Source organism: Ochotona princeps, chromosome 8, assembly GCF_030435755.1.
Source record: "Ochotona princeps isolate mOchPri1 chromosome 8, mOchPri1.hap1, whole genome shotgun sequence".
Lineage (NCBI taxonomy): Eukaryota > Metazoa > Chordata > Mammalia > Lagomorpha > Ochotonidae > Ochotona > Ochotona princeps.
The window spans coordinates 47,273,758-47,414,019 of record NC_080839.1 but is presented as its reverse complement, the minus strand read 5'-3'; the positions used below and the strand labels follow the sequence as shown (position 1 = coordinate 47,414,019).

Genomic DNA, 140,262 nt, shown 5'->3' with positions numbered 1-140,262 from the left:
GCCGCCCATGTCCAGTTTCACCAAACCAGAGTCATAAAAGAGCAAGTGTAACAGACATGGGGCTGGGGTGGGTGTTGTGGCACAGTGAGTTAAGCTGCTAATGCCTTGGACAGTGGCCCCAAGACTAAGTTACCCTCCCTTTCAGATGAACAAATAGTTTTTTAAGAAATATATATTTGTTTTTTGTTGTAAAGGCAGATTTACACGGAGAAGGAGAGACAGAGAGAAATTTCCCATCCATTGGTTCACTCCCCAGATTGTCACAATGGCAGGGATAGAGCCAGTCTGAAGCCAAGAGCCAGGGGCTTCTCCCTGGTCTCCCATGTGGGTGCAGGGTCCCAAGGCCTTGGGTAATCCTCTGCTGCTTTTCCAGACCATAAACAGGGAGCTGGAAGGGAAGTGGAGCAGCTGGGACATAAGCATGTTTCTATATGGGATGCTGGTGCTTGGAGGCAGAGAAGTAGTCAATGGAGCCATTGCACCAACCCCACAAATAGTCCTTTTGTTTTTTATTTTGTTTTCTAGTTTTAAGAGGAGGAAAGACAAAGAAAAAATCTTGCATGTATTGGTTTACTCCCAAATGGCAGCAGTGGCCTGGAAGCCAGGAGCCAGGAGTTTCCTTCAGGTCTCCCACGTGGGTTAGGGTCCCAAGCACTTGGGCCATCCTCTGCTGTGTTTCCAGGCACATTAGCAGGGAGCTGGATCAGAGTAAAGCAGCCAGGACACAAGCCAACACCCACACAGTGTGCTGGCATGACAGGCACAGGCCTAACCTTGTGTGCTATGCCACAATGCCAGTCCCAAAGACCCATTTCTTACCAGCACCATTAATGGTACATTTTTCAGTACTCCTATTTTAAAATATATATTTATTTATTTGAAATATATTTATTTATTTAAATATATTTATTTACATATACTTTATTTATATTTTATATTATATTCTATATGATATATTTATATATTTATTTAAATATATTTATTTATTTGAAGCAAGATCTTCCCTCTGCTGTTTCATTGCCCAAATGGCCACAACAATCAGGAGCCTGGAATGCGTCTGCGTCTCCCACGTTGGCACGGGGTCCAAGCACTTGGTCCATCTTCCCTTGTTCTGCCCAGGTGCAGTAGACAAATGCTGAATTGCAAGCAGAACAGCCAGGACACAAAGCGGCAGCCATATGGCTTATCGGCATCTCAGGAGGTGGCATAACTCGCCACCGCAACACCACTCCCAACAGCACTGTTATTTTTAAATTACATAATGACAGCGTGCTGGAGCACTCTGCATGGAGAACACTATGATGACTCTGCCAACCTGCAGCTGTGTCCAGCCGCTGACTTCCACGCATGCGGCCTACATGGGGTCAGAGGTCTCACAGTGCTGTCCATGGTGGGATGGCCCACTCAAACCCTTTTTTCCCCAGCAGCTGGACAGTCATCCACAACAGAAAGATGACACGGGTACTCCATATGTTTTGAAAGGAACCAAATTCCCCTGGTAGACAAGGCGTGACCACCCACCTATGTACGCTCTTCTGCCTATCTATTCAGCATGGCCTCCTTAGTGGAGGCACCAACTCAAGCAGTGATGAAGTTCTGAAAACTCCACCAGGAAGTAGGGTAAAGGGAGGAAGTGAGTGTGGATCTTCCAGCAGTGCAATGGTAGTGACGCTTTGCAGAAACTACTGGAAAGTACATTCCGTGGGACACTTCCACCATCTAGTGGTAGGTCTGCAAATGACACGTGTGGTATCAGACTGAACTTTGGGGGTTCAGTAGTAAAAATGCCGGCAGCGGCAAGGTCATCACAGGCAACTGTCAACAAATGCTAAATGCTAAGTGAGTGTTCCTTCTGGGTCTATTCCCTGATGTGCACTGGAGATGGGGAACAGAGAAATTCTATTACATTGGAGCTGGCTCAATGGCTTTGCTGGCTAATCCTCCTTTTGCAAGTGCCAGAATCCTATGTGGGTGCCGGTTCCTGTCCCAGCTGTTCTGCTTCCCATCCAGCTTCCTACTTCTGGTCTGGGAAAACAGTGGAGGATGACCCAAAGCCTTGGGACCCAGTACCTGCATGGGAGACCAGAAGACGCTCCTGGATCCTGGTTTCAGAACAACTCAGCTCCAGCCATTGTTGCCATCTGGAGAGTGAGCCAGAAGATGGAAGGTTTTTCTGTCTCTCCTTCTCTTTCTTTCCCTTTCTCTCTGTAAATCTGCCATTCCAAGAAAAAAATCAATAAATTCTGGCGGGGGGGTTGGGGAGCCTACCCTTTAAGTTATTTCTTAAAAAAAAAAATATATCGTGAACAATACCCCTCCGCCCCAGCCCATGGTGCAAGAGTGTGGAGACTGGAATCTTCCTTGAGAGTCAGGCAAAGAGCCTGCCTGGTAGAAGCACTGATGTCATCGTTGGTAGGCAACCACGGTGCTCACCAAGCAGCCCATCTAGTTCTTAAGTTACTCATCTTGTAAAAGATCTGGATGCCTAGATTTATCTTTTTTCAAGATACCTGGTTATTTTGCAAGTCAACGTTACAGATAGAGAGAGAAGAACCGGGAAAAGCAGAGATCATCCATTAGCTGGCTCACTCCCCCAATGGCCGCAACAGCCAGCCCTGGGGCAGGCCCAAGGCAGGAGGCAGGAGCTTCTCCCACGGGGGTGCAGGGGCCCAAGAACTTGGAGCCTCCTCTATTGCTTTTCCAAGCCATAAGCAGGGAGCTGGATGGGAAGTGGAGCAGCCAGGACTTGAACTAGTACCCATATGGGATGCCAGCATCACAAGCAACGGTTTTATTTGCTTATCCCACAACACCAGCCTGGAGTCCTGTATCTCCACACGATACAATGGGCTACTTTAAAATCCTTTGTTCTCTCTCTCTCTCTCTCTTTCTCTTTCTCCCTCCTCTCCCTCCCTCTCGTCCTTCCTTCCTTTCCAACATGTTCAATTCAGTTCAAAGATATCATCTACATAGTCCTTTGTTTTCCAACTTCAAGCATTTCTGTAAAGGTATCCATGTATCATGGCTCCAGAGGCCCAGCGAGGGGACAGGTGAGGAAGGCACAGCTGGGCAGAGAGGGGAGACATCTATTCAAACGGGGCCCCCAGGGCAGTCTCAACACAGGCCTTGTCTGAGGAGGCGGCTGTCTTTCCCACACTGTGAAAATCAGGAAAGTTTGCATGACTTCTGCAGGGGGCCCTGGGAGAGGAACCCGCTGGCCCAGCTAGGGCAGGTGCACCCCGACTTGCCCACTGGGCGGCGCGGAGGAGGGTGTGGCCGGTGCGGGGGGTGGGGGAGGCCTGGGGTTGGGAGGAATAACCAGGTCCCTGCTCTGCTGCCTCTGACCGTGGCTCCCCAAGCAGGTGCACGCTCCGGCCACGCCAGGCGGGATTCTGGGCTGAAGACCCAGCGCTTCCAAAACCTCCGAACAGAGCCCATAGGCCCCCCGGCTAACCCTCTTGGTCCTGCCCCTTCAGACACAGCCACCCGGTCCCGTTTCACACCTGACCCTGATCCACAGACTCTGGGGACACGAAGAAGCATCCTAAACCTGACTCCCTGACCACCGAGGCAGGCCCACACCCTGCTCCAAGACGTCTGTTCTTGCAGACCAAGGCAGTCCATCAGCCAGCTGTGTCAGACTCCAGCTTCTCGCCCCTCCCCCTGTGAGGTGCAAGGACCCCTTTACTCTTGGCAGAACTGCGCGTCCCTCCCAGCCACCCAGTGGGGGTGACCCTCGGCCCTCTCCTCTGCCTGGGGTCCCCAGTGTCATCCCCCAAAACTCCTCAGGAGCAGGGTGGCGTGGTGGCCTGAATGCACCAAGCTTGGGAGAGGCTGGCTGCTGGAGCTCACATGGCTGCCTGTCCACCTTCGGAGGCACCTAGGCCTTGCTAGAAACCCAGGAGATTCAGGGCTTGCCTCTCTTGGGCGTCGCCCTGTCCCTTTACAGCTCTCTCTGGCTTCCCGCTCAGAGGTTTGTGACGGCTCGTTGCGGTTCTCCCTGATCAGGGGTGACTTTATAGAGCTGAAAATGAGACATATCACCCAGCAGTGTTGTGGCTTGTTTTATTTTAAGTCGTATTTATTTGAAAGGCAGAACAAGAGAGTGAGAGAGCATCCACCAGCTGATTCACTCCCCAACTGGCTACAGCAGCCAGGGCCGGAGACAGGAGTGCCCCGGATGTCCCCTGTGGGTGGGGGCTCCTAGTCCTTACATTAGCAGGGAGCAGGATCAGTGCAGGATGCTGGTGCGGCTGGGGGCAGTTTCAGCTGCAGAGCTACAACACACCCCCTTCCCCACCTCCCGGGTGAAGAGGCAGGATCAGAAGCAGCTACCCTGCGCAGCCCCTACCCCAGCTCCACACACTCCCTGGCCCCTCACCTCCTCCCCTTTTCTGCATATTTTTAAGTAGGAGCCCTACTGCTTTCCAAGTACTCACAAATGGTCTGTTCTCTCCCTTCTTAGGGAGGGTCGACTGAGACCCAGCAAAATCACCTGTCACAGCAGGTGAGAGAGACACCTTTGGCATTTCATGACCCGACTTGGCAGGACTTTGCTGCTCCCTTGAAACAGAATCCACTTGCCGTCCCATCACTCCACGTGGATGTCACTTCTTTCATGGCATCCAGACAGGCACAGGCTGGGGAGTGGTAGCTTTGCTCAGTACCACTCTTGGCCACTCACTGTAAGTGGTACTTTATCTGTTTCCTCGATGTTTCTCTTCTGAGCCTGTCTGCAGTTAACTTTTATTATTTTCTAGTCCAGAAACTTGAATTCAGCAACTTGGCTGCTAAAGATTTCCAAACCTTGTGCTGTCTTCATACAAGGCTGCCTTGTGGTGCGTGTGTTTCCATTTATGAGCTAGGGACACAGGTGCACACCCCTGACATCCCGGGAAGGTGTGGAAGAGGGTTGTGACAGATGGCCAAGGCCTCGTGGAGTGGAGGGAACAGGGTGTGCAGGACATGGCAAATCCTGCTGGGTGATGTCCCAGCCCCCTCTCCCAACCCTAGAGCTTTCTACAAGGCCAGGCAAGCAGCTGCCTAGAGTAAGCACAAACAGCACGCAGCCAGGGAGGAGGCCGCAGCGCCCATCCTGGCTGATGGGAGGTTGGAAGGACTGCCCCTCAGCCTCTCCGGCCGTGAGCCCACGCGCCAGGTCCAGTGTGGAATGAGTAAGGTGCAGGCCATGTTCACTCGCATAGGCAGAAGTCAGGTGTCATTTCCAAAATGCCAATGAGCTTTTCCCTTGGGCCTGGGAAGTTTTCAATCATGTTATTTGTGGGTTTGTTGTTGCTGTTTGGGTTTTTTTTTTTTTTTTTTGCCAAAAATAAATTTTAAACAAAAAAATGAAACTTAACATACCAGTCATTGGTTGCAAGGGGGCAAATATTATGTCCCCTCCTAAACTAGAGAATATTGCCATAATCTGAATTAGGTTGGAGAAAAGATCCCAAACTGACTTCGTTTGAGAGAAAAAAAAACATGCCCAAGAGGGGAAAGTGATGTGGAATAAGGGGCAGGTATTGCGTGGCGAGGGGCTGGGGACACACAGATGCCTGCACCAGACAGAAACAGCCACGACACACTAGGAGCAGCAGCCGGAATAGACAAAACCAACGTTCTCATTCTGTTTCATTGATCATGTATCCAGTATTCATTATATAAATCTTTTAAAATAACCAGATAGTACAAGAATAGTTTATAAGTCAGTTTTGATTGCACAAATACTTGTCACAGGAAACTCTTTTTACAAATACATAGGTTTCTTATAAGAATATTTTAGTAAGAAAAATAAGTCTGTATGCATCTCATAGCTCATTCCACACTGTTTCTTCCACTCAACCATCCCTTTGGGTTTTCCACTATAGCATGTCTGCTGTGTTCAGCAAAGCAAAGACAATCCACTGCCACTCCTCCAATACTGCTAAGCCACACACTGGTGGCACATTTACGTGCTTGATTTTCTCGTCTTTCCTGATTGGAAGGAATTCATGTCTTCAGGGCTAGTAGAGATAATTCATACAACATTCCTTCTATTCAGGACCTGGATCAGGTGGCAGGTCTGTTAAACCCTGTCTGGGGTCAGTCAGCTAGCACTGTTTATCCCTCTGGGTATCTTACTGGTTCTTCTCAGCTGCAAATATCAAACCCTGGAGATGAGAGTGGAGCACAAAGATTCATAAAGTGGAAACAGTGGCTGCTGGTGAGAGAACGCTTACATTCAAGGTCTCTCCCAGGCTAAAGACAGAAAAGCAGAGGGCAGTAGTTGTACACAACACTGAAAATCTAGGACAGGTTCATTGCTTGGGCTGGTGGTGGGGGACATTTCCAGAATGCCAGAGGCTACAGAATCCTAGACCCCATGACCATCTCCAAGCAATATTTGACATTCTTTTCAGGCGGTGGCTTTGACGTAGCAAATACCTGTTCCTCCAGCACCAGCACTCTAGCAGATCTGAGGGACAGACATTGTGTGGACCTGAAGAGGCATGACCTTTTGGCATTGGCTGTGTTCCACTCTGGTCATTCAGAGTGTGGCCACTTGGCCTGTTGTCTTACTTTTCGGGCAGCATATATTAAAATCAAGACACTGGCAGTTCTCGGCTCCAGTTACAGTACTCTTACAAGGATTCTATAATTGTGCCCACATCCAATCAGCTATTTTAACAACACTGAGGGATTAGAAAACATGCCATTCTGCCTCTCTTAAAAATTCTTGAGTTCTCTTCTTACCCAAGAATGACAAATTGCTCTCAGTTTTTACCGAAAATGCTACGACAGCGAGTTATTCTGCATTAGGGAGAGTGTTCAATCACATCTTCACAGGTCACATTTGCACGAAACTAGCAGGCAGCCCGAGAGCCTACTGCAGGGATTTGGCAAATTCCGCGTAGTCAATGTATCCGTCATTGTTCTTATCATCATCTCGCAAAACACCATCGATTATGTTAATCAGTTCATCTTCACTCATTAGTGGTGCCTGTTCGCTCCCTTCCTACAAAAATAAAAATTAGGCAAGGCTGAGCAGCACATTTTATAGCGGTTTCCCAAAATTCCCATGCTCTTACATGTCCTGAAACTCCTTCAGATGTAGCACATCACCACTTCAGGAACCCACAAACCTGTATGTCAGACACAGCCAATGTACAACAATCCAGTTTGCACGTGACATTTGCCAGCTAAGGCAAACACAATTCAAAGCAGGCCCTTGTCTATCTTAAAAATGATTGTTCATCAGGCCCAGCTGTGCTGTGGCACAGTAAGTTAATCCTCCACCTGTGGTATAAGCATCCCATATGGGCACTGGTTTGAGTTAAAGCTGCTCTACTTCTAATCCAGACCCCTGTTAATGACCCTAGAAAAGAATGAAAGATGGCCTAAGTCCTTGTGCCTCTGCACGCACATGGGAGACCTGGAAGAAGCTCCTGGCTTCAAACTGGCCCAGTTCCGGCCACTGTGGCCATTTGGGGAGTAAACCTGTGGATAAAAGATTGCTTTCTCTTTCTGTCTCTGTGTGTCTCTCCTTCTCTCTGTAAATCTGTCTTTCAAATAAAAATAAATCTTTAAAAAGACAGTACATGTTCACCAGGAAAATCGGGCCTGGACTCTACAGAATTAAAGAGTGTTGTGAGTCCACAACCCCCACAGCCATCCCCGAGAGGAGCTCACAGCCCAGGTCCTCCCAGGGGGGCCTAAGTACAAGCAGGTACGTGGTAGACAGGAGGGGCAAGGCAATGCCTGCCAGCAGAGCCTGTTGTGGACCTTCGCTCCCACAGCAGGTGCAGGGCTTACTGAGCCAGGCACTAAGACCACTTCTCCTTGGCTGCTTCCTTCTTTGCTATACCTCTGCACCCACCCCTTCCTCTCATGGCCACCACAGCCTCACCTGCCCTGACTGCTGAATGCAAACCCTTCCCCCTACCGCTCGGCTGCCCACAGCAAGGCAGCCTCCCCAAATAGGACCACTCGCCCATGGGAAAACCACTGGCACCCCTAGTGTCTTCAGAGCAAACCCCGACGGGCACTCCCAGTGGCTCACACATAGGTAGGATCACACCTGCCCAGCTCTGCCTGGTTTCGTCTGGAGAAGGCGGTGTGGCAGAACAGGGTGACATTAAATCTGGAAGCACAGGATTTCGATCCCAGTTCCCTTGCATGGAATATACTAGAATAGTAACAGGAAGTGCCCACCTCCCACCCCCTTGACCTCTAAGCCACTCACAGGTGCTTCAGAAACCTCAGCACATTGAGCGGTCCCACAGAAGCCCCTACTGCCAAGTGCCTTCGTTCCCAGACTCACCACTCTTTTTTTTTCTTTAAAGATTTATTATTATTGGGAAGCCGGATATACAGAGAGAAGGAGAGACAGAGAGGAAGATCTTCCCTCTGATGTTTCACTCCCCAAGTGAGCCGCAATGGCCGGTGCTGCTCCAATCCGAAGCTGGGAACCAGGAACCTCTTCCTGGTCTCCCACTCGGGTAAAGGGTCCCAATGCATTGGGCCGTCCTCGACTGCTTTCCCAGGCCACAAGCAGAGAGCTGGATGGGAAGTGGAGCTGCCGGGATTAGAACCGGCGCCCATATGGGATCCCAGGGCTTTCAAGGCGAGGACTTTAGCAGCTAGGTCCCAGACTCACTACTCTCACCGAATGCTCTCCTGCTCTGCAGAAATGCCTACAGCCCTTGCTACAGATAGAGACCCTGCCCCCACGTATGCCTCAGCAGTGCCCTCTGACCCCTGGGAAGGAACAGACAGAGCCGACAGAACCAAGAGGTGAGGGGACAAAAGCATTACTGACACATACAGCACCCAGACCTTCAAGACAGAGCCTCCACTACCACGCGGGGCCCTCCCAGCCCTGCCTGGCGAGCCACTGCCTGACCCACCTCCTTGTGGACATGTGTGATGGCAGTGGAGAGTTCTAGGCCATCGAGCAAGCCGTTGCCGTCATAATCATGCATTTTGAAATAGTGCAGCTGCAGTTCCTGGGGTGACATCTCCGCCTCTGGCTTGTTGATGACGCCTTCTAGATGTTCCAGGATATGCCTAAAAAACAACAGTCAGCCTCAGAAATGGGGGTCACGTGGAATCTGCCAGGACCTGGAGAAGCCTGCAGCCCAGGCAGTTCAGGAACACAAGCAGGCCCCAGGGGGAGGCCACGCTCTAGGACAAGCAGGCTGGGTGCACAGACAAGGCCAGAAAACAGCAGGAGACTGTTCCCTGTGTGTGCGGGTAGACCTATGGGCTATCAAAACAAAGCAAAACAAAATCTATGCTTAAAAACACTTCAAGGAGAGCAAAATAGAACATGTGAAGTTCCCTGGCCTGGAACAACCCTGGAGTCAAGATCGGGAGGTGTCCGTATGCAGAGGGTGCCCTCGGAGTTAGCAAACTGGCCACAGACTGCCCTACTCCTTCCCAGTGTCCATCTGCGCACAGGCTCGGGAGGCTGCCTCCCATGTGTGAGAAAGAGAGCCCGTTCGGAGAAATCATTTATCCCAAGATCCTCCTTCTGTGTGTGATGATGAAAACAGAATACCTGATTTACAGTAGCTCTTGGGGAAGAGGGGGAATCGTCGAAAACTGCCAAGCGGGCATGGAAAAAGGAGGAAAGACAAGAGGACAGAGGTGCCTGGCAGCTGGCTGTAGTGACAGGAAGGCTGCAGGACCACAGCAGGGGCTGGATACGTACTCTTGGTCGTGCACCGTGTTCTTATCCAGACCCACGCTGCCCGAATGAGAGACACTGGCTGCCGGCTCCTCAGCTCTGGCGCCTGGGGTGCAAACGGCCCAGAGCAGCCCACACAACAAGGGGGCTCTGAGCAGCTGTAGGGACGTCATGGTCACGGTCACGGTCACTGGTACCTAGGGGCAGAGAACACAGAGCACCAAGCTAAGGTTTCTTTCAGACTTGACACAACAGGCTCCTAGCAAACCAGGGGAGCAGCAGGGCTGGGAAGGTCAGTGTGTCCAGCTAGGCCCAAGGCCCAGCTTGGCACTGGATTGCAGGGAAACCTCCGTCACTCAGATAGGGGCCATGGAGGGAAGGGTGGGGGACATGACATTCCCTGAGAGCTTCCCATAAGAGTCCCCAGAGCACTACGGAGGGCAGAACGCAAGGTGCACTGAGAAAGGAGGAGCCCTCTGGGAGGCCAGGGGCAGGCAGTCCCTCTGGGTGAGGGAACATCAGAGCAGGCTGGCGGACACGGTGGCCCTTGAGCTGGGCCTGGACAGACATGTGCGGTTGGAAGGACTAAGGGAAGGCTGGGAGCCAGCTGAGTGAGAAAGCAACCAGAGCCTAGAGGGAGGGAAACATACATGGTGGACAGGTGGCCAAGGCTGGACAGACTGCTAGACATGGCTCTGCATGCCAGGCCGGTGGGCTGGCCTTTCCTGAGGATGAATGGGGAGCCGCTGATGACGCATGACGGGCAGATGAGCTCAGAGCTTGGCTTACAAATGACTCATCAGAAAGCACAGTGGGGCAAGACCAGACAGGCCCCTGGGGGTGAGGGAAGTGGGAAAGAGGGTCAGCTCCAGGTGGGCAGCAGTGCACACAGAAAAGGGGATGTTGGCTCCTGTCCTGTCTGTGTCCCAGGGCTGGGACAGCAGCGCATACCTAGCTACAGCAAAAGCCACGCAGTTACAGAGTCAGGATCCCATGGCAGGGGATAGGGGCAGTTAGTCCCAGCAGAACTCCCCATCAAGCATCAGGCAGGCCTCTCATCAGCTGGCTCAACTCCAAGTTCTGGTCCTTCCTGGGGTTTATGGACTAACTAGGGCAGATTCTGCTGGATGGCCCAGGTGTGGCCACAGCACAAGCCCCTGGCAGTCAGGACCATGCAGAAAGTGCGACCACTCCCTCCAGCACCCAGCTCAGGGCTGCTGAGCTGCTGCTTCTCCATGCCAGGTCTGGGACTGGGAAGCAGAACTGTTACAGCGTCCTCCTCACCCTACCTTCTCTGAGGGCTGAGGGAGGGACCTGAAGACACACACCTGATGTGGAGAGAGAGCCCAGGAACCCGCTGTACCCACAGTGGGTTCCTAAAGTGGCCGATGGCCACCAACTAGAATGTGCACCTTGTATCAGCTACACCATAATGCAATCTCTCAGGGGAATGCTCTACACAGAGCAAATGAAACAGCAGCCTGTGGGAGTCTATAAAGAATAATTCATGGATATACAATAAAGCGTGCCTGTGTCATACATAAACCAGTGACTAAACACAGATAGCAAAAACTATCTTCAGGGGTGAGCATTTGGCCCAGCACTTAATAAATCCAGGTCCTATGCAGGAGTGCCTGAATTCCACATCCACTTTGGGCTCCTGCCAAGGCAGTCCTGGCTTGAGTACTCAGCTCCTGGCTTTGGCCTCAGCCAGGTTCACGGGCATCTGAACAGTGAACTAGCCAATGGAAGCTTGCTCTCTGTATCTCTCTCTCTCCCTCTCAAATAAATAAATACATCAACCAATCAATTTTTTAAAAAGGAGGGGTTGTAATTTTCTTCCTTGAATAATTTTATTGCTTCTAGAATCACTATTATAAACATTTCTTTATACATATAATTTTTAATGTGTCTATCTCATAATTTAATTCCAAAATTATATAGATGCGGGAAGAAAAAGGTTCCCAGTTAATTCTTATCTCCAAAAAACAATTTAGGAAGAGCCTGAAGCTATACTTCCAATTTACCAAATAAAAGTGGGGAGACCTTAACTTGGTCACTGCCCTTGCACTTGGTACCCAAGTCATCCCAAGCAGTCAGCAGCCAGGGCAGAGCACCTTGCTTGGAATACACACTTAGTGCACATACTTAGTGTATTCTGGGGCAGGGCATCTAGCTCCTCTCCAGCTCTTTCCCCAGCAAGCTTGGCTTTGATGTTCCACCTGCTGCTGGCTGCTTCCCTCCCAAAGGTTCCTGTCCACCGCTGATGACCATGACCTGTGAAACAGCCTAGTTGCTTCTCAATGTCCCTGCTGGACTGGGCTGTCAGGGAGCAGGGACTGAATCCACCAGGCACAATGTAGAGCACCAAGGCGGTGGGTTTCTAGACTGTGTGCATGGTCCCGGGGTAAATGGGGAGGAGGGGTGACCACCTTCACAGACAGGCTATCAAATTTTTATGTCAGTGTAATCGAGGGTAGCCATGTTCTTTAGGAGCCATTCGTCAGGTGGTTAATTGAGCTGAGGGCTCATTGAATCCATGGCATTGATGTCTTCTACCTGCTAGGTGGTGCTTAGTATATCAAAAAGGGGCGGGGAGGAGTATGTGTGGGGGCAGTGGAGGTGTCCTATTCAGATAACACCAAAAAGCAACCAGGCGATTAACAATAATATGTAACCCTGGGTCCAAATTATTATTTCTTTCAGAGAAGAACCAATGATTTTGGTTTGTTATTGTAGGTTTCTAACCATTGGAACATAAGAAAAATCAAATCCATACACACACAGGAGAGAACCCTCCCTGCCATGAGCCCCAACAACACACACACTGCACTAATGACAATGGCTCTCACTGCCACCTGACAAGCTGGGAACGGTTGAAAGGAGACACAAGTTCCCCACTCTGCTCAAAGAGCAAGTTGCGTCACCCAGTTTCCAACCACTGACCTCAGGGCCCATGGGTAAACAACCTGGAAGATAAGCTCCAGGGCTTTCCAAGCCTACAGGCCTTCTCTCAGAAACTAAATAAATTAAACTAGGTTGGAGGTTGGCTGTGGCATAGGAGGATAAGCTCCCATCTGCAGTGCTGGCATTCCATATGGTTGCTGATTTGAGTCCCAGCTGTTCCACTTCCAATCCAGCTCCCTGCTAATGCGCCTGGGAAAGCAGAGGAGGATGGTCCAAGTCCTTGGGCTCTGGAAGCCACAGAAATTCCCGGCTCCTGGCTTTGGACCAACCCAGCTCCAGTAACTGCAGCCACTTAGGGGGTGAACCAGCAGGTGGAAGATCTCCCTCTGTTTCTCTTTCTGTAACTCTGCCTTTCAAATAAATAAATGAATCTTAAGAAGGGAGGAAGGAAGGAAGAAAGGCTGGACAAAAGCCCCAGGAAGGAATGATTTTCTGTGGAGACCACAGAGCACAGCCCAGGCTTTGGACACCTCTCATCTTCTCATGAGACGAGGCTCAGGTCGCAGGAGGGAAGCGCCGGGCCATGGTCAGGTGGGGTCCCCCAGTATCCTGACTCCCCTAACTCTAAAAGGGCTCCCTCTGCTGCTCAAGCAGCCTCTCCCTGCCCACAGCCTTTGCTCCCCCCCACCCACCCCATTACCTGCACATCAGCCATCTTCCTCCCAAACCCTGGGACTCTTTCGGCCTCCTCTGACCTCTGCAGTCTCTCACACTCGCTGGGCATTAACAGATACCTCACACATTGTTCTCCCTTCCTGTTTTTCCCTTTCCCTCTGCTCTAAGGACTGCAGCTCTGCCTTCTCTGAACTTCACTCACCCTACTAACAGGGTTGGCATGTTGGCATGTCTGAATCAGGACCATGAGTCCTGGCACTGCGTTACTCCGATCACAGAGGATCTGGCCTAGGCTGCACCTTCCCTTAGGAGCTCTCCCCCACCCCAGCGGTTTGGCCTGGGCCACCCTTCCTGCTCATTGTGTCACTAGTTCTTTTGGAGCCAGCCAGCCAGCCAGCCAGCCAACCAGCCAGCAACTGCTGGCAGCTCCTCTCGCAGGCAGGGGGCCCTGGGTTAAGAACTCAACCTCAACGCCGTTACACCACCCCACAGATCCAGACATTCTGTGTCCCAAGCCAATGCCAAACACAAAGGCTCCCCATTCTCCACTGGTCCCGGGCTGAAGAGACAAGAAAAGAAGCAGGCTCCTAAGCCAGCAGGTTCCACGTCTGCAGGGGCTGAGAGCTTGAAACTGGGTTTGCAAAAGCAGGCATTCAGCAGCTTGATCTGAGCGCCCATGAGGGTAGCCAGCACATCTCCTCCACACAGTGATCGCCCGGTAACGTGCTCCATGCACTGGCACAAGAATGGGAGCCAGGGAGACCACCTCACACCGTCATAGCCTGGGCGGGAGGGACCACCAAATCCATCTGCCCCAAATACACGCAGGAAGGATGAGAACAATTATCTCCCCCCAAAGCACAGCATATGGTAACTGACACTTAGGGCTGGAAGGAAAAACAGGGAGATAAAGAGTTTAACAGAAGCAGATGAGTGTCAAGAAAAGGACAAAGTGGACAGGTGACAAGAGCCTGGGCCAGGGCATGAATGCCCCATGGGAACCTAGTTAGGCATTAGCAGACTTCACTTCAAGATCTTGCTTCTGGTCCCCTGTGAAGAGCTAAAGGATCAAGATGGGACGCAGGGGGACAGGCAGTGATCAGTGAGGAGCTGTGAGAGGCAAAGGTGAAGAGCCTGCGTGGAACCCCGCGACAGATGTGCATAAGTGAGAAAGACGCGTGGGTGTCAGGGGTGGGCACACAGGTGGGTGACAGGACCAGACCCCAAGTAGCAAAACGAAAGGAAACCAGCTTCCCCACTTGCCTACTCCCTGCCCGGGCAGGGAGGGCCCAGTCAACTTCCCAGCCCACAGGTTGGGACTCCTCCAAGGGGGGCGGAGGGGACAATCCGAGCAGATGGGACATATCGCCTGCGGCCGCGGGCTCCCAAACAGAACCACCCGGCACAGCTGGGCCCTCAGGCAGATCCCGGGGTCTCCAGGGTTCAGCAAAGAAGACAGAAGCCGGCCGGATCGAAGATTCCAATCCTCCCGGCAGGACACAGGCCCAGCTGCTAGCCGGAGAAGGCATACCCCCAGGGCGGCATACCCCTGCACCCAGCCTCTCCAGACGACCACCGTGAGCCCGGAGCCCAAAGGATCCGCCGCGCTCCCGATCCCGGGCCCCCCCCACCAGCCGGGGCGCAGGTCCACTCACGCTCGCTGCCCCCGCCGCGGACGCGAAGCCCTGCAGCCTGAGCCTCCCCAGTCCCGGTCCCCAGAACGCCAGTTCCCGGCTCGCTCCGCCCCGCGAGCCCGCCCTGCGCACGCGCGCTCCTGCCCGCCCGCCTGCCCATTGGCGCCACTGGGCCCGCCCCGTGCTGGGCGGCCGTCTGCGGGGACGGCTCCCGGGAGTCCACGTGTAAAACAGCTTCTCCGGCCTTGCCCAGGATGGGCCGCTGGAGGCCCAGGGGCCCTCGAGGGTGCCAGGAGAAGCCCCCGGGACCGTGAGGCGGCGTGGGCAGATGGGGAGAACTCCAAAGCTGACTCAGGGTCCCGCCTTCACCTCACCTGTTCCGGTCCCTCGGCAAGGGAGACTGCTCATGGACGTCCAATTCCTCTGCTTGACGGTGCGACTGGAAGACTCTGGAGTTGGCCTTGAAACTTGGGCTTGTAAGAATGACCTGCGTCTGCCTGCTGCATCCCCCGGGCACCTTCAAGCTATGGTACCCCCTCCAAGAAGCGTTGGGCGATCCAGTTCCAATACCACCTTTCCTGCGCAGTTCGTGAAACCAGTATTCACTCAAGAGAGAAGACAAAGCACTTTACACTGCTCGACCCTGCCTCTGGACACAATTGTCACTCACTTGGAGGATCGCTTGGACACAAGTCCTCGTTGAATTTAGGACTGCAATTTTTAAAAACCTTTTCTGGCATGCGTGGCAAGGAAGACACAGCCCACTTTCACGTGCACTTGAATCAGGAGAGAGAGAGAGAGAGAGAAGAAAAGAGTAGCCAAGTAGGTAGAAGACCCAAAACAGTCTGCTTTGGATTATTTGTTTAAGATTAGAGTTACAAAGAGTGAAGAAACAGTTTTCATTTGCTGGTTCACTCCCCAAATGGCTGCCATGAGCTACGGCTGGGCCAGTCACCTGGAACTCTCTCCAGATCTCCCACCTGAGTGGCAGGGGCCCAGGTAGTCAGGCCATCTTCCACTGCTCTCCCAGGTGCATTAGCAGGAACCTGGATCGGAAGTAGAGCAGCTGGAACTCAAACTGGTGTGCCGGCATGCTAGGTGGAGGCTTAAAAGACTGCACCACACTGGCGGACCATGAAGTCTGCTTTTATTAAATCGGTGCCGTGAATTGGCCAAGACCAGTGCCCTTGAAGCCTCCTTCACTCTTCCATGCCATCAATTAGCCCCCTCCCAGAGGAGGGAAAAAAAATCCCAGGACCTCCAAATGAATCCTTGGAGACTCCATTAATTCAAGACCCTTCTCCATTCCTTCCTCTGTAAACTGGGCCACTTTGACCTTGTTTGTTTATTCTGCCCTGCACCGGCCTGTCATCAGTCTATCTTTCCATTTGTTCATTGACTCAATAGTTGAGTCACATTTCTTAAGAGCCTTCTATATCCAAGGCGCTGGGCAGGGAGCTACCAGAGATGACAATACAAGGGAGACATAGTCTCTTCAAGTAGCTTAGCACTTATTCCATGGATTAAGTGTCCTCGTGCAAGTTAGCCAGGGCCTCCATTTTTCTGCAGATGTTGTCTCCTGGTATCTCTGGAATTAGCAGTGACTGCCCCTCTACCAAACCGTTCCCTACAGCGTCTGAGCTTGCTGTCTGGTTTCTTCCCCCACCGAGCTCCTCATACTGCCATCCCCATGCAAATCCAGTGGTCTCTTTGGCGGTTGTTTTCATTTGACTTGTCCTCCCAATGGTATTCATCGGTCAATCGCCCCATTTAGAAAGACTTTCTTCCCTTGTTTTCTGACCTCGCACATCCTAGGTCACCCTCCTACCTCACTGACCCGTTTTTGTTAGGTTCTTTTACTGGTTTCTCATGCTCTGCTACACCCATCAATCAACAATGAAAATAGCAGGGTTCTTTCTTGACCTTCCTTTGTCTGCCTACTCACAGTTTGTGGCTTCGTTCAGTCCCATGCTTCAGGACTTTATGAACTGCATTTGTGAGCAGCTGAGTACAGAAGTCACCTCTGCGTAGGACCTGTCCTTGGAATTCCCGAGTCCTCAGTGACTGCCTGCTTGACATTTCCACATGGAGGTCTAACTGGCCTCCCAGCATGGCCCCCCAAATCTTCATGTTCACCTCTAAACTTGCGCCTCTCTTGGTCATGTTCTTTTTAGGAGATGTCAGTTATTCAAGTTGAAATCCAGAAGCTGCTCTTGATTCCTTGTATTGCCTTTGCCTTTTGAGCTAATCCTAATACAAGAGACAGCTGGATCAAAAACTCTTTGCCTAATAAAAGAATTTCAAATGTGAGACAGAATACTGCCACTGGACCATAGCACTCCCCTAAGCTGCTCCCTGCCACACCCTGGGCCGGCTGGGACATGGGCAATTTATAATTTACAGTTGCAGGTCTGCGTCACCTCTCATCCATCCACACAGGAGTCCCATTTTTGTTCTTCAGCCCTTCTCACACTCGTAGGCTAATGAATGCCTGTCTTCCTACCCAGCCCTTCAGTCAGTTCTGTTGATGCTGAGCCTGTTATGTCTTTGCACTCACTGCTGCTGCCATTCTGAGCCTAAGGAGCCATCCCTGCAGTGGGACAGCTGAGAGCTTCTTCCCTGTCCTCCCTGCCTCCACCTCTTCACTCACAAAGCTGAGTGAACAGCCACCTCTGTTGAGTTAGGGGGTGTTCTGTCATTTGCAGTTAAACCCATTCACAATGGCAAAGAATTTGGTACCAAAAGCAGGATGCTAAAAATATGTGCTAAAATATGGAACTGGAGATTGAGATAGCCATTGTCAAAGACTATTCTAAATTGGAAAGTTGGTGATTCTTATTAAGCACTGGTTAAACTGTAAATCTTGCTAGCCCTTAGGTGCAGACTGTATGCCAACCAAAATTGTATTTTAGGAGCCTAATTGTATTGGTTTTCTTTCTCTCTCTCTCTCTCTCTCTCTCTCTCTCTCTCTAACTTCTGGCAGTCTCCGTCAAAGGAAATGAAAATTAGATGAGAAATGACTGTTCTAGAGGCCCATGTTGTGGCACAATGCATTAAGCCACCACTTGTGACATAGATATTCTTTATTGGATTGCAGATCTGAATTCCAGCTGTTCTGCTTCCAACCCAGCTTTCTGGCAGCTCCAGCAACCTGCCAGTGTCCCTGGGAAAGTAACACATGGTGGCCCAGATGCCTGGAGTCCTCATATGAGAGATACAGCCAGGGTTCCAGATTCCTGGCTTCAGCCTGGCCCAGTCCCCCCAGTCATTGCAGCCATCTGGGGAGTGACCCTCCCAGAAGACAGATTCTCTGTATATATGCCTTTCAAATAAATTAAGTAAATCCTTTTTTTAAAAGAAAGAACTGATTTGAAAGTAGAAATTAAGAAAAGAACTTGATAAAAGAGTAAGGACTTGGCAAGCCAAGAAAAAAGGAAGAGGCCACCTGGTGGTTGCCAGCTGCCTATGATATAAAGGATCTAAGGGCCCTAAAATGCGAAGCCTGGCTGGGTTGAAATAACTGATTTACCCTAAGTGCTAAAGCTGAAGCCAGCTCCAGTAGAGGAGAAAGCGGCTCTATCAGGAGAGGAGACGGGCCCCAGGGAGCAAGATGAATTCCAGCTGGCATTTCCTCCATTGCTGCTTTACGCGTGTAGGAGATGAAGCACAGGTAAGACCAAAACTTCAATTTATACTTTGAGTATTTCTTTGACTTTTCAAAACTGTATAGGTACATTATTGTTTGGAAAAATAAATGAATCACTTCTCAACCTTTTGGCTAAGATCAAGTGTGGAAAACAGAAAGGAAAATATTTTCTCAAAAACCATCTAACCCCCAGCTGCAGGCAACTGCCCAGGTTGCCTTGTGCCTTGGAGAAAAGCAGCCAATAGCTGGCAGGCATTCCGGGCCTGCTTAATGCCAAATTTGTGTTAACTATACCAATATGCCGGCATAGTTGCCTATTCTTACTGCACTCCCCTCCCCGTTTTTAAAAGATATGTGGGGAAGCTGGGAAATTCCACCCCAGCTCCCAGGTAGCGGGACTGCAATTGCCTGGAGAAGGAGGGGAGGTCTGGTGACATATTGGAGTAGGAATGGCTGAGGGCATATTTGATCCAGTGGGATGACCACAGGCTAGACCCACAGGCTAGACCCACAGGCTAGACCACTGCACTTGCAGGCAGGTAAGGGAGCTGAGACAGTGGTTTGGAGAAGGAAAACTGGAGGCCTGTCTGGGTCAGGCCAAGGCACCTGTGCACATGGGAGACCTGAGTTGAGCTAAATAGTGTTGCTTGGCATGTGAAAACTGGGGCTGGGAGGTATCTGTGGCTGGGCTATGCCACAGTACCAGCCCATGAGTGTAGAGCAGGGGGTGCACCACATCAGCCTGGGCTAGAGCACGCACCAGAACATGGGCCCACATCTATGGGGCTGCAGCAGCCACTGGTTTATGTGGAAAACTGGGAGTGGTGACAGCCCACAAAACTCACCTGACAGGAACTCACCTGACACTCATGGGTGCAGGGGCTTGGAGAAGGCCAGACTGGGCCACGCTGGAGCACCCACTGGTGTTTGCAAGAGCCAGAATGGGTGTGGGAAAGGCAGTACTAGGCTGTGGCACCTGTCAAGTGACATGAAAGCCATATCTGGGTGTGGGCCATGCTGGGCTAAGCTATAGCACCCATCAGTGAGAGCCAGAATGGGTGCAGGCCAGTCAAGCGAGGCCACTTTACCCACTGGTCAGTGCCAAGACAAGGGGCTAGCCATGTCAACATGGACAGCAGTACCTGCTGGCACATGTGAGATCCGTTGCTGGGCCTGGTAGGGGAACTGCAGGAACTTTCCTGCTAGGCTGCAGGTCCTGCTGGTGAGTGTAAGAGCTACTGTTAGAAACATATGGTTCCCTTGCCAGGCATGTTCCTAGTCCTGGATTTTGCAATTACCAGAGGGTGCTGTGGTCCAGACTGATATGACTGTCACCCAGTCCTGGGACTTGCCAGCTAGTGCTGTAACCCAGAAGTTCCCCTACTAGTCTCACTTCCAGCCCTGGGTCTTGTGCATGCCAGATGTGCTGCAGCCCAGTCTGAGATGGCCCACCCCACTCTCAGCTCCAGCACTCATTTGAATTGGTGGGTGTGATAGCCCAACCTGGCCCAGCCTGCATCCAGTCCTGGCTTTCACTCCAGCCAGTGTGTGCTGAGAACTGACCTTGCCCAGCCTGCCCCCAAACACAGCTGCGGTGTATACCAAAAGGTGCTGTAGCTAGCCTGGTCTAGTCTGCTTCCAGCAGTAGCTCTTGCATGCCCACATGGGCATGCATCTTTATCAACTATGTAAATAATATTTTTTAAAAAGACTTTAAAAAGACACATCTAAAGATTCCAGACAAGTTGATTATGACTTCTTATACATGGCACTGACTAGATATCTAAGACATGACTGAAGGAATTGCATGTCCTTAAAATCTCAAGTCTGGTCAGCAACCATCTGTAGTCATGTAACCCTGTGGTAATCCCTGGGCCCTGAAACCCTTCCACATGGAGTGAGGCAAAAACGCATGCTTTCTGCACAACCAGAAAACAGGACAAGAGTGGAGCTTCCAGACTCCAGCTGAAAACTTCATAAGCTGCCACGGAAGACAGTCTGCTATGCCAAGACGCAGAGTTGGATGTGCTTGATGGATTAGGATTGAACATCGTAGAGTATCAGTTCCCACACGCTGTGTTTCTGCATGGAAGCTAGTATTGTATCATCACACTGAAGCTCTCAATGTGCTTTCCTGCAGCCCTTAAAAAAAATGGAGGTGTAGCACACAAGAGAAAAGTGCACATTTAGAAAAATCAAAGAGTATAGTTCAGTAGCTTTTAGAAATTGAAATAGTAAACAACCAGTATCCAGATCAAGTTATGGAGTGTTTGGGGTGACCTCATCTCTTTGCAGACCCTCTGGGCCCGAGTCCTGCCTCTGCTTGTAGTCCAGCTTGTTGATAATACGCATCCAGAGAGGCAGCACGCAGTTCAGTGCCTGCCTCCCACATGGGAGACCTGGCCTGGGTTCCAACTCCTAGTCTTGGCCTGGCCAGTCACAGCTGTTGTGAGCATTTGGGGAAGATTCTCTCTCTCTCTCTCTCTCTCTCTCTCTCCTCTCTCTGTCTCGCTGCTTTTGAAATAAATAAGTAGGGGGCCGGTGTTGTGGTGCTGGCTCATTCCTCAAAGAGAAGTGCTAGGACATGAATGCAGTTTGTCCCCTTTGAAGCCATGTGGACATTTGATTGCCACGGTGGTGTGAGAACGTGGGTCTCTAAGGAGGTTAGGTGGTGGGGAGGGCTCAGTGCCTTACTTACAGGAATGACTTGACGCTGGAAGGGCTGGATTAGTGATGAAGAATGAGTTATGACAACACAACTTGGGCCTGGTGTTTCCTCTGCCCAACCCATGCCTGTATGTCCTTCCTCTTCCTACCGTGAACTGAAGCAGCGCTGAGTCCTTGTAGCACTACCCCTAGACTTCCATTTTCATCTCCCTTTCTTCTCAGTTTCTTTCCTTTTCTCTCCTGTGCATGTCCACAACTGAGGCTTTACACAAAATTTTTTTAAAAGGCAGGAAACACTTTCCCCTGCTTGCTTTTGCAAGTGACTCAGCTCTAGACATGATCCATAAGGAGAACTTGAGACGCTTTTCTAATAAAAGATATAGCGGCGAGTGTGGACCTTCCTTTCCGAATGGGGGGTGTGGCAGTTCAGCAGGCATCCTCCCACTGTGAAGGAAAGTCACCGGGGATTTCAGAAGAAGTGTCTCAGGGCCATGGAGCTGCCGAACCACCACCTGTAGCTACCTGCAGGTCTTGCAAGGATGGGCTGTAAAGGGAAAGGAAGAGAACAAGGGGGAATGGGTTCTGGAAGGGTTGTTCATAGGACACAGGACCTTGTGTAGACTTAAATTATTTGAGGAAGAAGCCAGTAAAGAGAGAAGACATCAGAAGGGCGGGACAGCTTCCCTCGGGAGTTCCAGGCCCTTGCCCATGATGGGTTATTTCCTCACACATTTTGGTGATTGTGAATAGTGAGCTCATTTCCAGTGGGTTTTATCTATTTGGGAGAATCCTCTGTGGCCTGGGTTGAGGATATATTTCCTCCAAGAGATTATGTTTATGCTTCAACTGCCTTGATATACATTTTAAAGCTATCTTTTCAACGTGTGGGTCCCTGCAGTAAGTAGTGTAGGACTGAATGAGGGTAGATTACAAATACAAATTCTATAAGGATTTTTTCTTTTTTTTTTTACTGAAGAATATATGTCCAGAAACAGTGCTTCCCTGTCGTCTCCTGTGCATCTGTGTAAGCTTTATTTCTGGTTCATACTTCAGCCATAGAAAGTCCAGCCCTCCAAATGTCCTGGCTTTGTGTAAAATCAACTAATGTGTCTCTTACTTTTGTTAACACCAGGCCTCTTCTGTTGCTATATGTTCATTAACTCTTAAATCTTTTGTATAGCAAGTTAAGCTGCCACCTGCAATACCAGATCCCGTAACAGAGTATCAGTTCAAGTCCACACTACTCTGCTAATGCACCTGGGAAAGCAGCAGAGAAAGACTCAAGTCCTTGGGCTTGACTGCCAGTCACGTGGAGAGCCAGATGGAGTTCCAGGGAACCTGACTGCAGCCTGCCCAGCCTCCACCGTCGCAGTCATTTAGGGAGTAAACCTCACATGGATGCTCCTTGTTCCACTGTCCCTCCATCCCCATCTCTGGCTCTCAGATATATCAAATTAAGGAACAAGACAAATCCCAAAACCCTCTGAGTCCAGATATGAGCTGTTGGCCTAGTGAGACGTCAGTTGTATGCCTGAGTCCCACATCAGAATACCTGGTTCAATTCCCAGCTCTGCTCCTTATGCCAACATTCCTGCTACGGCTGACCCTGGCAGGCAGCAGTGATGGATCACCTAACTGTGCCATCCACATGGGAGACCTTCCCCAGTGCCTAGCTTTTTGTGGGCACTGAGGACGTGAACCAGAAGATAGGAGCCCTGCCCCTTTATCTGTCTGTTGGTCTCTCAATTAAATAAAACATTTAAAAACATTCAGAGTCCTTATAAAAAAGTAAAACCTTGTGAACTTCAGGAAAGTCTTAGTGTCAGCTTATCCAATGTTTCCTCCTCCCATTTCCCACCAAGCGGACTTCCTCATTTCAAACAACAAAAATTTCCCTTTCTTGTAAGCTAAGAGTTCCAGTTTACTAAAAGTTCGGGTTTTTTTGTTCATCATTTCAGTATGCTTTGAAATAAGTGAATATATTTAATGAAGTATAATAACATTCATAAATAATACTTATATCATTGATACTTAAATATGATGAATCTATTCCTCTTCCATGAAGAAAAATATATTCCAGAATATTTTGAGCTCTAATGTTTCTTATTTAAATATTCATTTTTATTTGAAAGGCAGAGTTACAGAGAGGTCTTCCAGTCACTGGCTTACTCCCCAAATGGCTGCAATGGTGAAAGCTTAGCTGATCTGAAGCCAGGAGCCAGGAATCTTCTCCCTTCGGGGTCTTTCATGGGTGCAGGAGCCCAAGGACTTGAGCCATCCTCTGCTGCTTTCCCAGATCATTAGCAGGGAGCTGAATGGGAAGCAGAACAGCCAGGATTGCAGGAGTACCCATATGGAATGCTATGTCATAGGCAGAGGTTTAGCCTACTATACCACAGCACTGACCCCAGGTACCAATGTTTTATTTTTTGGCCAGACAGACAGCGGCACCTGCCAGCATGAGTGTGGGCTAGATAGTAGAGTTGGTTGCATTGAGCTAAGCTTAAACACCCATTGACATGAATGAGAGCTAAATGCAAAGTAGGACAGACTGGACCAGTCTATTGAACATACTGGCAAGCACAGGAACCAGGGCTTGGGGAGAGCCTGGTGAAGGTTGTTGGGGGTCTCTCCGACTAGGCTGCAGCTCTTACTGGTGTATGTGAGGGCTCAATGTGTAATGGGCAGGATTGGGCTGGGCCACAGTACCGATTGGTTTATATAAGAGATGAGGCTGGAGACAGAATCAATCCAGCAATTGCAGCTAACAGTGTCTGTATAGGCTGATGTGGGTAACAGACTGAGCTAGACCCCATACTGACAAGCACACACGAATTAGGTCTGTGATCACTTCATACATGGTTTCTTTGGAGATCCCCCCAACTGAACTGCTGGATTCAGAACTCCAGCTCTGGGGAGAATCATAAGATCTATAGTGTGACCGTGGAGTGCATGTGTCAGAACTGGGTCTCCTCAGTGGCTTAGATGGAGCAGCAGATGAATACCCAGAAGCACATGGAGGATATGGTAGAGGACATCTGTAAGAGGACATCTGGTACCAGTGCAAAGGAAGGAAGACAGAACAAATTGGTCAATTACCCCAGCCAAGTGTTGACATCAAATATCTGGGTGAATAGAGACTCTAAGATGGACTAGGTTGGCCAATGGACCTTGGAAGGATTTCCCCATCCTTGGATCAGCGAGAGTGACAGCCTTTTGGAATTATTGAAACCACTCAAGCAGAACCCTTGGAGCGTGCTCCACATCGGGGGACCCTGGGATGAAAGCAGGGTGGTCATTCCCCAGCCCTGGGTACTGAGGCGGTTGGGAGGCTAGGTGCAGCTTCCTTCCCTTCTCCCCTCTTCCCCCAGACACAGGAAAAAGAAAATGTGCAAACAATGGTCTCAACCACTGTTCCCTAATCCTTAACCTTTCCTGTCCTAATCAACTGTGTAAACATCATCATCTAAAATAAGATTTGTATAAAGAAAAATAAATAAATACACTTTGAGATTTATTTATTTTGATTGGAAAGGCAGATTTACAGAGAGAAGGAGATACAGAGAGAAAGATCTCCTGGTTCATTCCCCAAGTGGCTACAGCGGCTAGGGCCAAGCTGATCCAAAGCCAGAAGCCAGGAACTTCTTCTAGGTCTCCCATGTGAGAAGCCATCCTTGACTGCTTTCCCAGGCAGGGAGCTGGCTGGGAAGTGGAGCAACCAGGGCACGAAGCAGACCTGCATGGGATCCTGGTGCCTGCAAGATAAGGATTTAGCCATTGAGCCATTGTGCTGGGCCCAATAAATCTCCCTCCTCTTTAGGTCAAGGAGTTCATAGAGAATGGAAACAAGCTTGGAGGTCTGGCAGTGGAGGAAGGCGTCACCAAGTGGCTGGGGCTGAGCTGGGCATCTGGTGCTGTCAGGAACGTGGCATCCATATGGCTCATTAGGCATACACTATAGAGTGCAGTCTGACTCGTCACACCATGGAAGTCTTGCCACGTCCAGCACAATTCCCATGACTCCCATGTTACTCTTCAAAGTCACATCCACTGTGTACCCACAAATAATCATTCTTTCTGAAGTTTTTCCAGTTAACACTGTTCCAAAAACAATCAAGCTCGTTCTTTGTAGACAATGAGGGGGAAAAAGCATGTTAAAAGGAATTCTGTTTTTTTTTTTTAATTCTTTGTTTTTATTTGAAAGGCAGATTTTATATAGAGAGAGAGATTAGGAGAGACAGACAGAGGGAGAGATAGCTTTCGTCTGCTGGTCCATTCCTTAAATGACCACAACAGTCAGAGCTGAGCTGATCCAAAGCTGGGAGCCAGGAGCTTCTTCTGGGTCTCCCACATGAGTGAAGTGGCCAAGGCTTTGGGCCATCCTCTGCTGCTTTCCCAGGCCACAAATAGAGAGTTAGATGGGAAGTGGAGCAGCTGGAACATGAACTGGTACCCAGATGAGATGCTGACACTGCAGACAGAGGATTAGCTCCCTATGCCACTATACTGGCCCTTAAAAGGGACTTCTTTTATCCAGTGCCTGTTACTCCACTTCTTATCGAGCTCCCTACTAATGCACATGGGAAGGTAACATGACTTAAGTGATTTAACCCTTACCACCCATGTGGGAAGCTCAACTAGAGTTCTGGCTTTGGCTTCAACCTGTCTGACGCAATCCCAACTTTTGTGACCATTTGGGGAGTGAATCACCCAGAGCTGGCCCATCCCAAAGCCCAGAAAAGGCTGAGCACACTGTGTTTCTGCTCCTGGCTGGAGATTTCCCCACTGGAGGTGCCCCAAGCTTCTATGCTCGGTGGCGGGTTGGTGCTTCTCTCTTCTCCTCACTAGCCTACACGGGGAAGTCCACATCTCATGGTGTTCACAGAGGACACTACATTCCAGAGCATGTGTGAGTGCTGGGGACCTGCCTGCAAATGCCACACCGCCACAGAGCGGGCCACGGAGGGAGCGTAGGGTCACCCTGAGCAGACAGTCCGGCTGATCCAACTCTTTGCTTGCCATCTCCAGAGCGATGAGATGTTCAACACAGAGAAAGAGCAAGTCCCGGAAATTCACAAGGAAAATTTAAAGTGAGAGCATGGATACATAATATCAAGAATGATAATACAGATATCAGGATATATTCCATAAACATTAGAAACGATTTCATTAATAACTTTGCAACTAAAATATGAAAAACTAGGTTAAATGGATGTATTCCTAGAAAAAAAAAACTTACCAAAATTGGCCAAAAAAGAGATAGAAATTCAATAAGTTTTTTTTTGAAAGATTTATTTTTAATTACAAAGTCAGATATGCAGAGAGGAGGAGAGACAGAGAGGAAGATCTTTCATCCTATGATTCACTCCCCAAGTGACCACAACGGCCGGTGCTGCGTCCATCCAAAACCAGGAGCCAGGAACTTCCTTCAGGTCTCCCACGCGGGTGCAGGGTCCCAAGGCTTAGGGCCGTCCTTGACTGCTTTCCCAGGCTACAAGCAGGGAGCTGGAAGGGAAAATGAAGCTGCCGGGATTAGAACCGGCGCCCATATGGGATCCTGGTGCGTTTAAGGCGAGGACTCTGGTCGTTAGGCCACCACGCCTTGCCTGAAATTAAAAGCAATTGAGCCTATTTTAAAAAAATAGAAACTTTCGTATAAATAGCTAAGAGGGAAAAGAATGCTCACCACATGCAAACTCTTTCGAGACAAAAGCAATGGTATATCTTCCATTTATAGGGATACTATTACGTGACACATGGACTAAGGCACCACTTGGGATGCCTGAATCCCATATCTAAGTCCCTGGGTTGCATGTTCTCGTTCTGTTTTTGATCTAACTGCCTCTGAAGTGCACTCTGCAAGGCACTGGGTAATGACTCAAACACCTGGATCCCTGCTACCCATGTGAGAGACCCAGATTGAATTCCTGGCTCCTGGCTTCGGCCTGGCCCAACCCTGGATGTTTGTAGGCATTTGGGAAGTAAAACAGCAACCGCAGATAAAAGATTGTGTTTGTGTGTTTCTGCCTTGTAAAACAAATTAAAACAAATTTAAAATAAATAAATAAAGGGCCCAGCGCAGTAGCCTAGTGGCTAGAGTTCTATCCCATATGAGTTCCGGGATCCCATATGGGTGCCAGTTCTAATCCAGGCTGTTCCACTTCCCATTCAGCTTCCTGTTTGTGGCTTGGGAAAGCAGTCAAGGACGGCCCAAAGCCTTTGGACCCTGCTCCATATGGGAGACCTGGAAGAAGCTCCTGGCTCCTGGCTTTGGATCGGTTCAGCTCCAGCCATTACAGCCACTTTGGGAGTGAATTAGTGGACAGAAGATCTTTCTCTCTGTCTCTCCTCCTCTCTCTGTATATCTGACTTTCCAAAAAAAGAGTTCTTAAAAAAAAAACATAAAAAAGAAATAATAATTAAAAAGCAAGAGGTACAAAGCCATGATTTACGGCCTAAAACTTCTCTAATGATGGAGAGGTCAGACTTAAAAATAAATCCTCAAAGTCAAACTGGAAAGTCTGGGTGCCCTGGTGGGCCGAAGGGACTTCCTGTTGGGACAGCAGCAGCTGGGCAGACAGCCAGCACTGGCCAGGCCTGGGAGACATCATGGGAGGAGACTAGGGCAGCAGTCTTGCAAGAGTACTGGCAGCCGTCAGGAATAATTAGGGGGTCAGTGGAGACAGGCAGGAACTGAAGGACTGGGGTGGTCAGTGCAAGGAGGAAGGTGTTGGGATGTCTCTGTCAGGAAGTAGGTGGCTGGGTATAAAACACAAACGGAGGCTCTCACCTCCCAGACTTGGAAAAATCTGGTATTGCAAGATGCTAAAATTAGCATAACAAATAATTACTGCGTGCTTACCTTGTACAAGCCCAAAGAACTCCAGATTTTGAAGCCTGCCTTTGTAGTACTTTATCTTTAACCTAATGATTAGATGCAATGTTTCTGGCAGCTGTCAAAGGGAAAGACTGATGGTACAGCCAGCCCTTGGCAGAGTTTCAGTGTCAACATTCTGGGAGGGCTGGCTGGGTTTTAATAATTAAGTAAGACATGAGATCCTGTCAGCAAATCATCAGAGTGATATGTGAAAATTGATTTCTGGATATGAGGATCATAGGTCAGCAGTTGGCCATTCTGTTTTGTATCACATGGACTGGACCAGAGTGAATGGAATAATTGTTGACTATGGAGCAAAAACCACATTCATTTTTGGATTTAGGATCTTAAAGGTGACAGCAAGGTGGGAGTGTCACAAAAGCTGAGCCTTGGTCAATAATATTTTGTGTGCTGGAAACACAGGACTTAGGGGACTGCATATGCAAACACAATGGCTCCAAAATGGCAAGAATGAGAAAAGAGGCTAGAGTAGAAGGCTGGGGAGGAGATCACCTCTTGGGGATGTTGTTTCCTTTCTAAATGGCTGGGAGGAACCGGTGCCTTCCAGTCTCACTACTCAAGGCCGCGATGACAACTGGTATGGGAATGATGTGATGGGAGTAAGATGCTCATCCACACAGCATCTTCGAGTCAACACACAGGAGGAATGAAAACCAACAGCACACTGCTGACGCTGACATGGGTTTTGCCATCTTGGGAAACTCCTGTTCAGCAGGATAGATGTTGGAAATAGCTTTGGTTTTTACATTCAATGAGCCTACAACTTATAGTATCAAACACTGTTTACTTCCTCAGATTCTTTGAACTCTCTGGCTCAAAATCCATCCCTTGCCCTGTCCAACATTCCTAGCTATCTTAGACCATTTCCCAGTGTATCATAAGGGTCTAAATCAGAAGTGAACTAGCTGAGACAGCAGTGGCTCAACCTGTTGTGCCACACTGTTAGCCTCTGAAGGTTCCTCTTTCGATGCGAACAAAATTATTAACTTATAGGCTAATGTGAAAAGGGAATATAATCCCAAATATCCATTTTTCAAATTAGCATAAGGAAGCAACCAAACAAAAATGGATTCTAAGATTACTTCCTTAACAGATTCCTCGGTCAAAGCAAAACAGACGTGTGACCCTTTTAAAACTATCTTTTAGATCCCCCCCTCCGTGTCACATATCAAGCCAACTGCTTTTTTCCCTTCGTCCTATGGCCCTCCACCTCCCTTTGCTCAGTCTCACCCTGGCCCCTCTCCTTTCCTCTGTGTGACATAAATTTCGCAAAGTTAACTTGTTTCTTTAAACCTCCTTTAGAAATGGAAACAGTCCTTTGTGATGGTCTTTATGTTGTGGTTTGATTCTCAACTGAAAAACATTGCCAAAAAGTCTTCAAGGCCTGGATAAGAGACAGAGAACTTTGTGGAGTTCTTTAAGGATCTTTAGGAGCTGGCATTGTGGCATAGAAGTGACATTCCCACCTGTGATGTCTGCCATTCCATAATGGGCACCAATTCAAGGCCTGAGCTCCACTGCCAGTCCAGACCCTTATTAATGTGCCTGGGAAAACAGAAGATGACTCAAGGGCTTGAGCCCCTGTCATCCATTGGGCAGACCTGGGTGGAATTCCTGGTACCTGGCTTCAGTCTGGCCCAGCCCTAACCATTGTAGCCATTTGGGGAGTAAACTCATAGATAAAGATCTCTCCCTCTATCTGTGTCATTCAAACAAATAATCTTTAAAAAAAAATGGTTATAGGGGACAGCACAATGCTTGAACTGGCTAATCCTCCACCTCCAAATGCTGACAATCCATGTGGGTGCAAGTTCACGTCCCGGCTGCTCCACTTCCCATCTAACTCTCTGCTTATAGCCTGGGAAAGCAGCAGAGGATGGCCCAGATTGGGACTCTGCACCCCCTGGGAGACAGAGAAGAAGCTCCTGGCTCCTGGCTCCTGGCTCCTGGCTCCTGGCTCCTGGCTCCTGGCTTCAGATCAGCTCTGCTCAGCTCCAGCCATTTACACTGTTTGGGGAGTGAACCAGTGGATGGAAGATCTTTTTCTGTCTCTCCTTCTCTCTGTAAATCTTGCCTTTCTAATAATAAGTCTTTTTAAAAAATTGTTTTAGGATAGTTAACCAGATATTTATCCATGAACTTACATATGAATGCGAGCCTCTGGTGCTGTAAATTCAATGAAAAAATCCAAATGGGAACACCCTCAACAAGATCTTCCATAGGAAATCACAGGGTTTTAGAAAAGCAGTAAGTGCTGGCCAAAGGTTTTTGGGAGCTACCCCTAGTCTTCCCTGTGAAAATAAATCCTGCGCTGATTCAGATGCTGGTCAAGAAAAGGGATGGTGACTTTGTGAAGGAAAAGTCTGATGGAGATGAGGGGTGAAGCCCTTTAGCATCTTGTGACAGCATTCAGGAGTGAATCCTAAGTAGATGCAACCTGGCTCTCTGTTGTTTTCATGGATGGTCTTTAACCAGGCAGAGAGGACGGAACACACAAACAAAAACTAGAGTGGGAAATAGCCCTGTGGCCAGACCTCATTGGCTATTTTGAAAGAACCCTAGAATGAAGAAATGAAGAGGAGGGGAAAAAGCAGAAAGCAAGCCATCAGTGGAGGATTCCCATCCTTAAACCCACAAACATGACCTGGAAATAACGGACAATCTTACAAACTTTTGATATGGGCACAATAATATAAATCTTTAATGTGACCATTATTACAGGTGTTTCCCTTATTGTCAACAAACAACTTGGTTACACTTCTGTTTAACAATCCTCAATATTCCTTTGCCATGCTTAAAACTGACCAACTGCAAGCTTGGAACCTTTATTTAACCACGAAACAGTCCTATCTCCTTTGGGCACAACACAAAAACCTGTCTGCAAATTATGTGAGAGAAATTGCTGCGTGGCATGCCCTCCTAATGGACTCCTCCTTCCAGTCCCCAAGTGCTCCCTGCCCATAACGAGGTGACAGTTCATTTCGGTATTGATTTGTCAATTGGTGTGTAAGCCAGCATTAGGTTGTATGTTCGATCCAGGCCAGGAAAGTCTGCTGGTATTCTAGTGGGCTAAACCCGACTGACCCAACTGAACCTCCTCTAATCAAACTTGAACAAGAGCCTCCAAAACAAAGTGCTAAAGAAGGATTGATGCCCAAAGCCATAAAGAGAAAGGAATTTTCGCATTTTATCCTAGTTTGTGTAGCATGTATATCCTATCAGTTAAAACTAATCCAGTGAGCAAGAATTTGGATTTGTTTAGGACCTTAGGGACATAGACAGGCTTTTGGTCAACACTGGCACATCAACACGATCAGTTACTTTCTCTTTCCTAGCAAACCAAACACAAATGTTCTATTACCTCTGAAGGCTGTACGTTTACAATTGTAAATCTGTGTCGCCTCTTTTGATCAAAATAGTCAATACTTCTTTTAGATTTTTAGTCCTATTTTTATTTATTTGAAAGACAGTGTTGGAGAGATCTTCCACCCACTGGTTCACTCCTCAAATGGCTACAACAACCAGGGCTGAGCTAGGCCAAGGCCTGGAACTCATCTGGATCTCCAGCATGGGTGGCAGGGACCCAAGCACTTAGGCTCTCTTCCATTGCTTTCCCAGGTACATTAGCAGGGAGGCATATCGGAAGTGGAGCAGCTGGGACTCAATACCTCTGTCTTCTCCAGGGAAAGCCAACAATTTGGCTGGATTTCTGTGCCTCAGTACCCTGAGATGCTCTCACAGACACTCAACCAGGACCTTCCCTAGGCCTTCAAGGACCCGCTGATTCTGTTCTCACCCAGTACATGGGCAGCCTTTCCTTGTGTTCTCCAGGAGAACGCTAAGATTGATTCATCCATTTGTTATTCTTCTAGTTCAGAGAAGGTCTAAGATCTCTGCGAAGTTAATAGTTTGTTATTGTACCCCAGAAGTAAATTCTTTACTGCAGTCATCCAGGTGTGCAAACCCTTGGCGACCAAGGAAGAGGAGGCAGTGCTGAGGATTCCTGGCTCGGGTAGGCCGCTGCAGGCAGCGTGGCCCAATTCTGAAGATTCCACGCGCATCTGACTTTCATCTGGGCAGGGAATGAACAGGGTTGATAAGCAGGAGGCAGCATTGACAAGGAAGCCACTCCTCCTCCTAGTTTCTCTCCAGGCTTTTGCCAGTCCTGCCTGCAGCTTGCAGAACACTCTGGAACTAGCTACCAAAGGAATCACTGCTTGTTTCTTTGGGTCACCGACGAAGTGTGGTCGGAAGGGGGGCAGGGTTGGCGGCAGGGGTGGGGATGTTCTCAGTAGCCAGACTTTTCCCCTGGGTACCCAACATGAAAAGGTCTCGTGTGAATTTAAATGACTATATCTTTCTGGGCTCACTGCATGAAACCTTGCAGCTCATAACTGAGAGATCGCAAGCCCCCCCTCCCTTCATGAGCTATCAACAAGACCTTTCTACATGACTTTTCTCATGCTCCAGGGGCAAAAGCTTCTCCACTGCGCCTGCGTCTGTGCCTGTGGGTGTTAAGTTGCTGTGGACATGGCTTTAGGGTCTCCTTTAGATCAGATGCTGGTCCTGCATGTTGTGCAATCTCTCCTTCTTTATAAAAACAAAACAAAATTACATTTTTTTAAAGATTTATTTATTTTTATTACAAAGCCAGATATACAAAGAGGAGAGACAGAGAGGAAGATCTTCCGTCCGATGATTCACTCCCCAACTGACCACAACGACTGGTGCTGCGCCGATCCGAAGCCAGGAGCCAGGAACTTCTTCCAGGTCTCCCACACGAGTGCAGGATCCTAAGGCATTGGGCCATCCTCGACTGCCTTCCCAGGCCACAAGCAGGTTGCTGGATGGGAAGTGGGGGCTGCCGGGATTAGAACCGGCGCCCATATGGGATCCTGGTGCGTTCAAGGCGAGGACTTTAGCCACTAGGCCACACCACCGGGCCCGAACAACATTATTTTTATGTGAAAGGAAGTTTTACAGAGGAGACAGAGAGAGACAGACAGACAGACAGAGAGAGATTCTTCCATTTGTTGGTTCACTTCCCAAAAGACCACAATGGCCAGAGCTGAGCCGATCCAAAAAGCCAGGAGCTCGTTCCAGGTCTCCCACATGGGTTCTGGGGCACAAGAACTTGAGCCACCCTCTGTTTTTTTTCCTCCAGGAACATTAGCAGGGAGCTGGATGGGAAGTGAACCAGTGCCTATATGGAATGCCAGCACTTGTAGGCAGAGCACTAGCCTGTTGAGCCACCATGTCTGCCCTGTGCAATCTCTTCTGTTCCCTGTCCACCTCTCTCAGCAACAGCAGCTGTTTCCCAGGATCCCCATGGCTTTGTCACCATGGTGGATCATGTGGTCAACTCGCTGGTCATCAGGTGGTGTGGGCACTGTTTGTGGTGAGCTGTCACGCGGTAGCAGTCTTTGCTCACACTTTGCGCTAAGCTCTCGTCAGAGATTTCAGATAATTCCAAAAACAACAGCCAGCCTTCGTATTTACCTTTTGGTTTGGCAAATGTCACTGTTCTTACTCCCTTGAAACATGTCTTGTCCCTGCCCTTACAGAATGATGTGGCTGCCAGGCACATTTCCCAGTGTTGAGGAACAGCCTAGTTATAAATTTGAAGCATGAAGACTGGGTTCCCTCCTAGATCCCCCTTTCAGCTGCACCCATCCATACGTGGGTGACCCACAGAAGCAGCGATTCCCTGTGCAGCTAGTTCCAGGATGTTCTGCAACCTGTAGGCAGGACTGGCAAATGCCTAGAGAAAAAAAAAAAAAAACAGGAGGAGAGGTGGCTTGCTTTCTTCTGTCAAATCTGCCTTCCTTTTTATCAAGCCCTGCTGTTCACTCCCTGCCCAGGAATGCCAGGCCTGGGGCAAACCAGCTGAGTTCCCAGGCCACCCTGACCTCACATCTCTCCAAGCCAAATCCAGTTCTGGTGACCACCAAGGGCAGCCAAAGGGCAACAAAAGCCAGCTTGGGGATTTGACAGGAGCAGGTGAGGGGGAGTTTAGCAGCCGGTTGGGTAAATGACCTCTGAATTCCAGCAGCCAGAGCGGTCCCATTTTCCTCCTGGGACCTCCCTCCCTGCATGCTGGGAGCCGCAGCCCTAGTGAAGTAACCCAGGATCCCAGGCGAGGATTGAGCTCCACCAGCCGGCCTGCAGGGGAGGGGAGGCTAGCTGGAGCCATGATGGATGGCTTCCGCAGGTAGCCCTTGTGGCCTCGAAGGCAAAGGGTCCCACGGGTGACGAAGACCAGGAGTGTCACACAAAAAACTTGCCTAGGTTAAATGAAGCTGCTGGTAGTAGCTTCCCAGCTGTGGACAACACCCAGTTCTTGGGACATGACACTTCAGAGCCTCAGAAGTGCGGTGTGTGTGTAAGATCGCAGTAGCAGATGGCGGAAGGGCCACTGTCACCGTCCCCATTGCCCCAATCCCATCTTTTGAATTTTGGGGCCACCCACGGGCTCCCCAGAAGCTGTGAAGAATGAGTATGTGACAAGCTGGGGAAGGCACCCTAAAGAAATCCAGGACACCAGGGATCCCCACAGGCGGGCCAAGTGCTCCCGGTACTGGGCAAGCTGGATAGGCGGGCTCCGCTGTCTCAAAAGAAAGTGAGACCCTCTCAGAGCCACGCCGTCCGCAGCGTGGGAGGACGCGGGACCTGCCACTTTCCTCACCAGCACCCTCGGCATGGCGCGGCGTCGCGCGTCAGGCCGCTGGGGCGTTCCGGTGAGGCCGAGCGCCGCGCAGACCGTTCCCAGCCAGACTGGCTCCCGGGCTGGGGGTGCGAGTGGCCAGCCTCTCCCCGGATTTGTGACGTGAGGCGGACAGCAATGGTGACGGGACCACAACACAAAGCCGGCGCGGCGGGGGTGGGGATCTCTCAGACCAAGAGCCCCGATGGGATGGGGAACAAGAGGGGACCGAAGCGCCCCCGGGCGCCCGGGCTCGGCGCAGCATTAGAGTGAGCTCGGACTCGTTGGCGGCGGCGGGCGGCGCGCGCCGGGGTTGCCGCGACCGCCCGGCGCGCGCCTGGCTCCTGTGGCCGCGCTGGCTGCCCGCGCGCCCGACACGCCGGCGTCCACCCACGCCCCCGAGGGGGTGGAGCCGCGGCCAGAGGCGGGTCCGCAGCTGGCGGCGCCCGGCCCGGGGGCGGGGGCTGTGGCAGCAGCTGCAACGGCGGCGGCGGCAACAGCGCCAGGAGGTGCTGCAGCAGAGGCGGTGGTTGCTCCTGGAAGCGTCAGCGCCGCGCAGCCGGAGCCGCAGCCCGGAGGCGCCGGGTGGTGCGCTGGGTGTTGTTGCTGCTGCTGCCGGCCCGCCGCCTCCCGGACCTCCGCTGCCCCCGGGGCCCCGGTTGCCGCCTGCTCCCCTATCGATCCCACCCGCGTGTGCGCCCCAGCCAGGACGCCGCCCCCGGCCGGGTCTTCACTTCTCAGCCGCGCCTCCTATGACAGCGCCCGCTCGAAGATGGCTGCGAAGGGCGCGCACAGCTCCCACCTGAAAGTGGAGGGCGAGCTGGAGCGCTGCCGCGCCGAGGGCCACTGGGACCGCATGCTCGAACTGGCCCGGCAGCTGCAGACGCTGGGCGTGTCTGGCGGCGGAAGCCGGCGATCCAGCCCCAGTTCCAGGTTCAACTTTTTAGACGCCGGTGAGTGAGGAGAGAAGGGGTTGGTTCGGGCTGCGAGCGCGCCAAACGCGCCGCCTCCTCCAGGAAGCGCGCCTCCGGCCACCGTGGTGGCGAAGGCCGCCTGCCCTCATGCTGCGTTGGCCGCGGGTGCGGCCGGCCCGGGCGGTTAGGAAGGTTCTTCTGCTCTGTGAGGGGAAAAAAATCACAAGCAGGTGGAGTGTTTGAGAAGAGAGAGATAAGAGCCTGTTGTCCTCTGCCCTCTGGGATCCCGGGGCCACTCCTTCTCCCTCCGAAGCGTTGGCCCCTGCACGTCATCAGCTGACCCCCTGGGTGGGCTCTTGTCTCCCTGCGCACTCTGGGCCAAGGATGGAGTGTCTCTCTGTACCCCCCAGTTCGAAGGCTATGTCTGTCTTTCCCTTGTTCCCACCCCCAACCTTTGCCTAAAGTTGAAAACGGAACTTGGTCCGCAGCAGACAGGGGCGGGGGTTTGCCGGGTGCCCGGGTGGGGCTGTGAAGAAGTGGGGACGGCCGGCGGGCCTCAGTTTGCGTGGTCCATCGGGCGCTGGCAGGATGTTGTGGCTGTAGCCCCTACCCATTCTCATCCTTAGATCCTGTTCCGGGGCCTTCACCTGTGCCCGTGGGACACACAAATGTGAGGGGTTGTGAAGGGCTGCCTGGTTGCAGCAGATCCTGGGGACCCAGAAGCCTGACAGCACACCCCTCCTGTGCAGCACTTGCTGTGTGCCAGCCAGGCTCTGGGTTGAGCCCTTTATTCAACTTAGTAACTCCTCCCAACAACCCCGAGGTGGCAGGTAGTCTGGCTTGCCCCAGTGCACAACCAGGAAACAGAGAAGGGACACACTGGATAATCGGACCAGTGCGTGGTGGAGCCAGGAGTCCCTAACCCCAGGGGTCTGATTCCTTTGAATTCAGCTGCACTGTTACCTGTCCAAGCTGCCACAGGGAGTGGGGAGGGAGGGGGTGCTGGGAACAAGGAAACAAGGTTTCCAGGAAGTGGTTGAGCTGCTCTGACCCCCCACCTCCAACAGCGGTTTTTGGGAAGGCTGGGTGTGTTTGCCCAAGGACAGGTGGCAGGACACTTGGGATGTCTAGCTTGCCCAGGCTGAGGTCTTGAACCAGGCCATGGGGAGGAGTGGGCAGTGCTGAGTGAACTGGGTGAGGCCCGTGTTGAGGCCTGAATGGGTGAATGGCAGAGACCCCTCTGTCCTTGTCCTCTGGGATGGGCTGGTGGGAATGGGTGTGAGAGCTGATTGAGGCAGAAGGTGCTAGCTAGGAGGGAGTGTGAGGAAGTGTGAGCCTGACTCCTTGCTTCCCTATGGGGCTAGAAGAAAGACCTTGGGGTGGATGTGTAGTGGGCAAGAAGTGAAAAACTTGGAAACCACAAATTCAGTGAAATTCAGTGTTTGTTTTTTTTTTAACCACTGCAGGACTTGTCAGAGCCTTTGTTATGCTGAGCTGCATGTGACAGGAAGCTCCTACACTTCCTAACCCTACCTCAGTCCTATTGCATGGCATGTCATGAGGAAACAGTGGCGTCAACAGCCGTGGTAGAGTGCTGCTGGCATGGTCTAGTTACCAAGTGCTGCCTCTGTTTTGTTTTTTTCTTTTTCAGATTTATTTTATTTTTATTACAAAGTCAGATGTACATAGAGGAGGAGAGACAGAGAGGAAGATCTTCCGTCCGATGATTCACTCCCCAAGTGACCGCAATGGCCGGTGCTGCGCCAATCTGAAGACAGGAGCCAGGAACTTCTTCCGGGTCTCCCACGAGGGTGCAGGGTCCCAAGGCTTTGGGCTGTTCTGCACTGCTTTCCCAGGCCACAAGCAGGGAGCTGGATGGGAAGTGGAGCTGCCGGGATTAGAACCGGTATGCGCGTTCAGGGTGAGGACTATAGCAGCTAGGCTGCCTTGCTGGGCTCAAGACACTGTGTTAAACACGTCTACAGGCACACATGCACACGTGCACACACTTAGAAAGAAGGAAAACAGATGCCTTTGAAAGCCTAGCAAGTTTTCCGGTTGGCTGCTCCTTTGGTTCTTTCTCTGTGGGGCTCCTTGGTCATTCACAGGGTTGAGGAGTAGTTTGTTTTTGTGGGGGAGATGGGGGGAGTGGTTGTTGGAGCTGATTCCCCTGTAGCTGGGGAGAGAGTCTTAAAGTCCCACATGGCTTGTCTGACTCTTCAGGTCAGTAGCCTTCGACTTTGGCAGGTACAGATCTTGGAAGAGGGGCTGGAGTACTAAGGCAGGGAGGTGAACCTTGAGTTCCTGAGGCCTGGTGGCCCTGTGGTGTCTAGGGTTTCTGCAGAAACTGAAAGCAGCTCCCAGAGGGCAGATTTCCTGGGGAGGGCAAGTGCCAGCCTGGAGAGAGGGTGCTTTTTCTGGGGCTGAAGCAGAACCAGCCGCAGTGCCCTTTTCCTCTTCGGGGAGGTAGTTCTCTGCCATCTGCCGGGGGAAGAGAGATGCTTCTTGAACATTGTATTTTTTTTTTTAAGATTTATTTATTTTTATTGCAAAGTCAGATATACAGAGAAGAGGAGAGACAGTGAAAAAGATATTCCGTCCGATGATTCACTCCCCAAGTGACCACAACGGCCGGTACTGTGCCAATCCGAAGCTGGGAACCAGGAACTTCCTCCAGGTCTCCCACGTGGGTGCAGGGTCCCAAGGCTTTGGGCTGTCCTCCACTGTTTTCCCAGACCACAAGCAGAGAGCTGGATGGGAAGTGGGGGCGCCGGGATTAAAACTGGCGACCATATGGGATCCCGACGCATTTAGCTGCTAGGCCACCGTGCCGGGCCCTTCTTAAACATTTTCTTCAAACTCACATCCTGTTTCTATTTGGGCAGGATAGAGCAGGGTACGCCAGAGGATGGATGACTGGGGAGTCTGTTTATTAAAACAAAAAATCTCATCCAAATAGTCAAGAAAGAAAAAAAGCTTTTTAAAAAAGATTTATTTTAAAATTTTTATTGGAAAGTCAGATATACAGAGAGGAGAGACAGAGAGGAAGATCTTCTGTCCTATGGTTCACTCCTCAACCAGCTGCAGTGGCTGGTGCTGCGCCGATCCAAAGGCAGGAAACGGGAGCCTCTTCTGGGACTCCCACATTGGTGCAGGGTCCTAAAGCTTTGGGCCTCCTGCACTGCTTTCCCAGGACACAAGCAGGAAGCTGGATGGGAAGCGAAGCTGCCGGCATTAGAACTGGCGCCCATATGGGATTCCAGCACTTGAAAGGCACCGGGCCAGAAAAAAAAATACTTTAAAAAAATATTTATTTTCATTTGAAAGGCATATTTACAAAGAGAAGGAGAAACAGAGAAAGACCTTCCATCTGCTGGCTTTCTCCCCAAATGGCCACAACCACTGGAGCTGAGCTTATCTGAAGTTAGGAACCAGGAGCTTCTTCTAGGTCTTCCACATGGGTTATCGGGTCCCAAGGTCTTGGGCCATCCTCCGCTGCTTTCCTAGGCCATACGCAGGCTGTTGGGCTGGAGTTAGAGCAGCCGGGACATTAACCAGTGGCCATATGGTACTGTAAAGCAGTGTACTAGCCTTTTAGCCACTGTGCTGGCTCTGAAAAAACTTTTTGTTAAGAAATTATTTATTTTGGAGATGGAGTGACAGGAAGAAATGGAGAGACAGAGAAATCTTCCATCATCTGGTTCACTCCCCAAGTGAATGCAGTGACTGGGTCAGGCTGAAGCCAGGAGTCTGGAATTGCTTCCTGGCCTCCCATGTGGATGGCTAAATATCTGGGCCACTGTCCATTGCTTCCTCAGGTTCATTAGCAAAGAACTGGGTCAGAAGTTGAGTGCGGACTTGAGCCCTTACTCTGATATGGGATGCAGGTGTTGGAAGCAATGGCTTAAACTATTGTGTCAGAATACTAACTCTAGGAAGAAAACTTTGTCATGAAAAATTTCTGAAACATAGAGAAGAATGAATGCCATTCATCCAAAATTAGCTTTGGTCCTTGGGGACTTAGTCTTGTTTGAGCCACATCCTAGCACCTTTCTCCCCCACGCTTTAATATTTCAATGCAATTTATTAAATAAAGCTGTTTGAGCAAGCTATTACTACCCTTTATGGAACTGCAACAATTACATTTTACAGTTCGTTTCTCAGAAGCAGGATCCAGAGAAGGCCATTCCTTGCACTGTGTCTGGATTTTAGGTTGGGTCTCCCTGCCCCCTACTCAATGTATTTTGAACATTTCAAACTTCAGCAAAGATCAAAAACTCTTGCAGTAAACACGCCTTACTACACTCGCTTTAGCGTATGCCTGTCCATCTATTCCTACATCATAGGGTTTGTTTATTTTCATTTTACTTGAAAGGCAGAGAGAGATCTTCTATCCTCTGGCTCACTACTCTGATATCCATGGTGCACACGGATGAGTCCAGAAATGTCCAGGGCCTGAAACCAAGGCCTGGATCTCGACAATGACATCTCATGACATCTCGCTGTCAGGTGACAGGAGCTCGGGGCACTGGAGCCCCAGGGGGCACACCGGCAGGAAGCTGAGTTGGAAGCAGAGGAGCCAGGACTGAGCCCAGGCCCTCAGGCGTGGGACACAGCTGTCCTTTGTGGTGTCCCAAGCGTTGTGCTAGGCACACGCCCTCCTCCTTCCTGTCCATCTTGAGTCTCTGGTCATCTGTTGTCACTTCTGCTTCTTGTTTTTTTCTTCTTTGTGCTTAGCTGATCACTGTTAAGTGGTGATCGTTTTGAAAGTTGAAGTTGGAAGAGGGTGTGTTTGTAGCAAATGACCTGGCAAGAGTTCCTCTCTCTGTGGTTGGTGAGGGGGGGGTGGTCCCCCGCCTCTGCAGGTGGTGAGGTGTGCAGGTGCCTGCAGCTGCTGTGGCCCTGTTGGTGGGTTGGACCCCCAGTTCCTGTCTGTGAGTGTGCGGCTTGTACAGAGGCAGGGATTTGATAAGAGGCCATTGTTACTAAAGTGGTCCTTGGGAGGGGATGGCCTGAGGGTGGTCAGGAGGGGCTTCACCATAAGGAGGGGGTGAAGAGACTCGGTGGCTCCTGGGTAGGTGCCTCCGAGAAGGGCAGGGGCTGGAGTGGGCAGCCCAGCTCAGCACCCAGTCTCCCGCAATCTCTCAGAGGGTCTGTCTACTGCCCCGAGGCAGAAAGAAGCTGACCACTTAAACTGGCACAGGGAGTTGGCTTCTGAAAACAGGATGTTAAAAACAGCTCATCTTGCCTCTGGAAAGAAAGAGAAGCCTTTATCTACTTGGATTCTTTTTGTTTTCTGCAATTTATTTTATTTATTTGAAAGGCAGAGTTACTAAGAGAGAGAAGCATCTTCCATTTGCTGATTCTGTCTCCCAAATGGCTGCAATGGCTGAGGTTGGGCCAGACCAAAGTCAGGAGCTTGGAATTCCATCTGGCTCTCCCATGTGGGTGGAAGGGGCCCAGGAACTTGGGCTGTCTTCTGCTGCTTCTCCAAGCACTTGAGCAGGGAGCTGGATCAGAAGCAAAGTAGCTGGGACTCCTTCATGTGATGCCAGCATTGTGAGCAATGACTTAACTTGCTGTGCCACAAAGTGGGCCCTGGATTTTCATGTAACAACTGAAAATATAGAACTTTTTATTTCAAAATATTCAGTTCCATAGTCTGGTAAGTTGAAAATACTGGGATGGAAGGAAGAGGAGAAAGGGAGAGAGAGGGGGGGCAAGGAGAGTGAGAGTTAGTGAGTGAACTTACAGTACCTTCTGCTGTGTGCTAAACAGAAAACAAATAGGATAGGGCCTGGAGGAGGACAAAAAGTCTTGGGAAGGCTCTGGAATGTTAATAAAAACAACTCTCTGTCTTCTGAAACTCATAGCATATGGAAGTTAGAGTTTTTAGTTTAATATTTATTTATCTTTAAAAATCAGAGGTACAGAGAGGGAGGAGAGAGAGATCTTCCATCTGCTGGTTTACTCCCCAAATGGCTACAAAGTTGAGCTGATCCAAAGCCATGGGCTTCTTTGCAGTCTCCCATGTGCATGGAGGGGCCACTCTCTGCTACCTTCCGAGGCCATTGGCAGAGAGCTGGATCAGAAGTGGAGTGTCCAGGACTCAAACTTGTACCTCTATGGGGTGCCAGCGCTACAGATGAAAATTTAATATTACTATGCCAGGATACCAGCTCCTACCCTGCACCTTGTGATTATAATGTCTAAAATGGGAATAAGATCTTTTAGGGCCGTGCGGATGAGATCGTTCTGTATGATACAGTGCCGAGCTCTTTGTAAGCCCTTAGCAAACATGTACCCCTTTCACAGTCAAACCCACCCATCTATGATGCAGTAGTAGTTTTGTTTCAGTTGCCACTCTGTTGTCCTTTGATGCAATTATAGTGTAATTTACCAGGAAATTAGAGAAGAATGCACAGGGTATATTTTTCATTAGATTCAACACATTCAAAGTTACTCTGTGGGGCCAGGTTTTGGGGGCAGTGATGAAGCCATGGCTTATGATGACCACATCCCGCCCTCAGAGTGCTGGGGTTCAAGTTCCATTTCTGACTGGGATCCAGGTTTCTGCTCCTGTGCACCCTGGGAGGCAGCAGGTGATGGCTCAAGTCCTTGGGTCTCTGCTACCCACATGGGAGACCTGATGGGGTTCCAGGCTCCTGGCTTTGAAAAGTCCAGCTCTGACTGTTGCTGGCATTTGAGGAAGTGAACCAGCAGGTATGTCTCTCTGCCTTTCAAATACATGAAGATACATCAAAACAACTTTTTGGAAAAAAAAAATTTTTTTTTGTCAAGTTTTTGCTAGTACCCTCATCTCTTCACACATCTCCTCGGGATTGGTGCATGAGCATTCCCAGCTTGGGTTCAGAGGATACACCCATGATTTTGAGAGTGGGGCATGCTCTGGGAAGGAGACTGGGTCTCTCTGGCATGCAGGGCACCGAGACAGGGAGCTGTGGGAGATCTGGGCTGGGATGGGCAGGTGGGTGGTGAAGGAACAGGTGGTGGCATGGCCTGCGAGGCCATGACCTTGGGTGCAGAGTCACCAGGGGTGAGGGGGCGGACACAAGCGATGAGCAGCTCGCCTTTCATTCCTGGCTTGACTAAGGTTGTGGTTTTGACTGGGTCCTCTGTTCTCATGTCCAGCCTCGCAGACTTGGGTGCAGACACACACCGTGGGACATTCTGGGCACCAGGGCGCACTGCTCTGTGTATCACGTTATCTTGTCCTTCATCCTGAAGCAGCGTGATCATTCCTTTTAGTGGCTGGCTGGGGTCTCTTGGATGAGTGTCCTGAGTTTGATTTAGTTAGCCTTCTGTGGATAGACATGTGGGCTGTCTGCTTTTTGCTGGGATGACTGGAATGACCCTGGACAAAGGTCGTTGTCTACACCTGCTGGGACACCTGTAGGAGTGGAATTGCGTGTGAACAGGGATGTACAAAAACCTGTTGCCATCTGTTGTCATATTGCCCTTTGTGTGTTAGACTGTGCCAGCAATGGATGGCAGTCTGAGCCAGGTACTACACTTTTTGTTTTGTTTTGTTTTGTTTTTGCTTTTTGCTTTGTTATTTTTCGTACTTCACTTTTTGGCCATTACCTCAAAATGTTCATTTTGAAATTGTGAGACAGATAGCAAAGTATCGGGAACATACACCCTGGGCGTGAAAGTCCCCTGTGTCCATGTTCCTGGGACTCTAGACTTTGGAGCTGCTCTCCAGGAGAAAGTCTTCCTAGGGGAGGGAGATCTTTCTTGTCTTTTTAAAATTTTTTAAAAAGATTTACCTACTTATATGAAAGTCAGAGTTACAGAGAGTTATCTTCTATTTGTTGGTTGGTTACCCGAATGACCACAATGACCAAAATTGGACTGCTCTGTAGCTGGGAGCTTCTTCTAAGTCTCCCACATGGGTGCAGGAGCCCAGGGACTGGCGTTATCTGCTGCTGCTTTCCCAGGTGCACTAGCAGGGAGCTAATGGATTGGAAATGGAGCAGCTGGGACTTGAACTGGCATCCATGGAATGCCAGTGTTGCAGGCAGTGGTTTTACTTGGTATGCCACAATGCTGACCTCAGGGAAGGAGAATTTTTCATTTAGAAGAAGGCCATTTTGGACCAGCAGTTTTGAGAGCATCCTGTGGCAATCCCAGGAGTGAGAAGTGACCAGCAGTCTTTGGTGGATTGCTGTCCTGGCAGCAGCAAGTGCACTGTGAAACGAGAGGGTCGAGCATGTGTTCTTAGACAGTTTGGGATTGGCATTGAACTCCCTGAGGCTGATGGCAACCTCATGAGACAGCTGAGAGGGTTATATTCATTCAACCAGGTGTTTGTTGGGCACTTAAATTGAATGGCAAACCTATCTCTCACCCTGGTTGCTGGAGAGAGGTGGTGGGTACGGCCTTCTGAGACCCGTTAAGAAACCACACTTGAGCTCAGCCCTAAACACCTGCCTCCTATATCCGAGTCACCGCTGCTGTACATGGTAGCAACTGGGGGTCACAAGATTGGGATTTTCAGTTTGGCTGAGAGAGGCAAAAAATTAAGCCAGGTGGAGTAAAGCTACCTGCCAGGCGGTGCAGCATGCAAGGGAGCTAGCAGATGTGAGATAACTCCAGAAAGTTCCAGGACTGTTCATGCACAAGCGAATCTGTGTCCCACCTCAGCTCCTCTTTGGCTGTTAGGTTGTTCCTAGGTCATGTGCCTTAATATACCTTAAAAAACAGCAAACCTTCCAGGGTTACAGGGAGAGTGGGAGCATCCGAATGTACTTCACATAAGGGCCACCTTATGTATTTTTTCCCTCTTCAGTTGTTTGGGGAGAATTCCTTCTTGGTTTCAGAACCTTGGCATAGTGGGTAAAGGTGGAATGCCAGCATTCTTATGATCGCTGGTTCGAGTCCCAACTGCTCTGCTTCCTATTCAGCTCCCTGCTAATGCGCCTGGGAAAGCAGTAGAAGATAGACCAAATTTTTAGGTTCCTGCACCCATGTGGGAGACCTGGAAGAAGCTCCTGGCTTTGGCCTGGGCGAGTCCTAGCTGTTGAGACCTTTTGGGGAGTGAACCAGCAGATGAAAGATCTTTTTCAATCTCTGTCTCTCTGTGTCTGTGTCTCTGTAATTCCACTTTTCCAATAAATAATATTTTTTGTAAAAAAAAGTTTAAAATGACTAGGCATAAATATGACTGTCTTTCATTTTAAATTCTGAAATTCTGAAAATTTATACTCAAGTCCTGAGAGCTTTGTTCCTATAACCTCTAAACTTCAGCAGAAAAATCACACATGGGGCAACTGGCGCTGCAGCTAGTGTAGAATAGCCATGCTGTTCTCACGAACATCGGTGGAATGCACTTTTCTCAGGCCTGGGCCGTGCCTGCCCCACGTGATGTGAGGCTCTGTCCAGGCTCCATACGTAGCTCGTCCAGGGAAGAGCCACTCTGAGTCTTTCCTCCTTTTTCAGATGATTTTGGGAAATTGCTGCTAGCTGAAGCCCTCCTGGAACAGTGTCTGAAGGAGAACCATGCCACAATAAAAGACTCCATCCCTTTGTCAGAGAAGAATGACCAGAGAATGAGTGAAGTCAAAAATTATCTGAGCAGTATCCTGAACCACGGGAAGTTGCCGGTAAGTGGTCAGGTCCTGGCTGGGGGTCTTCTCATCTCTCTCCTCTTGCTTGCCATATGCCATTCAGCCCTCCCTAGATGCTTGGCCACCTGAACAGTAGGTCTCTCCTAGGGAAGCCACTAAGCCATGTGCGCCTCTTGAGCCCTGAACTATGACAAGTCCACAGTGAGATGTGCTATGTCCATAAAATGCAGTGTGGATTTTGAAATCATAGAATAAAGTGAAGCATGTGGAAAGGCATTGCTATTTTCTTTTTTATTTATTCATGTAATTTCAAAGTCAGAGTTAACTGAAAGAGAAAGAAAGGAAGATTTTCCATCTGCTGGTTTGTTCCTCAGGTGGGTGCTGCAATAGTCAGTGCTGGGTCGATCCAGAGCCAGGAGCCTGGAGCTTCTTCAGGGTCTCCCACACGGGTGACATGGGTGCAAGCATTTGAGCTCTTTTCCACTGCTTTCCCAGGTACATCAGCAAGGAGCTGGATTGGAAGTGGAGCAGCTGCAACACAAATCAGTCCCCATATGGGATGCTGGTGTTGCAGGCTGTGGCTCTACCTGCTATGTCACAGTGTCAGCCCTAGAGGAACATTGTTAACTTTTATCTTGGTGTCATGTTCCAATGATAATCTTTTGGATATATTAGGTTAAAGAAAATCTTATTAAAGTCAGTTTCACCTACTTCTACCTTTAGTATAAAATAACCTGAAAATTTTACTAGAAAAGATTTTTTTTTTTTTTGAGAGAGAGAGAGAGAGAAAGAGAGAGAGAGAAATCTCTTATCCGGTTGTTCACTCCTTAGAATCCACAACAACTGCAACTGCAAGCCAGGAGTTCAGCTGGGTCTGCGAGGTGGGTGATGCAGATACAAGCACTTGAGCCATCCCCTGTTGCCTCCCAGGGTGAACGCTGGCAGGAAGCTGGAATCAGGAGTGGAGCCAGGACTCTATCCATGCATTCTAGGATGGGATCTGAGTATCCCAAGCAGTATCTTTTTGTTTTTTTAAACTTTTAAAGCTCTGTTTTATTTTTTTATTGGAAAGTCAGATTTACAGAGAGAAGGATCTTCCATCCGCTGGTTCACTCCCCAAGTAGTCACAATGGCCGGAGCTGAACCGATCCAAAGCTAGGAGCCAAGAGCTTCTTCCTGGTCTCACATGTGGTTGCAGGGTTCTAAGGCTTTGGGTCATCCTCCATTGCTTTCCCAGGCCACAAGCAGGGAGCTGGAAGGAAAGTGGAACAGCTGAGACACAAACCGCAGCCCACATGGGATCCCAGGCATGTAATCTCAGGTGAGGATTTAGCCACTAGGCTACCATGCCAGGCCCACTAAGCGGTTAACTCAATCAAATGCTTCACCCCACCCCCATACCCCCACACTGGACATTTTAAAATCACACTTCTGGGCCATGTTTGTGACTTTCAGGTAAATTTCTAAGCGATAGTGTGTGGTTGACTGAATATGCGCCCGAGTTTGGGCTTCTTGAGGACATGTCAGGGAAATAAGAACTCAGAGATGCTGCAATCTATTTGCAAACAGGTAACCATGTGGAGATGGCTGGTGATGTCAGAACACAGGAACAGGCCAAGTCGGTTTAAGTCTGTGTGCGTGTACTGAGCACGTTCTGTCTTCAGTGCTCAGAGTGTGCCGCCCATCAGCATCTTGGACATCGCTAGGGAGCTGGTTCCAAAGCAGTCTGTGGCAGGTCCCTTAGCAACAAAGCCTGAGATTGTTCTAGATTGCAGTGTGTCCTGAGCTATCCTAGGGGTGTGGGTATATCATTAGAGACTCAATTATAATTTTTTTATGGGAAAGACAGACTTACAGAGAGAAGAGACAAAGAAATAGAATGAGAGAGAGAATCTTCCATCTGCTGATTCACTTCCCAAATGGCCGCAGTGGCTGTAACTGAGCCAGTCTGAAGCCAGGAGCCAGGAGCTTCTTCACCGTCTGCCATGTGCATGCAGGGGCCTAAGAACTTGAGCCATCCTCTGCTGCTTTCCCAGGCCGCAAGGAGGGAGCTGGACTGGAAGTGGAGCATCTGGAACTCCAACTAGCACTGGAAGCTCTGTTGTAAATTGCCATTGGTCCACCAGGTGACTTCCCCAGACCACCTTGCTGTCCTGTCCTGGAAGCTGCTTTCCCCCATGTGCATGGACAGGAATGGTAATACTCATCATTCATGCCCTGTGCTTATCTTGCTTCTTCATAATGCACAGTACCAAGCTGTCTCCTGGACTTTGCTCTGTTAATGATCGTAGCCTTGCTATGATGGCAGGAGTGCCAGCTGTCGCACTTCCCTCATCAGTGAAAAAACCAGGCCAGCAGAAAGGAAATGAGTTTGTGGCTTGAGGCCAGTGCAGAGCATGGCAGGAGTATTGCCCAGCTGGGAGGGACTGTGGCTCTGACCCAGGAAGTGGGAGGCCCCTATGGAGAAACTATCAAATGCCCTTTAAAAACTCATTCTTAGAGACTTAGTGTAGAATGAAGTGTACAGGGCCCTTTGGTGGAAGTGTTGTTGGAGGTTAACAGAACGGTTCTCCCTAGTCATCAGGAGGGCTTCCAGGGGGAGGTGGACCCTAATAAAGTCCCAGAGCAGAGAGAAGGATTTGGACAGGTGGAGGGAAAGATGGCCTGGCCAAACACAAGCAAGGGAGGAACGGTGGTAGTGTGTGTTTGCAAAAACCCAAGAGGCCTGCAGGGAAGGAGAGCTTGGCAGGCAGCCCCAAGACATTTCTTGCCATCCGCTTCTAAGAAGGCACTAATGGTGGGGACCGCCTTCCTGGGTCATAGGTCCCCCAGACTCTTTACCTCCCTGCAGGGAGGCAAGGGGAGTGCTTTCCTGCCAGTGCCAGATGTGGGCGCCAGATGTGTGTCTCCAGTGAGCTTTTGGTGCCCTTGACAGGGAGTGGCTGGAGCCTGCTACAAAGGAACCATAGGCTGCCTTAGCACAGGAATGGAGGCAATAGTCAATGATATTGACAGCTAGGCCATCCTGGAGTGGGACTGGGCCACATCCAAGGTCAGGCCTACCATGCTAGAGTGACCAGGTCACACCAAACTACCTGGAAACTTAAGGGAGGCCCTGAGAGTCCTCTGGAGGGGCGAGGATGTGACTGACACCAGCCACACAGCACCTGAGCAGACAGTGGAAGGAAGCAGGTTTGCATCCAGGCCCTTCTGGCCTCTTTCACACTGCCCTTTCCCCAACTTCTGCTGGAGTGACCTGGCAGGCTCTCTCCTCCTGTCTTGGTGCCACGCTGCTGTGACTGTGGCTACAATACCCCGCCGAGGTCCTTGCCCAGTGCCTGACTCCCCACCTGTGTTTGAAGTAAGTGCTGGAGGTCCCAAGTGCTCCACGGCGTAGGTGACAGCTGCAGGTGCAGAGGCGGCAGCCATTGTCCTGTGACTGGGTATCGGAAGCTTCCTAGAGGAAGAGAGTTCTGAGCAGGGTCTGTGGGGCTCCTTTCTCTGCAGTCATTGCTTTCACCAGGGTCACAGCCCTGGGTCACTCCACTCGGGGTTGCCTGGTGGGCATGGAGTGAAAGCCTCAGGGCAAAACCTGCTAACGCCGTCCTTGTCCTTGCAGCCGCAGTACATGTGTGAGGCCATGCTAATCCTGGGAAAACTGCATTATGTGGAAGGCTCATACCGAGACGCCATCAGCATGTACGCCCGCGCCGGCATCGACGGCATGTCCATGGAGCACAAGCCCCTGTATCAGATGCGGCTGCTAGCGGAGGCTTTTGTCATCAAAGGTAGCTGTGGGCATCCACGGGGCAGGCAGCAGCTGGAGAGCATCAGACACTGTGTCCAGGGTGGGCCTGCAGGACCCATGTCTGGACAGTTGAACCCCAGGGGCAGCTGGTACCTAGATGGGAACATCAGGGGACGAGGGTCTTACCTTGGCTCTGTTGACAGCTAGATGCCAACTGTGTGTGCCCTGGGGCAAATGACCTCTTCACCTGTCTTGGCCTCAGTTTACATCTCTGTAGGACAGGATAGTAATGCCTGGCCTTCCAGGGTTTCTGTGACTAAGAGGGTCATTTGTACCACAAGGTGCAGAAAGGCTTAACCGGGAGCCATCTCCTTACAGCAGGCTGGCTCTGGTGGCTGACCACACAGCAGATCCATGGGTGTAGAGTCTGTCATTTCTCTGGGGTTTGTTGAGTGCCTACTGTGAGCAGCTCAGGGAGTGTGTGCTGGGATCCAGAACTGAACGGGTCAGAAGTGGTTCCTGCTCCTGCATCAGAGCAAAGACCATTCTCAAGGTGGCTTGGGGACCCAGAGGTCCATGAGGTCGGAATTTGATGCTGGGGACTGTGGGTAACCCAATGGAGGAAACAAGGGAACCTTCAGAAAGTTCATGGAAAAGGTGGATTACTTCAAAATGAGTGTAGATTTCAAAAATTTTTGTACAAAAATAGACTTCGAATTGTATTTCTGAAGGACGAATTGTAAATACCATGGGAATATTTCCATGGTAGCCTCTGAATGGGTTCAATATTAGGAAAAGCCAAGCCCCAAACTAACTTCTTGCCTTCTCTGGACCCATAAACTTTGGGATGGGTCTCTGGGTGGGCCTTGATGGCAGGGAGAGCCCAAGAGCCCCTCGTCCCAGACTGTGGCCAGGAATCTTATGTGTCTGATTGATCATTTCTAATCCAGCACATGCCACCCCAAACCCCAGAGAAAAGGCAATAGAAAGGCCACCTGTGGCCCTGTGGAGATTAGGTGCCTGGCACTGATGGAGAACCTGTCTCCTGTTCTGTGATGGCTGGGGACATTCTCTCCATCTTCTCTCTGGGGAAACTGAGGCCTGGAGGGGGTAGGTGGCTTGCCCGAAGTATAGATGGAGCCAGGACTAAAACCTCCGCTCTCTGATGTTGGCCTTGGAACATGAGGTACCACCCTGTGCCCCCACAAACCTCTGTCTCCTCTAGCTCCCCATAGGTGTGATGGTGACCTCTGATGAGGCCTTCCCGAGGGCTGTGTGCACCTCTGGATCCTTGGGGTCTCTTTCCCCACCAAGTCCATGTTATCTTAGGAAACCTACTGAGTTTACACCCTGGGCAGGCCCAGCACCAGTCTGCACAAGAGAGCAGGTGCCCATCTGGGAGGACAGAGTTGTGGGAGGGTCTGCTCCCTTTGCTCCCTCATTGCCCTCTCTGCGCCTCTGGCACAGGCCCCTCTCTGGGGTACGGGTTGGGGAAGGGAGGGGCAGATCTTCCTTTGGTGTTTGGGCCTCATGGGGCTCTTGGCAGCCAGCTCTGCCTTGGGTACCCTGAACCGAGCGCCCTTCCTCGGGTGCCCTCTTACCGCCTTTCTCTGGGGGATCTGGCTCAGTCTGTGTTGCTTTCTGTCTCCTGCTCTCTACTCTTTCCAGCATGCCTCCAGCTTCTTGGGGGAACACAGTCCTGGTGGTCAGAGGTCCTGCCGGGGAGGTAAGGAGCCAGTGTTGCCGGCCTGGGCTGCTTGGTCGCGGGCTGTGCTAGTGCTGTGTCCCTCAGGGACTGCACGTGGCCCTCCCTTGCCTGCCTCATCTCTGCCTGTCCTCCCTATCCTGCTGCAATTATTGCACCTGCTGCTTGGCATGCTAAGGTCCACCTGACCCTGTGTGTGCTTGGCCCATGCACAGGGCAGCCAGGGTGTGCATGCCGTGGGTGTGAGTGGGTGTGAGTGGGGTGTGCCCATGCAGCGAATGAAGTCCATGCCCAGAGAGGGATGAGGGCGGCTGTGATTGTCCTAGCTGTGTAGGGGCATGAGTGTGATGGTCACAGAGTATTCACACCCGGCGTATCCTGGCTTGCATGACCTTGCACCTGCATAGTCTTTCATGTTCTAGATAGGGAACTTTGGGTTGGCAGAGGTGGCGCATATGAAGTTACCCAGGACATTACAGAGCCAGGCTCTGAACTCTGACAGCATGGCTCCATATGCTAGGCTGAGTGGAATTGGCAGTGAGCAGAGCTGCATGACCGTGGAGGAAAGAGGGGCTGCTCACATGGGACATTGGTTCCCCTGTATCTAGGTCCAACCCCTCCGGGCCAGGCAGCTTATGCCTTTCTGGCCCTGTGCAGCCCTGAGCAGCCTCAGAGGAGCTTGGCAGGACCACCTGGGTAGAGGGATGTGCTGGGAGGTGGATGACAGGTGCCCTGGGATAGTTCCTGCAGACAAGGGCTTTCTTTCCTCCCAGCTGCCTGCAGCCCTGGAGTTAGGAGCTCCCATCCTGGTGAAGCCCTGAATCACTGTCTCTAGGAGCTGCTTTCCCAGGGAATGTGATGTTGCTGGGTGGTGTTGTTTAGAAACTGTGCTGGACAGGCATTGTAGTGCAATGAGCAAAGCTGCTTCCTGTGACGCCAGCATCTCATGTAGTCATTGGTTCAAATCCCAGCTGGTCCAGTTCAGATCCAACTCCCTGCAAATGGCCTGGGAAAAGCGGCTTGAGCCCCTGCCAGCCACATGGGAAACCTTGCTGGACCCCTGGCTTTGCCCTGGAGCAACCCTGGTCACTCTGGCCATTTGGGTAGTAAATCAGCAGATGGAAACTCTCTCTCCCTCACTGGCTTTCAAATGAATAAATAAATCTTTGAAAATGTGCATATAGGGGCTGGTGCCATGACATGGTATACTAGGCCTCCACCTTGATGCTGACATCCCATATGGGTACCAGTCCAAATCCTGGCTGATCCACTTCAAGTCCAACTCCCTGCTTGTGAGCTGAGAAAGCAATGCAGGATCGCTCAGGTCCATGGGCCCCTACTTTCACTTGGGGAACCTGGAGGAAGCTCCTGGCTCCTTGCTTTGGATCCTCTCAGTTCCAATTATTGTGGTCATTTGGAGAACGAATCAGTGGATGCAGGATCTCTCTCTGTTATCTCTGCCTTTCAAAGAAAAATAAATAAATCTTCAAAAATGTGCTTTTCTATATATATGTATCATTTTTATCTATTTTATTTGAAAGGAAGAGAGGGACCGACCTCTTGTTTCTTGGTCTGCTCTCAGCATGTCTGTAGTAGCTGGGGCTGGACCAGAAAGAAGCCAGGAGCCCAGGACTTCATCGAGGTCTCCTGTCTGGATGGCAGGGACCTAGCTACTCGAAGCATCCCCTGCTTCATTCAGGGGTGCGTTAACAGGGAGCTGGAATTGGGAGTAATCTGGGCATTCCCAATGGCATCTTAATCACTCTGCCAAACACACGCTGTGCTTGTTATCTTTTAAATCAGCCTTGGTCCACAATGGAAGCCTGTCCCTCTGCTATCCTATTGTTCAGGGCCTGCTGTGGTCCGGCCCGTGGTGACTTCTGCCAGTCCACGTCCTCTGAACAAACATGCCAAAGAGCGGATGGCTCCAGGAAGGGAAATTTCCCCACCTCCTCTGGGTTCAGATACATCCTTACTACCACACTTGTTTGCTTGGGAATTGGATGAGGTGCGTCTTCTATTCTGTTTCGAATACAGTGGTCCTCAGGTTGTTCTAGAAAAGCCAGTCTGCAGAGCCACCACTTTCCTAAAGCTCATGGCAGTGCCATGCACATGTGGTTGTGCATGGCTGTGACTGTGAGGCACATCTCTTCATTGAACTCTGCGTTCTCTTCTCCCTTCCCAGAGCCGCGCGCGGTCCATGAGAGTGTCAGCCACACACGTTCTGCTCCTGGTGCCCAGCATGGTCTGGGAAGCTCTCTCCTCCCCTCCCTTCTTGTTTGGGCACAGCTCTTGCCCCATGTTCTCTTTGCTCTTTGCACTGTGAGCCCTGACCTTCCCTTCACACACTGTCAGCAGCTTCTGTACAGGAGTCGCCTTCTGCTGCTTCGCCACCAGCGTTCTCTCCTGCCTCTCCAACTCCCTTGCGCTGGGGCCTAGCATTTGCCTGCCATGCCTCCCCGTCAGAGGTCAAGGCCTTCCACCCTCCCATCAGGAGTCAGCACCCTTCCTGGTTGTGTCACTCAAGATCCCTGACCCAGGACAAGATCAGCCTCATCAGCAGTTGATGCAGCAAGCACCTGCTGTGGATGCAGGATGCACACTTTTTTTTATAAGATTTATTTATTTTTTATTGGAAAGGCAGATCCAGAGAAGGAAGGAGATACAGAAAGATCTTCCATCTGCTGATTCACTCCCCAAGCTGCAGCAACACCCGAAGCTGAGCCAATCCAAAGTCAGGAGCTAGGAATTTTTTTCAGGTCTCCCATGTGGGTGCAGGGTCCCAAGACTTTGGTCCATCCTCCACGGCTTTCTCAGGCCACAAGCAGGGAGTTGGATGGGGAGTAGAGTAGCTGGGGTGCAAACTAGTGCCCATAGGAGATTCTAGCACTTGCAAGGCAAGGGAGCACCCCATTCCTCTCAAAGGAATGGGGTGTCTCAGTCCTGTACTCAGGACTTTGTGGGTCCAGGATAACACAGGATCTTTTTCTGTCACCCAGCTCTGATTGGTGTCCAGGCTGCTTCAGGGCCTGTGGGCTCTTACAAGCATTCCAGGTTTCACTGAAGCAGCCACTGCCTGCCCTGAGAACTGTTTTATAAATGCCACTTCCCAGCCCTGTGTCCCCAAGTCTGTGTTGTCTTTCTCTGACACTAGCTCAGGATGCTAATGACATGTCCTGCTGTGGTCCCCTTCAGGTGTCAGTCATTGGCACCAACATCTGGGTCCTGGAAAACCAGTCTGCCCTGTTGCTGAGCCTTGCCACCCTTCTCCATTGTGTACCCAGGAGGAGGCATAGTGCATGCTCTGGGCAGCAAATCCAATTCCTGACACATTCTGCAGTGCCCAGCCTGCTGCTGGGAAAAGTGAAAAATAAAGCACATTAAGTAACTGTGAAGGTTGCAATCTGCAAATCCTCTCCTCCCCACCCCGTCAGTCTTCCCTGTTTCCTTGTTCCTGTTCCCTTTTGGTCCTTGCAGCCTCCAGCCTTCAGCTGCCACCTGCATTTCTGTGGTCTATGAAAATGTCAACAAATATGAGAGCAGGCAGCAGGCTGCTCCCAGGACAGAATACGGTGACATATTTGTTTTTTTGCATTGTTTTCTTCATCGCTGGAATGGCAGGAATGAGCTGTTGGTTTTGGCCTTTGTCCCAAGGGCTGTGCTCTGGGGCAAGGGGTTAGCTGTGGTGGTACTGCTGCTCTGGTCCCAAGGTGGGCCCGGGAGTGGGTGAGAGGCTGGTTTCTGGAGGGAGGGAAGTGAGCAGGCCCCTGGGGGTAGGGGTGTCTTGGAAGGAGTCTGGGCACTTTGGCTCTTGTCCCCGGGCCTCTGTTGAGTGCCTTGCTGGGTTGAGAGGCATAACCCAAGACAAGGTGTACCTTCACCCAGCCAGGGCAGTGGGGACGAGATGGTTCACACTGAACCTCAGGAGGAGAGAACTTGGGGGGCCAGATAGGCAAGGTCAGCACAGCCTCACTGTGTCTTCTCACTGTCCTTTCATCCTTACTGGAGGCCACTCCTGAAAGCAGCTGGGGGCTGTGCCGTGTGGACAGGGCCTTGAGGGTACGTCTGAGCAACCAACTTTGACACCAGGGCCCGGCTCCTGACAGTGTAAACAGCTGTAACTCAGCCATCATGTGCTTGAGCCACTAAAACTAGATTTGGGGATCCCTATTGTGTCACTCAAGGATATGGAAGTCATCAGAATTCTAGGCCAAAGCTAGGAGGCCATAACTCCATCCAGGTCACCCATGGGTGGCAGGGGGCCCAAGCCCTTAAGCCATCTTCGGCTGCTTTCCTGTGAGCTTCAGGAGGGAGCTAGGTCAGAAGTGGAGCAGCCGGGACTCCTGTCGGTGCATCAGTATAGGATCCAGCACTGCAGGTTGAGGTTTAACCCATGATGCCACAGCGCTGGGCCATTTCATCTAATGATCATGGTTGCTTTCTTTGCCAGATGTTAGCAATCTCATTTTGTGTGTTTGGGGGTCAGACGTCTGCAAAGCTGCTTGCTGTCTGTCCTTCCAGGCTTTTTTCTTGATAGTGCTGTCTATGTTTTTCAAATTAAAAATCCACTTCTGTAGTTATGTTTTATCGTCTTTTTAAAGTCAGCATGCATACTTTACATGTCACTTTGCAGTCCATGTCTGTATCACTGTTAAGTAGCTTCATGGCGTTTCACTGTGAGGTTCTGTTCTAATTCTGTGGACTTCTCCCCTACCGTTGGACTTGTGTGCTGAATCTCTCTCTCTTTTCTGTCATAAACAATGCTGCAGTGGAGCTCCTTAAGGTAAAATTTTGTGTGTGTCACTTTTTTGTTTTAAAAAAGATCAACTCCTAGAATGACTAGATCAAAGAATGTGCATGGTTTTAGAAACTTCGCCGTAGAACCCCAACTGCCTGTTTTTTTTATTTTGTTTTCTTCATTGAGACAAATTGTGAAAACAGACATACCAGAAAGTGTTCCACCGTCACAATGTTAAAGTGTGTGGTTCAGTGCTGTTAAGCTGTGGTTATGCAACCCATCTCCAGAAACTTGCAAAACTGAAACTCAATACCCTTTCAACAACAGCATGTTATTCCCTCTTCCCCCACCCCTTGGCAATGATCCTTCGGCTTTCTTTTAAATTTATTCTGTTTAGTCAAAAGGCAGGATTACAGTGGGTTGGGCGAGAGATGGAAAGATAGATCTTCATCTACTGGTTCTCTCCCCATGTGGCTGCAATTGATGGGGTAGGGCCAGGCCGAAGCCAGGAGCTAGGAGCTTCTTCCAGGTCTCCCATGAAGGTACAGAGTTCCAAGCACTGCTTTCCCAGATGCATTAGCAGGAAGCTAGATGGGATGTGGAATAGTCGGGTTACGAACCAGTGTCCATGTGGCTTTACCCATTATACCACAATGCTGGCTCCACCCTTCTGTTTTCTGAGCACCTCCTATCAACAGTCAGACACACAGTCTTTGTGTGTCTGGCCAATTACACTTGGCATAGAGTGCTTGCAGTTTGGCCACACTGGAGCATGTGTCAGAGGTGACTCCACAGAGCTAAGCCACACCATGTGGTATGCATCCCACCACGTGTCTGCCCAATCATCTGCCAGCAGATGCATGCCCATTCCCACTTTTAGGCTGCTGTCAATAGGGCTGCTACAACATGGATGTACACACATGTCTCCAAGAGAGACCGTGCCTTCAGTTCTTGTGTGTGCACCTAGAAGTGGGGTGGAGAGGTCATGTCATTTTCCTTCCCAATTGCCCACCCTCAAGAGTGAGCTGTAAGGGCTCCTCTCTCTGTGGCCTTCAGGCTCCCCACTGGAGGCCTGAAGCAACCACATGTCCTTCTTCCTTCTGCCATGAACGCTGCCCATCTCTGGCCTTGACCCTTCCTGGGCACTGTGGGTGCTTGGGTTCTTCAGCTGGGTGGGGGAGAAGGGTGTCCACATTGTCTGAAGCACAGAAGGCTTCATGTTCTCCATCTCTGTCTCCAGGGCCCGAGGCTGTGTTTGGGTGGGGCTTCTTGGCAGGGCAGCTTCCTGGGTTGCAGTGAGTCATGCTGGGCTGCCAGTGCTGAGGCCAGCCTGCTATTGGGCTGTGCCAGAGCCGTTTGGTCTGCAACTCAAAAGTTCATAGCTAGTAGGAGACAAGTCCTTGTCCTGAAGGGGCCTTCCCATGGTTTGTTTAAGCTAAGGCTTTACGTGGAAAGGCCCCTTCTGCCTGTGAAGGTCACCAGGAAACAGCTGGCGCAGGTGGGGCCACCCCCACAGGGCTGCCCTTTCTGTTGGGCTCCTTGGAGGCTGGGCTCAAGAGTTGCCATCTGCATCCCGAGTCTCGGCTTGTGGTGTGGCTGCTGGGAGGAAAGTGCCAACAGGGCTGCGGGGGCAGGAGCTGGGGTCAGAGCCTCATGGGAAGGGGTCCCCTGCACCACACAGATGGACAAGAAAGAATACCTTTGTATCATTAGAGAGTAAAGTAGGTAAAGATGCCCCTTTGAATGGGCAGAGCTCAGGACCTGGACTGCGACCCTGCCTGAGAAAAGTCACTGCTGGCCCTAGAAGCCTTCTGGGCTCATGTCTATTGGCAGCTGTCTCACAGAGAAGCAATGCAGTGATCTGAACTCATTACTGTGATCTGTCTCTCTGAATCATAGCCACTTTCTTTTGATTTTCATATTATTTTTTTTAAAGATTGATTTATTTGTTTGGGAGATGAGTGATAGGGAGGGAGGGACAGAAAGAGAGAGAGATTTTCCATCTGCTGGTTTACTCCCCAGATGGCCCCAAGAGCCAGGGCTGGGCCAGGCTAAATCCAGGAACCTGAAACTTCACCCAGGTCTCCCACATGGTCGGCAGAGGCCATCCTCTGCTACTTCTCTAGCTGCTTTGGCAGGGAGCTGAGTCAGAATCAAAGGAGCTGGCGCTTGAACCTGCTGTCTGATATGGAATACAGATATCCCAAGTGGTGGCTTAACTCTGTGCCAAAGCACCCACCCATACCATTTTTTCCCTGGAGAGGGAGAAACCTCACTGGGTTGAACACTCAGTGTGGGTGAATATGCCCGTCCATCCTTGTATACATCAGGAACGCCTGAAACACTAGGCTGTGGGGTACAGAAATCAATCAGGAATGGGCAGAGAGGGGCAGGCATTTGGCCCAGCCCCTTGAGCCAGTTGTGTCCCATATCAGAATGTATGGATTCAAGTACTAGCAAGGTTACTGCCAATGTACAGCCTGGCTTGGGTAGTTGGGTCCCTATCACCCTCGTGGGAAACCTACATGAAGTTGCAGGCTCCTGGCTTCAGCCTAGCCCAGACCCTGCTGCTGAGGGCGTTTACAGTGGATAGAAGATATCCACCTCTTTACCTCTCAAATAGACATTAAACAAGGAAGAAGAGGAAATGGGCAGAGAGCATGATGACAATGAAGGTAAAAGGCACATGTATGGGAGACACAGTGGACATATCTTGCTAGTTCAGAGAAAGCACCTGGAAGGGCTTCAGAGAGATAGTTTTGCTTTGAGCTCTCCAAGCAGGTGGGGTGGAGAATTCTGAGACTATGGGTAGAGGAGCCACGTGACTAGGGAACAGCACTGTTTGTCCTGCAGGGTGAACAGGCTGCCTGCCTGGGGAGGAGGGCTGGCCCAGCTGGGCTGTGAGCCCCGCAGCCTCCTCCTGCTGCCTCCCCTCCTCCCCCATCCTTGGTCCCCTGTCATGTCATTTTAGCAAGAGGCACACTGACAGTGATCCTAGGCTGGGCAAAGAATGCTCCTCCCCCGGGGCCAGACACCTGACCTTTGGACCTGCCAGCTTGACAGAGGACAGGATTACTGAAAGCAAACTCTGTTGTCATCTAGCCAGGAAAGCAAGGAACAATTCCTCACTTAGGTTTGCAGCCATGGCCAGCCCTGTTGATTTCCCATCCAGCCCAGCCAATGCTTGTCCAGTGTGAGGCAGGTGGGAGGATATGAACTCGATCAGCTTGTTGGGTGGGGGAGCTGGAAGTGATGAGATGGGGCTCACAGATGGGCATGGCTGGGTGCGCCGGGGTGCATCGATCGGAAGGGACTGCAGGCAGGGTCAAGTAGACTTGAAAAGGGTGGGTTGCATCTCAGCCAGGGAGAACACTTTGAGTGAATCAGGAAGGCAGCACTCACCCAGCAGCCTGGGAACAGGAGGTGGTAGAGAGGTGGTAGAGAGGGTGAGAGAGGAGGCCCAAGAAGGGACAGGGTTGGGATCTGAAGAGCCTGGTGTGGGATGTGGGCCTTGCTGTGTAGCAGCAAGGGCCCCAGAGAGTCTAAGCCCCAGAAGCATTGTGCAGGGCAGTTTGGCGTCCTGGAGGCTGGAGGCGGGAGGCCCAGTAGGAGGTCACAGTGAGCATCCCTGCCAGAGACAGAGCCTGAAGAAGGAGCCAGTGGCAGGGGCCATAGCTGCCAACGTGCTGGGCTCTGTGATCAGTCAGGTGTGGGAGCTCATGGGACAGGAAGTAGCTCAACTGGGCACCTGCAGCATGGGAAGTAGACCGTGGGGTGGCCCGGGGAAGAGAGGGCACCGATTCTGTCGTGGGAAGCCATGGTCCGGAAGGACAGCACCCTGATCAGGTTAGGTGTTAGTGGCAGGTGATGGAAATTCATGCCTGATGGACTCTGACAAAGCAAAGAAGGAAAGCGGGAGGGGGAAGGGGTGGGGGAGGCAACGAAAGAAGGAAGGGAAGACAGAGTCGATGTGGGGGTGTGTTGGTTTGTACACTGGAAATTTTCAGGGATAGAGCTTCAGGCAATGCTGAATCCAGGTGCTCAAGTGATCTCTTTCAGAATTCATTCTTTTCCACCATGTTTCATCTTTGTGTGCACTTCATTTTTTTCATGACTTCAGACTTTTCAGTGGTTTTCCTGTCTCTATTTTCAAAGCCCGACATAGATCATTGTCTTTACAGCATTCATTTCCAGTGACGGGGTACATGTGTTTCTTTTGATTGTTTTTCTTTTGGCCTTTAGAGCTTTGCTTTTGTTGTAATTTAATTTTTTTCAGCTTGAGTTAAGACAACCTTTATCTCCCTTAGCATTTTTGGTGTACGGTTGACCACACTGACTGCATTCACGCAGTACAGACCTCATTTTCCTGATAGGTCTCCCCCAAGGTTGCCAGGCTGATCCCTGAGCTCTGGCCTCCCAGGCAACCTCCAAGGTTGCCTGACCTCCCAGCGAGAAGAGCAACAGTTCCGAGACTGCTTCCCCTTGGCCCAGACTGAGCCACATGCTCACCCTTAGCCAATCACTGAGGACTTCATGACTAGGCTGAGAGTTGACAAGCAGGAAAGTGAAGTGACCTGGCCAAAAAAAGGGGAGTAAATGTTGTTAAGATGGCAGGTGTCCACTTTAGAAAGAGAAGACCTGAACACTTAAGTCACTTAGGTGGGTGACAGAAATGTTCAGGTCTATGTAACTTGAACCCCTGCCGGGCGTAGTACTGGTAGGGGCATCAGGGCAGCCCCCGAAGCCTCCCAGCTGCCCACCAAGAGTCTAAGGCCCAGATAAGAGCTGGCTGCAGATGACCGCTGTGCCGCAGGGAGAGTGTGCTCACCACTGCTGATCACTGGAAGGAGAGGCCAGGAATGGCTTCCTGTGAGAGCTGGCCCGGAAGGAGAGGCAGGAATTGGATGGGAAGTGACCCAGGGTGATTCCCTGTGTGGGACCTGAGCACCTTCTCCTGACCCATCGCTTGCTGCCAACCACTGCTAATACCACCCACCACTGCTTCGGCTTCCTCCCTCCCCCATGCAGACCGCTGCCTCCCGCTGGCTGCTCCAGAGCGTGTGTCCCCTCTGAAGAGCTCACCCGTGCCCGTGGGAAGGGCCTGCAGCCAGGGTGCTAGTGCAGGGCAGGTCTGAGGCACCCTCTTCCTCCTGCAGGCCTCTCCCTAGAACGCCTACCCAACTCCATTGCTTCGCACTACCGCCTGACCGAGAGGGAGGAGGAGGTGATCGCCTGCTTTGAGAGGGCCTCTTGGATCGCCCAGGTGTTTCTGCAGGAGCTGGAAAAGGTGAGCGGGGAACAGAAGGTGTCCCCTGAGCGCCCGAACCTATGGATGCCCCACTAAGCCCGTAAGACACCTCTTCCTGCTCCACCAAGATACCTGACTTCATGGATTGGAAAGCTCGTTATACTGTGTGGATTTGGTTTGAAGGAGACTCTTTACTATCAACAAAAAATCATACAGTATTGTTTTCTTAAGGCAGAGTGACACACAGATCTTTCATCGACTGGTTCACTCTGCAAATGGTTACAACAGTTGGAGCTGGGCCAGGCTAAAGCCAGGAGCCAGGAACTCCATCCGGTTCTCTCAGGAACTTGAGTACTCAAGCCATCTTCTGCTACTTCCCAGGTGTTAGCAGGGAACTGGATGGGAGGCAGAACAGCCAAGACTTGGCCTGGCACTTCTGTAAGTGACGTGATATCCTAAGAGATGGCTTTACTCTCTGTGCTTCAGCATCTTCCCAGAAGACATAAATAACGAAGCCCGGGCTGTCTCTGAGCGACTGGGAGGTTAGTTCAGCTTGTGCCTCACATGTGACAGTCCCATTTGACTGTTCACCCTGCCAAGCAGGTATGCTGCTTATCTCTGCTGAGCAGATGAAGCCCATGGAGTGCAGCATGGGCTCAGAGCCAGACCAGCACCTTCCTCCATCTTGCTTCTGGTTTTGCGGGGAGTCCTCGTCAGGACCAGGGGTTCTTACCCCCAAGTACTCACTGTCACTCTGTGCTGCCCAATATGATCTCAAGGGTTGGGCAGTGACTCCTGGGATGGCTGGCTGTCCCCCTGAGCGGGTGCTGCTCCCAAGAGTTCCTCTGCTTATTGGGGCTGAAGGAGGAAAGGAGGTGTGATTGAGGGGTTTGGGAAGCCCAGGACCTGAGTGGCCATTCCCTGAGAGGCTGCTGGGAGACGTGGCATGGTGGAGCTGACATCTGCTGAGGCCTCATACAGCACCGGGAGGCATCCAGACTTTCAGCAGCTCTTCACGCTGGACTTGGTTGTGCTTCTGTGCCTTCTCAGAAGTGCTGTGTGGCCCGAGCGCCAACATGCTAAGAACTTGTTTTAAATCCTCTCTGATTCCTAAAAGGAAGGGTGAACAGCTCATTGATTCCCCCATACTTTTGTATTTTTGGATTTTTCCCTTAAGGGGTCATGTGCTGAGGGCATTTCCATCTTGGCGGGACCAGTGACCCCTAGATACTAGGGCTTTGGATAACGGACTGCTTCTTGTCTTTCCTGGAACCAGGAGCTTCAGCCCTTGAAATGACAGGAGCAAAGCAGTGCCCAACCCACAGTAGACACTCAGGTGTTTGTGGGATGAGAGAACCGACAAGCCCTAGAAATCTCCCTAAATGGCTACAACAAGCCAGGGCTGGGCCACACCAAAACCAGGAGCCCGGAGCTCCATCTTAGCCTCCCTCATGAGTGGTAGAGGGTCCCAGTGCTGGGATCATTCTCTGCTGTTTCCCTAGGAAAGCTAGACCCAAAGCAGAGCAGCCTGAACTTAAACCAGACACCACTCTGCTATGGGTATGGGATGCCCCCATGGGTATGCAATGTCCCGAGCAGCTTAGCCTGCTGGGCCACACTGCCTGTCTCTCTAGGTACTTCCTGATAAACCAGCCGTGCAGGACTGTTGTGAGGCTTAAGTAAGATTTTGTGTTTTGATGGTTCTTAGGAGGAGGTTCCTTTTCCCCCCTCTTTCCTTCTTGGGGTAGAGGTGGAAGATGTGGGCCTGTGCCTGTAGGAGCGCATGGGTGCTGGGGAGGAGGGGGTCGGACCTCTGCATGGCCAGTGACAGAGTGGTGCTCACTTGGTACAGGGAGAGAGAGGATAGGTGCAGGAGCCTGGCTGCTTGGATCTGCCGCCCACACCTGAATGACCTCTGGCCAGGAGAGCCTCTGCGTGCCTCGGTGTGCTCATCTGAGAAATGGGGAGGATGACAGCTCCTCCCAGGTCAGGCTGCTATTGGGATTACATAAGCTCATTGACAAAGCCGTGTGTTAGTTGGAGCACTCACATTTCACCTGGGGCTCTTGGTCCCTCTGCACTTAGATGGGGACACAGTGTGTCAGACACACCTCAGTTATAGTGCGTTAGGTTGAGATCAGTCAGAGAAATGCACCCCAGGCCCTGGGGACAACTGCTTTCCTGTGCCTTCTCTTGGGGCCCCTGGTCATTCTTATCTGCCACCTGGGACCCCAGGACCATGGTGCTGGGACTGGAGTGGTGATGATGGGCTGGGCTGACCCTCACTGTGTCCCTTCTCCTTCCCAGACCATGAATAACAGCACATCCCGGCATCTAAAAGGCTCTCACCTGGTCGAGTATGAGCTCACCTACTTCCTAGAAGCTGCCCTCCAGAGTGCCTATGTGAAGAACCTGAAGAAGGGGTATGTCCACAGCAGTCACTTTCCAGGGTGCCTGCAGCCCGGTGGCAGAGGCTGGGCCTGGGTGGAAAGGGCTGGGCCCCCTGCAATGGCAGAGGCAGCAAATCCTGCATGTGTGTGGGAGAAAAGAAGGCTTGCTTTTCCCAAGGAGGTAGGCTGCAGGGGACTGGGGGTTGCGGACAGGGCAGGGAAAAGCAGCCATGCTGGCCTGGGGCTGCTCGTTCACTGCAGGTGCAGGCCAGGTTGCGGCGAGTGAAGTAGCAAGAAAGCCCAGACCAGACCGAAGAGTCATGGTGCCCAAAATGTTCGCCTCCATCCTTTGCTGCCCTCATGGCACATGTTACGTGGATGTCTTGCAGGCCATCATGGCTCTGAGGCCATCCCACTTGGTGACAGTGCCTCTGTCCATCCCTCGCGCCATCTGTCCATCTGTGGGCTCCTAGGCAGGGGCCAAGGTGTCCTGCAAGTCTGTACAGCATAGGTTTTATCCTCCATGGGTGCTGGGCCAGGGCTAGAGGACATCAGTGGCCAGAGGAGGGGACTCAACACAAGCCTGTCCCTGTCTCCATCCCTGTCCCCATTGTGGGAGGCTTGTCACTTACCCAGCCCTCCTTACTCGGCCTCCCTGAAGGGCAGTGGGTAGCTCAGGCCTCCTCCCCCTGTGTGTGTGTGAGGGGTGGGAGAGGCCCAGGGTCAAGATCACTCAGCTTTCTGGACTTGGAGGGCTGTGTTATCCTTTTTGGTATGACTTATCTGTTGAATTTCACTTTATGCTATCCTGCCTTTAAGCAAGCTGTTTTGTTTGTTTTTAAGATTTATTTACTTTTATTTTGAAAAGCAGAAGTACAGAGGTGACGGGAGGAACAGACAGAGAGATATTCCTGGCTGCTGGCTCACTTGCCAGATGGCTGCAGTGGCTGGAGCGGGGCCAGTCTGAAGATAGGAGTCAGATGTCTCAAGTGGGTCCAGGGACCCACGTTCTTGGGACATCCTCTGCTGCTTTGCCAGGCACATCAGCAGGGAGCTGGATCAAAAATGGAGCAGCCAGGACTAGAACCGGATCCATATGGGATGTCAGCCAGGCCATTTTTGAATAAGAGATTCTTGCATGTGATATCCGTTGGACAAAACAAAACCAACTTACTGTTTTCTTTTACTTTTTGATCACTACGCAACACAGATCACCACTGTGTCCCATGGCCTGGGGTTTCTCCCAACCCACAACCTCCCAGCTCCAGCAGATGGTCTTGCTGCTCAAACTGGTGTGAGCACAGACCCCACAGGCTCAGTCCTACAAGACTGCCTGCCTCTCTGTTGCCCCCTCCCATCCACTCCAGACATAGGTAGTACTGGTCCCAGGGTACTTGTGACTTCTTTCTGACTTAGGTATAAATCAGAGGTCCCAAGACCCCTTGTTTCTCAGGGTCATGGAGTTGATCCAGCAGCTCTGACCCCTAGGGGGAGGCCCAGAACCAGGTGTGGGACGGGGGCATGGACTTCCACACCCTTGCCAAGTGCGACACCTGGCCACACATTCAGTACCTGACAAGTCCTCTGGGGTTTAGTGGAAGCAGCGTTGTGTGGTCGTGACTGGTGACACCGCAGGCTAGTGGTCAGCGTTCAACCCTCAGCCTGCTGCTGTCCCTTTAAGCAAACACTTGACAAGCCCTGTTCTTCATCACTTTTTCCATGTTGACATTATGCGTTCCTTGTTCAAGTATAGATAAGCAGACACATTTTTTTTTTCTTCTCTTTTTCCAAACAATCAAAAAGTAGTAGCCTGTAATGTACGCTGCTTGGAGTCTGCCTCCTCCACTCAAGAGTTGCTGGGCATCTCTTTCTCCTTAAGATTTACTTGTTGGGCCTGGCGGCGTGGCCTAGCGGCTAAAGTCCTCGCCTTGAACGCCTCAGGATCCCATGTGGGCGCCGGTTCTAATCCCGGCAGCTCCACTTCCCATCCAGCTCCCTGCTTGTGGCCTGGGAAAGCAGTTGAGGACGGCCCAATGCATTGGGACCCTGCACCCACGTGGGAGACTTGGAAGAGGTTCCAGGTTCCCGGCTTCGGATTGGCGCATCGGCCCATTGCGGCTCACTTGGGGAGTGAATCATCAGACGGAAGATCTTCCTCTCTGTCTCTCCTCCTCTGTGTATATCTGGCTGTAATAAAATGAATAAATCTTTAAAAAAAAAAGATTTATTTGTTGATTTGAGAGGCAGACTTACAGAGAGAGAGGGAGGGAGAGACATCTTGTGTTTCACTCCCCAAATGGCTACACCACCCTGGGCCAGACCAGGCTGAAGCCAGAAGCCAGGAACTTCTTTTGGGTGTTGCATGTGGGTGCGGGGACCCAAGCTCTTGGACCATCTGCTGCTTTCTCAGGCACATTAACAGGGAGCTGGATCAGAAAAGTGGAGCAACCAGGACTTGAACTGGCACCCGTGTGGGATGCTGGCATTGCAGGCAGTAGCTTAACTTGTTATGCTACAGTGCCAGCCCTGTGCGTCTCCTGGGTGTTCGTGCTTGCCTCTTTTCTTGTGGAGTTGTGTAGGCCAAGAGGGAGATGGCTGAGTCCTCTTGCATAGGTGGGCATGGGTGCACAGTGAGCTGCAGTGGATCAGGCTTGAGGTTCACAGACCAGGGAAGAGTCACAGAGAATGGAGACATTGGGGGAGGCGGAGGAGGAGCTGGGAGGCAGAGGGCCCATGGCCAAGTGTGTATGAGAAACTGCAGGTTAAAGGGTTTAGTGAGCAGGAAGCAGAGAGCAGATCTCCAGGAGTAAGTAAAGTCTGTGTACACTGTGGTTATAGGGAGCCTGGCCTTGGAGGCCAAGTGGGTCTCGGGGAACCCTGTTGGAACCAGGTGAACAAGCAGCCTGACTGGAGTGTGGGTGGGTGTGCAGCAGCTTTTCTGTGCTTGGGGGAACCCCGTTCCATCAAAACTACAACACTTTCCATGCATTGGAAGCCCCTGCCCCTGGAACCAAGCAAGGAGCTGGGAGCGTCCCAGGCCCAGGATGCAGCAGGGGGCTGCAGGTGGGCATGGGCCTTGGGGAAGGGGGTCAGTCCTCCCTCTGTCCTCACTGTTGGAGGAGGCAGCTGTGGAGAGGGCTCCCCCTGTGTCTCTGTCTTCCAAGTGGGAAGCGTCAGGTGGAAGCATACCAAGGCGGAAACAGCCACCTCCCTTCTGTGTCTCATATCTGGCCCAGCAGACGAGGGCAGACCGATGCCAGCAGCTCTGCAAGTGAGTCCTGGCCCTGTTGCTGGGAGCCTGGGTGGCCCTGGGTCAACCCCTTGAGCTCCCTGAGCAGGGTATAGTGGCAGTGAGGACCATGCCTGTCTCAGAGCTTCATGGTGACATTGACTCACCCAGGAGCACCTGCCATCTCACACTGCTCACAGCCTGAAAGCCAGCATCATTGCTTCGTATTTTCGTTCATGCTGTCCACAGCTTCACCGGCTGGGAGCCCAAACATGAACTTGACACTTCTCGTTTTCTTCTCTTCCTCATATGCTGCCAGGCTAGGGGCAGAGTGGGGGTCCCCGTGTGGAAGGTGTGGATCTGGAGGCCCAGGGAGCCAAGGAGCTAAGCTTCCCCGCCTCACGTGGGCTTGGCCTGACCCTGAGCTCTGGAGACCAGCTGCTGTGTCAGTGCCCTTGAAGTCATGGCTCAACAGGCTAGTTCCTGTTGGCATCTCTAGGCAGCTCTCACTGGGGGTTGCCATGGCCCTTGCTCTGCTGTACAAGGTCACTGCGTGGAGCTTCCCCCAACCCCCATGGAAGCCCCTTCACTTGCCAGTTGTGAGCTTCCGGACACGGATCCAGGCTACTAGAAGGTGATGTCTTACCCTCAGCTGCCAGCTGTAGAGATGGGAAGCAAGGGCAGAGGTCAGACTCAGGTTAGCCAGGACCTTAAGGAGTCCAGAGGGGACCTAGGCCAACCAGCTGTGGCTGTGGCTGTGGCATCTGGGCAGAGCTGAGAAGCTGCAGCAGAATTCTCGAGCCAGTCCACAAGCTTTGCTGTCCTTCTTAGCTCTTTTACAGCCAGTAGCTTGCTGACCCCCTTCTCTATAGCATTTAAAGGATCTTCTCTCCCAGGGCTGAGGGCATAGGAGCTGTTGCTTGTACTTGACAGTGGAATTTGGAGATAGTTCGAGTTTCAGTATTCTGTCTTTATTGGTACCCATCTAACAGATATGCACTTGATAGTTCAGGCTGCGTATGATGTGCTGGATTGCACCATTTGTATGTGTTGGTTCTCCCAGCAACCTGCTGAAGTAGGTACTATGGTTTCCAGGTGGGAAACTGAGGCCCAAAGAACATGAATGAGAGGTCTTGGGTGGGGCCAAGGTTATGCATACAGGATCTGGGTGACCGGCTGCTGACATCTGTCACTCTGCCTGCAGCAAAAACCCTGGAACTAAGCCCCTGTGGCTGCTTTTGAGGGGCTCCAGTCTGAGTCTGCTCATACTTGGCAGGTGTCATGTCTCAGCTCTGGATTGGAAACTTTGACACAGAGGGCATCATTATAGGGTCTGGGCAGCCACGATGCAGCCCTAAGGAACCTCTTCCTCCACTCGCCTTACTTAGTTTCCTCTCTTCTTTTTTTTTTTTTTTTAAGATTTATTTATTTTTTTAATTGTTTTTTAATAATCTTACTTAGTTGATTAGGGAACAAAGTGTCAAGGGCTACAGGGTGAAAGTGGGTAATACCATTGTTTCCACATCAATATCATTTTACCCTGTATCTGGGGTCAGGGAAAAAAACAAAGGGAAAAGCCCCACCCAACCTCCCACCCATCCCAGATCCCCAACGGGAGGCGCGCTCTGAGGGTCCTGCTCATACAGTTTTGATAGTTCATCAGTTCTGGATTGCTGCCAATCTCTCAGTTCCAATCGCAATGAACCCTATTCAGAATCCACTGGCTGACAGTCTCTTCATGGTTGGGGTTCTAAGATCAGCAGTTTAGTTTGTTTCCTCTCTTCTAAGACGGGGGCCTCTGTTTGTCCCATGTCCCCAGGGGACTGTGGCCATCCAGGGCAGGGATACAGAATCCCCTAGGGGACAGAGCCCTGAGGGTCTCTCCACTGACCACAGTCTCTCGGGGCTGCCAAGTCCCCTTCCCTACAGTTGTATTTTCTGCAGGTGGAGTGAGGTTAAGGGTAGCAGCAAGGTCAGCCAGGAGAGCTGGAGGGAGAGAGAGATTGGACTGAAGGGTGCCAGGATGGACTACACCCTCGGCATGCAAGGCTCTAGAGAAAGTCATGTGACCTGCCTCAGTAGGGAAGGAACAGAGCTGGGTAAGAGTGAATTATTTGCCAGGCTCACCCACTGCAATTCCAACTCTGGGTCCACATGGGCTTGAAACCCATGCTGGTTCCAACTCTGTGAGTGTGGAAGAACAGCCTGGGGGGTGTGGGGCGAAGGATGGCGTTTCTGTGAGCCAGTGTGCAAGGTGCGTGCTCGCTCCATTTGCCCCCAACCCCAAATCACCATTTGGAGGATGACTCACTCTCTCTCTCTCCTTCTCTCTCTTTCTCTCTCTCTTTCTCTCTCCAGATTTATTTACTTGAAAGCCAGAGTTAGAGAAAGAAAGCAGGAGATCTTTCATCCTCTGGTTCATTCCCCAAATGGCTACAGTGGCCAAGGCATAGCCTGGAGCCAGGAGCTTCTTTCACGTCTCCCACGTGAGCAGCAGGAGCTCAATCACTTGGGCCATCTTCTGTTGCTTTCCCAGACTCCTTAGCAGGGAACTGGACCATAAGCAGAGTAACTGGGACTGGAACCGGTGGTCATATGGGATGCTGGTATTGCATGCAGTGGTTTAATCCGTGGATTAAACCTCCCAGGGCTGGCTTGCTTCCTCATGTCTGCACTCTGCCTGTTTAGGTGGTGTCGGGGGTGGGTGGGTGTGTGCTCACTACAGGAACACCCGAGGGATCTCTTTTGTGACTCTTCAGTTCTTTACTCTCCTCCTCTTTTCCTCTGAAGCACAAGTTCAGTTAAAGCCGAGATACTGGCGCCAGCCTCACCCCCAGCCACTCCAAAAGGAATGGAAATTAATCATCCTTTCTTTCCAAGTAAACAGCCCCGACATGGCGAAGTGTGAGTGTGAAGAGCAGTCTGCAGGACGCGTGGCAGTGACTCAGCCTCCGGCTGTGTCCAGTCCCAGGGGCCCCCGGGAGGTGACAGGGCCTCCTCCTGTGCTGTCACAGGAGCTAATACTTGTTGGACCCTCACTGCCAGAGAATGCTGATGCCGTTGAATAGGGTCAGTAAAGTAATGCCAGATCCCTTTAACGCTGTGGGAGAAAAGAAGGGGTTAAGGAAATTGTCCCCAGTTACCGGTGGACAGGTGCTGATCCTGGGCCCCAAGGCCTTGCTCCTTACAGGCACTAGGCCTGCATGCCACCTGTGACAATCGGCATCACTGAGTGTTACAATTACAAGTCACTTATTCATCAAAGTCCCAGCTGCCTGAGCCAATCACTGCTTCCAGTATTGCCTCTCCCTCTTCGTCTGTCCTACAAAGTCACAGTAGCCCAGGGCTTCTCACACTGACCCTACTGCTCCACTGAGGGGCTGGTCCTCCCTGGCCTCTGCCCACTAGATGCCAGTCGCAGCCCCCGTTCCCCAGCAAGGTGAGGCAGCCCCCAGCTGAGAAGGCCTGCCTTGGCTTCGGGTGCTGGAAGCAGAAGCCCAGGGATAGGTTGAGGCCCAGAGACATCGTTATCTTCTCTAGGGTAGCCCTAAAAAACTCATGCCAGGGGCTACAGAGCAACTTCCTGTCTGCCTGGGCTCTCGGGGGCGGGAGGGGAGGCCAAGACCCTGCCTGGTGCTGAGGGAGCTCACTGCTTGGGCAGGGGACTAGGGGTGGGAGTGGCAGTGGAAACCAGGGTTGAGGTCCAGACCCAGAGAACAATGTGGCAGTTCATTGCCCAGCCAGCCTGAGTGCCCACAAGGTTTTCCTCCCCTTCTACAAGTCCCACCCCTAGAGGGGAGTCCAGGTCATGGTGCTGCCTGGGAGAGTGGCGGGCCCTTGCCAAGACTGGACAGTTCCAGGGGAGGGGCCGCTGCCTAGCCTGGATCCTCCCATTGTAGATCTGACACGGTCTCACTGGCATTGTGTTGTCCATCGTGACGAGTGGATAGCCCTGTCTGTGACCCCCATCTTCCAGAGCTGCTGGTAGCCCAAGCCTGTCTGCCTGCCTCCCTCCTGCTGGCTTGGCCCTAGACCACCCTGTTGCCACCATTCCATGTGCCCCCAGGGACATTCGTTTCTTCCAGGGGCCTTGCCCTATGGATCCAGCACTTTCTTCTCACTGATGATTCCTGCTCCAGGTTCTGTGGATTCTGAGCAGTAACTAGGGTTGCTTCAGGAACTGGGAAGGCCTTGCGGGAAGAGTTGGGAGCTAGGAGGCCTGGGCCCAGCGCCTCCTCTTTCTGCCACCAGAGGGCAGCCGTGGACTCCACTTGGAATCTAGGCCCAAGCAGTCCCCAGGCTGCGGGGCTGCCTGGAGGAGGCACTTTGCTGACAGGTTCTGGCAGTGGGAGAGAGGCAGAGAGGTGGATCCTGGCTGTAGGGGAGGCTCCTGCAAGGAGCTTGATTCGCTGGCACGGAATAACTCCAGAGCAAAGCAGCAGGAGCTGGGGAGGGATACAGTCAGTCCAGTGTCTGGAAAGCTGCTTGTCCCTGCCCGTGGCTCTGACCTCAAGAGAACTCTCACTAACCGAGACCAACGTTGGGAGCCCACCCTGCCCCTTCTGCTGGAGTGGCCAAGGGGCCGTTTTTCTGGCTTTTTTTGTTGTTGTTGTTTGCTTTTGTCCCCTTCCTTGGCCCTGGCAGAGCTCACACTGTGCTTGGGGGTGGGAGTGAGCTTGGGCCATGCACATTGAACCAGGTAAGGCTGGTGCTGTGTTTCCTGCTTGTTCTTTAAAAAAATAAACAAACAGACAATTTTTTCATTGCCAAAGCAACATGTGTTCACTGTACCCAAACCAAACAATGAAGAAAAGTGTGTATTTTCTAAGGGAGTTCCCCCGGGTCTGGCAGCTCATACAGGCTTGTTCTGGCTCTGTTTCACACACACACACACACTGGTGCCAGGTGGGTACAAAGCAGAGAAAACCCAGCCTTGCTGTTGGGTATGACTCCCCATTGGGAGGATGTTTACTGAGCTGTAGTTTTGTCCTGTTCTCCGGAGCCACGTCGTGTCTGCAGGGCTGGTAGGGGCAGGAGACATCACCTATGCCACAAACCTCCTGTGTTCCGTGTCCTGCTCGTGGGCCTGCAGAGGCCTCCGAGGCCCAGTGCAGCCTCACCTGATGCACAGGTTACTTATTGGCAGCCCTTTCTCCATCTTTGCTACCTTCCTAGAACAGAAGGAGCCCATTGCCTAGCGTGTGACAGCCAAGCAGGCGAGGGCAGCAGCCCTGCCTTATTCCAGGGCTGGAGCGGAAGAGGAGAGTTTTGGATTTAGAAGGCTTGATAACCTTTTTTTTTTAAGATTTATTTATTTTAATTGGAAAGGCAAACTTACAGAGAGAAGGAGAGACAGAGGGAAAGATCTTCCATCTGTTAATTCACTCCCCAAGTGGCTGCAATGGCCGGAACTGAGCCAATCTGAAACTAGGAACCAGGAGCTTCCTCTGGGTTTCCCAAGGCTTTGGGTCGTCTGCCGCAGCTTTCCCAGGCCATAAGCAAGGAGCTGGATGGGAAGTGGAGCATCCAGGACATGAAGTGGTGCCCATATGGGATGCTAGTACTACAAGGTGGAGGATTAGCTTATTGAGCCACCTCGCTGGCCCGTTGATGACCATTTGAGCTTCACTGGACCTTATGCCCCAAGTCAGCCTTTCAGCATTGGATCTGCCCACTGGCTGTCTCTCCTTCTGCGTTCCTCGCCTATGCAGGTAGCAGTGCAAAGCCCTGCTGTGGGGCTGCTGCGCTGGGTCATGTTTGAGTTCCATTCAGTGGTCAGTTCCACTGTGGTTTCTCATTTTCTCTTTCAAATCAAAATGACCCCCCTTGAAAAATGTTCACCGAACACTTACTCTGTGCAAAACACTTTGCTGAATGCCAGAGTGGGCCGGTAGCAGGGCTGATGGAGCTGACTAAGCTCCTTGCGTGTTGGGCCCCAGCTGAGACACCTGCTGTTCCAATCTCTTCGCTTCTTGTACTGGGAAATGTCTGTGCAGTGGGTGCTTTGAAAGGCTTAGTGGATTGAGGCCTGAGAGTCCTGGGAGTTTAAGGGCCAAGAGAAGGAAATATAGTTGTGCTGGGACTAAAGGCAGGCCTTGTGTCTCTGAAGGGGGAAAGGGAGTCGAACCTGAGCCAAGTGATTGTAAGAGCCAGCTTCTGCCCTTGGGCAGGTGGTGGGCGGGGACAGCGGACATCTGCCAGGCTGCAGTTCCCCCATTGGGAAAATGCAGTGTATCCCTTCCCTCGGGGTGTGCTGAGAGCCTTCTGAACGGCCCATGTTGTGCTGTGCTTCAGAGGCTACTGAGCCTGCCTGCCTCCCCCAGCTCAGCGGCAGCTGCGAAGACTGGGCCAGGCTCTGAAGCTCAGACGCCACTGCCTGCTGCTGCGCATGGCCTACCCAGAGGTTGCCCCAAGACCAACCATTGCCCTTCACCCACCACTGCACCCCGTCTCCACCCTTCCCTCCCTGTGCTCATGGACTTGACTTTGGTTAGAAGAATCTGCTTCCTAGCTTGTCCCCGTGCCAGCCTGTTTCTGAGCCAGGGTTTGTTGGAGGCCCTGCCTTGGAGAGTGTTGAAAGTGGACAGCTTTGCTCAGAAAGGTCAGCGGGAGAGGCGAAAACAAAGAGAGCTTTCAAACTGGCCTCTCCCTGGGGCAGCCAGGAATGGCTCACGAGAGCCCGGGCCCTACCTGGCACAGGCAGGCGGCTGGAGCACTGGGCTGGGATTATTCAGACCTTGGCCATCTGCGGAGGCCTGGAGTGAGGCCCATCTGCTTTCTTGCTTCTCAGCGAGGTAAGCCAAGGCACAGGGGCTTTCCCAGCACTGCCGAACAGGACCAAGTCAGCTGGGATCCCAGGGTGTCCCCTGGCCACTCCCTGGCCCCGGACCCTGTGTATGTGGTTTTGTCTATAAGGACATGCAATCTGAGTGGAGATTGGTTCGCACATGCCTGCAGATATTTAACTGTTTGGCTGGAGACTCCCTTAGAGGTTAGAAAGAAGTCAAAAATTGACCTTGTTTGGGACTCAGGATCTTGTTAAAATGGGGTGTGGCTTCCGCAAGTCCTCAGGTGATGCCCGTCTGCTGGTCCGGGGGTGTCGATGATGAGATAGAACTGCACAGCTGAGCACGAAGGATGGTCCTCGGGTAGGGCTGTGGGGGAAGGCACGTGGTCATGCTTGGTTCCAGCTCCTGGTAGCAGTTGGGCCACGCTGCCAGGGTAGAGCCTGGCATGTCGCCTGCAGAGTGGAAAAATCCCGCACTGACCCAGGAGTCGCTGGTCTCTGAGCCACGAGGCCCGCCCAGCCTGGGGTCCAGCTCACCTTAGCCGAACTTGGTACTGACTGGGGTTCCACAGTTGTCCCTGTTTCCTGGTCGCTCCTCACGCAGTCTGGGTCTTGAAGCTGGCCTGGCAGTTGCTTTTCTGGTGCCACCTCTGTGCTGGTCCCTGTTCTACACTCACCTCCCCGGCAGCCTCTGCTTTCCCGTGTGTGGTGTGGCCTATGGAACCTTGTGAGCAAACAAGTGGAGTGGTCCCCAGGTATTTTCCGAGCACCTGCCCTGAGCAGGCCACAATGCACAAGGATGGAAAATGACCTGGAGCTGGGGAGCTTGCTTCAGAGGCAGAGGAGTTAACAGCATGGAAGGGACAGGCGAGCAGGGCAGGCAGGAGGAGGGCCTGGGCTGTGATGGAAGGGACAGGCGAGCAGGGCAGGCAGGAGGAGGGCCTGGGCTGTGATGGAAGGGACAGGCGAGCAGGGCAGGCAGGAGGAGGGCCTGGGCTGTGATGCTGGAGCTGCGTTTGGATGAGAGAGGGAGGTGCTGTTAAAGGCAGTGGGAGAAGCAGCCTGTGCCAGCACTTGATGGCAGGAAGTGCAGAGGCTGCAGCGCTGGGAGCGGAGAGGGGAGAGCAGGGCAGGTCCCCAGTCCCAGGACACCATGCTGAGGACCCAGGCTGAGCGCCTAGGCTCTGATGGCCACCAAAGGGGCTGGGAGGACCCAGATGGCTTCTGAGTGTCAGTGGACCCCTTGATCAAGAGACATGGGGGGGGCCCAGCGGCATGGCCTAGCGGCTAAAGTCCTCGCCTTGAACGCCCCGGGATCCTGTATGGGTGCCGGTTCTAATCCTGGCAGCTCCACTTCCCATCCAGCTCCCTGCTTGTGGCCTGGGAAGGCAGTTGAGGACGGCCCAGAGCCCTGGGACCCTGCACCCGTGTGGGAGACCTGGAAGAGGTTCCTGGTTCCCGGCTTCGGATCGGCACAGCACCGGCCGTTGTGGCTCACTTGGGGAGTGAATCATCGGACAGAGGATCTTCCTCTCTGTCTCTCCTCCTCTCTGTATATCTGACTGTAATAAAATAAATAAATCTTTAAAAAAAAAAAGAGAGACATGGGGGAGGTTCCTCAGGCTGCAGGCCACAGCCCGTTAGTGGCTGTCAGGTCAATGTGGTGAGCTTCAGCCAGCATTTTACCAAGTCGGGGTAGAGGGAGGAGTGGAGGAGAGGCTGTCCGAGCAGGGGCAAGTGCTGTGTCCAGGAATTGCTCCAGTTTTTAAAAAGTTATTTATTTTTATTGCAAAGGCAGACTTAAAGAGAGAAAGATCTGTCTGCTAGTTCTTCCCCAAGTGGTCACAACAGCAGTGGCTAAGCTAATCCAAAGCCAGGAGGAGCCAGGAGTTTCCTCCAGGTCTCCTACAAGATGCAGGGTCACAAGAACTTGGGCTGTCATCCACTGCTTTCCCAGGCCACAAGCAGGGAACTGGGTGGGAATTGGAGCAGCTGGGGCACGAACCTGTGCCCACATGGGATCCCGGCACATGCAAGGCAAGGACTTAGCCACTGAGCCATCGCTCTGAGCCCTTGCCCGTTTTATATAGGAAAAGTGTGTGGCGGGCTGCAGTGTGAGGTGGATTTTTTGACGATGGCCAACACTGCAGTAAAACCCCTGTCAAGGCACATAGCGCTGCCTGGAGGAGGTGAACATTGCCAGGTGGTCATCTGAGCCCACACAATGATGCACACCTGTCCGAGGCCCCGATCGTAATGACCGGGAGGAAAGCGTGTAATCCAGTGTGGACCGGATGCAGCCAGTGAGCAGGGAAGCCTTGCGGCACCCGGGCCGAGCTGATAGTTTATTTGCGTACGCAGCCTTGGTGTAAACTGGACACCTAGGGCTCTCTGGTGATGACCCAGACTTGAGAGCGTCCTTGTGCCACCATTCTGGCAATTGAAGGACTCAGCTGTGTTCTAGCTGGCAGGCTCCTCCCAGAGTCTGTGGCTTGGCTGCTAAGGCACTCACTCCACCACTGTCCTCCCTGCAGGAACATCGTGAAGGGCATGAGAGAGCTCCGGGAGGTGCTGCGCACTGTGGAGACCAAAGCCACGCAGAATTTCAAAGTGGTAAGGTGGGAGAGGGAGAAGGGAGAAGTCCAGCAGGTGTGTGTTCCGTCCCCTCGCCCATGGCAAACATTGCCAATCGAACTCAGTACCCTTCTCACCACAGCCCTGCAGACAGCACTTCACATTAAAAATCTACTGCCAGCCCTCCCCTGAGCTGGACAGTGTCCTAGCAAAGTGGATGTTGACTCAGGAATCTGTGAGGATGCTAAGAACAACACTGGCTTTGCTATGTCTGGCCTTGCTTCAGCCAAAGTCAGAGCCAGTCAGAGCTCAGAGGCATGCGGTAGACAAGAATTGTCAGGCCCTTGGTTTTCTGTCCTTTTCCTACCCTGCCAGGGCCCAACCGAATCCTAAGAGCTCCAGCTCTGTCTGGGAGATGAGATGGGGAAAGGGGGAAGTTGGCGTCACCTAAGGCCAGCAGAAGGTGTGGGTGGGGAGAGAGCTCCATGCAGGAGGGGACTGAGAAAAATGAGCAGACCCCTTGGGGTTAGAGTCGTGGAGGTCTCTGTGTGGGGATGTACCCTCCACCAAGAAGGGCAGATGTGGCTGGAGGTGAGCAGAGAGTGTTCTAGAACATTCTAGGGAAAGGCTGGGATGCATGCCTGCATGTGATTCCCTCCCTGTCTGCCAGGTGGCGGCCAAGCACCTGGCGGGGGTCCTGCTGCACTCCCTGAGTGAGGAGTGCTACTGGAGCCCCCTGTCACACCCCCTGCCCGAGTTCATGAGCAAGGAGGAGAATGCCTTCATCATGCAGGCCCTGCGGAGACCGCACCTCTACGAAGGAGACAAGTGAGTTTGGCCTGTCTCCCTAGGCCGTGCCGGGGTGGGGTCCTGCTGGCAGCTGCTGTCTGCCACTGCCTGCACCAGCCCTCTACCTGGCAGCCTTCTTAGGATCCCCAAGAGCCATGGAGATGAGAGAAGGTATTGGGGGTGGGAGGTAGGGTCATGTCTAAGACCCACTGCCCAACATATGTGGGTGTTCCATGCCTCTGAGCATCTTGCCTGATGCACCATCATGGAAGGCAGAGTCTGTAGCAGCTGGCTGAGCTTGTCCTGGTCCCTCACCCCATCTCCTTTAACGCATTGATGGGCACTGGAAGGGGTGTGTGTGTGTGTGTGTCCGGAGCATCTGCAGGATTACAGCCCAACCACTACTCTGGGGCATATAAAAGAGCCACAGGTGGCATCCGGTGCCCATGAATTATTCAGGAGAGGGTCACCTTACCAGGGGCAGAGGGCCCACGTGACGGGCTGGTGGTGCTGCTGGGATGGGAGCCAGGGCTGGCGATTGTGTCTTTCAGCCTCTACTGTCCAAAGGATAACATCGAGGAAGCGCTCCTGCTCCTTCTCATCAGCGAGTCCATGGTAAGCCCAGAGTGCTCCTTGGGCCTCTGTCCCTGTGGGCTAGGCCTGCGGCATGCCCCTGAAGTGGGCGCTTCCTGAATCCCGCCCCTGCAGACAGGCAGCAAGCCCGGTTCCCTGGGCTTGGGTTCAGCTGGGTGTGTGAGGATGTCCCCCCTCCTTCCTCCAGCAGTAGGGGACTATGATAGGTTCAAGGGTGACAAGGAGGGAGTGGTGGGAGCACATGGTGGGGAGGTGGGAGGTCTGCATATAGGTTCCAGTGCCCAAGACCAGTTGCTTCACGTCTCTGAGGACGTCATCATAGAGGTAAGTATGCCCGTTGAAGGGGCTCCTGTGTGCATGCAATAGCCGTTGGCCGAGGAAGTACCTGCTTTGTGCTAGGTTCTGTTCTAGATGCCAGAGATGCTGCAGCAAACAGAGAAAAGCCCCACCCTCCTGGGCCTCGCATTCCAGTGAGGGAGGTGGCAGCAAACAAATGAACGTTTCCCATTCCAGGGGTCCCTGGTGCGGGTTGGGAACAGGGCACTGCCGTTCACACTTTTTTTTTTTTTTTTTTAAAGATTTATTTTATTTTTATTACAAAGTCAGATATACTGAGAGGAGGAGAGATAGAGAGGAAGTGGAGCTGCCGGGATTAGAACCAGCGGCCATATGGGATCAAGGCAAGGACCTTAGCCACTAGGCCACGCTGCCGAGCCCCGTTCACACATTTTTTTAAAGACTTATTTTACTGACTTGAAAGATAGAGTTACATAAATTAAGGGAGAGAGACAGAGAATCTTCCGTCCACTAGTGAATTCCCCCAAAATGACTACAACAACTTCAGCTACAGCGCTGGACCAACCCAGAGCCCAGGAGCCAGGAGCTCCATCCAGGCTTTCCACATGAGTGGCAGCTCCCAAGCACTTGGGCCATCTTCCATTGCTTTCCCTGGATCAGAAGTGGAGTAGCAAGGACACCAACTGGCACCCATATGGGATGTCAGTGTTGCAGGCAGCAATGTAACCTGCTACACCACAGTACCATCCCCTAGACTTTTTAAGAGTTATGCAGTTTTTTAAAATGTATTTTATTTATTTGAAACATAAAACTAGAGAGAGGGAGAGGTGGGGAGAAAAAGAAAAAGGTCCTCCATCCCCAGCCTGTGGCCCCTGTTGTTGGGTTTGCAACTCAGAGGAGTAACCATCTGGGTCCGAGGCTGGTACTTCAGTTATGGCTTTGTTACAAGGTGATGCTATGATCAGAACGCCTGAGGAAGTCCTTGTCTTTGAAGAGACCAATAGAAACTTTGCAGATACTTTCATAGGACTAAAAAGGGGGGGGGGGGCGGAGAGAAGATTTTATTTTGGACCTAGTGTAGGTTTTTGATGTCAAATCATGTTTTAAAGTCTATCCATCCGATGCTCTACCCGCCCATTCATCTAGCGCTCCAGCTCCCCACCCCCTTTGCATCTATCCAGTGGTGCACCTGTTCATCCACCCTTCCAGTCTTCCATCCATCCAGTTATCCTACAGCGTGCCGCCCCGTGCCCAGCACTGCAGGAATAATGAAGCGTTCCATCACAGTCACTGCCCTAGAGATGCCCTCACCTAATGTAGTGTGTGTGTGTCTGTCAAGGGACATGGAAGACACCCTGATCTCTAAATCACAAAGCGGTAGCTCAGCCTACTGAAGCGTTAAGGCAAATTTTAATTTTTGAAAGAGCCTTATATGCAAGTGACCTGGCATCCTCAAACACTTGGGGAACAAGGTGGGACAGTGAACTTTGTCATGAACAGTCCAGGACATAACAATACTTGCTAAAGCAGCGGGAACCTTGGGGCTGTTCCAAGCAGCTGAGGCAGACGCTGCAGGTGGTAGAGGCACTTGGGAAGCAGAAGGATGTGGAAGCCTCTGTAGAGTGAGATTGGGGCCGGGGAATAAGTCCCTGAGGCCTGGGACCCTGCACATCAACAAACTGACTTTGCGCCTTGCTCTAGGCTGTACGTCTGGCAACATGAATCTTGCTTTTTGTTTGTTAAAGATTTGTTTGTTTGAAAGACAGTTGCAGGGAAAGGAGGACACAGAGAGAGAGAGAGAGAGAGACTGATTGATCTTCCATCTGCTGACTCACTCACTTCCCTGAATGGCTAGAACAGTCAACACTGGGCCAGGCCGAAGCTAGAAGCCAGGAATTTCATCTGGATCTTCCACTTGGGTGCAGGGGCCCAAGTAGCTGAACCTTTTTCTGCTCTTCCCAGACACATTAGCAGGGAGCTGATTTGAAAGTGAAACAACTAGGACTTGAACCAGCGCCCACAAGGGACACTGGCACTGCAGGTGGTGGCTTAACTCACTATGCCACAGCACCGGCCCTTGAGTCTTGTTTTTGCCGTTCACAGTTCGTGTGACCCAGGCAAATTTCCTACCCGCCGAGCCTCAGTTTTCTCTAAAATTTATTTCTGTCAAAAAAAGTATTCAATGTAAGGCTTCTCCTGCAGGCATTCAGGTGGATTAAGTACAAAAGTGGGCGCTAAGTGCCGGGTACATTTGATTGTTCTGCATACATACATGTTCATTTTGTCCTGAAAAAATACTTGAATTCTAACTTAGCCATTTTTAAAAACAATGAAGTTTAGATCTGGTTAGGTTGAGGATACCGTGCAATTGAAGACAGAAAAAAAAAAAAGTACTTCCTGGGCTGCATTCCATTTGGAGCTCAGCAGATGGGCACAGATTGTCCCAGCTCTTGGCACCTGCTCCGCGGAAGGCTGTGATGGAAAGGGTGTGAGAATGCTGCCAGCACAGAGCCCTGGGCCTCGGCAGAGGCGGGAGAGCTGTGCCACCTGGCAGGGGCCTGGTGTGGCAGGTGCACGCGCAGACTGGCGTGGGCCCGGCCGGGCCCTTAAGGTAGAAAAGACGCATCACAGAGCGTGTGATTTCTTGGCTCTGTGGCCTGGCAGCTCGGGCACCAGTGGTAATTATGGCTGCCGGTGGGGGAGGGCAACGGGTGCAGAACATGTTGGCGTCCACAGAGGGGGTAGACACTGGGCACAGATCTGCCACGAGGGGAGTTGTGTAGGTGGTTGTGGGTTGAGGGGGAGCATCAACAGCAGATCCTGAGGCTCTATTTGTGCCCAGTGGCAGGGTGGTGGGGAGGGGGGGCGGGTTGTCTCTGCGAATGGGGCTGAGCAGGGCGTGCTGGGGCAGGATGTGTTTTCTGCAGAGAGGTCACTCCCCCTCCCTCTCCCCCCCCCCTTCCGCCCCTGTGGCAGTCAGCATGTCAGAAACATTTAATCGGGTCCCTTCTCTGCATGCTGTGGGTGGCCTCTTTGGCCTCTCTGGGCCTTTTTTAGTCTTGAAGTAACTGGAAGCCGTGAGAGCTCTATGTGCGTCCTATGGGTGCTCAGGGTCAGAGAGAATTGGGGTTGGGAGGAAGCCAAGGCCAGTACCGTGGGAGGTCCTGCGGCTGGCAGAGCAGCCAGGAGGCAGGTGGCAGCCACAGCGCCAGTGGCCACTGCAGTCCTAGCCCGGCCCCAGAGCATCAGCCCTGGATTCCTGGGTCCTTGCACAATGTCCTTCCAAGTCCCAATGGCCCCATCGTCTAGGAGGGCAGTCCTCGTGGTTCATCCCTGCCTCTCCCTGGGGTTCCTGTAGAGCCAGATGAGACAATGGATATTCAAATCCCACTCCTAAAGGAGTTGCGCTGAGTGCCCCATGGGGCTGCCTGGCTGCGAGCTGTCCCACCTGGGGAAGTGGACATCCCCTTGTGGGGGGCCTCCTCTCCATGCACCCCCATGCCTTTGCCGAGGACCTCAAGCAGCCAAGCTGACAAGTGGACTACTGGATGAGAGAGTATGAGGGGAATTCCTTTGCCCCCCCACAACCTTGGGGCCAGTGTCCTTTAGCCCAGGAAAGGCCACCCTGGGAAAGCAGCCAGAGGCACAGTTGGAGGTGAGTGCCTGAATCCTATCTGGGCCTAAAAGTGTGGAGAAGTGAGAGTAGTGCATCTCCTTATGGAGTTGTGGTTGTGAGTACCAGCTGCTGAGAAGCTGCAGAGAATGTTCTGTGTTGTTCCTAGAGCATGGAGGAGGAGGAGGATGGAGAGAGGAGGGAGCCTGTGTGGCTCTAAGGGTTCCCAGAACCCTCATGTCTGTTACTGCACTTGACCTGGATGATTTCCTAATGAAGGGGGCTGGGACTGGTTCAGGACAGGCCCCAGCTTGGCCACTGGGGGACAGGGAGGCGGGGACCCTAAGCCCAGAGAGAGAGAAGTGAACATCCAGGCCCTGGAGAGGGAACAGACACTTGGCTCCTGAGCTGCAGGTGAATTTCCTTTGTGGCTCCACCTCAAGCCCTCAAAGCTTCCTTCTTTCTGCCCTGCTCTCTCCTGCCCTGCCCTGTTGCCATAGTTACACACACACACACACACACACACCAGCACAGCCCCAAAACCACCCAAGCGTTCACAGTAGCCCTGCTGCAAAGCCATGGTAACAATGTGGTCAGCTTCTACTCCTGGGCCTTGTCTGGGGAACCACACCTCCCTCCCCTACACAGACACCAGGTCATGCCAATACTGAGGACCCTAGAGAAAATGCCCTTTCTGCTGCCTGCCCTAGACCCCAGTCATCAGGAGTCACCCGTTGCTATGCTTCTGGCCTGATTAACGGCCGGTCTGAAACACCTGCGACACCACCACCCCACCCCCCTGCCCACACACAGACACAGACACATCCAGAGATCCTGTTCTCTCAAAGCCATCAGGGGACACGGGGTAGGAGGGGTGTCCACACCTGACACCCAAGCTTTGTCCCCAGTATCACCTCCCAACCCCCTTTCCTCCCCAAGGTGGATTGAGTCAAGTTGTATGGTGGGGCAGGAGACAGCTGTGCAACACCTGGCAAGCATGATTTGCGCTGCTTGAGGCCTGGCTTCTCCAGGGACAGAGTCCAGGATGGGGGCTGCAGGGAGGGCACCTGTCTTGGGAGAGGCCACAAGGCATCCAGGGTGGCAGAGGGAACCACGCCGTGACCAAAGACGGGCCCTGGTGAGGATGGGAAGCTACAGGAAGAACTTGGGCTTTATTGGGAGGGCAGTGATGGGTCAGCCCCCACACCCCTGAATGTGCCTGTTCTGTGCAGGAAATCCGCAGACTCTGCATGTGCCCAGCCAGACTTCTCTCTGCCACTGCAGGAGAGCTGCCTGTGCAGATGCCTGCTCCTGCCCCTCCTTCCAGTCCTCTCCCTCCCACCAGAGTACCAGATTCCACCCAGCTGGGCACTGTAGCCTGCCCTGCTGCTGCCTGGAGGAGGCCACCACTCCAGACTCTCCACCCCCACCCCACCACCTCTTGCCCCATCCTGGCCAGCCAGAGTTGAGCTGCTGGAAGTGGAGATGTGGGCAGGGCCAGGGTTGTGTTCCTGCTTGGCCGGGTGAACTAGCTCCTGTTCAGCTTCTCCCTCTTGGTGGCTGTCACAGGGTGACTTTCACAGGGAGGGGCTCTCTTGGCACTTCCCTCTCCCCTGCCTTCTGTTAACCCTTTGGGGCTCCTGACCAGCTCCTATCTGCTAGGCTGGTTTCAGGGTTCAGCCTGTCTGGGGATTTCCTGGTGGCCTTGTCACCTTCTCCTTCATCCACATCTGTGGCCCCATCTGCATCCACAGGGCAGTGGGTGGGTGGCATGCAGGAGAGATAGCCATCAGGACCCCTAGCTACAGGTCTGCCTCCCCACCTAACATGCCCCCTAGGGTGGGTCCCCTCCATAGGCTCCTGCAGGCCTCTGTGGCACTGCGCTTGAGCACTATACCACCAGGTTTCCACCTCCCCAGCTGCTTGCCCTGTGAGGAAGAGGTCGAGACAGAGCAGTTCCTGCCCAGAGGGGGGCTATGAGGACCACCTGGGAGTGGGTAGAAGGAAGGAGACAGGTGTGGGCCTGAAGAGGGACAGCTGGGTTTAAGGGCCCAGTTGCTCCATTTTTGCGGCAGAGTTCTTGGTGGTGAGGTTCTGCGTGGGGAAGCGGGGACGCATGGCCAGCAACAGTGGTACTGGACCGAGAGAACTGGAGGAGAGGAGCCCAGCTTTGCCTCAGCCCAGCCCAGCCCCTGAGGGTGCTAGGGGCATTTGTGGGATTGGTGTTGTTTGTGCCCTGTCCTTTAGTGGCACAGACACCCTCACGGCTCTTGCCACTGGGCAGCTACTCCCTCTGCACTGTGTCTCCCTTACCCCTGGCCTGAGTGCCACCCCAGGTGTGGAGGTGGGCAGGAGTGAGACCACATGCCACGGCCATAGAACCAGGGGATGTCGCACCTTTGATGCAAGGGGTCTCCTCAGAATCGTGCGGAATCGCTTACTCATGAAGCGCACACTTCCTGCCATCCACACCCCGCGTGGCCATCTGGCAGAACCCGCGGTGCTGGGTGCCAGTGAGGGATCCCTCAGGTGTGGGGCCAGAGGTGAGAGTTGTGGGGGAGGGAAGGGATGGGGATGACAGGGTGCTTATTCAGAGGGATTCAGGGGCTGGAGAGGAAGAGCAGGACACTGAGGGTCAAACTGTATCTCGTGTACAACCTGGAAGACTCCCACCTGGCCTGAAGCTCTTGCTGTAACCACGAGTTGTGGACACCCAAAGGGGACAAGAGACCCAGAGCAGGGACAGGGTCCTGTGCCCCCAGCCACCCATAAAGGCATCAGTTTGAGATCTGGCTGCTCCACTTTGAATCCAGCTCCCTGCCAATGCATCTGAGAAAACAGCCAAGATGACCTGAGTCCTTGGACCACTGTAACAATATGGAAGATCTGGAAGAAGCTCCTCGCTCCTGGCTTTGGTCTGACTCAGCCCTAGCTGTTGTCACCATTTGAGGAGTGAACAATCAGATGGAAGATACCTCTCAAATCTGCCTTTGAAATAAACATTAAAACAAAAAAAAAAACTTTAAAAAACATCAGAGAAGGTAGGTTAAAGAGATGTGATAGTATATGCAAGGCCTGGTCCTAAACCAGGTAGCAGGAGGGCAAGGAGATGATGAGAAGAGCTGTGGTTCCATGTCCTGTAGAGGGAAGAAAAACCAGCAATGACTGGTTAGCAAGGAGGTCTCTGTGGGGAGCACATCTTTGCTTATGTTCTGCCCTTACTCCGTCAGCCACGGTGCCTTCTACCCCTCTACAGGCAACCCGGGACGTGGTGCTGAGCCGGGCGCCTGAGCAGGAGGAGGACCGCACAGCGAGCCTGCGCAATGCTGCAGCCATCTACGACCTCCTGAGCATCACGCTGGGCAGGAGGGGCCAGTACGCCATGCTGTCAGAGGTAAGCAGCCTGGGAGTCAGGTGCAGCCAGCGCCTGTCCTCTACCCACTGCCTCTCGCCTGCCAGGCCGCTCTGGCACTTGCTATGACCCTGCTCTGTGAACTAGGAAGCCTTGGGGAACCTAGCTCACCAGGCTACTGGGAGGCGTAAGTGAGCCCCCGCTATGTGAGATGCTGAGAACCAGTGCCAAGCACAATATAAAAATGCTCCTGGCTGTTTTTTGTCAGCTGTGAACACTTTGGAAGCTGATTCACTAGTCTCTACATTCGTTCTTTACCATGGCCTGTGAACTCATTCACATATTCTAGAAGTAGCAGCTGATGGTCAGAGTGTGTGACACATAAGCACAGGATCGCACGGTGTACTCATGGCAGGGACTCCAGAACCCCTGGGTTTCCTACAGGAACTAACTGTAGCCATCACCCCCCACCCCCGCCGACAGCCTTCCAAAGGTAGTGATTTGGTCAGTGATTGCCCGAGGAGGGGATGGGCAGGCAGGGTGCCTGGCCAGTCAGCAGAGATGACCATCCTCCTCCTCTGCAGTGCTTGGAGCGAGCCATGAAGTTTGCGTTTGGAGAATTCCACCTTTGGTACCAAGTGGCCCTCTCCATGGTGGCTTGTGGGAAGGTAAGTCCTCGAAGCCTCGCTCTCAGGGCTCTGCTCCAGGTCAACACCCTCCTCCAGCCTCGGCTCTGAGGGTTTCTTTTCTGCAGCCAGGGGTCTGGGGAGAGGTGACCTGGGACTGTTCTCTAGCAGTTAGTCTGAATCTTCAGCAGTGCAAGGGGCAAGGGCTAGAGGAAGGCCTGCGGACACCTGGGGTGGAGATCCTGTGTGCACAGAGGGCCTGTGGGTGCTTCTCCCTGAATGTGCTTAGAAGTACTGGTGCAGGTAAGAGACTTGCATGTGGGGGCAGGGCAGACTCCTGGAGGGAGGAGCACTGTTCCATTTGGGCTGTGACTCCCAGTGAATCAAGGACTTGCCTGTGAGGGCGAGGTGCAGCAGGCCCTGCCCCGCCCCACTGAGGGAGAATGCAGGGAGAACTGTGTGATGGATGTGTCCAGGACTGGGGAGGACAGGGCATATTGCCCAGAACAGGGGGCACCTGAGCAGACATTTGCTCTAAGGCCTCTCCCTGCCCCCAACCCATGTGTCAGCACCCCCTAGTTTTGCCACAGACCTGAATTCACGCTTATATAAGCCTCTATTTTAAGCAATGACACGAAAGGAAAACCTTTCCGGATCTGAGGGTTGAGGGGAGGGAAGGAGGGCGGAGCTGGGCTTGAGGACGCTGTGAGCGCAGGAAATGGGGTGGCACGAGCTGGCAGATCGTGCCGAGGGCTGTAAATACCCAGAACCCTTTCATGGCGCTGAGGGAATTCCTCGCCCCCTGGCCCATCTGTGCCACGTTCCATTTCTAGCCTGTCTCTGAGGAGGGCCGTCTCAGCATGCCAGCACCTCCTCCGTACATGGGGGCTGTGCCAGCCAGCACTGGGTCTCAGTGGCAGGGCACACCGTTGCCTTGCCTTGCCAGAAGGGGCAGAGCAGCAGATGCAGCAGTCCGACTGGCAGGGCGAGGTGGGGAAAGATAGTCGGGCCTGTTGGGTGGCCTGAGCGACTCTCTCTGCTTGGGCACTCGACTTCTCAGGCCCCCCAGCACTGCCACATCCATCCCAGAGGGCCTCCTCCCTGAGTACCTTGCATGATCTGTGCTCAGCAGGGTCTTGTCAAGGCCCAGGGAGAGAGGACTGGCAGGGTGAGGCTCCACCCCACCCTGAGCTGAGGCGTGAGTGGGACCTTCTAGGGAACCATGTGGGAGGGGGATGAGTGGAGGCCAGCAGCCAAGAGTGGCATTCCTGGCAGAGGGGACAGCAGGGGCTCCGGCGGAAACCCTGGGAAGGTGGGCCAGGGTGGGAGGAAGGCCTGGTGCTTGCACAGAACCTGGGCAGGCAGCTCACTCAAGTGGCAGAGTTAGCTTCTTTGTGTCTCCCAGAATAGAGCAAGGGACCCTGGTAGTAGTGCGCACAGATGGAGAGAGGGCCAAGGCCAGAGCGGTGGCTGCATCCTTCAGTGGCAGGAGCTGAGGAAGCCAGGGACCCCTCCTCCAGAAGGTGTTGTGTCTGCATCTTAGTGTCGGTGTCTGCAGGAAGTCCCGTAAGGTGCCTGAGCTTTACATAGGAAGAGCCTTGAGAGTCTGCAAAGGAAGAGGTCTTATACTTCCCTGCTGGGAAGCAGCTGAGCTCAGTGTGGTCCTGGCATCCAGGAGCTGGCTTCCCCAGTGGCCACAGGAATGGCTTCCAGGCAGGGAGCAATTGGGGTGAATGACAACTCCTTATGCATGAGGCTGCATGGACTGGAGACACACATAGGATTACACCCACCCATGTATTTGGTACAGCAGATCATTCTAGAAAGTATATTCTCCACCCACTTTGAGAGCTCCAGTACCTGCATGAGACTGCCTGGGTGTCCCCAGCAGCCCTGCTAAGGGTGTTCAGGCCTTACCTTTTCAAAGAGCCTCAGGTGAAAATCAAGGTTGTGTACCAGTGACCGTGCCCGGAAGGCCCTCCAGAAGGTGAGGCTGGGCAGATATAAATACACCTGGCACCAGGGCCTGCAGGAAAGGCGAATGAGTTCTGCGGCATGATGTAGGTCGTTCCTTCTCTCCATCTCCACGCGGCAACTGCAGTGGCTGTGTTGCTAGGTAACCAACTTCACAGGAAAAAAAAAAGAGCTAGTGAGTGAGCCAGGGCTGCTCCCAGTGCAGAGTCCTCAGATGGCTCCTTAAATAGCAGCAGCTTCTGGTCTGCGTGGGGGTGGAGTATGGAGGGTCAGCTTAGAGAATCCCATATTTTAACCATTTTTGCGCAGGCCAAGATCAGCAGAGGCCAAACCTGAGGTGGCTAGGTGTGTGTGGAAGGAGACACTAGGAGGGGCATCCCAGGAGAAGGTCCTGGCCCTAGATGCTGGTCTGCTGGCCCCTCCCAGCTCCTCCCAGAGCCCCCACTGGGCTGTCACGGTCTCTATAGCTTGACCTCCTGCCCCCTTGCTTCCAGGCTGGGGGCGTGTAGGCGATGGCGGCATCTTCCTTCTCTCCCCAGCCTATGTGTGCCCTTCTTAAGGGAAGGAACCATGGCCTCACTACTTCCCACAGTGACACTACAACCCCTTACTTGTGCTGGGTCCCTGGGCAGGCCTGAGTGTGAACCAGAGACCACTCCCACTTCCCCGGAAGTCTGTTCCACCTGGGTTGAGCATAGCTCTTCCTCAGGTGACAGGGACAACAGATGAGTCAGAGAGAGACACAAGCTCTGGGGTAGACACAGGAAGGGGACACTGGCTCTTCCTCTAGTGGCTTGCGCCCCGCTATGAACAAGAAAACCTTCCTGAGCTCCACCCCCCATTCCCAGGGGCACCCCGGAGCTGCTGGGAGAGGGTGAGAACCTGACTTCCTAGTAGGGCCCAGTATCTGAGACTTGTCCTCGTGACACACGCATGTAGCAACCAGCTTACCTGGGGTCATGCAGGTAGTGGGGTATGCACGCAGCTAAAGCTGAGTTTCCTGCAGCAGTGTTGAACTCAGAAGCTCCCAGCCCTGAGTGTGCATGTGTGTGAGTGTGTGTGTGAGAGAGCGAGCACACGCGTGTGTACGCACATGTCCATATGAGTGTGTGTAGCAGGGAAACAGACCCCCTCTCTGAGCACTGGAGTCACACAGAGGCAGTAAAGGTTGTGGTTAGAAGCTTAGAGCCAGCCTGAATCCAGATCCCAGCTCAGCCAGGTATGGGCTCTGAGGTCGAGGTAGGGTCTTAGTGCCTGCCTCAGGGGAGCGTTGTGCAGATGAGATGACTTGACATTCGCAGGGTGCATAGGACAGGGCTCCGAATAGCAGACCCTTTTATCTGCTGGTCTATAGCAGCTGTTCCGTTCAGCCACAGACAGGACGGGAGTCAGTGAGAATAGGTAGGGCCCAATAAAACTTTATTTACAAAAATGAGACTAGAAGCCAGATATGGTCTGTGGGCTGTGCTTCACTGGTCCCTGACCCAGAACAGTGACTGGCATGGAGTTACATACAAATGAGCTTAGCTGCTCTTGTACTCAGCGTTGCTACTAGCGATGTCCCTGCCTGGCCTGGACACTGTCCTCTCCCAGCCCTCCCTTCATACATTGGCAGTCCTCAGCAGCCCCAGCCTGAGTCTCCAGGCCTTGGGGATCCCCTCCACCCGGCCAATCTGAAAGTTTTCTCCATCTCTGCCAGCTTGGCTTCATCTCTTGTTCCCTGCAGCCTTTATATGTCCCTCTGGCCCTGCCCCCCACCAGTACCCAAGTTTTGTTTTAAGATTTATTCATTTATTCATTGGAAAGACAAAGTGACAGCGAGATCTCTGTTACCCAAATGCTTGCCAACAACCAAGGCTGGACTAGGCCAAAGTCAGGAACCAGACTCCATCAGGGCTTCCAGATGCGAGTGCAGGGATCCAAGCACGTAGACCATTATTCTCTGCTGCCTTCCCAGGAGCGTTAGCAGGGAGCTGGATCAGGAGCACATCAGCCAGCACTCAAGCCAATATTCTGCTGTGTGGGGTGTCAGTGTCACCACAGTGGCTTAACCTGATGTGCCATAACACTGGCCTTGAGTGCCCACTTGGGGAGCCCCTGTGGGTAGTTTAAATTTGAGTCCCTTTTCCATAGCTTCATTCTGAGGTCACATCACCTACAGGCACAAGTCACATCCTCCCTTCCTGGACAAGGAAACCAAGGCCCTGAGCTCCTCCCACCTGACTCTCAGCCCCAGCCATGGGCAGGACCACCCCAGTCCTCTTACTGGGCTGTCTTCCTGGCTCTCAGCCCTGGCCATGGGCAGGGACCACCCCAGTCCATCCAGCCCCAGGGCTGAGGTGACAGCGTTGCTTGTTCTTCTTCTACAGTCTGCCCACGCCGTCTCGCTGCTGCGGGAGTGCATGAAGCTGCGGCCCTCGGACCCCACTGTGCCTCTGATGGCTGCTAAGGTCTGCATCGGGTCCCTGCATTGGGTGAGTGAGAGACAGGACTGGCCAGGGCCCAGGTTCCAGAGGGCCTCCTATGGGAGCAGACGGGCATTGCCAGTGCCAGTCTTGATGAGGATGTGAGGATGCGCGCTGTGTCTGCTGAGATAGCCCTCCCTGACTTCCCATTGCCCTGAAACTCCCAATTCACAAGGCGACTGGGCTCCGGGGTGCACCCAGAAGGTGCGTGCAGCAGGTACAGCTTCTGCAGCTCCTCCTACCACTGTTCGCAGCTTGGGTGTCCTACGGATAGATACCAGGCCTGGGAAGTCCTGGGGATGGGATAGCCACTTCTGTGTCCTTCCCTGCCCTGGGCACTGCCTCCATGCATGCTGAACACCTCACCTTCCCTCCACTACAGGAGGCCGGGTAGGGAAAGCCACATCTCCCTGGACCCCATTCCCACATGGCAGATGCTGGGCGAGGCAGCGGAGAGGCCAGCCCGGCCTTGGGGGCAGTGTGGCCAGGCAATGAAGAGCTTCCCAGTTTCTCCCTGTTTGATCTGGAGTAGAGCCCAGGTCTTCACTGTGCCTCCATTTCCTCCCCTGTGGAATGGAATCATAGCAGCCTGTTTTGCTCAAGTGTGTCATGAAGGACGCCAAGTCTGGAGGGGGCTGGCTGGGTCAGGAAGGCTTCCTGGAGGAAGTGGCCTTGGCATGGGCTCAGAGGGTGGGAAAGAACCTGTGGCAGGTGTGTACATCACAGCTTTCGTTCCTCAGCCCCGTGAGTATAGGGGACCCTCTTGCTCCTCCACTCTTGTGAGAAGGCTGCTGCATCTTAATTTTCAGTATCTAGGGGGCCCCTCATGAGCAAGCACACAGGTATGAGGGGTATTGGGCACCTGCAGCAGAGGCAGGAAGGTGGGCTCCTGGTTGGCCGGCTCAGCTCCTGCTTCTTCCTGGGGCTCCTGAGAGGGGCCTGCAGCTCGTCACTGAGCTAAATCCCCCATCTGGAGGCAGGCATCTGTGCTCTGTAAGGCTGCCAGCTCAGAGGCACCGGGGGCCACCCAGCTACCGGCCACCCTTGCCAGGAAGCCCTAAATTTAGGTCTTCCCACCCTGGAAGAACTGCTTCCTCGGCAGCATAATTACAGTAATCATGTGCGTGCAGATTACATGGTAATAAAATTAGGACCAAATCAGTTCAAATTGAAATCAGATGAGTTAGGAGCAAAATCATCAATGACAACATAAATAGAAGAGCCCAGAAGGAGGCTTCAGCGGGCAGGCTGGCTAGCAAGATCTGGGAGCTGTGTGGTGGGGTGGCGGCCCCGCCAGTGGGTGGGAGGCTGGCGCCCAGCAGCCTGTGCTGGCTTGGAGGCCCCACCTGCTCTGTGGCCACAGCCCTGTGTATATTCCTGCCTCAACACAGGACCCCTGTACTGAGATTGTCTGTGTTCCTACAGGGCAAGGTCTCTCTTCTCTGAAGTCTCAGCCCCCACAGTTCAGCGCCTGCAGCCTGCTGGCTAGACCCTCACTAGGTAGTCCTACTGAGGTCTTCTGTGTGGTCTTCTGCCCATGTGGCGTCTTATACTCTGCTCCTTTCTCCCCATCCTAGAAGCCTGCACGGGGCAGGTGTTATTCAGCACATCAGCCAACACACACGCCAGTTGGCCAGGGAGGGACGGGCTGAGACCTGAGATTTCCATGTGCTCTGCAGGTAACCCTTGCTCCCTGTGTTGGTGCGGGCAGAGCGCAGGCTGCGGGGTAGCCGAGAGCATCCTGTTCCCCTGGCCAGCTCTGTTCCCAAGGTTTACTGGTGGCAGAGATGGGGTGGGTGCTGTTTGTGCATGAGACGGGGTGCAGGTCCTGGGACGCCTTGAATGCCCTCTTCGACTCTACCCTCTGTAGCTCTCCTGACTCACGTCAGGCCCAGCAGGCCTAGCAGGCCTAGCTGTTACTCAGCCAAGCCCCATGAGCTGGGGACAGAGATCTGGGGGCGAGCAGTTTGGCCTGGGTTGTAGGAGGGAAGACTGACACCAGGGCATTGGAAAAACAAGTTGTGCTGGTTGCAGCTGCAGTGGGTGGCCGCATGCCCAAGGGCAGAGCACTTGCTGTCCTCTCAAGTCATCCTTGTGCCCAGGAAATGTGTGGGAAGCCCCTGACCTGGGCCTAGGCCTGAGCAACATTGGCCCCTGGCAGGAGGCTGGGCAGAGCTGGTTGGCTGGGTGGGGAAGGGTCAGGGGTACAACGGGAGAACCATGGCCCTGAGCTAAGCCCAACACTGCCATGGGTGGGGGAGGCCTTGTCAGGCTCTGCATTGGTGACAGGTTGACAGTAATGAAACCAGAGAGCCCTGCGTGGCGGTGTCCTGCGTGGGCATGACCAGCATCTTGCCAGAGTGCCCGTTTTTGGAACAGGAGGAAAGGGAAATGTGAATACTTGTTAGCATCTCTCCAACACAGTGGCTCAACGTTCTCTTGAAGTAAAAGGCAGAGGCCTCTGCATGACACCATCTTTCACCTTCTTCCACTGAGTGGGAGTGAGTACAAAGAGTACCAATGGAGGCAGAGAGGCTGGGTTTCTAGTCTCTGCCTGCCCACTCTGGAGTTATGTGGCTGTGGGGCGAATTGCTGGCCCTCTCTGTGCCTCCTCTGTTTTCACATTTGTGATCTGCAAGCCCTCGCACCCACTGCTGCGGGTGGCCGTGATGGTCCTGGATAGGATGAGACGCGTCATCCTGCACTCACACATTGTACGTGCCTGGGGACAGCAGCCCCTCAGCCAGGATCGCCTATGCCTGTCTTCCTACATCACATGCAAGGTGGGCAAAGCTGGAAGAGGTGGAGGAGGGGAAGAGGGAGTGCCAGCTCTCCTGCCGCCCCCCTGCAGGCATTGGGAAAGGTGCCTACTGCTTCTCCTGGGGAGACAGCTGGGTGTTTCAGTAGAGCAACTCACAGGAGGCTGTGGGCCTACAGGGAGAAGCTGGAGTGCTCTTCAGACTCAGCTCTGCTCACTCAGAACTAACTCTCTGTGTTCCCGCGGCCAGAGAGAAAAAGGGCGATGACTCCAAGGGTAGCCCTTGGGCCCATGACAAGGTGATCCTGGGCGACAACCCCAAGCCAGGAAGCAGCCCTGAACATGGCACAGGAAGCTGGGAGCCAGCCCATGTGGGGACCACATCAAGAAAAGAGGACACAGGAGGAACTTGGGAAGTCACAGGGAGATGCCCCTTACTAAGGAGGCCAAAATTCTGTGCCCTTCAGTGCGTCCTTGTCCCTCAGTGTCAGGGGGAGAAAACTGAGAAATTGCTATGGGCAGCTGTGAGGCTTTGTGAGGCTGGCAAGGACAGGTGTCTCTATGCTTCCTGACTGGGTCCCCTTGGCTCCCGGCAGCCCAGGAGCTTCGGCCCTGAAACAGTGGGTTGTGGTGCTATGCATACAAGCTGGTCCTCGGTCACTCCAGAACTGCAGGGGAGGAAGGAGCAGAGAGCATCTCCAGCTGCCTGCTTCAGCCTCGGCAGGGGAGGTCTCAGAGTGACGTGAGGAGGAGAGAGGCTGGGCTTTGGACACCTCCCCTGGAGGTATTTTAATGAGTGAGGAGGGCTTAGCACTGGGCTGCACACGGTCACCAGTAACCACAGAGCCACCAGTTAGGGACTTTTGAAGTGGGAGGAAGAGGTGTGCAGAGCCCAGAAAGGGCCCCAGGAGGTGCTCAGGAGGGAGGAAGATGCCAGGGGCAGGGGCAGGGGCTGGACAGTCAGCAGATTTCAGATAAGGTCCATAGTTTGAGATTTCCATGGTGGAGCACTATTAGTAGATTGGAAAACAGAACTCTTTCTGGAATAGATTCTCAAAGAATTAGGTAGAAAATATCCTAGCCTACTGCCTGTGGTAGGGGCGGGTCTGGCCCTGACAGGTTTGTGTTTTGGACTGTGGAGTAGGTCAGAGAACCGAAACAACCCAGCATGGCAGGCTGTGGATACACCAGCTTGTCCTTGGGTAGTAGTCACTCTTCTTCCATGACTGGATTCCAGAGGGGCTTTGGTGCCACAGCCACATTTGTCAGCACTGTGTAGCCACAGGGGACAGGGACTTCACCTGCTGATGTTAGTCACATTTGGCTGGAGCTTTAAAAAAAGACTCTAGAAAATTAAACTAATGGTATATGAGTATACATAGATTTCCAAAAAAGTTTCATTTTCCACAAACTTTCTGAAGTTTATGCATGTGTATATGTATGTGTGTATGTATGCTTTTGCATGTATTTGTATGTATCTGGTCTCTGTGTATGTGTGTATATGTATGTCTGTGTATTCATGTCCCTGTGCATGTGTATATGTGTGTGTGCCTATATGTGTATGTAACAGTGTATCTCTGGTATCTGTAAATGTGTGTATGCATGTTGTAAATGTATATGTGTGTGCATTGATGTCTATTTGTGTGTCTGTGTGTATGTGCAGTGTGTGTGTCTGTGTATGTGCAGCGTGTGTGTCTGTGTGTATGTGCAGTGTGTGTGTCTGTGTGTATGTGCAGCGTGTGTGTCTGTGTGTATGTGCAGCGTTGCTACTCATTGACATCTATTCAAGTGCTGCTTGAGCGTTTGCCTTGTCTTATTGTGAGCTATCCTAGCAGTCCTATGGGGGACTCACTGGTTTTTTATTTTTTTAAGGTTTATTTTATTTTTATTGGAAATATAGATATACAGAGAGGAGGAGAGACAGAGAAAAAGATCTTCTGTCTGCTGGTTCACTCCCCAAGTGGCTGCAACAGCTGGAGCTGAGCTGATCAGAAGCCAGGAACCTACTCCGGGTCTCCCACGCAGGTGCAGGTTCCCAAGGTTTTGGACCATCCTCGACGGCTTTTCAGGCCTCAAGCAGGGAGCTGGACGGGAAGTGGAACAGACGGGATTAGAACTGGCACCCATATGGGATCCCAGTGCATGCAAGGCAAGGGCTTTAGCCACTAGACTACCACACTGGGCTCAGGACTCACTGTTTTGACCCCCATATTATAGAAGAGGGAACAGTTACGGTGGCACAAAGCAGCCCCCAAGGTCACAAGGTCCTTAAGGGCCAGTCGAAGATCTGAGAGCACAGCGTGGCTCTGGCCCTGTGATCATGGTTGCTGAACTGTGCCTTGCCTCTGGATGCCAGGCTGTGAGTCCTTGCGCCACAACTGAGTCTGGAGTGGGGTGGGTCTTCAGTCCTCTAGCAAAGGGGCAAAGTCAAACTCCCAGGGACCTTGGGGTGCCCACTCTGACCTTAGATGAAGGAAAGTAGTGCACTCTGAAGATTTTCAGTTCTATTATTATCATTTGCTGTGATAGCATCCCTCTCCTTGGCTGGTGGGTCAGAGCAGTTGTGTGTTTGAAGGCTGTGTACCACTGCATTGTGTGTTGTCATGCCCACTAGAATGACTGACATGACCTGTCCGTGGTCTCTGCAGTGGCTACACCTACAGAAGGCTGGCTTCGCAGTGCAGTAAGAGAAACCCAAATGGCATTGGCCATGCAGGGGAAATGGTGTGTGGAAGTCTCCAGAGCCACATATGCCCCTTTGTACAGAGTTCTCTGCCTCTTCAGTCACCGCAGCTGTGCTCACCGCAGCTGTGCCACAGCCCAGCACCCCACCCCATCCCAGGGTCTCAGTTCCAGGCTCCAGAGAGAATAATTCCACTGGCCCCACACACTCCCAGCTGTGGGCACAGGATGTAGAGATGCACAGAATCACCCCTCTTCTGTCAGGGATAGCATGGAGAATGCGATACGCCCAGGCTTGGTGCCAGAACAACAGCGTGGGGTTGGACCGGGATCCCCAGGTGACTGACACTGGGAGCCTGTGCCTGAAGAAGACACCATGTGATGGCTTCTTGATTGGTTGAGAGGGAGTAAGGCATGACTGAGGTCACCCCCACCAACCCTGGCTGTCCTCCAGCTCCCCAATCTGCCCCTCTGCCTGTCCATGTGACATGGGATGTTGCATGCCGCGTGACTTATGCTTGTTGCTCTGTTTCCAACTGGAACGAGCTTCGTGTTCCCAGGACAGAAACAGCCCCAGGCCTTTTTCCCCTGAAAGTTGTCAGACAAGCAGGAGGGAGCACTCGGACAGAGCCAGGGTGGCAACCTGCCCACTGCACAGAGCTGGCACGTGTTCCCAAGGCCCAGCCCCCAGCCCTGACTCACCCACCGCCCACCCTCTGCTGAATAGGGTGGATATGGGCCCAGGCTACTGCAGAGGCCACATGGGGGAGGGCTTGGCACTGGGACATGGAGAGCAGGAAGCTGGTCCCTATGACCTTGGCATCAGGCCTCTCTGAGGGGAACAGGCCCAGAGAGTAGCTGGCAAGTTGTGCGGCTGTGACAAGTCACTTGAGCTCTGTAGTCATGCTGCCCACCTACAAGGAATCTCTTGGCTTGTGGTGTCCCAGGCTGGTGGATCTGTGTCACCTGCCATCCATAGTGACCTCTCTCTCTCTCTCTCTTTCTCTCTGCATCTCGTCTTTGCAGCTGGAGGAGGCGGAGCGCTTCGCCCTGATGGTGACTGACCGTGGGGAGGAAGTTGGCGAGTTCCTCCCCAAGGGCTACTTGGCACTGGGGCTCACCTATAGCCTGCAGGCCAGTGATGGTAAGTGCCGGGCCTCCAGAGGCCTCGGCCCATGGAGGACCCTGCCTTCCTGGGGTCATCTTGTCCAGCAGAAGTGCCATCTGCCACTGTCCACAGACACTGTCCACACTCAGGGATGAAGTACACATGCATGCAAACATACACCTGTGCCTCTTGGTCCCATTCCGCTCTTAGGCTCAGCCTGTCCGCACTCACCGACATGCCTTCCTCTCTCCTCTTCATGGGCCCAGTTCTCATGTTGCAAGGGCCAGCCATGCCCACTCAGGCTTCCTGCAAGGCGCTGGATGCTGTCTCATGTGGGTTTCTTCACTCTGGTTCTCATGGGCCTGCATTTACCCTCTGCACTACTGTGACTTGCTGGTTTTGTTTGAGATTAATTTGAAGGCAGAGTGACAGAAATAGCAAGATCTTCCATCTAATAGTTCATTCTCCATGTGGTTACAATGGCCAGGGCCGGAGCCAGGCTGAAGCCAAGAGCCTACAACTCCATTCAGGTGCCTACCACATGGGTGGCAGGGACCCAGGTACTTGGTCTGTCTTCTGCTGCCTTCCTGGACGCATTCACGGGGAGCTGGGTGAGAAGCAGAGCAACCAGGATTCTAACCAGCACTCATGGGATGCTGGCATCACAGGCAGTGGCTTAACCTGCTGCGTCTTTTTGCGTTCTACTGTACATGTGGCTTGGTGCTGGGGGCACACAGTAGGTGCTCAGTAAATGCTTGTGCTGATGACTTCCATATCCTGCCAAGCCTGCCAGCTCTGCCCTGTGTCTCCCCCATCCATCAGCTGCCCCTGAGGGTGTGTCCTTGCAGCCTTGAGGTTGTTCCAGACCTGGACCAGGAATGGACCCTTCCCCACCAGGTACCTGAACGTTGGCATTGTCTTGTCCAAACGAGTAAGAAACCATATGAGAGAGCCTGGCTCAGTGCCAACGCCCTGTTCTTCAACACTTTTGATCACGGTGTCTTCAGGTGTTGTTGAACCCAGTGGTCAAGTGAGCGAGTCCCCAGTACCTTTCTAGACAACTTTCCATACAGGGCTGCTCTGACGATGCTCTGTGCCTGCTTCTCACCGGTGGAATTCTGACCAGGTCTGCGGTGGGGCCTGACGCAGACAGGTGAATGTTTCCCAGGCCTCTCAGCATGCAGCCAAGCTGAGAACATCTGCTCTGCTGTATTTTAGATCTAATACAATTTGCTCAGAAGGTACCTGACGTGTGATGAAGCTAAGTCTCCAGGGAAAGTTAAGTCCAGGAAGGCAGGTGGCTTATGTCCTGGGTGGGACACATAGGTCATGAATTCCCTCCGGGTTTGTGCCTTTGGGAGGGTTGGGTTGGCCAGCTGATGGAGAAGGCCTTGGAATAGAAGGAGCTGGCATGGCAAGAGCTGTGCTGGGTGCCCAGGGCCACAGACTGCATTAGCCAGGGCTGCTGCACGTGAAAGTTTCCAGACAGGGCTCTGGAGAGGCCTCTGCTGGCAGAGCTTGCCCTGGGGATGGGGCCAGGGCTAGGCAGCTTCTCTTCAGCCCCTCTGATGTCCCAGCCTCCATTCTGTCTCTTGCAGCCACCCTGAAGGCCAAGCAAGATGAATTACACCGGAAGGCGCTGCAGACACTGGAGAGGTGAGGACTTGCCGTCTGTGGCTTTTGGTGCCACCGGGTGGCATGGGTCCCTGATACAGAGCAGCTGACACTCTGTAAGGTTATGCCCAGCTAGCAGGGACAGCCCTTTGGGCTCTGACAGGCAATTGAGCCCCACCCTTAGCCCTGGACCTCTGGCCTGGGAGACTGAGGGCCACCTCCACTGTGAGCCAGCAGCAGACACCAGGTTTAGCTCCCAACCTCGAGGGGGATCGGGGTTCCAATGTGAGGCCCCTAAGCCATTGCTGCTGTGATCATCACAGTAGATGAAGTAGGAACAGCACCTTGCAGGGTATCTCACATGTAGCAGGGGCTCCGACATGTCTTTTTCCTGCTTCTAGCCACTCCACTACCAGCCTGGCAGCCAGACCAGAGTCAGGGAAGGAGCCAGAAGCACACAGGCTGCCCTCCCCAAGCTCATCTGTGCCCAGCCACTTCTGTACCCTCTTCTTCCTCTGTCCTGCTCCACTCCTTCCCTCCTGTGCCCCCTGCAGGTGTCTTGCTCCCTCCTGAAGTACCACTGTTGTGGACAGGGCCTGGCCTGGGCCCTTTTTGCCAGCTGTGATGTTCAAAGTTAAGGAGACAGTGGCCAGAGATACAGTCCCAGCTGACCTCTCTGAGCTGCAGGGAATGGGCGCATTTCTTGCCCCTGGTTCTCCATTTCCAAGGCTTTTCACCTAGAGACCATTTCTGGGGCTTCATGATTCAGGGATGGGATGCACCTCTGTCTACAGTGACGAGCCCATAGCCAGGCTGGCAGGTGCTCTGAGCAGGGGCTGGCCCTGTGGGAGTACATACTATCATTCTGCACCCCCTAATGCACCTCCTTCGGGGTCTGTGACCTCAGGGGTGCTGTCCCAGATAATCCCTACCTACCTTCACTAAGCTGTCCCTCTCCAAAACACTGTCCCCTGCTCAGGGCTGTGTGCGGCCTTCTGCATGAGCTGTCATTTGCCCATTGACCCTTCCAAGCCAGAGCCTGGCAGAATCCACTGCCTCCTCTACCCCTAGATGTGGTTCACAATCTCAAGTCACATGCTGGTGGCTCAACGCTTAGTGACCGACCCTGTTGCTCCCTGTCTCCATGTAGAGCCCAGCAGCTGGCACCTGACGATCCCCAGGTCATCCTGTATGTCTCCCTGCAGCTGGCCCTCGTCCGCCAGGTAAGTTGTCACTGTTCCTAACTGTTGAGCTGTCACCAGCTTGTCCAGGCGCTTCCCAACCCCTGGCACTGTTGAGTGGCCTTCTTGTCACATGACTGCTGCTCTGGGCACACAGGCATCTCCCAAGCAGGACTTCTCAGGAGGCCTCGGCCCATTGCGCACTAGCCCCGGGCTCCCTCAGCACAGGGAAGGTGATCCATAAGCATGGTGGTCCCAAGGTTGGCTTTAACCCTCTGGCGGCTGGCATGCCAGTTTGCAAGAAGATGAAATTCAGAGCAGCAGGAATTGCAGGGACAGAGGCCAGTGGATGGCAGAGCCACCTCTCTGAGCCGGGCTGTGGAGGCTGAGGCTGCCTCATAGCACTCACAGCCTCACAGCCAGCACTGCACAAGCACTCACAGCACTCACAGCCTCACAGCCAGCACTGCACAAGCCACCACTCCTTGGGCCCGAGCAGCCAGCCAGCTGGGAACTCGTGAATGAGTTTCCATTGCCGCCTGCCAAACGGGCTCGCGCTCTCTCTCTCTCTCTCTCTCTCTCTCTCTCTCTCTCTCTCTCTCTCTTCTTTTAAAATTTATTAATTTATTTGAAAAGCAGAGTTAGATAGACCTTCCACCTGGTTCACTCCCCAAATGACTATAGTGACCAAAGCTGAAATGGTCCAAAAACCAGGAGCCAGGAGCTTCCTCCAGGAATCCCATGTGGATGTAAGGGCCCAAGCACTGGGTCATCTTGTGCAGCTTTGCCAAGCATAGTAACAGGGAGCTGGATGGGAAGTGGTGCAACTGGAACTGGAACCGGCACCTGTATGAGATGCCTGCACTGTAAGTGGCAGTTTTATCAGCTGCACCATGGCACCGGCCCTGCTCCTCACTCCTTGTACTTGGGGAAACCAAGCTGATCTGGGAGCTATTCTTGTACTTATCACCCTCCCACACCACCACCTGACTAGCAGTAGCTGGGTAGGGGAGACAAGCAGAAAGTCTGGGGACCCCTCTGGAGGTGCTAACTAAGATGGCCTCTTCAGGAAAGCTGAGTATCATGGATCATTTACATCCCCAACTGGGTCCAACTTGGAGCAGGGATCTGCACGGACCACCATGTCAGGCAGCAGGGAGCAGCTATGTGTCTTGGCCACAGGACTGCCCCCCCATGGGATGTGCTGGCGGGGGGAGGGGTTGGTAGACCTCGTGAACTTGTTCCCACTGGCCAACAGGGCCACGGCCACAGTTACACATCACAGATGCCCTCCGCAGCCAGATGCAGGCTGAGGTTAGGGTCCCCACCCAGAGGGGCAGGAGGTCCATGTGGGGCAGCAGAGCTGTCTCACCAAAGGTGGGGCGGTGGCAAGGGGTGTTTGCTCGCCGTACCTTCCCTGCCCCCAGTACCCAACTGGGGCTCGCCTGGGATGACCTCATTGTGGGACAGCTGGCACTGGAGTCCAGGGAATGGCCCCTGAGCTGGCTGGTTGCCTCGGCAGATCTCCAAGGCCATGGAGCAGCTGCAGGAGGCCCTGACGGTGTGCAGGGACAATGCCAATGCCCTCCACCTGCTGGCCCTGCTCTTCTCTGCCCAGAAGCACCACCAGCACGCCCTGGATGTCATCAACATGGCCATCACCGAGCACCCCGAGAATTTCAAGTGAGTTCCCTGGGGACACTGCCGGGCTGGGAGCTGGCTGGGGGTTGGCTGGTGACTGAAGCGCATAGTGAGATGAAAAGGGAACAACCTGTAGCGGGGGTTACTGGCTGTAGTGCCCTGCCCTGGGCTCTGCATGAGCCCCGTGGGAACCCCCAACTTACATAGTTTAATTCCAAGGAGGGGATTCTAACTCTGGCTGGCCTGGAAGACACCAAGGCAGCCAACCCCTTGCCTCCATGCAGGCTGCCACGTCCTCTTTGGGGCAGTTGGAGAGGGCATTGTCTCCCTCAGGGTGGCCCTGCTCCTCCATAGCCCCTTGTTACCCCATCAGCTAGATGCCCTGCTTCTTGACAGGATTCAGATACACTTGGCTCAGGCAGCAGTGGGTGAGACAGGACTGGGCTCTCCTACCCCCATCTATTACAGAAGACCTGCTGCCACCTAGCCTGGCCCCTAGGGAGCACGAGCCGTGTGGGCCCATGGAAGCAGGGCACTGTCACTCCATGAAGGGGATCAATGGGAGGACATCTTTTGGTCCCTACCCTCCTTCCCTCAGGGGCGGTTGATTCTGGTTCACAGTTGACAGGCTTTGTTTGAATTATGAGATTCCAGAAGGAAGGGCTGCTGACTCCCACCTGTCCCACTGTGGGGTGTGGAGGAAGGTCAGGCAGACCCTGTCTGTGGCTATCCACTGCAAGGGACAGGAGGAAACCTGACCCTGATGACTCCCACGGGGCCCGTGGCCTTGGGCCCTCAGCGGACACTGCAGGCAGTTCTACATTGTGGCTTTCTTGGGGTACTGAGGAAGGCTGAGCCCCACAGGCTCCAGAAGGATGCTTTGCACACATTGAGTTTTGCTAAAGGTGGGAACTCTGGTGAATGCCACCTAGGGTGGGCATCATGCTACTGATCAGCCTGCTGTGCAGCCCCAGGACGCTGACCCTCCACCTGCAGCATGTTGACCCCTGACACCTCCATGTTACCGTATCCTGACTCAGGCAGAAACCAGCTGCTCATAGCCAGGCATAAGCAGTGTGTGAAGCCAACTGGACAAAGCCTCCCCGGGTTCAGACTCAACCTGGGAGTAACCATTAAGATTCACTTTAAAAGGCATGTGATGTAGCTTTAGACAGATGAAAGTGAGTGTGAGTAGATATCAGTTACCTGTCTCAAAATCCCAAGTTCAATGCAACAAGACTGGGTGTGACATTTTGTTTTTAATTTTCGAATGACAGTGCATAGAAGACGAAGGTTTTTGGCTCTCAGGGCCAGTGCCTTGCTTTTTCGTCTAGACTCCATCGACATGCTTGTCTGGCAGAATGTGACTCATTTCTGTGGCATGAATGTGTGTGTTGGCTTTGTTTATTAGACTTCAGCGGGGACGGAACCATTGAAAAGAAAGGCTTAGACAGGTTGGGTGGGGAGAGGGCAAGGGTCCTGCCCCCAAGTTCTGAGTGTGTAGGGCAGAAGCAGCACAAGGCTGGTGTTTTCTTTGCACAAAATCTCACATGGCCATTGGGGAGGGAGCAGGGCTGCTGTGCTGAAAGCAAAGCTGTCTTCCCCCGACCCCCCAGCATTTGGCCCTTCTTCCTAGATCCATTCCAGTTCGACACCCTTCCCTTACTGAGGCCAGCACCTTGCCGCTCACTTCCTAACGCTGAGCTGTGTGCTCTCGGCCAACACAGAGGTGCCTCTCCTGGCTTGGGCAGCATGGCTAACTCTGCTTTTTACAACTGCGACTAATCCAAGCTGTGAATCTTCCCAGTATATTGCACCATCTCCTTGCTTCCTCTACCTTCCCAGGCTTTGACCAGACAGCCATCGTCTGTCCTTCTTGGGCTGTATGTGTGTCCTCAGCTGCTACCCTCCCCTGCACCCCTGCCACAGGAAATGCTCTACTGAAAGTCTTCCTAGGCCTTAAGGTTGATAACAGCCTTAGGAGGCCCACGAACTAGAACATTCTGTGCACACATCCAGGAAGATGGCTTTCTGTGGATCTTCAGAGGAAGCCTAGCCCCAGCAGAGGAAAGGAGCACGGTGTAGGTCATGCCATTTGTCCTTGTGCAACCCAGCCGGGCCCCTGCAGGGAGCAGCCTGGAAGGCAGTGTCCCCGCTTCTGCAGGCAGAATTCTAAAGGGCTGCCTCTGCCGTGGGAACAGTTCACCAGGGCTGACCTCCCACAGGGGCTGCAGAAGCTGTGAGCGGGGAGAGGGGGTCTCTGAAATCAGACAGATAGGCCTTCAAGTCCTAGCTCCTGCAGCCCCCAACCTGTTCTGTTCTTGTCACCACAGAGTGGTGTGCTGCCACAGGCTTGGGGACCAGCATGTGCCATGCCCAGTAGTGCCTCACTTTTCCTCGTCCACTTGCCTGGGGACAGTGAGGGCAGAGAATGAGCGGGAAATGGGCTCTTCACCTTGGGTCCTGTCTCCAGCTCCAGAAAGCAGTGCGCTGTGCTGGCCACCCAACTGGGAGATCCCCAACTGGGAGATCCCCGGGGGCGGCTAGCCTGCGTCAGAGAATCCATCGCTGTTGTTCTAAGCCAAACAGAAAAACAAATCTACGAGAGTATTTCAAAAAGTGAGTGGGAAAATTGAATTGAAAGGAAAGTTCATTTTAGTGCAAAAGAAATTTTGAAATTTGTGTTGGCTTTTGTAATTATACATTTTCCCTGAATGCTTTAAACACTTTTGTGGTTGGGCTGGAGGCTGAGGTGGAGGAGGCAGAGCCGCTAGGGGAGACCTTGAGTCTTTGCAAATAGGCCTGCATGATGCCCCATACCAATGAAGCCCTGAGGTGCAGAAACCCATGGATTAATCAGAAATGTCACTGAGTCCATTACAGGTCAGGGATGGCAGAAAAATATCATTGCTGTTGGATTGGCACCGCGGCTGCTCCCTCATTGGGAACCGGCCGCATGCTGCTGCAGCTGTTGCCAAGGAAGTTAAACAGTTGCTGCAGTAAATCTTGGCGCAGCAGCAAAACAACACAAAACAGACCCTCTTTACCCCAACCACATTGTCATCAACCTGGTCTAGATGCAATCTAGTCCCAAGCTTTCTCCCATTGAGCAACTTGCAGATGCTGCCTTGGTGGCCACAGCCTTTCAGAACCTTCTTCCACCTGCAGAAGTCCTCAGGGATTTGAATCTCAGAGCCTGCCTCAATGAAAGAAGCTGGCAGGCCAGTGTTGCCATGTGAGCCTGAGCTGGTGTAGAGAAGAAAGCTGTTAGGTGGATGGATCCCTGTCTATAGGCACTTATCTTGTGTGAGACACACAGTGAGGTCCTAGCCCCGTGTTGCACCTGTCACATGTGCCACCTGCAGTGTACCTCCTCTCCTTCCTCTGGTTTTTTTTGTTTGTTTGTTTGTTTGTTTGCTTGTTTGTTTTACTTCGACTTAGCTTCCCTCCGCCTCCCAGGTCAGTTAGGAGACCAGACAAGAGAAGGGCACACAGCCAGTTGTTGGCCACGCCCAGGGTGACAGTGTGCAGAGCCACAGCTAGCACTGACTGGAAACTGGGACCCCAGGGGGACCATGTGTAGGCTGGGCCAGGAGGTAGAAATGAGAGGTGTTCCCATGGGACCCTGAACAGAGGAGTGGGATGGTCTTGGGGACAAGGGATTTTAAATCCTCAGCTAACCTCAGGATCACCATTCCTATACCAGCTTGCTTAGGAGGGGTGTCAAACCTTTGCACATGCTTCTGAATTCAGGGTTGAAAAGCAAAGCAACGATCTTGATTTCCATGCTGTGGGATGACCTTTTATTAATGGAGCTCAGGTTTAAAAAGGCAGAGACGTGATGAAGTGATCCTGATGGCTCTGAAGGGACAACGTGAACTAGCACGATGGGAACCAGACACCCCAAGAGGCTTTTAACTAAGCCCTGGACGCGTGTGCCTACTGGGCTGTCCCTGGCCAGCCTGCTTGAGGTCCAGGCCTGCAGCAGGGCTTGGGGCAGCCTCCTTGTCAGGAACGTGAGAGGTCTCATGCAAGCGGAGGTGCCTTTCTAGTCCTTTCTTTCATTTTGAATGTGGGAGGCAGCTGATAGATCCAACCAGGGAGGGGCAGGAATAGGGGTCATGGAGCCTGGGCCATGGGCCCACTGATCAGCGTCCCTCCCAAAGCCCTGGGATCCACAGGGTGCTGGTTTTAGGTAACAGATTCCTTGTGCTTTAATCAGCCTGCTTGTAGCAAAGGTCACCATGGTAACCAAACAAAGTTCCTGGGCTAATGATGGGAGCTTTCCAGTTACCAGCCTGTCCGTCACAGATCCCGCCCCAGGCTGGCAGCTGGCCAGGCTAGCTTGCAAAGCCTGGGCCACACATGGGGCAACAGAGGGGCCCATGGCTTCCTTTTGTCTTTCCACAGCAGGCAAGGCTGCCTCCTGCCACCCCTGACATTGCTATGGCAGGGTCAGCCCTGGTGCCTGGGGACATGGTAGATCCAGGGAGGCAGGGGAGACAGTGTGGGAGTCTAGAGGCACTCTCCCGCAAGCCGTCCATGTGACCCTGTCCATAAGTGGCCTGTGTCACCCTCAGGAAACCTAAATGTTCTGGGAACTTCCCAGGCTGAGCCCTAAGCATTAGCTGGAGCCAGAACATGGCTGAATCCCATTAAGGCCGTCCTGTCTTACCTTTCCATCATGTTGCGTGTGAGCGCTGCCTAGCGTGCAGCCTGCTGAGCAAGAGGGGATCCAAGTCCTGGGACATGGGTCAGCATTTCGGCCTTAAACCCTTTGTGTTTATTTGATGGTTCTTAGTAGGGACTTGTAGTACATCAAAAGGATGCTTAAAATACCAACGCTCTGGTGATGGGTAGAATCAAAGGTATTAACACAAACATAGTTCATCACTCTGCCTGGTTCGTTAAACATATCTGGTGGACACAGCCTCTCTCTGCGCAGGACACCAGCCCTCGGCCAAGCTGGCAGCCTGTGCAGCCCAGGGAAGTGCTAATCCCGATGTAGCACTGGCAGCACTGGGACCTTCTCAGAGGTCAACTGCTTCTCAGTTCAGTGCTTCCCTTCAGTGCTGGTCCCTTGAGGAGCCCTGTGATCCCCACCCCCACCCCATATGTGACATGTGCAGGTTGTTGAGACACAGTGCTCACTCTCCTGTTTGAGGTCTGCCTGCTTTCTTTTTTTTTTTTAAGAATGTAAACCCATATTTATTTACTAGCACTGTTAAAACATTACACAAAACACATTCAAGTGGCAAGTAATTATAATGCAAGCCCTTGCATGGCAATCCAAATTTATTGAACTACTGATGCTAAGTTATACAAAATTGCACCACTTTAATTAAGGCTTTTAGTTTACATTTGGCCACCTCAAAGTAGTTGTAACATCAGGTTGGTCAATTTAAATACTGTGGCTCCCTGTTGGATAGGAGGTCTGCCTGCTTTCAAGCCAAGAGGGTAGGTAACATCGCTTGTTCAGTTTGTCTGAGAAACAGAAGAAGGGAAGCGGGGTTTTTCCAAAGGAATTCTTCATTGGTCTTCACAGGTGGTCCTAGTCCTTGGCTGTCTGACAGCACAACAGGACCCGGGGGCAGGTACTGTGGCTTGAGTCTGCCTTCAGCCCCTGGGAGAAGGCTGTTCCCACAAGTCAAGCTGCCCCCCAACCCCACCCTGCTCCACAAGAGACTGCCCACCACCTTGACCTTTGTTTTTTCATGTCTCCTACCAAATCATGGACCTGCCTTGGGTCTCCCCCGCCCTCACCAAGGGCTGTGTTTGGAAGTTCTTCAGCCTGAATGGTGAAGGAAAACCTTGTGTGGTTGGCACTTGTTTCTGGAGGTCAGCTGAAGGGGCCTGGAGGTGGCCAGCTGCCAAAGGAAATTGAGGCCTGGATGCTGGTGGGGTCAGCCGTCAGCCTGTGCAGAACACAGATGAGAAGGACAGACAGGGATGCTTTGTCCAGCTTGCCATGCTCCTGCTCCAGGGTCTGCCCATGGAAATGTGCAACTGGGAGCTGGGCAGAGCCTTTGAAGGAAGGAGGGGTGGGGCTTGTACAGCTGCTCTGTGTAGCCTCAGAGCTGGGGTATGTTGTTGTAGGGCAGACCGTGGGGCCTCAAAGCAGATGGGAGTGGTCATCCCGAGGGAAACTGCCTTTCAGGGGTTGGGTCTTGGTCTTGCCAGGAGATGTGTAAGCTGGCACGGACACCACTCAGGAAGGGCTCTCCTGTCAGGTCCCTTTAAGGAATCAGGCCCTGGAGAGCACATGTGTGAGCATTCCTAGTTGATGGCATTGGTGGAGGCTCCCTCAGAGCCTAGCAGATCACTTGGCATCCCTGGTGTTCTGGCAGGGACTAACCACTCAGATGACCCCAGTAATAACAATCCCAGTGTTGCCCTTTCCCCTACCCCTATCTGTCCTGTGGGTGGGGCTCCACTCACAGCCTGTACTTCTGGCACCATCCAGCCCTGGAGGTACCCTGCAAGATGCTGTGGGATTCCTTTTGACGATTGCGCATGCTTGCGTGCAATGGACAAGAGCTGTGGACTTTGTGCTTTTGTAGCCCCTGTACCTCCCAGCTGGACCACTCCCTAAAGTGTTGTTTCATTCTTTGGTCTCCAGTCATATAGGACATCTTGTGGCCTCTGTTCTGCCTAACTCCCATTCTCCCCTCCCCACCATAGTGAGTCCCAGGCTGGGTACCCAGGACTGCCCCTCACCCTGGTTGGCCCTCAGATGAGAATGTGGATGAGAACACCATAGGCATTGTCGCAGCCCTCACCCCACCTCACTGTCATTTGGGTTTGATTGGTTTGGGGTTTTTGCAACATTCCTGATTCAAAAGTGAAACTCAAGGCTATGGCAGGTGTCTCCCTGATGAGTGATGGACCAGGAATCCAGGCCGGCTGCTGGGCCTGACAAATGGCTGCATTTGCATCCTTAGCTTCCTTAGCAACAGCGACAGCAACAACACACACAGGGCTGGTCTGGGCAGACACTGTGGCCAGCATTAGCTCACAGGTTCCTCCCAGTGACCTGAGAGGGCACCAACTGTCCTTCCCACTTCACAGAGAGGCCAAGTGAGCAGCTGCCTGCAGCGGGGGCTGCACCCATAAGACTGAGTTAGGGCCTGTGTGGATGGAAGGAACACTTTATTGTTGCCCAAAACCCTTACTGGGCTTCTATGCACCGTATTTCTATGTAACAATCTCAAGGCATGGAGTAGCTCTGATAAGGGAAGAAATTGAGGCTGTCAGGGTTTGGGTGGCTTCCCGGGCGTTAGGCACACTCTGCCTTTTGCCACCCAGTCTTGGTGTCACCCAGGAGGACGCTTACTGACCGTTGATTCCCTGTGCCATGCCCAGGCCCTGGCCTCCTGACCTAGGCGTTAAGACTTTCTAGAAGCATGGCTACCTGACTCAAAGAATAGCCTGCTTTTTCACTCAATTATATGTTTCCTATAAAAATAGAACTCTTCATTAAAACAGTGCCACACAGCCATGTGCTGGAATTGCTAATGACTGTCCTTTAAAGAGCTAGTACCCTCTTATGTGCATTTACCACACCTGCTGCCACCCTTCTGCTCCTACGGCCTGGAACCCTCCACCCCCAAGCTGGGCAGAGCCACTCAGGGCCAGGCAGATTCACAGAGTGGTGGTCCAGGAGGGCCGGCAGGGATAGGGAGTCCCCCTCGCTTGCTTAGTTTTCCAAGCCTCTGTGACTCAACTTCCTGTTTCCACACTGCAGTCAAGGTCTGCTGCCTGGTCTCAGAGCAGGTACTGGGCACACCAAGATAAGATCTGGTACCCATCCAAGAGTGGGGGAGGCAGGGCAGAGAGTGACAGCTGACCTTTCTCTGTGGCTTCCTGTGTACCAGGCACCGGCCAGACCGCTCCCTTTTCTTGTGTCCTCCCATTGGGCAGGGGTTTCAGCCTGCAGATCAAGAGCCAGCTGCCTCAGGTATAAGGCCATGACTGTGTTCAAGGATTGGTGGCAGGTGCAGCTTTTGGGAAACCAAAAGTAACAGTGTGGACCGCTATGCCTGAGGCCCACACACCCATGTCCTGCCCTGTGTCCCTCACTGCACATCCAGGAGAGCAGGTACCTGCAGTTTAAAGCAGGAGCACCTGGGTGAGCAACCAGGAAGGGCACCCAAGGACATCTGCTGAGCCAGAAACATCACCAGAATAGAATCTATTTAGGAAACAGAGGTTTTTTTGAGTTTTTTTTTTTTTTTTTTTATTGGAAAGGTGTATTTGCAGAGAGGAGGAGTGACAGAAAGATTTTCTATCTGCTGATTCACTCTCCAAGTGTCGCCAACAGCTGGAGCTAAAGCCAGAAGCCAGGAGCTTCTTCCAGGTCTCCCATATGGATGCAGGCTCCCAAGACTTTGAGCCATCCTCTGCTGCTTTTGCAGGCCACAAGCAGGGAGCTGGATGTGAAATGGAGCAGCCAGGACACGAACTGGTGCCCACATGGGATGTGGGTACTTGATGGTGGAGAATTAGTCTGTTGAGCCATGGTGCCAGCTCTAAAATTGGGGTTCTTCAGAGCATATTTGGGAAATCATGCCACCCATCTCTGGGGCAGCCCACCCTGAGGTCTTTCCTCTGAAAAGCAGTGGAAGTCTTGGTCTTTGCCTTGGAGTGTTAGTGCTACCGAGAAAGTCCAGGAGGAAGCAGGTGCCAACAGCCTCCTTGGGAACCTCCAGCAGCAGCCCCCAGCAGAGTTACTGGTACAGGCCAGGACATTTTACAGCAGAGCAGAGATACAGACCCATGACTTCCTACTTGGGAAGATGGCTGGCCAGATGCAAGCCAGCGAACAGACAGGCAGGTGGTTGGGGTGCATTGACTCTAACAGGGCTCTGCCCAAGGCAATCAAGCCTGTGTGGGCACCTCTAGCCCTACCCCTGGGCTCTGAAGTATGGAGTTGACCTGAGAGGTGGTGGGTCCCCACAGTGGTAGATGAGGTGAGCAGTTCCTGGCAGCAACATTCTGACAAGAAGTAGGGCACACTTGCTGTGCAGCTGGGACAGGCTGAGCACCTCGGGTGAGGGTGTCGCGCAGGCCTCGGCCTCTTCCCCAGCACCAGCAGGGGGACAGCCCTTGAGGTAGGACAGGCTTCCATTGCGCTCCTTCCATGTGCTCACTTCCACGTATTATACCAATAGTGATAGCCTGGCCTTAGAAGGCCTCAGTGTTTATTCAATGTGGGCTTCAACCACTTCAAAATCCAGAGACTTGCCTATAAGGGTCTAAGCTGAGGCTCCTTTGCTTCTGGGCCCCCAGCCCTGGAGCTCTGAGCAGCCCCCAACACCTATCCTCTTCAGGTCTTAGGCCCTAGGGGCAATGGGGAAGACCTCCTACCCAACTGGCCAAGCCTGCAAGCTGGAGGACTTGCTGAGAACCTGCAGGGGCTCTTGGCCTGGAAACCTGGGCAGGTGGACCCTGTGCTGGACAGCCAGATGTAGTGTGAGATTTCTCAGCTGCTGCTCAGGGATCATCCCAGGCCAGTCTCGTGGAAGTCCCGTGGGCAGGTGATTTCACTTCTGTTTGACCCGTGACATGCGCAGCGAGATGGTATCAGAGCTGGGACTTTGGCTTGGGTTTCTGGCTCACAGGTTAGCATCTGTTCACTGTGAGTGATGTGAGCAGGCTAAGTTTGAGGACACAAATGCAGGCGTTCCTCTGAGGCAATGGTTTTTCTCAGTGTGTGACTGGCTACACAAAGTTCCGGTCTCAGATTGTGCCCTCAGCTCTGCAGGTGATTTTGGCCATGCCCAGTGACCCTGCTGTGGACTGAAGAGGCCCCCTGGGCCCGGCCCAAGCAGGAGGAGCTTCCCTCTTCATGCCATGCCCAGAGCCTACAGCTCCTCCAGGCTCCAGCCATGGGGAGTAAAGCTTGACTCCTGCACAGTTTAAAGCGAGAGTCCAGTGTTCAGAGTCCAGTGCCAGGGAGTGGCCGTGTACCCAGTGCTGTGCCAGGCACCTGGGAAGTTAGGTGGACACTGCCTGGAAGGAGGCGGAGCCTGGCTGTGCTGAGGGACTTGTCCAGATGGGGCTGCACAAACAAGATAACTAACTGGCTTTTCCAGCAGTGCACAGGAGTGGCTACAGATTGCTTTCAAATGTCTCAAAAATTCGGAGGCCAGGGAAGATTGTCTTCTTTATTTTTTGTTGTTTTTGTGTTGTTTTAGAAATATTTGTTTATTTGAAAGGCAAGTTGCAGAGAGAGATCTTTCATCCACTGATTCATTCCTCAAATGGCTACAACAGCTAGAATTGGGCCAGCCTAAAGTCAGGAGTCAGGGAGCTATTTCCAGGTCTCCTACATGGGTGCTGCGACCCAAGGACTTGAGTTGTCTTCCTCTGCTTTCCCAGGTACATTAACAGGGAGCTGGATTAGAAGTGGAACAGCTGTGGGCCCGGCGGCTTGGCCTGGCGGCTAAAGTCCTCGCCTTGAAAGCCCCGGGATCCCATATGGGCGCCGGTTCTAATCCCGGCAGCTCCACTTCCCATCCAGCTCCCTGCTTGTGGCCTGGGAGGCAGTTGAGGACGGCCCAATGCATTGGGACCCTGCACCCATGTGGGAGACCCGGAGGAAGTTCCTGGTTCCCGGCATCAGATTGGCACGCACCGGCCGCTGCGGCTCACTTGGGGAGTGAAACATCGGATGGAAGATCTTCCTCTCTGTGTCTCCTCTCTGTATATCTGACTTTGTAATAAAATAAATAAATCTTTTATTAAAAAAAAAAGTGGAACAGCTGGAATTCTTTTTTTTTTTTAAGATTTATTCATTTTATTACAGCCAGATATACACAGAGGAGACACAGAGACGAAGATCTTCCGTCCGATGTTTCACTCCCCAAGTGAGCCGCAGCGGCCGGTGCGTGCCAATCTGATGCCGGGAACCAGGGACTTCCTCCGGGTCTCCCACATGGGTGCAGGGTCCCAGTGCATTGGGCCGTCCTCAACTGCCTTCCCAGGCCACAAGCAGGGAGCTGGATGGGAAGTGGAGCTGCCGGGATTAGAACCGGCGCTCATATGGGATCCCGGGGCGTTCAAGGCGAGGACTTTAGCCACTAGACCACACCGCCGGGCCCGAACAGCTGGAATTCTAACCAGTGCACATACTCAGAGGATTATGGGGTTCCTGTGGGGGCTTCTTAAAGGAGAATCTTAAAGGGATTTAAAAGAGGCTTTTTTGTAAAGTCTTAGTCTTTCATTCAAATTACCTGTTTGACTCACCCAGTATATGAGACAGTGAGGAGTACTGCTTGAGGTGGTGGGCAAGGGAAACCTAGGTTGTCTTGGTCCACGCGGGAAATCCCATATTCTGTGGCCACAGCTCTGACTCTGCCTGGCTGTGCGGGCCCAGAAGTGTTGTCCACTAGCCATGATGGCATTCCAGGCCTCTGTCAGTGCTCTCTGGCTGAGCCAGCATGGTGTAGGTGGGCAGAGCACCCAGCCAGTGGGTGGAACAGGGCTTACTGTAATCCAACTCAGTAGAATGGCTCCTCCTGAAGGGTCAAGGTTGTTATATACCCATCCCTGTTGCAAGCTGGGGAACATTCAGCAGTGAGTCTGAGGCCAGCTTGTAAGTGTGTAGGGAATAAAGACTACTCCCCAGAAAGCCAGGTTACACATCTGGTTAGGAGCTGGCCATTCTAGGGGGAAGGGCACAGGACAGGTGCCAGTAGGCAGCTCCTAGAGTCTGCCCCGCCCAAGGATCAGGGAGCTGCTGCCACTCAGGCAATCCCCACACAAACCTCCTAGAGGGTGGCAATGGCAGAAACCAGGGCAGAAAAGCCTTGAAGGCCATATGTCACCCGGAGTGTTAACCTGGGCCATACAGGCAGAATCATCTGTCCATTCAAGCCACACTCAATAGCCAGACAGGAAATCTACAGAGCCAATGTGGACACTCCCAGGACCCAGCAGTGAAGGCCAGCCTAGTGGGTGGGTGACTGCTGGAGCCCTTGCCCAGCCCAGAAAGGATGCAGTTGGCTTGAGAAATTCCACTCTTGGGCCCAGCGGCGTGGCCTAGCGGCTAAAGTCCTCGCCTTGGAAGGCCCGGGATCCCATATGGGCGCCGGTTCTGGTCCCGGCAGCTCCACTTCCCATCCAGCTCCCTGCTTGTGGCCTGGGAAAGCAGTTGAGGACGGCCCAATGCATTGGGACCCTGCACCCTCGTGGGAGACCCTGAGGAGGTTCCAGGTTCCCGGCATCGGATCGGCGCGCACCTGCCCGTTGCGGCTCACTTGGGGAGTGAAACATCGGACGGAAGATCTTCGTCTCTGTCTCTCCTCCTCTGTGTATATCTGGCTGTAATAAAATGAATAAATCTTAAAAAAAAAAAAAGAAATTCCACTCTAGGTCACTCATGCTAATTGAATGTCAGCACGCAAGAGGACGCTGGCGGCTTGGCGGAAGTGACTGTGATGCCAACTCAGTTCTCGACCTCTTCTGTTCCCGAGCTGGCTCTCAGGGTAGTATGTGGGAAGGGGGAAAGTGCTAGAAGCCAGTGAGTCCACTGGGAGCCAGGAATACTGCAGGGGTGGTCTGCCACCAGGGACTTTGCCTGGCTGCTCCTGAGAAGGGATGGCCTTGGAATGCACTCTCCCACCCCACCCTCTTCTTCAGCAATGGGCAGAGTTCTGGTCCCTGGGAGAATCTGGGTGGAGGGAAGGGCAGCAGGGCTGGAACCCTATTCCAACTGTACAGCTATTCTCTGGGGACCTCACAAGCCTGCTAAGTGCTCGGTGTTTGCTGTTGCCAGCAGAATTGGGTGTGGTGAGAATTCAAATCAGGCTTGGAGGATGGGTGTGCGTGGCAAGGTGGCTGGGGGTTGGGGGGCCGGAGGGGTCCCATGTGTAGCAGCAGGAAAACACTTTTCAGGAAACGTGAGGAAGGAAAATACTACTTTCCCAGCACCTGAAGTGCCACTCTTCTGCAGGGAGGATGAGGATGGCCTGTCCACCAGCAAGTTTTCTGGGGAGAGGAATGAGGGCATGGGGTGGTGACTGGGAAGGAAGGAGCAGAAGAAAGGGAGGCCAGGGCCCAGTGGAGAGGGAAAGGCAGGGGGCGCTCTATGGGAGGCCCCACCTTCCTGTGCCCTGAACGGTCTGCCAGGGTACCCAGCAGAGGCAGAACTCCGGGGACAGTGACAGAGCCCCCCTACACAGTGATCACATCAGGACCCATCAGTCCTGTTGATTTGTGGAAGGGTATTACTGCTCCCCATTGGGTGCCACAGCCTTCTCCGGGCCTTGGGAGCTCTGCCTCAGTCTCCATAGGCTGCCCAGGCCACTGCTCGCCCACATGGAAGACCCAGGATTGGGCACCAGGCTCCTGGCCTTAGCCTTGGCTGTTGCAGGCATTCATTTTCATTTAATTTTTAATTTTACACTTGATAAAGTGTAACAGGGCTTTCCTCATCTATCCAGGGTCAAGAAAACGAAGTTTGCAGTCCCACTTAGGAGATGTTAACTGGCTACCTGTTATGTGCTGGCAAGATGAGAAACAAAATTCTGAGGGTGGACATTTGACTTAGTGGCTAAGATGTCGCATATCAAGGTGCCTGGGTGGGAGTCCCAATCCTGCTCCGATTCCAGCTTCTAGCTAATGCATGCCTGGCAGGAGCTGGTGATAACCCATGTGCTTGGTCCTACCATCCACATGGGCACCCTGGATGGGATTCCCAGCTTCCAGCTTTGGCCTAGCCCAGTGCTGGCTGTTGTGGACAGCTGGAGAGTTAGCCAGCAGATGTGTATCTGTCTGCATCATGTCTATGCATGGATGTGGCTTTGTCTCTCTGCCTCTCTAATAAAATGAGCAGGAAACAGAAGACTGCATGAGGTGGTCTTACCACTTCCTTGCACAGACTGCCTTCTGGGTATGGTTCTTAACCCAAGGCCCCATCCTGGGAAGGGCCGGTGGGTCATTGTAAAGCTCTAACTGTCCTGTTAGATGCTGTTTACCCGAGAGGCCCAGAGAGAGTGAGTGGTTCAGGGGTTACAGCAGTAGCTGCCATATTTCTGGTTATGCTTCTTCCCATTGGCTGCAGAGATGGGCTCTAGAGGTACCCTTTGGTGAAGCAGAATCTCCCTGGGGGTCTTCCACTAGGGTTAAAAGTATGAGATGCAGGGCATACTGACCAACCCTCTCCCTTCCGGCAGCCTGATGTTCACCAAGGTGAAGCTAGAGCAGATGCTGAAAGGTCCAGAGGAGGCCCTTGTGACGTGCAGACAAATGCTGCAGCTGTGGCAGACCCTGTACAGCTTCACACAGCTGGGGTGAGTGGCCGGTGTTGATCATGGAGGGTGCTAGACAAGGTGGGGGTGGGAAGATGTTCCAAAGTGAGTGTGGAGCTATGTGCTCCTGTGACTTTGTACTCTAAGGATCCAACTTTGACCTTGACAGACCTCTACCAAGAGCATAAAGACTCCACTTGTTTATGAACTTGAAGATTAGCATGGTAAGAAGACCCAGAGCCAGGGCCTAGGCTTATTGCTTCCTCTGATAGCCCAACTGCTTATATTCCTATCTCATACATGATCAGATTTTCTTCTCAGCTCAAAGAAGAAACTGGGACCTCAGATACGCCCTCACTCCTACTCTGGTCCCCAGCCTCAGCTCTGTTTTTCTGAGCCAGATCAGGACACCCTTGTCCATCAGGAAGCTATAGCTAGTCTTTTTTTCAATGTCAATGGAGTGCCTTGGCTCAGCCCATGCATCCCAGAAGACAAGGCAGCCCCGTGTGGCTGGGTGCATGGCCGCCTCCTCCTGCTCCCCTCCTCTGGGATTGCTGTGTGTGTCATCATCCCCCTTAAGCCACAGGGGTCCCCCACCCTGTGGGTATTCACATCTTCACAGGGACTGTGGGAGCAAGGAGGTCTCTAGGGGTAAAATTTATAGAGGAGACCTGAGGGTAATCAGATGGAGGAGGGAGCCTTGGGTAGTGTCAACCTCCCTTTGCAGGCTCTGATGGCTGCAAGATTCCAGAGGATGGCAGGACAGTGGGTAGAAGTTGCCAGGAGGAGGCTCTAAGATGAGGAACCTTCCAGGAAGGGGATAGGAAGTCCCCCAGTGGCTAGAAGACATTAGGGGGCCTGTATTGAGAATGACAGTTGGAGCAGGTGGACAGTCTGTTAGCTAATGGCCCTGACATTGGCTCTGTTTTCAGCATGAGCTCTCAGCCTAAGAGCCCTGACCAGAGGGAGACTCCCTCCTCCTTCCTGCCAACCCATCCCCCTCACCAGGCCCACCCCTCACTTGTCTTCCAGGGGCATGGAGAAGGATGGCAGCTTTGGTGAGGGCCTCACTATGAAGAAACAGAGTGGCATGCACCTGACTCTCCCTGACGCCCATGACGCAGACTCCAGTAAGAACTGTCCCTGTGGGCATCTGCCCAGGCTGGCCATGCCCACCAGTGGCTCCTGGCCAGCTGCTTCCCAAGGGCAAGAGTTAAGGAGCTGCCCTCTGGCATCTCCCAGGGTTGATCTTGGCACTGGGTGAGGCTGGCTGCTGGCCTGGGACAGGTGGTAGACAGCTGGAGGAGGGGGCAAAGAGGGTTGGCGGCGGGGGGAGTGCAAAGAGTGACTATTTGGGTGGAAAGGTAACCAGAAGCATTCCGCTTAAGCTAAAGCTAGAGGCCCAAGTTGTTCCCTCTATCCTTGGTCAAGTTTAAAGGAATGGCTGAGCTCTTTGCTCAGCTTAAAGCTGACTTTCCTCTTTTAGTGGGGTCGGGGTGGAGCGAGGGCAGAGGAGGGTGGACAGGACTTATCCTGAGACCCAGAGCTTGCAAGTCCAGGAAGCAGGATCCCATTTATTTAGTCTGAGAACCCGATCAAGGTAGAGCACCTTCCCCATCCCGTTGTGAGAATGAGCTCATGAGGAGAGTTATCATCAGAGGAGATGCTCTGTGAGTCACAGCTCACCGTCAGGTGGCAGAGTCGCCTTCAGGGGCCAACCTTAGCACCTGCCACCAGAGGCACCAGGCAGGGGTGTACAGCTGCAGGGCGAGCAGCAGGCTGCCAGGAGACAGCAGCAAGGCGCACGGCCCCCTTGTGACTGAAGGACAAATGGTGCACAAAGTTATTGGGACTCTGTGTACACTTGTCCCAGAAACGGAAATCATCTGTGGTTTGCCCCAGGTCTCCTGAGTGTACTAGAGCATTTATTGCCTCTGAGAGAGGGAGAGAGAGGGAGAGAGAGAGAGAGAGAGAGGGCTCACGTTTGACCTGCCTGAGAATTAGACACATCAGCAGCCTCTGTCCTGACCAGGGCCCTGGCCACCCATAGCTGCCAGGACCTGCCCCTCCCTGCCGCCCCTAGTCTAGTCTAGGATGCAGCCTCAAGTGGGCCCTTGGAATGAACACGCTCCAGAAGGCCCTGGAAGATACATGTTTCAGAAAGATGAGGCATGCATTCCAAATATGTTTTGCTCTGAGTTTAACTTCTCTTTTAATGCCATTGCCCACACACTTTTGGAAGCCCCTCATTTAAAATAGCAGCAGGAAGAAGGATCACCTGTAATTTCTCCACACGGCCTCTCAGATGTTTCACCTTGTTTCTCTTTTACAAAACCGCATTTTGTATTTTTATGCAACTTAACTTCTTTTCCACCTCCCCAAGTGGTGTAAATGTCTCGCTGGGTTAACATCCTTATTTATGCATGACTTAGACGGCTGCAGCGTCTTGGATCAGTATAACCTCAATTACCTCTGTTCTTGGCTACTCCCGGGGACTCTGTGTTGCTGTCAGTACTACAGGCACCTGTACCAGCCTCTTGGCTGACATTTATGGTTGTTTTCCATAGGGATGGCTCCCCAGTGGGTAAAAGCTCTCCTCTCCAACCCTGGGTGTGAGGACGGGCTGAGAGCTGTTTTGCTGGCTGCCGGGCTGCGCTGTCCTGTCTCTCTCCATGGGACCCCTGACTCTGATGCTCAGCCCTGGCCCCCCTTGTTTCACAGACTCTCAGCGGGCCTCATCCATCGCAGCCTCACGGCTTGAGGAGGCCATGTCGGAGCTGACCGTGCCCGCCTCAGTGATGAAACAGGGCCCTATGCAGCTGTGGACCACGCTGGAGCAGATCTGGCTACAGGCTGGTGAGTGTCTTTGACCTTAACCAGGGGATCTGAACCCCAGTGACACCCAGTTGAACACCACCCCACCCGCAGGCACTCAGAGGAGTGGGTGTCAGCTGCAGTGGGGGTGGGGGAGCAGAGACCTTGGGGATCAGAGAACTGCGGCTGTAACTCTAGTTATTTGTGCCCTGCTTGCCCCTGGCAAATCACCCAGTGCATTTAGCATTGGGTTTCCTTCTCTGCCCAGTGGGGAAGGTGCTTATGTCCCCTACCCTGGCAGTAAATACAAACATGAGAGGATTTAAGGCCAGGAGAGGTCCCATAGATCAACAACCTGCTCAGAGGGCTTCGGACCCTGCTGAGTTACTTGAGTGGCAAGACCATGGTGAACCCAGAGAGGAAGCGGTCTGGGGACAGAGTTCAACGAAGGCAGAGGGAGAGAAGTAAGGCAGAGGCTGCTCTTCAGGTGCCCATCCCTCCTGAGAGGGCATGCCTGCCCCGAGTGGTTGAGACCCTGTCGGACCCTGTGACATGGGAATTTGACAGACCAGCATTTAAATGCACTTAGAGTCTAGGGTTTCCCACTGTGTGTGTGTTTCACACGAGAATGTATTAGTATGATCAGCATGCAGGGTGTCCCCTCTCTCCCCGGTAGAGTTGCTGAATCTTAGAGAAAAAAAAAAGAAGAAGATGGGCCAGGATTCACAGGGAGGCTAGACATGTGAGCATTTGCATTCTGCTGGTGTTACCTCAGGCAGCAGGAAGCCAGCACATCTAGGTCCTGTAGGGTGTTAGACTGCTGTGGGCTGTGTTCCATCAGTTGTTGGGTCTTGAATAGAAAGAGGAATGCTGCAAAGTCTAGAAAAGTAATGAACACATCCTCCTCTTAGGTAAAGATTCCACTTTCCAAAAAACATATTTATTTATATTTGTATTTATTTGAAGGTTAGAGTTAGAGAAAGACAGATAAAGTGAATCTTCTACTGCTGGTTCACTCCCCAGATGGCTACAACAGCCAGAGCTGGGCTGACCCAGAGCCAGGAGCTTCCTCCAGCTCTTCCACTTGGCAGGTGTCCAAGCACTTGGGCCAATTTTCTCTGCTTTTCCCAGGCACATGGGCATGGATCTGGATCAGAAGTGGAGCTGGCACACAAACCAATGCCCACACTGAGTGGGTCATCATAGGCAGCAGCTTTATCCACTGTACCATCATCAGTCCCCAGGGGCAAGATAGAGTCCTAGATCTGCAGGTGTCTGGGAAAGAGCTTCACCCACACTGGAGTGCCCATCACCTGCCCATCACCTGGGTTGCCTGATAAGGAGCTCCTAAAGCCTGATGTTTTTCAGTGCCTCATCTTGTTCACTGCCATCAGCAGGTGCTGCTGTTTGTGCAGGTCCCAAGGCTGCTTGCATTTCCCATACCAAGTGCACATCACCTTACGTCAAGGATAGCAGCATGGTGGAGGCCTTCCTATAGACTGTGACTGGACTTGGGAATTTCAGTGTAGATACACGTCCTTCAGTAATGTGCACATCAGCCCTTCTTGTCTGGATGTTACTCTGGGTAATCACTCAGCAGAAGAGACAGTAAAAAACGTCACCTGAAGGCTTTGAACCGGGCACCAGATGAGAGCAGGGCAGTGCCGTGTCAAGAGGTAGGTATCAGGTCCACAGGAGCAGTGGCGTGCACAAGGAAGATGCTTACTTCTTTCCATTTGGAGATGACCATCTCTGCCCTCAGAATGACCACTGTGCTGTCTCTAGGGAGCTGTTCTCATCCACATGGTCCAGGATGGCTCCCTGCCACGTTCACATTCCAAAGCATAGGACAAATGAGGACAAGAGGAAGAAGGCACACCCTCTCCCCACAAGGACATATGCTGGAGTTCGCACTCACCACTCCCTCTGGTGACCCATCGGCCAGAAGTCTAAGTACACATTTAAGTACAAAGGACTCTGGCAAATGTTATCACTGTGGGTGTCCATCTGCCCCAATGAGGCACCAGGGGAAAGGCAGGTGTTCAGCCCAACAGCTAAGAGGCCTAACTCCTACAGCAGAGTGCCTGGACTTGATCTAGTTCTAGCTTCTATTTCATACAACCCCTGGGTGTCAGTGGTGATGGTTCAAGTGGTTGAAACCCTGTCTTCCACATGGAAAATCTGGATTGAGTTCCTGGCTCCTGGCTCCTGTTCTAGCTCTAACCCCTGTTCCAGACATTGTAGGCATTTGGGGAGTGAACCAGTGGATGGCAGTGTCTCTCTGTCTGCCTCTCAAGTAAACAGCATTTTTTAAATTAAAAACAGAACAAGCCTCCTGGAGGATTTCCATTCCTGAGAAATGCAGGATGAGAGGGTTGTTGCTTGGGCGGAAGCGTCTGTAAGAGACTGGGATGCTCCAGGATCCCCAGGGTCACAAGATGCTTTCCAAAGAGTAGGAACCAGCCCCTGCTCGCTGCCATGCCTGTCTCTGGGAGCTGGCAGTGTGCCGAGATAAGAAGTTGGACTCGGGAGTGGGTTGCCCTGCCCCTCGAGGATTTGGAGAGAGCTGGACTAAGCCTCCTCCTCAATGCCAGGCCCCTACCCTCTGAGCACTGGTACTCTGGCCTGCCTGTAGAAGCCACCCCAGCTGTTTGTGTGACAGACTAGGGACCCATGGCTGAGCCTCCAGGCTGTGACTAAAGCTTGTATTTAAACATAAAGTCATGGTCCAGAAAAGCTCTTTCCTGCCCACTCCTCTTCCTCTGCTTTCTCGTCCTATCTTCCTTGGATCTGCCTCTTCTCCCAGATCCCCACCCATCTCTCCCTCCTGTCTTCTGTGCCTCCCTTCCTCATATCCCTTCTTTCTTCCTAGTCTCCTGAGTTGGCTGGGAGGTTGCTCTCAGGACAGAAGTCACCAACAAGCCCCAGCTCACTCACTGGACTGTGTGCACCTGACCTTTGGGGTCGTCTACCTTCCCCCTCCTCCACTCCCCTTCCTGCTCCTTGACCCTGGATGTCTGTAGATCTTGAAGACCTGCTCCATGGAGAGGATGCTCAGGGTGCTCACTTTCTCATTTCCTTTGGGGGTCACCAAGCTGCCCCATCTGGTGAGGAAGCCCCAAGGCTAGCTAGTGAGCGTTCCATTTGGGGCCTAGGCTCTGCTGCCCTGGGAGGAAGGCGGGAGTTCTCTGTAGGAAACACGCTCCACCAGGAAAGGCTGCTAAAAGGCCTATAGGTCACCGAGCACAAGGCCAGGCTGAGGACAAGGGAGTGGAAATGGGCCTTGGAGAGAGAGCCACACCTGGCCTGGGTGGAAGGAGGCAGGCATTGGCTAGGAAGCTGGAGTTGGTCAGCCCTGGGTGCCTGCTCACACCAGGAAGCCTCCAGGGGAAATCTTGAAAGGGAGTCTTGCAGCACTCCAGGGAACAAATGTTTTCCATTTGTAGCCTGCAGAGAGACAGCTCAGCAGGGAGGGGAGAGAGACAGTAAGAAGAGAACAACGGAGGGAGACAGGCAGAAAAGGAGGACAAGAGGTAGGCAGAGAGGTGAGACCAAGTGTTATCAGGGGTAGGAAGACAGGTGGTGGCCTGGGGGACTACAAGAGGGCCGCATGACGCAGGGTACTGCAAGGTCTTGTTTGCCAGAACAATGGAAATTGTGCCACTGCAGGGGCCAGGCCACTAAGCCAGGAGGGAGGGGATCAAGGGAGCAGTGGGCGTGGTGTCATGAGCTCCTGCTGTGTTCTGGCCTGCTGGCTGGCTGGCTGCAAAAGGAGCACCAAGTTTGGTAAAACGCTGAGCAGGGAGCTAGGGGGCGTCTGCCCAAGGATGCTGAGGCGCTGAAAGCAGGTGCATTGCAGCCCTGGGACTTGAGGCCCTCGCTAGAGACTGGGCCTCCCCGAGCTGGTGTACCAGGCAGCCTTAGGAGGCCCAGCTCCTCAGGTTCTGTGCCAATGGTTCCCTGCTTGCTTGGTAATGCAGCCCGTCAGTGTGCAACGGTCCTGTCCCTGTGCTTTGGAGCATGGTCTCTGGATGATGACCAGCCTGGCAAGGTCAAGGGATTCCCAAAGCCCTGGGGGCTGTGAGGCAAGAGAGAAGGGACTGGGGTGGGGCCCTTCTAATTGAAATCTGTTGATGTGAAGGCACTGCAAATCCCCAAAGACAGGGGAGAGCCTCCACTGGGCTCAGGAGACTGCACAGCAAGTTGTAAACAGGTTAATGAGCCATGCCAGGGCCACACGAGCCAGGCCTGGGTTGGGACTGCTGACGCCGAGGTCTAAAGAACTTGACCATGGTGCAGACAGCAGCTTCCCCGCCCACAGACATGCACAACCCAGCACTTTCTTCTGCCTCTGTCCTCTCCTCTTTTGACCCTGGGGAACTCTCAGATCATGGAGCCCAGCCCTCCAGGTCAGCATGGTCTCCTCCTCTCTGCCAGCCCGGATGCCCCTACAACCTTCAAAGTCCCAGCTCAAATGCTGCTCCCCCAGAAAGCCTGACCTGGCCACAGCAGCCACCCTGATCCGACCCCTGCTGAGTGCCTGTGGCACTCAGAATTGCCTGCTTGAGTGGTCCTCCTAAGGGCTTTAGTGGCTCCGCTGTCCACCCCCAGCTGCACCTCCACTCTGTGTCCTCAGCAGAGGACCTGACTTGCTATCAGAAGGGAATACTCTGACGTGGGCCTTTGGGTTATGGAGACAGCCACAGCTGGGCAGCATAGGCAAGAAAGAGTGATAGCCAAGTTCCTGGCCACTGCTCTTCCCACAGGGCCCTGAGTTCTGTCTCTCCTGGCCACATCTGTGTGTGCTGTCTGCCTTGGAACTCTCCACATCATCCTGTCTCCGGGGACAAGAGCCTGTCTGGAACTCTTTCTCCCTCTCTCTCTGTCTCTCTGTCTCTCTGTCTCTCTCTCTCTCACACACACACACACGTGCGCGCGTCAGGGGAACCTGGTATCTCTTGGTTTAGCAAATTCTCTGATTCTCCTGGGTTCTTGTCTGCAGTAGAGGAGAGAAAAGCAACACACTGGCTCCAAAAAGCCCCCTGTAGCATTTTAGCATATGGCAAGCCTCTTGGGTTGCACAATGTCCCTCACACAATATTTGCACTAAGAACCCTGCATGCTGCATGTGGGAGCCAATGCCTGCCTTAGCTCTTCTTGCAGACACCTGTCAGGACAGGAAGAGGGAGTGCCTGGGCCTTTTTGTTGTTGTCTCCACCCTCCTTGTGGGTACTTGCACCAAGGATGTCTGTTACCCACCCCAAGCCAGACATAATGTGAACTAGCATAACCTCAGCTCTCAGCCTGTGCTAGGAAAAGCACTTGGCACTGGTACCCGCAGACTCGGCTGGCCTCCTGCACACCCATCTGGGCTGCCATCCTTCTGTGGCCTCCGCATGGGCACCCACGCCGGCGGGGAGCTGCTTTGAAAGGAAGGCCGAGCAGGCTGCCAGGCCAGCCAAGAACCGTTCTAAAAGCGCCTGCTGGGGGCGTGGGCCTGAGCAGCGCGGGATGGAAATGTATGTTTGTGTGGGCTGCTCCAGGACTGGAGAAACTGCCCTCTACCCGCTGATACACACCAGGGGCAGATCTGGGCCTACCTGTTTGCAGGAGCCTGGGCTGTGTGCTGGCCATGCAAGGGGGGCTGGAGGACCCCTTTCTCACAGAAGGAATGGACTGACGTTTTTCCTCGTCAGCCGGGCTTTTTAGGGTGGAGGTTATGCTAGCATACCCCATGCCCCCAGCAAGGGAGGAGTCATGAAAAAAGGGATTTAACACTGTCAGGACTGGGCCTGCAGCCAGCTCTATAAACACAAGTGGTCATTTTCTACAGCTTTGCCCTTAGCGGGTGCTCCTAGCACTCCTGTCCCCCTCCTAGGCCACCCACAGCCTTGGCAGGATCCCTTTGCTTCTTCTGAGGATGGGGTCCACCTTGTCTTGCCCTGACTGTTCTGTCCTTTGTCAGACTCCCACCAGCTCAGATAGAGGGGACTGAAAAGTCCCACCATGGCCACCTCTGTCCCTCCTCCTGGGACCTGTGGCAGCAGTCAGAGTCATCCACGTGAGCTCCCAGCCCCAGGCTGCTAAGTCAGACCCTGGCTGCAGTGCCGAATCCAGCTGTAGCCACGGACAAACACCTTCCCCTCTGTGTCCTGGTTTCGTGGTCAGCAGGGACTATGTAAAGTCTCACGCTCGGAGACTGTTCGTGGAAGGTGGGGGGAGGTTGCTTAGCAAGGTGCATGACACAGGGTGTACACTCAGGAGACATTCCCCTTCCCCAGTTTGACCCTGCTAGTCCCATGATGAATTTGGCCTGTGCTGGGAGCTGGTGGAATCTTACCCCTCCCTGCAGAGCAGCCCCCCACCACTCACACCTCCCACGACCCTTCTGGTTCTGCAGCTGAGCTGTTCATGGAGCAAAAGCACCTCAAGGAAGCCAGCTTCTGCATCCAGGAGGCTGCGGGCCTCTTCCCCACCTCTCACTCGGTGCTCTACATGCGGGGCCGGCTGGCAGAGGCCAAGGGCAACTTGCAGGAGGCCAAGCAGCTGTATAAGGAGGCACTAACAGTGAACCCTGACGGGGTGCGCATCATGTACAGTCTGGTGAGTCTGCCCTCCCAAGGCCCCGGGCCCTGGTCCCACTCGCCCCCCCTTAGCCCCTGCCCCACTGCCTACTAGGGCCTAGCTGCCATTGCTATCGCCTGGTGCCCAGGGGAGATAGGCTCCCCACTGTGGACTGGGAGTAATGGCTCACTGTGGCTCTCACTTGGTACCCCTGCAGGCTGCTCCAGAACTTCTTTTTGGCCTTCCTATTGCTCATCTGGTCCTAACCCTGAGCTCCAGGCAGGTGCCTAGCTCCTCTCTGGGGGTTGGGTTGACCCCCTCCCTCTCAGTCTTCTTGATGGAATTTTGGGGGATGGGAAGGGGTTGTCTGGGCAGACTGGGATGCCAGGCCTGGTGCAGGCACACACTGCAGTGATAATAAGAAGCCTAGGACGTGGGCTCCGGCCTCAGGTCCCAGTGCACAGCAGTCTTCCTGCGGAACGTGGTGTGGAGGCTAGGGAGCAGCGGGCCAGTGCCCTCATCCTGGCCTGGTCGCTTTGTGTGTCTGGGCGATCCGGGGCAAGTCAGGGAGCTTTGGTGTTCCTTACCTGTCTGAGGTTGGAGACTCTGAACCAAGAAAAACTTCACTGAGTACCTGCTGTGACAGGTGACATGGTGGATCCTTGTAATGGCCACTTCAGTGTGTACACACGGGGCTGAGCCTGGCCAAGCCTGTGAGTGCACAGGAGGCGTTAGATGGATCTCTGAGGAGCCCACAGCGAGTGGCCATCTTGACCTCCTGGGAACAGGGTTCTGTCTTGGATATCCCAGATCTCCTGTGTAGAACAGCAGGAGGGTGTCCCTGATGCCTGCCACATGGAGCCCGCAAAAGAACGGGGAGGACTCCGGATGGCCGGAAGGTTGTCCTTGCTACCCACGGTCTAATGTGTCTGTGAGGGAGCCACTGCAGTTCTGTGTCAGGGAGAATGTCATGCAATACCGTAGGCGGTGATCGTCTGGGGGAGGTATTGCCAAGAGAAGGAACACATCACGTGGGGGGGAGTTCCGGAGCTGGGCGTCTTTATAAGACCCTTTCCAACCCATGAGTCTTCAGAAACAGCCCAAGAACAGAAGATCTCAACTCAGCTCTGGTTCCCACTACCTGATCTCCCCCTCAGCTGCCTGAGTATTTAGCATCCTTCCCCTGGCATCTTTGCCTTTTTTTTCTTTTTCTTTTTCTTTTTTTTTTTTTTTGCAAAATGCATGTTCCTTCCGCTTGCAGTTCAGACGTTGGCTTCCCTGATACATGCCTTGCTGGAGGTCACATCCAGAAACTCAGCCAAGGGAGGTAGGTGGGAGGATGTGGGTTGTCATTAGGCCTGGTGCCAAGGCAGAGATGGCTGGCTCTCCCTGCCTTCTTGGATATGAGCCTGAAGGCTGGGCCCTAGAGCCGAGCAAAATCCACTAACAAGGCAGATTCTGCAGTCAACAGTGTACCCTCTCTTATGTGTGCTTATTATGGTTGGTAGCGATTTTCTTGAAATTGAAGCAGGTTCCAAGAGTGGGTTTCCATGGTAACCGCCTAACTGTCCAGAGTGGCTCCCTACAGATGTTTCTGAAGTGGTCTTTTTCTTTCTCCCTGCCTCCCCGCCGCCCCCCTGGGTGCCTTGCTGATTTGCTGAAACTGGAGCAAGTAGGAGGCAGACCTCTGCCCACTTTTAAACTTACAAGCAACCAGAGGGGCAGTTGGCTCCTGCGTGGGCAGCTCCTCCCTCCCCCACCCTCCCCTTCGCTCTGTTCCTGCCAGCTTCCCACACGTGTGCATAAAGAGCAGGCAATTGCAAGCCGGGGGAAGATTCCCTCAGCACTGTCTTGTTGAAGCTGCCGGAACACTGTGGTGTGTGGATCTCACGTGTTCTCTGCCCTGTGGCAGCCCAGGACTCGGGGCAGCAGGGACTCACATGGGAGGAAATGGTATGTTCCTCAGGCTCCCTGTGAGGGAGGTGAGACAGGAGCCCCAGACTCTGCCTGGCCAGGTCACCAAGTCCTCCCCATCCGCTTCTGAACCTGCTGGGAAGCCCAGAACAGGGTGTGGCTGCTGAAGTCCATCCACACACTTGAGGAGGAGGTGGGCGGGACACTGGGTGAGCTGAGCTGGCAGTGGGTTCAGAGCAGGAGGGCTAAGCACCGCCGGCATGATTTAGCTCCAGATTCAGTTGTGTCCATAAAGACAGGGGTGAGGACTGGCAAAGCCCCTTCCCCACTTGTCCAGCGCTGCCGCTGCCACCCTCCCCCACAACCAGGGAGGCTGTTGGAGCCCCTTTCGGCTGGGTCCCCCTCTTGCTCCCCAACACAAGGATTTTTACCTCTAGCACTTAAGTGTCCAGAAAGCTCACCTGCAGCCTCCTCCCAGGCCTCCTGCCTGGAGGCTGCACCAGCCAGGGTCTTGAAATCCACTTCCGGTGTGGGTGGTGGGTGTGATCCCCAGCTCCTCTAAAGGCTCCTGCCGAGAGGCCACTTGGGGGGTTCTTGGATGTCACCTCCAGAGGACCCAGGAAGAGAAAACATCACGTGTGGCTCTGCAGCGCTCGAGGCACACCCCCACACACACCCCTGCCCCATCCTAAAGGATTCCCACCATGGTGGGCCTCCCAGTGCCTTTGGGACCCCCTCAGCAGGGGCCTCTTCCTTCCCCGCCCTCCCTCCAGGGCAAGACACAGGGTGGAGTCTATAAGGAGGTGTGCCCCTCTTCCACACCCCAGGAGGAAGTGGGAGCAGCCCCTAGGGATGTGCAGGGCAGAGCAGCTTCCCAGGCTGGTCAAACTGGTTGAGGGCGGGCACAACTAAGGGAGTGGGAAAGGCCAGGAGCCCCCAGTGCCAGCAAGGCGTGTTGTAGGTGTCCCCTTCCCATGCAGCCCCTTCTGTGTCCCCAGACCAGGGGCTCCAGGGACCAGGAGGCTCCACTGGCCTCCAGATGATTCCCAGCTTCCCAGCTGGAGAGTCTGTCACAGAATCCCAGGAATGTGCCTTGAGCTCAGAAAGAAAATTCCCAAAATAACTTCTATAAATACTTGAGAGCAGGAGTAGGGAGGGAGTGTTCAGCCTGGACCACAGCTGGCCAGGCCTCCCCGCGAGCTGCTTCCTTGGGGCATGCCTCCCCGCAAAGAAAGGGACATACACAGGTGTACACACGCCACCTTTCTGCCACCCTTCCTGCCTTGAGGGGGGCGGAGAGGGTCAGGCGTGGAATGAATGGGGAGGCAGCGTGTGGGGAGGCAGTTCTGAAAAATCACATCAAGACCACTGAGTCCCTTTTCTGCACCCAGGACCCTCCTGTGGGGAATGGCAATACAGACAGGAGACAGGGCCTTGTCCCTCACATCCTGGGCAGGGCCGGGCATAGGAACAAGAGCCCACTGGAAAAGAACCAGACCTGGAGATCAAGTGGGGAGATTGTGTTGTCAGGAATGGTTTCCTGGGGGAAGCAGGGTGCTGAGCAGCTAAGGCCTGGCCAGAGGGAGCCCCACCTCCCTGAGATTGGAGAGGGAGGGAAGAAGGAGAGAATGGAGGTAGGAATGGCCCAGTCCTGTCCCTTCCTGGGACCACGTGGGTGGCTCCGGCCTGCGGGGTCAGTGGCCTTACCAACTTGCCCGTGGCTTCTGACCCCTGTAACTGGTTTTGCAGCTATGGATGGTACCCAGGTTGGGTTCAGGGGCTGGTCTGGGCTGTCGCATCCAGTAAGCAAGAGACAGGAGGATTCAGCAAGGGCTGCTGTCTGGACCCAAGGCGCAAAGTGTAGTGTCTGTCCATCGTCTGGGTGACTGGGGAGCCAGGAGGGTGTGAGTGGACGCTTGGTATAGTGCAGGCAGAGCAGGTGAGACCTGGAATCTTCCCGTGGCTGGGTCCGCGCAGTTGCCAGGCAGCAAACAGCTCCAAGTTGCTACCAAACACTGAGGCGGTTGGTGTCAGGGGCAGCTGGCAGCAGATCCTGTTACAGGTCTCCCCGCCCCCCCCCCCACCTCCCCCCACCCCCGCCTTTGGGCCCCAGCCTGACCCCGGCACTGGTGTCTCCTTTCAGGCCCTCAGGTCAGCATCCCAGGGTGGAGGTGGGAGGAACGGGGGTGGGGGGAAGGGGGGAGCCAGCACCTGCCCACCTGCCACAGTCACCACGCAGAGCCATGCCTCTCTCCCAGTCTCCACATCAGCTGTACCCCTCACCTCCAAACCCAGGGCACCCTCTGCTTTTCTTGGAGGAACTGCCATGATCTCTCTGCCCACTCCATGCCCCTGGCTGCACTTGTTGAAGTTCATCACCACGGAATCCTCACAGCAGCCTATGCCATCTTCCCCGTCACTCCCCTATCCCCCAGGGATGAGGAACCCACAGCTCTGAGGTGGCTAGAGTCACAGCCCTTGTTGGCAGCAGTGTTGGGGGATTCCAATGCCACGGGCATCTTGCTGCCCAGCCAGGGTCTTTTGCCTCTCCACAGACAGTGGGGAGGGTTGGAGCAACCCTTCCATGCTGAGAAAAGCCTGCGCGCGCACACACACACCTTGCAGCCTGCCGACACACCTGACCCCTTCCCAAAAGCCCACGTGCATCTTGAGATGGGGGCATTCAAACGCGTGGTAATTTAGCAGGGGAGCCCTTTTCCCAAATAAAAGCATGCGGAGAAAGTTCAAGAGAGAAAGCCTCCCCCTGTGTAGAAGCCACCGGGCGCCGCCCACCCAGCCTGGCTGCCCCACCCCCGCCCCGTCCTCTGTTGCTCCCCATGGGCAGGACTCATAGAGCCCAAACCTTCCATTTTTGGTGCTCAATTTTGGTGTCTGGCAGCCGGCGGCTCGCCTGCCTTGCCCCTCCCCATGGGCCCGGTTCCACTGGGAGCTGCTCTGCCCAGCTCTTGGGCTATGTGGGCAGACCAGCTTGGCCCGGAGCCCTGCTGGCCAGACGGACACTGCTGCCCCTGGTCCTGGGCAGCCCTGAGTCAGCACCGCTCCCATCTGGCTGCCCTTGTCCGCCACACACCTCTGTGTGGGTGTGTGGTGGCCTGGGTGCAGCCTTGCCCAGGGTTTGTAGAGGCCACCAGAGTACAGCTCCTTCCCCCTCTAACCCCTGGCCTCTGGCCCCAGGACCTACCCTCCAGAGAGAGAGGGAGAGGCTTGTCCTAAGACTTACAGAGCGCGCACACGCACCATCTCTCAGGCTTGCCTCATTGGCTGTATTCCAGGCTCTCAGAGGACTTTATGAAATCAGGCATGTGCATCTTCCCTGGTGCGTCTCCATAGCAACGGAGGGCCTAGCTCTGGGGAGCTCAGCGAGGAGGAAAATGTTCCAGCTAAAAATGTCCGTGGCCATCAGTGGGAGGCGCAGGAGAGGGGGCTACAGGCTCAGAGCAGGCAGCATTCCACCCCCACCCTGACCCACGCCTGGCCAGGAAGGCCATGTCAGGGCTTTGCCTTCTGTCTCCAAAGCAGAGAAGGAGAACGCCCTGTGTAGCCCTGCTGTGCCACCTTCGAGGGCTGGAACAGATGTCAGTGAGATGGTGCAAGGCAGCCTCTCTGGGACATGAGGTCAAATTGGGATCACTGTCCCTTCCACCAGCTCCCCACTCCATCCCCTCTGTACTCCTCCCAGGGTGGGCAGAAGAGGATGCAGGGTACCCAGACTTCCACTTTCACTTCTCAGCCACTGATTCGAATAGTTCCTGCTGTTTCCTCCATCTCTCTGGCAACAGGGCTTGTTTGAGCAAAACAGTAGGGCTGTGCTTCTCAGCACCCCTAAACCCCGGGGCCCTGGAGCCTTTCATCTGTTAGCCTGTTGAGCCCACCCTTTCCCTAGTCATCTCACGTTCCTATCAGGAGCCTCGCTGGCCAGGCTAGTCCAGACTCGGTACTTGGGAGTCCCTAGGAATCCCAACTGCCCAATACAAGCCAAGAACGTCCCTTTCCCGCCACAAGCTTGGGCTTCCCTTCTTGGTGAAGGGCTGGGGCCATGGCATCCCCGGGAGTCCCCCGGGAAGCACCCTCTGCGGGGAGTGAGGGCTGGGAAGGCTAGAGGCTGCTTCAAGAGGCTGGGATGGAAGGCTGGCTGGGCCTGGGGCAAGGAGGATTTTCATGGGCAAAGGGCATGAAAGGACATGGCTGCTTTAATAGCATCCAGGCTAGGGACCTTGGAGCCTCCCTGGCTGGCAGCTGATGAGGGAGCTGCTCCTACCCTTTGCCTGATTGGCAGGCTTAGCCCTAACAGCCCCTCTGCCCCCTCCCCCTTGGTAACCTCACCCCTGTGCTTACTCCCCCAGGGTCTCACGCTGAGTCAACTGGGCCACAAGAGCCTGGCCCAAAAGGTGCTGCGGGACGCCGTGGAGAGGCAGAGCACCTGCCACGAGGCCTGGCAGGGCCTGGGGGAGGTGCTGCAAGCACAGGGTCAGAATGAGGCTGCTGTGGACTGCTTCCTCACCGCCTTGGAGCTGGAGGCCAGCAGCCCCGTGCTGCCCTTCTCCATTATTCCCAGGGAGCTCTGAGCAGAGCCCAGCGCAGCAGCAGGAGGAGGGAAGGCATGGCCCTGGTATGGGGCAGCCAGGCACGCCACCACGAGGTGTGGGGAAAATACATCAGTCGTGAGCACTGCACTTATCTTCCCCATTCCCACCCCGCCCCCACCCTGGCTTTCCCCCAGCTGGGCTTGGGCACTGTTTGGAGCCAGGTGGACAAGATTTGCATCCGAAGCAAATCCCACACTGCCTGGGACACTACTGACACGGTGGCTTTTTGGAGCCAGCAGGGAAGTGGCTGGGAGAAGGCAGCTCCCAGCTCCCAGCTCGTGCCAGCCAACTGTGCACTCAGGCTAATGAGTCTTGAGGTCTCTGCTCAAGGGCACCAAAGATGAGCCCCGCGGCCAGCCTCTGACCTCCTGCCTGGATGCCCTGCTCACGATCTTGGCTTGAACCCTCAGTGATTTGGTCACATTGGGGTGACCATACTTGCTCCGTGGCAAGTGCACCCCATACCCACACATGCCGCTGCCTGGGGTTGGGGAGCCCACCCCCACTCTCACACGTCAATCTCAGGACAGCACGTTGGGTCTCTCTCAGGTCTTACCCGCTGGAAGAAAGAGCTGGCAGGTGGGAAGGAGGCAGGAACCGTGGGGCTGTCTGTCATGTGCCTCTATGGGCGTCTGGTGTTTGACTGGAGGCCCCAACTGTCATTTGCCAGTTCATCCACTGCCATATCCCACCCCTGCAATGTGCCCTTGGCCAGGGACCCCTAGGGTGAGCCTCAGGATACACATCTGGCCATGGACCAGCCGTGGAGTCCACGCATTGTTTCTTAAGACTCACCCTGCAACGCAGGTTCCTATAGGCCCAAGAACATGCAGGGCAGCCTGGAGGACTGCCCCCAACACCTGTCATCCCCAATGGCCCTTTGGTGGGCTTTCCACAGTGACCAGGGCCTGGCTGTGTGTTTCCCCCAGCCTGGGTTGTCCCAAGGGGCTCCATGTCCATAGCACAGCTCTGTGTGCAGGGGTTGAGATACTGCTGGGGTGCACCCCCCAGGACCCTTGCCAAGAAGTCAGCCCCTGCCCAAAGTGGGGAGCCATTTTCGGTCCTCACTTTGGGCCTGGGGTGCAAAGCTCCATGTGGTACTGCGCTTGTTTTCAGAGGGAGGGATGGGAAGGTGGGTGGGCGCTGGCTGCTCTGTGGTCTTCTGCCCAGACCCTGTACACTGCACTGGCTGAGCACCGCAAGCCCCAAGCTGCTGCCCTGGGGAGCCGGCGCCTCCTGGCCCTTCTGGGCCAAGCCAGGGGGCATCTCGGAGAACACTGGAGCCTTTGCCTCTTACTGCAGCAGGCTCTTACTGCAGGCTCTGTCTGTGTGTAAATATAAATACATATATATATATATATATATATATATATATATATATATATATATATATATATGATAGAGATCTATTTTCTTTAATTGTATTAGGGGAAAAAAAAGCAACAAAAGCAAATGTGCTTGGTTCCCCTTGAGGTGTCTCCAAGTATTGGCCATCATCTCCTGGTCAAATGTTTGTCAGAACACACCCTGGTGAGGAGCTGCAGAGGCCGGCTCATTTTGTTGGCTGTGGCCTTGCAGATGGGAGAGACACTTGAAAGGAATCGGCAGTGTTCACCAGTGTTCACCACTCCCTGTCCCCATTCCCCCTCCCCGCCCGGCACTAGGAGCAACCCGAGCTCACAGTCTCCCGCACAAATGAGTGTCACACGAGGAGAGCAGCCAAGACCTGGGCCAGGCGGCTCGGCAAGGGTGAAGGATTTGAGCAGCAACAGCCTTGCCCAGGGAGAGGTGCTGAGAGGTGAGGAACGGGATGGGCACAGGGCATGGGGCTGAGACCCGGAAGGTCTGCCCTCCTGCCTCCGGGGCCCCACCCCTGAGCAGGAGAGTCTGATGTGTGGCAGGTGGCCAACAGAGCATCCTCTCACACATGTGGGAGAGCGGTAGGGGACCACGTCCAGGTGGGCTTCAGCTGCTGGGAAGCCACACTGCACCTTGCAAGTGGGAGCTTGATGCCCACATAGGCTCCTATCGAGAGTTTCAGAGAAATTGTGGAAAAGAGATGTTTGAAAAGACTGTGTGGATTTCATGGTTTTTTTGTGTTTTTTTTTTTTTTTTTTGCATCAAAATAAACATCTTTTAATTCCATTTGTCCATGAAATTTTTGAAGCACTTCTGTTCAAGAGTGATACAGATTTACTCAGCAGTTCTGCATGCCCCCAAGGAATCCCTTGCTACCCTCCACCCCACAGCTATAAACCTGCCCCTCAACTTTGAAGACAACTGCCCTGAGGCTTCTCCTTGAACTTGGGGCTTCTAGAAATGGGGACTCCCCTGCTGTTGGGGCCGCATTGCTTCTATTTCCTCCTTAACCCTCTTTTCAACCTTGCTGTCCCAGGAAGGAAGGGCTTGGCACCTTGGGGTGCCCAAGGCTTTTCTCTGAGTGACTCATTTACAAGCCAGTGACAACAAAAGGCATGGAGCCTCTGGTCACACTCCCAGCCCGCAGCTCAGGGCTGCTCCCTATGCTGTCCACTCGCTGTCCACTTGCCTAGGAGGGAGGCAGTAGGGGAGATACTGGAGGGTACACAAGGGCTCTGCCACACTGTGCCTTAACAGATTGGGCCAGGCTGCCATTGTGTTGGGTCATGTCAGAAATGCAGGCAGTTGGAATGTGGGGAAAGGAGTGGCAGCTAGCCCAGGCATTTCCTGGCCCCAGTCTGCAGACCCCATGCTCAGACACAAACCCTTCTTTGGAGAGTAACAGAGCCAGCCCAGGTATCTAAACCCACCACAAGAACAAGAGTCGAAAGACAAGACAGGAATGGAGGGGCTGTCCAGCCAGCCCAGTGGACCTCTAGCCCACCCTGCACTCTTGGTGTTAATAGTACTTCTCTGCAGGTGCAAACATGAACGGGATTTCAGCCACCATCTCACAGCCTCCTTTCTGGTACCTAAGTGCTCATGGTTGCATCTACCTCACTCCACACACACACAGCACTCAGATGTTGTCATGGTGCAAATATTTCTTGGCCCTGGGAAGCCTGTTGCTGAACCAACCTCCCCATTTTCCCAGCCCATACTGCCAGCTCTTGATGGCAACTCCTAGTTGGGTGGTACCCACAGAAGCCACCTGTAGTATCCAGCCACATTGCTACCAAGCCAGGGGGTTCCCAGGAGGCTGGGAGGCCTGCCTGCCAAAGAGCCTGCTGTCCCCTTGCCAGAACTCACATCCTGGGTTCAAGTGGCCACCTGGCTGAGCGTGATGAAGGCAGTAGAGTGGCACAGTCCTGAGCTTGGATTCCTTGCTCTGCCACACACTGCTGCATGGCCTTGAGCATGCTGCCTCCACTGCCCCACGTCTGTATAGGAAGCAGCAGTGGGACACTGCCGACTTTGTGGATTGTGATGATAAACCCGGCAAAGTGTGTCAGGAGCCTAAGCAGTGCCTGGCCCGTAGTGGCTGCTCGGCTCATGAAGCAGTTATGTTCTCTGCCCTTTCCTGCTCAGCCCCTACCCTGCCTGCTGACTTGCTCACTGGCATGTTACTCTCCTAGGACATGGGTCTTCCGGCCCTCCCCCATCACACCCACACACACACCTGCTACCTGTAGGATGTTTAAGCCACGCCCACTCTAAGCAGCCAATTCTGATTGGTCTCATTTCTGGGGTCCTGATGACCGGCTTCCTTTAGTAAGATGTTTTCCCCTGAGTCAGTCAATTACTGTGGTGGACATGGGTCTCAGGATGTCAAATATGGCCACTTAGCAGGGTTCTGGGTGGGCAGTGCCCCACCAGCCCACCCTTACTTAAAGCCCTGCCCCTCCTGCTCAGTGAGTAATTGTGGGTCTCTCTGCAGGGGAGTTGGGATACTGACTTCAGCGTGCACACATTGGTGAACAGCTGCTCTCCTTTCTCTCTCCCATTATCACCACCTCACGGTGCATCCACAGGGGCTCCTGTCCCCAGCCCTCCTGAAGATGACAGTGACAAAACTAATGCTACTCCCAGCACCACAATGCTTGCTAGGGGCTTTCCTCCTCGGTACTCCTTGGGGAGTCAGCAACCGTAGGGGCTGCATTTTGTACCCAAGAAAGGGCAAGAGGTGATGGTGCCTGTATTGCAGCACCTTGGTACACAATCAGGCCTGGGACGCAGGGTCCTACCCACAGGGCTGGTGCTAGGTCATTGGCCACCCTCTGATGGCTGGCCCTGGGGAAAGAGGCCAGAGCCACCCTTCATGGCCATACTCGAAGGGACCTGCTGGGTTCCAAGGACTTGGACCACCCAGAATGCCCCGTGAGAGCGACCTTGTTGGGGAGGGAGAGGGGCTCTTGGATGTGCAGCTGGCCTCACCGCATAGGTAAAGGTAGGGTAGTGGGTCACACTGCCTTCTGAACAGGTGGAGGATCCCCAAGTGACCAGAAACCATAGGAACAGGCCCTGCAGATGGCTGAGAACAGAGCGGGTCTGCCTCAGGAGCTGTGTGTTTAGCTCTGTGATGCCATGGACCTGACCCCCCAGCTCACTGGACCCTGTATTCCAGAACCAGAGCTCTCCTGCATGACTGGTCCGAGCCTAGAAGAAACGGCACAGACACCCCTGCACGAGAGATTCCTGTCCTGGAGGGGCTGTCACTGTTCTCTCCTGCTCTGCCTCTGTCAGCTGTCTTTTGGGAATTTGGCAGAAAGTGAGTCATGGAGGGCTACTTTGAAAATACTTCTGGGTTTTTAAGTATTTTCTGAATAGGTTGCATAAGTCATGTCCCTTTACCCCTTGTCACTTAAGTGTGATTTTACCAAGAGCGAAGGTCTTACAGTTAACTTAGCTTACAGTTAACAAATGAGAAATTTAAACAGTAATACAATACTCTCTAAAAATGACCTATGTAGGCCCAGTGCAATGGCTCAGTGGCCAAATCCTCACCTTGCAATAAGGGCATTGGCTTGTATCCCAGCTGCTCCACTTGCCAACCAGCTCCCTGCTTGCGTCCTGGGAAAGCAATAAAGGATGTCCCAAAGCCTTGGGACCCTGCACCCATGTGGGAGACCTGGAAGAAGCTCCTGGCTTCCTCACCCTTTACACATACACCCCCAGGCACAGACTCAGAGAGCAGGTTGCCAAGCAGAAGATAGGAGTCAGGGCAGACCCCTCAGGTACACTGCTGCTGAAGAGAAGCACCTGTGAGTCCTGAGAGGGGAGTCTCCCCAACATGGAGTCCAGGGACAGCTTCCCCACCAAGGGCTCCCACCACCAGGACCGTGACTGGGATCCCTGCCTGGCCTGGGGTTGTCTTAGAGCTCCCAGCTAGCTTACTGCCCACCTCCAAAAAGACGTGGGCCCAGCATTGCTCTTAGAGTACCCTGCAGGAGGTCCAGGGCTTTTGGCAGCCTGGTTCAGGGCCAGCCGGCACGAGGCACACAAGCTCCTATGGCCGGCCATGCCACTCCCCCATGAAGATGGCTTCTCTTCTGAGAGCTTCCGGCTCCTGGGCCCTTGCTCTCTCCCTCCCTCGTTCCCTTCCCCTCTTCTTCCTCTCTGGTGGCCTCAGGGAGCCCTGTCTTCCTAGTGGTAGGAACCAAGTGCTTGAGCCATCAGTCGTTGCCTCCCAGGGTACACGTTAGCCAAAAAGTGGACTCCGGACTGGAGCTGGGACTCCAACTCAGGTCCTTTGATATGGGATGTGAGCTGACTGAGCAGCCTCTTCAGGCTGTGCCAACACCTGTCTCAGGTTTAGTTCCGTAAAATGAAGGAGTTCTGGAAATGGAAGGTTACACATTACAATAATAATGAAGATTGCACATTACAAAAAAATGTTTTTAATGTTACTGATTGCATAGTATGCAGACTTTTTAATTTTTCATTTTTTATTTTATTTGACAGGCTGAGTTACAGGGAGAGAGAGAGGAAAAGACAGTAAGAGAGAAAGATCTTCTACCTGCTGGTACACACCCCAAATGGCTGTAATGGCTGGGGCCGAACCAAGCTGAAGTCAGAAGCCAAGAGTTTCATCTGGGTCTCATGGGTCCAAGCAGATCCTCTGCTGCTTGCTCAGAGTATTAGCAGGGAGCTGCATGGGAGGTAGAGCAGCCAGGACCATCACAATGGCAGCACCTACATTTTGTTCTAAGGTTTATTTTATATTTATTTGGAAGACAGAGTGACGGGGGAGGAAAAAGAGAGAGAGAGATCTTCGATCTTCTGGTTCACAGCCTAAATTGCGGCAACAGTAAGGCTGAAGTCAAGAGACAGACACGCCATCTAGCTCTCCTCCATGGGTGGCAGGGCCCCAAGCCCTTAGACCATTTGGCTGCTTCCCCAGGCATATTAAGAGGCAGTTAGATTAGAAGCAGAGCAGCCAGGGCTCAAACAGGCATTCATAGGTGTCAGTTTGACTTGCTGTTCCACAATGCAGACCCCACAAGTGTAATCTTTAAAATGGCTGAGATGGTAAACTATAGGGTTTTTTGTTTTACTACAATTAAAAAAAAAAAAGAGGAGGAAGAAGAGGAGGGAGGGAGAGAGAGAAAGAGAGAGAGAGAGAGACAGAGCAGAGGGAGGGAGGAAGGAAAGGAAGAATGAGGAAGGACAGCTGCTTAGTCACTCTGAGCCTGTAGGTTTTAAATTACACTATAAGATAATAAAGCTTTCAATGTGACCGAAGGCGAGTGGGCCTGAGACAGGCAGTTCCGTGCTGCCTAGGTGCCATCAGGCCTGTTAGAGATGACGCTGGATGCAGGACTGTCACCTAGGCAACTTGCAAGCCTGTGCCTGCTGCTCAGCCTCCTCCAGGCTCAGAGAAGAGTGGGGCAGGAGGAGGGGCTGCTGGGGTAAGAGAATGAGGGTGGAGGACAAGCTGTCCGTGTTGGTGCTATGACTTTTGACAGCTCTAAGTTCATGGAGAGAAAATGTCACATGGAAAAAGCACAAACTGATCAGACAGGAAGAAGTAAGTACTCCTTATGGTTGGAGTCCAATTCCAGGGGCAGTAGGGAGGGGTGCAGGAAGGAGCTGAGGGATGCCTGGGACAGTAGTGGGGGAACCCCAGGAGAGCCAGTATCATGGCAATTGGTGGACAGAGGAGAGTGGGCCATTTGGGATGCAGAGGGAAGTCCCTCAGGGACTTAGGATGGGCAGAGGAACAAGTGCAGTGCCCGGCTGGGTTCCTTACTTGGGCGATGCTCTGTGCCTCTTCTGGCCCCGCTTGGGCGATGCTCTGTGCCTCTTCTGGCCCCGCTTGGGCGATGCTCTGTGCCTCTTCTGGCCCCGCTTGGGCGATGCTCTGTGCCTCTTCTGGCCCCGCTTGCACAGGCTATTTTGCTGCACCTGACATTATGAAGTGGTCAGGTCCTAGTTTCAAGAGCTCAAGCTCCAAGTCAAAACACTGCAGAAATACTGTCTCAGGTTTAGGTCCATGGTGGAGAAGAGCCGGTTGGAATTTCTAGGGGCTCCCTCCCACTGAGGAGAATGCCTGAAATGCCGGGACAACAACATTGATTCTGCCAGGGGCAAGGGGAGAGCCCAACTTTTCTGGCCAGCCCCTCCACTAACACTAGGCCAGTCTCAGGTGATCGCATCCACCAGCAGCACAGAAGAGGGGAGGGCAAGGCCGGGAACAGGACGGGACTGGCTCCAGGAGAATGCCCAGCTCACTGTCAAGGCTAGCAAAGGCAAAGCTCTGGCGGGAGGACACAGAACCCTGGGTGGCCCTGGTGGCCTTGCAGAACACTCTCAAACAATTGCACCTTCAGGCGAAATCTCTGCAAGCCCCTGACTAGGCAAGCTGCTCAAGGTCACCTCCCCTCCACATTTTGGAAGTGTTGTCGCCTCCCACTGCATCCTGCCTCTGCATTACAGGAACACACAGATGGGCCTCGGCAGCTACATCCACTAGGACTGATGGCCCAGGAGAAGATCCTGATGCTGGAGCTGGTCAGTGCAAGATTCGCTGGGAGTCTAGAACTGGAACCCAGAAGGCACAACTTGTGTTCTTGAAATATGCTGACTCTGAGGAGAGCTGGGTGGTCATTCTTGCTCCTAAACACTTAGGGAAGCAGTGAAAGTCAGCTTCCAGAGGGAGGAGAGAGGCAGGCCTCAGGGAAAGGCAGAGGGAGGCCGTGGGACCAGAGATCAGGAGAGCGTGCACAAGTCTGCCAGCCTCAGGTCCACATCTTTGGCGAGATGCTCTGGAGTACTTACAGTGCACCTGCTTGATTCTCTTGCTGGACTGGGAGCTTGCTCTCCCTCTGCAACCATCGACTTTGACCGAGGTAGACATGGCCACTCTCCACCTGCCTTCCTCATTCTCGAATCACTTCCCTGAGTGGCCTTGCTCACTATGCAGGAAGCTTCCACCCACCTGGGGAGGAAGAGTTGATTTGAAACCAGAAATACAGTCACATGTTGCTCAACCACGGGGTTATGTTCTAAGGACAGTGTTGCTAGACAATTCTGTGTTGACATCTCAGTGTGCGTACACACAGCTCGAGGGTGTACCTACTACATGTTTAGGACACGGTATGCAGAGATGGGACGGTCTTTTGCTCCCCAGGCCAGGGGCAACAAAGCCACACAAGACTAAATCAAGCCTGGGAGAAATTATATAATTCAGGTGTGTTATCCAACAGCTGGCATAAACATTTCCAATAGTTACATTGATTGTCCGTATTTGTGGGGTGTGGGGGGATGGTTCCATACACGTCGTGTAGTTCTTTAAGTATAGTGTCACATGTGCAGTGACCAGACCTGGGTAACTGGTAGTGCTGCTGTCCCAGTCATATCCTCATGTTTTGTACCAGGAATATTCAAGCTCCTCTACTAGCTACCTTGAATTTTTCAACTAATTGCTGTCAAATGTACTTACCCTACCCCGCCATTGAACATGATAAGTTATTCCCCCCCGCCAACAGTACTCCTGCAGTCATTACTCAAGCTATCTGTCCATTCCTTCCCCAGGGATCTGTCCCATTCTCCACTTTGCTGAGATCAACTTATTAGCTTCCATTAGTAAATGAGAAGAGATTGAATTTGGCTTATTAATATAATGTCCTCCAGTTCCATCCACGTTGCTGCCAATGACCACATTTCATTTTTAGGGTTGAATAATAAGCATTCCATTTCTTTGTCCCTTCTTCCATCCAGGGACCCCAAGGTTGAGCCTTCTTGGCTATAGGGAATCATACTGCAATAAACATGTGACTTCAGATGTCTCTTCAACATATTGACTTCAATTTCTTTGCATGTAAACCTTGTAATGGACTTGCTGGATAACAGGAGAGTTCTATTTCCAGTTTTTGCAAAGATTTCCCCATCCTGTTTTCCACAGTGGCTCCACTAATCTGCATTCCCACCAATGGGGTGTGCATCCTTGCCAGCCAGGGTTGGTGGGGCTGATTGTTCTGTTTGGTTTGTCTTTTTGGTAACAGCCTTTTTAACAGAGATGAGATGATATCTCATTGTAGTTTTGATTTTTCATTTCCCTGATGGTTATTGTTGTTGACCGTTGTGTATCTTCTTGAAAATGTCTATTCAGGTCATTCAGCCATTTTTTTAAAAATTCACCTTTTTTGGGCCCAGCGGCATGGCCTAGCGGCTAAAGTCCTCGCCTTGAACGCTCCGGGATCCCATATGGGCACCGGTTCTAATCCCGGCAGCTCCACTTCCCATCCAGCTCCCTGCTTGTGGCCTGGAAAAGCAG

General features: G+C 53.1%; 2 protein-coding genes across 4 annotated transcripts; one reads left to right on the top strand and one right to left on the bottom strand.

Annotated features, from left to right (window-relative positions):
• Window positions 1-6,501: 6,501 nt before the first annotated feature.
• On the bottom strand, window positions 6,502-15,004 carry MCFD2 (multiple coagulation factor deficiency 2, ER cargo receptor complex subunit). 3 transcript variants are annotated; one of them, XM_058667984.1, is made up of 4 exons: window positions 14,908-15,004; window positions 9,695-9,867; window positions 8,889-9,048; window positions 6,502-6,997 (listed from the first exon to the last, which is right to left on the bottom strand). In XM_058667984.1, the coding sequence occupies exons 2-4, from the start codon at window positions 9,841-9,843 to the stop codon at window positions 6,866-6,868; spliced, it is 441 nt and encodes a 146-aa protein (XP_058523967.1). In that variant the 5' UTR covers window positions 9,844-9,867; window positions 14,908-15,004; the 3' UTR covers window positions 6,502-6,865. The 3 variants fall into 3 exon arrangements, with proteins under 3 accessions (XP_058523967.1, XP_058523968.1, XP_058523966.1); XM_058667985.1 differs by having other exon boundaries at window positions 14,800-14,930; XM_058667983.1 differs by lacking the exon at window positions 14,908-15,004 and adding an exon at window positions 11,071-11,088.
• A 20,135-nt stretch (window positions 15,005-35,139) lies between these two features.
• Window positions 35,140-130,652, top strand: TTC7A (tetratricopeptide repeat domain 7A). The gene is made up of 20 exons (XM_058667982.1): window positions 35,140-35,753; window positions 45,177-45,340; window positions 48,924-49,092; window positions 60,652-60,782; window positions 63,051-63,166; window positions 75,684-75,762; window positions 76,394-76,551; window positions 77,064-77,127; window positions 84,273-84,410; window positions 84,953-85,036; window positions 89,338-89,442; window positions 95,900-96,017; window positions 97,580-97,637; window positions 98,746-98,818; window positions 100,299-100,459; window positions 114,595-114,711; window positions 115,702-115,799; window positions 117,391-117,525; window positions 123,884-124,086; window positions 130,326-130,652. Exons 1-20 carry the CDS (start codon window positions 35,573-35,575, stop codon window positions 130,545-130,547), a joined length of 2,574 nt encoding a protein of 857 aa, XP_058523965.1. The 5' UTR covers window positions 35,140-35,572; the 3' UTR covers window positions 130,548-130,652.
• Window positions 130,653-140,262: the final 9,610 nt, after the last annotated feature.

Coding starts and splice junctions, on each gene's coding strand:
- MCFD2 (XM_058667984.1), bottom strand. CDS start 9,843: ATGACGTCCCTACAGCTGCTCAGAGCCCCCTTGTTGTGTGGGCTGCTC. Junction 9,049..9,694: donor AACACGGTGCACGACCAAGA/GTACGTATCCAG, acceptor GTTGTTTTTTAG/GCATATCCTGGAACATCTAG. Junction 6,998..8,888: donor TCACACATGTCCACAAGGAG/GTGGGTCAGGCA, acceptor TTATTTTTGTAG/GAAGGGAGCGAACAGGCACC.
- TTC7A (XM_058667982.1), top strand. CDS start 35,573: ATGGCTGCGAAGGGCGCGCACAGCTCCCACCTGAAAGTGGAGGGCGAG. Junction 60,783..63,050: donor TTCTGCAGGAGCTGGAAAAG/GTGAGCGGGGAA, acceptor TCTCCTTCCCAG/ACCATGAATAACAGCACATC. Junction 89,443..95,899: donor GCATCGGGTCCCTGCATTGG/GTGAGTGAGAGA, acceptor TCGTCTTTGCAG/CTGGAGGAGGCGGAGCGCTT.